This window comes from Acomys minous (assembly GCF_964271855.1).
Source record: "Acomys minous genome assembly, chromosome: 18".
NCBI lineage: Eukaryota > Metazoa > Chordata > Mammalia > Rodentia > Muridae > Acomys > Acomys minous.
Genome location: NC_140501.1, coordinates 61,229,232 through 61,340,604, shown reverse-complemented (window position 1 = coordinate 61,340,604; position 111,373 = coordinate 61,229,232). Strand labels below are relative to the sequence as shown.

Sequence of the window (111,373 nt, the reverse complement as noted above, 5' to 3'; positions counted from 1 at the left end):
CACGCTGGCCGCCAGCCCAGACCCAAGGTCACGGAGACCCAGTCTCAAGGGAGTAAGACAGAGTCAGAGGTCAGAGAACCTGACTTTCTCCTCTTGACTCTGCCCAGGTGTGCTCACATGCTAAGGAATGTACGCGCGCGCGCGCGCGCGCGCGCGCACACACACACACACACACACACACACACACACACACACACACACGGGGGGGGGGGGGGGGGAGGAAATTTGCTCCCTACTGCATGTATATACAGAATAGCAAAGAATGACAGTATGCAGAAAAACCCTGGCAATTCCCACAGCCCTGAAAGGCCAAAGAGGACTTTATTTTATTTTTATTTATTTATTTATTTTTTGGTTTTTCGATACAGGGTTTCTCTGTGTAGCCTTGGCTGGCCTGGACCCGCTTTGTAGACCAGGCTGGCCTCGAACTCACATCGATCCACCTGCCTCTGCCTCCCGAGTGCTGGGATTAAAGGCGTGCGCCACCACGCCCGGCTCCAAAGAGGACTTTAACTCCTATGTTCTTTACTATAATTCCTCCTTACCCCCGTGGTTTAACCAACCAAACTGAAATTATTTCACAAGCCATGGGCTGGGAGAATACTAGAGATTATTAGTAAAATTTTGATTTCTCTCTAAGTCAAATATCCCAAGAATTCTGGGATATTCCCATAAGGTAATGCAAATCTTGATTTCAGCTGTATAGGTCTGTTGCCTTTAAAATTACTTGGACTGAAACTAGGGCTGGATAGAGTTCAGGTGTTAAGAACACACACTGCTCCCACATCATCAGCTCACAAATGTCTGTAACCTGAGCTCTAGGGTGCTGAACTTCCTCTTCCTGTCCCTGTAGTCACCCATATGAACTCTACACAGAGACCCACTCACTTAAAAATAAGCACATTAGGAAGTAATAGTCTCCCTAAGCACTTCCATAGGCTCCTAGGTTTGAATGCTTGTACACCAGGGAATGGCACTATTTGAAAGGATTAGGAGGTGTGTTACTGAGGGTGGGCTTTGAAGTTCCAAAAGTCCAAGCCAGGCTCAGTGTCTTTCTTCCAGCAGCCTGAAGATCTGGATATAGAACCCTCAGCTCCTTCTCCAGCACCATGTCTGCCAGTGTGCGGCCATGCTTCTGAAACTGTAAGCCAGCCCCAATGAAATGCTTTCCTTTATAGGAGCTGTTGTGGCCACGGTGTGTCTTCACAGCAATAGAACACAAGTTAGTACCAGAAGTGGGGTAGTGTAGTGAGAGGCCCAGCCCTGCTTGCTGGTAGACTTTGGATTATGAAAGCAGTTGAATGCTTTGAGTAGGCTTAACGGGTCATGCCAGGAGCATGGAAGAGTTATGCTGAGAGTGATCATTTATGACGGCCTAGCTCAAGGTTTCTGAGAAGAGTATTATTAAGTGGCCCAGAGACTGTTCTTGTGATATCTTGGCCAATGTGCCTACCCCTGTCCAAGAATCTCCTGAGACTAAATTGAAGTTTTAGATTATTGGCATTGGCAGAAAAGATTTCAACACAGCCTAGCATTGACTCTGTCATGCGGTTGTTAGTGGTCTAATGCAGATCCATGATGAAAAGGAGCATGCAAGAAAAAATACAAACATCAAAATAAAAGATAAAAAGTAATTTGAGGAAAAAAAGGAGCATCAGGAAGTGTGATGCAGCTAAGTCCAGTGCTCAAGGAGATAACTTAAAGCCTGATGCCAGATGGAATAAAGGGAGTGCAAGACCACACCCAGATAAAATCACAATTTTTAAAAAGGAATTAAAGAGAAGCTTAAGTAGGGAAAGAAACCATCACTGAAAGAAAACTGGTGTTAAGTGTAAGGGAACTAGGGAGCAAGTTTCAGCTCCAGTAAGCAGCAGTACCTGGCAGCTTTGGCCCTGTGGTTCTGGCATTAGGGTCAAAAACTACAAGAAAGGGACTTTGGAATATCCTTCCATGACTAAGGAAAGTTGCTGAGGCTATGAGTGTGTCAGGGGTGTCCCTGAACGGACGTCCAGGGAGGCCACTGTGTGAAGCTGTGAAGGTGAGGATGCTGGTATCAGAGCTGTGGGATACTTGCTGTGGGTGGGGGAGGGGGCAAGGGAGGGAGGGGAAGAGGGGGATTGCAATCAAAGAAGCTAAAAGAAGTTGGAGATCTGAAGAATGCTTTGACATCAGACAAGGAGATAGAGAATTGAGTTTGCCCTAGTGGCTTCTGCTCCTGTTTTGGTTCAGTTATTTCCTCGTTATGTTTTCTTTTGGAACCGTAATGTATAGCCTGTGCTACTGTATGTTGGAAGCATATGAGCTGCTTTTTGATTTTACATCGGATTACATTTAAGGGAGCTCCATCAGTCTCAGAAGAGACTTGAGACCTTTAAACACTGTTGAGACTGTCACAAGCCTGCAGGGACCAGGGAACTGAGTAAGAATGGTGCCCCCATGGGTTCATAGGTTTGAATGTTTGTACAGCAGGGAGTGGCACTATTTGAAAGGATTAGGAGGTGTGGCTTTGTTGGAGGAAGTGTGTCACTGGGGTGGTCTCTGAGGTTTTAAAAGTCCAAGACAGGCCCAGTGGTGCTCTTTTTGTGGTCTGCAGATGTGGAGGCAGAACTCTCAGCTCCTTCTCCAGCACCATGTCTGCCCATGTGCTGCCATGCTTCTCGCCATGATGATGAAGGGCTCTTAGCTCTGAACTGTAGTTAACTGCTTTCTTTTACAAGAAGAGTCGCCACATGGTCACTGTGTTACTTCACAGCAATACAACACTGATGAAGACAGCACCCATGAATAAATCACACATGGTCAAACCAGAAGTGTAATAAAAATATTTAGTGAAAACACATATTATCTTAACGCCCATTGATGGATTAAAAAATACAAATAAAGTTTTATCAATTTGATATTCAGGTTATAATCACTTCAACACATAGCCTTGGTTTGTTTCCTAAAATCATATTGCAGTATTTTTTGAGCAATTAAATGCCTTCATTAGTTATATTAATAGAGGTAAATATTTAAACAGTATACTCATCCCTGGGTCACTTTAAGAAAAACTAAAAAGTCTTAGTGGAAGTTTAAAATTTTAATATTTATAAATGTAAAAATGTTACAGGTGCTGAATGATAGCAGTGCTGACATTCTGTGACCACCAAACCACAGCTCGCCGCACAGAGCTCCTTTGTACAGAGAATAAGATCACAATACCAGGATTTGCAATTTGTCATAATTTCGTGGTAAAAGTCAACACACCAGGAAGCCTGGGCTCAGAGCACACTTGAGGTCCGATTCCCCACCCCCACCCCCAGTAGGTACATAGTGCAGACATGGTAAATTACTTCAGGCTAGGGAAGTTTGCCGTCAGAACACACCTGACAGCTCCTAAGAGCTAAGAGGCCTAAAAATGCAGACAGGACAAGAATTCCAAACCATCCCACACCTGGGAAGTTTGGGGACCAGGTGAGGAGTAGGCCACAGTGGGTTCAAGGAGCTGCCTAGTGCCAGTCACACATCTCCCACTCTAGAGGAGGGCATCACCCTCACAGCGGACCATCTGTCTCTACAGAGACCCCCACATGCACATCTACAGGACAGAACCGTCTCTCCATCCATCTTCAAAATGAACAAAGTCAATGTCCAGCATTATAATCTTCTATTTTTACCTGAACCAAATATATTCTTTGGCTACATATGTCGTGGTTTCCCATTATAATAAACAAGTCACAATTCTTATGCCTCAGGGAAAATGAAGTTCAACTCGAGCCATGGCCCTTTAAATAAACTTGAATGAATTTGGACATTTCTCTCTCTAATTCTAGAAGCCAAGTTTTAAAGAAATGCAGTGTTTCAGAAAAAGTCAGAGAACATATACTTATGGTTTCAAATAATTTAAGATATTAATATATCCTCAAACCACCTATGTTATTCTGTGGGAATTTTTGTAGAAAATTTTAATAGTAAAAACATCAAATCTAAACAAGTTCGTTACTCTTTCTAGAAAAGAAACAAGAGACACCTCTGCACAACACTGCATTTCCTTCAGGCTTGAAATGCTAAATGTTTTATTCAGAGACCAATACTGATAATTACTTACAAGACACAGCTAACTTAGGAAGGGCCAATGACAATCATCTCTAATAACAGAGATGGCTGACAAACAGATGTTAAAACAAAACAAATAACAATATTTTCAGGGTTCAATCAACACTACCTACCCCTACCTCTGGCCTGAAATACTCAAAACTGACAGCTAGCTTCCCCTTCAGTACTTGAGAGGTTCATACAAGTATTAACAGAAACGAGAGACAGCTGACTCTACAGATTTGACTTCAAAAAGTGTTGAAAACTATAGATCTGTTTGGTTTTTAAGTGAAACTGTGACACAGTAGTAATCAACTCATCTGAACAGAGTAAGGTGATTATCTGATATTTTTCCATACAATAAATTTGAAGTTTTTAAGTTAAGTTTGGGGTAAAACTTACAAAGTATACACAAAATGTCATTTGTATCCAACAAAAACAATGCAGTCATGTTGACATACCCAGTATTCCACCATCTTGGAAAAGGTACTGTCAAATGCTAACAGGAAGTTAGGCCATCCACAGAGCCACCAACCCAACACAAAGACATCAATCGAACTACCCTTTCCAGAGACCTACCAGAGCACAGTAGCAGGAGGTGTGACATTAGCACCAGTGTGAGCACACAACTCCCCTAACAACTGTGTGGTTACTTAGTGATTGTGCCCCGGGGAAACAAATGGTTAAGAAGCATAAAGTAAGACAGGGTGAAAAGAATAGAAAAACAAAGGCTAAAAGATACTCTATCAACAAGTGAAATTTAACAAAAACATTGAAAAAACAAATACTTGACAGTGTCCCTTTAATTTGTATTTTTTAAAGGGTACATATAATTTTTTGTTTAAAAAATATTTTTCAACAACTCAACAGTCCGTTTGAATTGGAAAAACTGGTTCTGGAGCATGAAGTCAGTGGCCTGGCCGCCCACGGGACCAAGAGCAGCAAGAAGGAGCTGCTACAGTAACAAATCTTACAAGCTCATGAAGCCCCAGGAAACACAGCTAAAAACACAACTGGGCAAAATAAAGCAAACAAAGTACACAAACACCCTGAAATGTCTAGGTGGAACAATTAAGTGGCATTCCCATTATCTAAAATATGGTGGTACCTCCGTTTGCCACTGATCAATAATCTGGTGATCTTTTGAGCATTATTTGGTCCAATCTAAAATTCTTCCTTCAATTAAAAGTGGTGTAAAAGAATTGAAACATCATACTAGGATCTGGGAAAATTTAATAAATATTGTTCTGTCTGAATAGAAGTTACTATACACAGATAGATGCTTGTTATTTACCAAAGCATCCTTTCCTACACATCTCTATTTGAACTTGATAACTGCTCTGTCCTGGTAGTGACCTGTCTACTTAGTTGTATCTCAGGGCCTCCTGGCAAAGGCCCACACCCTCCACATACCCAGGCACACACACCATACCTGCTAAGGAGACACACCCTACACACACCCAGGCATGCACACTATACCTGCTGAGGACACACCCTACACACCCTACACACATACACACACACACACACACACACACAGAGGCATGCACACATACCTGCTAAGGAGACACACCACACACACACACCACACCTGCTGAGGAGACAGACATCAAGAACAACACACCACAGAGTGACTGCTATTGATCACTTCAAGTAAAGAGAAAAAAATCTAAAAAACAACAACAAAAACCTTTCCAGGTTCTTAAAATACAAAGCATGTAGTTAAAGGATGATATTGTTTTTCTTCTTTGCAGTATTTAGAGATTTATTTTTCTCTCTCCGTACTTACTGTTACTAAGTGGTGATCAATTCAGAAGATCAAAAAAGTTATGGCCCCCAGCTTTGCATCCGTGCATACCTACTTTAGATGCTCTGTTTATAGAGTTACAGAAAATCCCCAGAGCATCAGCTGTTGAAACGCACACAGTGTGCAGTTCAGGTGGAAGGACAGTACCTGCTGGATGGTGTAGCAGAGAGGCGTAAAGATCAGCAGAGGAGTCTCAGATGCACCTGGGTCAGAGGCCTCTTGTTGCCATGGCACTGTGTGCCTGGTCCTGCAGTGGGAGTACCAGAGGCCTGCTGTGTATAAATGAGCTTTCCTTTTCATAATTAAAGCAGGCATAAAAACTAAGAGGAGCACGGTAGCAGTATAAAAATCCTGATTAGAAAAGCCAGAGGATCTAAAGTGAATTTTTGTTTTTTTAAAAAGACGGATCATACTTTGTCCCCAGACTCGCTTGGCCATCACACTCGGCTTCCTCAATGGTAGGAATATAGGTGTGCACCACCATTCTAGCTAAGGTGAAATTTGTATCTTTAAAATTGAGTTAGTGTAGCTCCTGTGACATGAGGATAACGCCCACTTTAGCATAATTATTGCCCCTAGCGCCCCAGTGTGCAACAGTCTATGTGAATTAGCAACTCACATCCATTAGAAAGTTATTGCTTAGGCAAGCCATTCAGAGTAGGTATGGGCTGTGTGGTTGGACAGAAACACACTGAGAAAGGGACCCACACAGGGACGCTCCTTTCACTTCACTGATAGACTCACATAAATACATAATCAAAGGGGCAAGAGGTTCATAGCAGCTAATACCCTAAGCCAACTCTTAAGTGTCGAGACGTAATTTCTCTCTAAAACAAATCTGGTTTGTCTTTTCCTCTTAAAATTAAGGCAATGAAATGGCTACAGTTCCTAAAGTTATTTTTATGGAACAAAAACATACACGTATTTTCCTCAAGTTCAGGCATCACAGTCTGATTAGAAACCTGCACTAATTACACAGAACCCGCAACACTGAGGATGGAAGGGGGGGGCAGTGAGGAAGCAGGGGAGGGATGAGCAATGAAACTAACAAACACCTGGTGAGGATCTCCCTTCCTGCATAGCCACTGCGGGGAGGAAACATTGGAAAGCACAAAATCTCCTACAGCATCTCTTACACTGATTCAGAACTCTTACAGTAACGGAGGGGAGGAGCTTACTAAAATGGAGACTCTGGAGTCCAACAAACAAATGTTCTGATGACACACAGTAGGGCCCAAGAATCCACTCCTACAACCAGCTCCTCAAATGATGAGGGGGACATTTTGAAAAATAATGCTGAGAACATATCAACTTTGGCTAGCCACCTATGCTTTGATAAAAGGGGAAAGGCACTGAATATGAATTTCATGGTGCCCATATGTGTTTGCACATATATGGAATTGCATTTTGAAAATTTATTTAAATCACCATTCAGAATCTAGAAGACAAGTGTATGGCAGATCATGGCCAACACCTAATGACAGAAGCTGATTTCAAGTTGACCTCTCCTGTTTTACTGAACTCCACATCAAAGTCTCAGGCTCTCCAAAATCGAAAATGGTCAAACGAACTGAGGAACCGGACAAGACTCAAGTCAACTTTCAGCAATTCAGTGCACTTTGCAGAAAGGATCTAAGTTAAGCATATAGCTCTGTTGTTTATTTTACACAAAGGAGACCACCAACATTTGCCATAAATTCTTCTAAACTCTTTAGGAAGGCCATCTTCTGCTTCCGGTCCAGGGTAGGAGGAGTGCTGCTTGCAGTGAGCTTGTTGAAGGCATCTGCTAATCTCTGGTAAATGAGTGGGTCTTGTTGACTTGATAGTAATGTCTCAACCAGTTCAGAATATTCAGCCTGCAGAAGAAACAAGATAGCCATAAGAGTGGTTCCCTTGGGGACCCTACCAGGGACTGTAGGCTTGGTTCTGAGCCAGGGCAGACAACTCTTCCCAACAGTTCAGTGTACTGTTCTTGCTTTACTTATGGGTTAGTTCACTTAATATGTTTGCTGCTACGAGAGTGACACTACTAATATTCCTACTTACAGATGAAGTAATACACTCACAACCACTCTGCTATTAAGCGAGAGCACAAGCAATCTGGCCCTAGACCCATGTGGTCCCAGCTCTGTGGCCCTGCCTCTTCTGGTTACTCTGAATTCTGTATATAACGCCTACACTTGTAATGTTCTTAGGACAGCAGAGGCACAGCAGCTGGAGCACGAAGGTTGAAAGCTCTTTCAAAGTGGAGGCAGAACATTTTGAAAGTCAAGCTAGCACTGTAGGCAGTGGCTCTGGATAAAGGGCAGAGATAATGCAGTGGTGGCATCTTCTATTTTTAATATCCTCTCTCCTGACATTAGTAGACAGGTGAGTGGGCAGGGGATAAAGGAAAGTCACTTAGGCCAGAGAAGCGCTGTGGGGAAAGCAGGCCTGCCATTAATTTCATGAGCTTCTTGGGATATTACAACAGCCAATGAGAAAAGCAGACACCATATAGAGCACAGGGAAGTAGGGGGCAGCTTCCTAAACCCCCAACCTATTATCTATAACATAGAGCTAGGAGGGCTGTCTGAAGTGCCCTCTGCAATGGATAGGCCAGTTCAGAAGGCCAGTATAATCTCAAATAATCTCCAGACTGCCAAGAAACAGCAGTGCTTCTGCGGCAAGGCTGTAGGAATCACACTAGCTGTTCCAAAGTGTCTGTTCTCTTCTTTCTGTCTTCCAAAAACAAGAAATAAACAAAGCAAAACCATCTTTTACACTCATGTATGTGTATGTATTGAGTTAGTCCTCTCTTTTCATCATACTCATATTTCTAATAAACATTTTGTTTTGTTTTTGTTTTTTCGAGACAGGGTCTTCCTGTGTAGCCTTGGCTGTCCTGGACTTGCTCTGTAGACCAGGCTGGCCTTGAACTCGCAGAGATCCATTTGCCTGCCTCTGCCTCCTGAGTGATGGGATTACAGGTGTGCACCACCTCGCCTGCCCAGCTAATAAATGTTTTGCGTGTGTGTGTGTGTGTGTGTGTGTGTGTGTGTGTGTGTGTGTGTGTGTGTAAACAACTTGCAGAGTCGGTTCCCTCCTTCCACCATGTATATAGGACACAAGAATTAAACTCCGACTGTCAGGCCTGGTGGCAAGCACTGAAAGCCTCTGAGCCACTCTCCCAGCCCTCTTTGAGCTTCTCTAAAATGGAACATCTAAAGACAGTTGGCAAGGTGATTCAGAACGTACTTCGATGGAATGGCTTACACACGTGGGACGAGAAGCCCATCTTGTCTCAGTAATCAGCGTGAAAGAAAAGAGCACACACCGGAAAGGAAATATTGGCAGGAAGTTGCACTGGAGCACAGCACAGAAAGGAAGGCCTAGGGCACTTGCAGCCTGGGGTACACATAACACACACAAGAGGTGGGGCTTTACGTGTCAGGATCTGAAGACCCTGCTGGCTTTAGGAAGGTAATGTTTCTCCAACCAATCACTTGGCCATACTAAGAGGTCTGAGGGGAATGGAAAATTAGGCCGTACACACTCCCAACTTGTTCTTTTATATACTTGATAGGATTTTTACAGAATAAGGGGGCAGGTGAACTTCTGTTACATGAGTTCCATAGCAAGTTTTAGGCTCTTCAAAGTTTTAGGCTCAACAAAATAAGTAACACACTGTTTTTAAAACACTAAACAAAATAATACTCTGCTTTTTACACTCTCTGAAAGCAAACTCCTACTCCCAGTCTGATTCACTTTGCCACTTTTCATAAAAGTGAGGAAGTCTGAGTTCCTCAAAGACACCACTCACTCACTGGCAGAAGTGCACCTGCCTCCTAGTACAGCTGATTAGGGCCAAGCTTTTGGGTGGGAAGTGCATCAAAGAATGGTTTATAACAGAGGCAGGAGAATAAATGCTGTTGATCGTCTATAAATACAAAACACAATCCTAGAGCTCAGGAACACCTCCTCAGGGACATGGACTGATGATGAGCTGGTGTGCAAGGGCCATCATCTCCTCACACAGGAGAGGGGGTCCAATACCTGGTGCAAACACACCAATGTGTAGAACGCTTCGCCCGCTGCAGTAGTCATCTCCGTATTGTGCTTTTGCAAGACCAGCATATCAAAAACCAGCTGAAAGTACATAATAAAATATATCCATAAAACACAGAGTATTTAAACCTCCTGTCCCTTTCTGTCCTGAAAAGGGAATGGCAGTTATAGCCTGTGTCTTACATAAACCAATTAATTACTAAATCATTTTTCTGAATCCAAGGAAAACACATAGCTGTTATTTTCTGTGGAATCTAAATTAAAAGTATCAAATTCCCATGATATTTACAGCATCGTTCAAGGACACAAATAGGCTGGGCGGTGATGAAGCTTATCCTTACTAGCACCAGGGAAGCAGAGGCAGGTGAATCTTTATGAGTTCAGGGGCACACTAGTTTACAGAGTGAGTCCAGGAGAGCCAAGGCTACACAGAGAAACCCTATCTCGAAAAACAAAGAATACAAAACAAAAGAACCCCAAAATAGAAGTGGAAGAGAACATGTTCCTGAAGAACTAGTCTCCGCACACCTTTAATCCCAGCACGTGAGAGGCAGAGGCAGGCCAACTCTAAGTTGGAGACCTACATAGTAAGTTCCATAACAGCCACAGCTACACAGAGAAACACCAAAGCCAAAATAAACCAACACATAGTAACAACAAAAAAACCAGTCAATAAAACACTTCCTCCTCTCTAAAAGATGTAAGTACACCTTTATTTGAATCAAGAGTTTCATGGGCCTGGCAAGATGGTTCAGTGGTTAAGAGAGCTGGCTGCCTTTCCAGCACTCTCAATGCAGCTCACACTATTTATGTAATTCCAGTTCCAAGGGATCTGGTGCCCCTTTCTGGTGTCCACAGGCACCAAGCATTCATGTGATAAAGATATCTACCCACCCAGACAAAACACCACATACATAAAAATTTTAAAGCTCTTCTTTTTACTTTGAGATGAGGTCTTGCTAAGTTGCTCAGGATCCCTTGAATTCAATCTGTACCTGAGGCAGTACTGTGCCTCAGCCTCCTCATTAGTTGACATGGCAGGCAAGTACTTAGGCCACCATGGTGGCCTAAGTATCTGAGCCATGGCTAAGTAGATGATTCTCCAACTTACCCACCAAATATCTTACCTTAAGAAAATGCCGAGTTGCTAGAAAGAGTGGTGAATCTGTTTCTTGTGCTTTGGCACACTGCTCAGCTAACGGTGTCAAGGCCTCCAGGCAGAGCTGGCATACTTCTGAACTCATTCTGAACACATGGTCAAAGAGCAAACTATATTGGACACATCCAACTTTATTAACGATCAAAATAATGACAGCTACTTGTACACATGACTGCTTGTAGCAATGAATACAAATGGTGGGGTAGACCACCTTGCAATGCCTTTACTGAGTTAGCAAGAAGTTCCATACTACATAGTCTCTGAGATTTTTGAGTCCAGGTCCAGTGATGTCTAGCTTGTTTCTGCAGATGATCATATAGGCATTATAATGTCAGCAAGATGAGACTAGAGAACCAAAGCCCAGTGCAGCGGCCACACCTTTGTGAGTTCAAGGCCAGCCTGGTCTACAAATCTAGTCCAAGGTTACACAGAGAAACTCTATCTCAAAACCCCCTTCCCCCCACCCCACCCAAAGACTAGAGACCCAGTTGCTAGATGTATGAAAAGAAAGGATCATACAAATTCACAAACGAAACAGCTGGGCATAGTGGTATGAACCTTTGATCCCATTGGGAGGCAGAGGCAGAGGCAGAGGCAGGTGGATATCTAAGCTCAGGACCAACCTGGTCTACAAAGTGAGTTCCAGGATAATCAAGGCTACACAGAGAAAGCCTTTCTCAAGTAAAACAAACAAAAGCAGATACAGAGAGTATAGCTTTTTGAGGAAATAAAATTGAGCTATAAAAGAAAAACAATCATTTAAAAAACTTTAAAGAGCAATCTCCTTCCCCAAGTAATAATATTCATTTAAAGGATACGATGTCATTCCTAGTTCTAGAGAATACATCAGACTCTTAAATAGATCTTCAGGAAGTTGGGGTATTTTTTCAGGAAAAATCTCACAAATGAAGGTGATCAATTTGTAATATTGATTACAAAGGGTTGGAAACTGAAAAATAAATATTAAATATTTTGTTTAGTACTAATAAAGCAAAATAACAAGCTCTTAAATAGTATGACAATTTATCTAAAATGTATAGAAAACATAGAAAGCATCAAGACCTGAAGAAGTGTAAAATAAGTTGTAGTAAAGGGAATCTTTCCGTAGCTGTTATTTGACAAATACACAGTAGAAAGAGTTCTCTTCTGGGAGGCTAACGGGAAATACAGACAAGCCCTGATAGTCTATGTTGACCCTGCTCAAATCAGCAAAGCAGCCAAACAAACTGTTAGAAAACACGTTAACTGTTAAAAGTGATGTGCACAGTGGCCGTTCTACTTCAACAGCCCTGAAGAATCGAGGGAAAAGTAGGCATTCTAGTCTAACAACAGAAAAAAAAAAGGTGTACAAAATGCTTGTGCTGGCTGATTTAAGGGACCAGGCAAACACTAAAAGCAAAGCAGTGTACAAAGCTGAATAAACGCTCACATCCTAAGAGTTGTTACAAAAACTGCAGGTTCTTGAGTTGGTAGGAACTGCCCAATAGACTTTCCTCAGGAAGGAAAGTTTGTAGGCAGAAGCTGAAGAGACACCCTCCCCCCCATCTTCTGTCACCACGCAGACGCTTGCCTCTGGTCTCCTGTCCCACCCAGGTGAGGCACATGCACATGGGATGCATGAACACACCCCGCCCTCCCTTCTCCTTCTGTGACAGCGCGCAGCACATAAGCTCGCCTCCCCTAGACTGCTTCTGGAAGGAAGGGCAATCTCAATACTACCTGGTGGGACCAAGGCACAATACAGTCAGAATGTGCAAAACTTTAAAAAAAAATTAACTTGGTTTCTACTATCCCATTTCTACATGGAAGGGCTTGGAAAATATCCACCATGGCTATCTGACCAAGAATGAAGTTTAAAAACAAAACAACAAATTCTAAAAGAATTAAAACTCTTAGCAAAACTGTTTTCCTGTGGCAGTCCCTGATGAAATGAGTCATGAATTATCTGTACACATAGGGCCCATGTATTAAGTGGTAAGCAAAGAAAACTGTAGTAAAAACACAGAAAGGAAATGTTAATATGCTTACGTTCATATCATTTACATTACCTTCAAAAGATCTTGTGACATTAAGGGCAGAATTAGGTTTACTCCATATAAAACGACATCAGCTGCTGACACAGATCTGCCTGCTGCTTGTCCTGGCTCATGGCCTCTAAACACTTCATCTATCAAAAGAAAAAGCATACTTGTACTGTCGTAACCAAAATTCCCAAAGCTCACGTTCCTTTATGAAAGCACAAATACAGTCAAGCTCAAAGACCCAAGAAATTCATTAATGAATAATAGAGAAATCTGATACGCCCAGCCCATGCCATCCTTTTATATTTTATAAGGGAATCTAAGTACCCACTACGGTCATAGTGGACAAGTAAGGGCAAGAGACATTCTAGAAATCAAAGCTAACACTAAGTAAGGCCGTGGCATCTTACTTCAGCACCCCCAGCTAACTTGGGTAAGCCCACTGAACTGTGAAACCAACAACAGTGAACAAGAAAAATGAATCAACAACGTCAACAGAGCAAGAGTAATGTCATGAACTGGACAGAATAATTAACGTGGGCTGCTACAGCACCAGCTTAGAGATCCTCACCAAAAATAAAAAAAATCTCTAACCACGAAAGCCTGCATGACACAAGGCAATGCTAGATATAATGTTTTCTCTTACCTACTAGGTTTTAAGGGAAAGTTGGTAGTTGGTAAAGTTAACTATAAGGGGAGACTCTCAAAACACTATAGAGAACTTGCACTGAAGGCAAGGGTAAACACTTAAAGGCACTGAGCATGAGCAGCCCCTCACCCTGGTGTGTACTTCTTCCTGCCTGTTATTCTGAGAACAAATGTACAGGGTGAACAGGGAAGTTCAGCAGTAGCATATGAAGGAAGCAGAGGCAAGCTGTATGAAGGTGTCAATCTCCTGAGACTGGAGTTATAGGCAATTATAAGATGTCATGTGGGTACTGAAAATTAAACCTGGGGCGGCTAGAAGAGCAGCTCTTAACCACTGAGGCATCGCTTCAACCCAGAACAGGTTTTGTTGTTGTTTTTTTAATCTACTGATTGCCAAGCATAGTCCTAGGCAAGACACACCTGATTTGAGAGGCCTTTACGTCTTATCTTACCCATTGATATCAGAAAGACAGATCAGCTGACTATCCCCATATCATACTATTGGAGAACAATGCAGGTAGTCAAGTTTGGAATCCAGTGCTTCCCATGCCAATGGAATTTCCCATGCTCTATCCATAAAATGCTGGGTCTGATGGGCAATTATCTCAGAGGACACAGAAGAGCCAATGAAATATCCCTCTAAAGCAGTGATCCTCAACCTACCTATAGGTTGACCCCCACCATAAAATTATTTCATTACTACCTCATAACTGCAATTTTGCTACTGTTATGAATCATAATGTAACTATCCGACATGCAGGATAGCTGCTAAAGGGGTCGCGACCCACACATTGAGAAACATTGTTGTATAGAGTAGGATCTACAGATACATACAGGGATTTGAACGTGAATTCAAACTTACTAGCCACATGCATGTGGAGTGACATAATGACCATGCCGTTCCCTCATGAGTAAAGTGAGACCAGCAATGACACCTGCTGCATGGCATGGTGAGAAAAGCAGCAGTTGGCATTTATTAAGAACTGAATAGCTGGGGAGAAAAGGGAAGCAAACACCATTTTTCTCTTAGATAAAAAAAATCTGTGCGATAGTTGTACAAATAGATTTTTATATTAAAAAAGAGAAGTGAATAAATAAAAGCTCATATTCATATTAAAAAGTAGACAAGAGAAAGGGCTTCATTTCAACCAGAGTAATTTACTTGCACTTGTTTTATAAAACCTAACTTCCACATGGGGTTTTACTTCAAGAAAATAACAAAGACAGTAACAACAAAATGTGATCGCCACTACAGAGACGTACCTGTGTCACTGAAGTCTATGAACTCCTTTGAGAGGAGGTTGGTGAGGAGCTCCATAATGAGAAGCAGATCCTGGTACTGCTCCTCTTCCGCCGTGACATCTATCCTTTGCCGCCCCAAGTTATTCTTAGAATATACTTGCAACAAAGTAAGGCAGGCTTCATACAAATGCATAGCTTTGGACTGTAAGAAAATATGAGAAGTAATATTACTTGGTAGGTTCTAGTAGATGTGCCAAAGTTTAAATCTACTCTTAATTACAATGGCAGCTCTATCATTAACAAGAACAAAGGATGGAGAGCTAGTGAAGGTTGCCAAACAAACACGACCACTTGAGTACAGACAGATCCCAGTGATGGAGCACGCTTATGCTCCTGGTACCAGGGACTGGAGACAAGAGAGCCTTGCTGGTCTGGTTGGCTTGGGGAGCTGTAAAGTTGGGGAGTCCTTGTCTCAGAAAGTAAGGTGTAGAGAAATACAGAAAGAGCTTGACCTCTGGCAAACACAGTCATAGACAGACAGACAGACAGACAGACAGACAGACAGACAGACACACACACACACACACACACACACACACACACTATTAACAATGATAAAAGGAGTTGGACCTGGTGGCACACTTTAATCTTAGCACTGGGAGGCAGAGACACATGGATCTCTATAGGTTCGAGGCCAGCCTGGTCTACAAAGGGAGTCCAGGACAGCCAAGGATACACAGAGAAATCCTGTCTCGAAAAACAAAACGAAAAAAAACAAAACAAAACAAAACAAAACAAACAAACCAAAAACCGCCCCCAAAACTAGAAAGTGCTCACCTCTCCAAGATAGCATATCTGTTTATGTGCAACTTCAACAAAAACTTCTATAATGAGATTGACAGTTTCTGGAGTATTCTTGTAAACTTCCATTAACCCAATGCAATTGTTAAGGAAGTCCATTAAAAAATTAAAAAGAATGGCTACATTGTCGATCTGAGTGGCCTCAGCAATGCCACACAGGGCCTCCAGGGTGGCAGTGATCTCCTGCTTGACTTCCTCCTGCTGACACATCTGCTGGAAGTTCTCTTGGTTTATCACTCTCAGGAACCGCTGCTGGAGAGGCTGAAGAACCTGTGGACCACAGCATACCATCAATTTCCTAACGTGTAGCGTGCACCCTCAACTTGGATGAATATTTGTTTCCCAAAATGTTTCTATTGAAACAGAACAAGCACACAAACAGGGGACTCTATGAACCACTAAGTTCCCCAGCCCTTCAGTCTATGAACCACTAAGTTCCCCAGCCCTTCAGTCTTTGAAACAGGTTCTTCCTGTTAGGTGGACCAGGCTTCGGTTTCTCAGGAACTGTACCTCTGACTCCTAGGTGCTGGGATTACAGTTTTGAGGCATCATGTCCATTTTGAGGATCATCATACTTTGTGCCACATACAAAGAAATGACACCCAAGTCACTGGATGTGGTTCTTTTTATCCCATTCTTTGACAGTTTTGTTGAAAATATTTTATTTATTCTCTCACCTTTCTTTTTAGTTTCACTGCATGTGCGTGTTGGCATCGGGCATCCACTGGACTGAGTCCAGAGCTCACTAACTTGCCCTAGGAATAACTGTCTGCTCTACAAGTGAACCTTCATGCAGGCTCAGGTTTCTATGTAGTGATGGACATCTGAATCTGGCCCTCACACAAGTGCTTTATCCACTTAGCCACCTCTGCATCCAGCAGACCCTGTTTGTTTTTTTACTAGTTTCACTGTGCATCCCTGGCTGGGCTCAACCTGGTGTCAATCCTCTTGCCTCTGCTTCAGAAGGGAAAAGAGTACAGAAACTGTGTGTGTGTGTGTGTGTGTGTGTGTGTGTGTGTGTGTGTGTGAGAGAGAGAGAGAGAGAGAGAGAGAGAGAGAGAGAGAGAGAGAGAGAGAGAGAGAGAATGCATGTAAAAAGATGAAAGGGAAAAAAACTTAGAACTCCTCAGCAGGTAATCCACAAACTTTCTCCATCAAAGGCCCAAGAGTAAGCGCTTTATACTCTGCACCTCAGAAGAACCGTATGAACACTGAGGACTAGCTCTGTGAAGCCTTAGCTACAGACACAGCAACCATGTTTGGTTTATGGACCAGTTTGCCAGTTTCAACTGAAACACAGTCAAAACATAGGTCTGTTTCTTTTCCTCCTTTCCCCACAATTCCTGGCATATAATACAACTCCAGATAATTGGTCTGGCTCTGTGTGTTAAAGAGTATTTATAGGGTGCCCAGGCATGCTAGTGTACACCTGTAATCCCAGGCAGGGGCAGGCACATCACTGAGTTCGACACTAGTCGAGTTTACAAAGCAAGTCCAGGTCAGCCTGGGCTACACAGAGAAACTGAAACCCTGTTTTGAAATATCAAACAAAACAAAAACAAAAACAAAAACAAAAAATGGTTTAGTTGGTAAAGTCCTTGCTCCATGCAGTGGTTTGAGTGAGGATAGCCCCATAGGCTGACATTTGAATGCTTGCTTCCGAGTTGATGGAACTGTTTAGTAAGGATTGTTGGAGGGTTAGGGTGTACTCCTAATTAATTAGCTTCTCTTTGCCCCATGGTTGTTGTCTTAACATGAACTATTATTTCTCCAGTGCCAGTCCTGCCCGCCTGCTCCCATGTTCCCGCCATGATGGTTATGGACTCACTCTCTGAGAGCGTAAGCCAGGCCCCAATTAAATGCTTTATTCTATAAGTTGCCTTGGTCATGGCGTGTTTTCACAGCAATACAACAAAATTAACCAAGTCACCACCTAAAGTGTGAGGGAGCTGAGTTCAAACCCCAGCACTTATATATAAGCTGAGTGCCTACAGTCCCCGTGCCGGGAGACAGAGACAAGAGGACCCTGGGGTTTTCTGGCCAGCCAATCTAGCTGAGATCAGAGTTTCAGATACAGTGAGAGACTAGGAATGAGAGAAACTGAGGAGGATGACTACCGTCAACCTCTTGCTAAATGTGAACACATGGTAGGTATCGGCACAAGTATCTGCAGATGCTCACAGAACCAGAGGCATCAGGTCTCCTGACCTGAAGTCACAGGCAGCTGTGGGCCACCCAAAGTGGATGCAAGGAGCCAAATCATTTCTATGGACCCAGTGTGGGAGGGTAGGGGAGCACATTTCTAAAAAATCTTTAAAAAAAAAAAAAAAAGTCAGACTGTTTTAGCTTAGCTATGAAGTCATAGATGACCTGACTGTCTGCTCCTGTGCCCTTACCTTCACAGATATTAAGAACACTCTAGACTTAAGGACCGGAGGCCAGACTTCTATATATACACTTGATTCAAAAAATAAAGTGCCCACATTATTGGTTGAATTAGCTCAGAAAGTGACTTCATTTGAACAAAGTTGTTTGAAATGCAGTAAGTTAGGATGTGTTCATAATAGAGTGTGTTCCTACTCTAATACAGTGTATTTAAATTTTTTAATTTAATTTTAAATGCATTAGTATAATGGTGTCAGATCCCTTGAAATGTAGATACAGACGGTGTGAGCTGTCATGTGGTTGCTGAGAATTGAACCCGGGTCCTCTGGAAGAGCAGACAATGTCTTTAACCACTGAGCCACTTCTCTAGTCCCAATATGGTGTCTTATACACTGAGGAAATTTGGATGCATAGGACCAAAGGTTGTCACTAACTAACAAAAACCAAAGACTCGTCCTTGTAGACCTTAGAAAGAATGCTATGAACACCTTCTTTGGACACACAGGCAGCCTCCTAAATGCAGAACACTGAGAATTTGTTGCTTAGGCCACTTTGGTAGGACAAGAGCCAGGAAACAAAAATCACTTTCATCTCCTTCTCAAGGCAAAGAATGACTTACAGTTCTTCATGTCACAGTTTCTTTCTTCTACTTTTTGGGGACAGGCTTACTAACCCAAAGCCTTGGCATGCTAAAGCAAGTGCTCTACCTCTGAGCTATCCACCAGGCTTTTCACATTTTGAAAGACACAGTAATTTATGCTCTCACCTGGGAAAACATACCTGACGGACAGAAAATGTTAATGATATTTATTATGTCAAACAAGCAGGCTGGAGAAGCCCTAAGAGTACTTATCAAATGATAAGCTTCAAAGGGTTGATGAGGAAGAAGAACCGGAGAGAAGTTATTACTGAGGTGTTTAGTCTCCTATTTTCTAACATCTGTAGGGTGACAGAAGAATCAAAAGAGACTTTTACCTCAGTCCAATACTGCTGCTTGGTTTCTGTGTCCATATGTGCAAAACCTCCTAAGACCAGAGCCTTCATCAGTGTCCTCTGCACTGGACTGGACAAGAAATTAAGAGGTGGGCTTCGGCTTGCAAACTGCTTCGCTAGGTTCCACCAGTTTTCACACTGAATTACTAAGTTTGCCCTACAGGTAGAAATAATAAAACATAAGTTGTATTATATTCACCATATATATATTTATTAAGAAAATAAAAATTGGACAGGGCTGGAAAGATGGCTCAGCGGTTAAAAGTGACTACTAAAGGACCTGGGTTCAGTTGCCAGGACCCACCACGGCAGGTCACAACCACCTGCAAGTCCAGTTTCTAGGCATCAGGTAGTCTCTGCGGGTATTAGTACATGTGAACTCATGCAGGCCACACACACACATTGAAAGGGGGTGGGAAGGCACTGGCATCTAATTTTAAAGTCTTCTGAGGCAAGACCTTTCTATGATGCTCATGTTGGCCATATTCCTGCCTCAGCCTCCTGAGTACTGAGAACCTGTCATACCCATGTTGTGTGTGGGTATGTGTGTCTGTGTATGACAGGTGTACAGGTGCCGTAGTGGCCAGAAGATGACACCAGATCCTCTGGGGCTGGTGATACAAACAGCTGTGAGCCACCCAGTGTAGATTCTGGGAAACAAACGCTGGTCCTCTGGAAGAGCTCTTAACCACTGAGCCACCTCTTCGGCCCCTCTGAATGTAACTTTTAAAGAACAGTATGATAAGCTCAATACGAACTCTGGAGTTACATTGGTCTTTGTCTAGATCCTAGCAATTGCTCACGTTTTTACTTAGTTTCCTTTCATCATCATCAGTTTCCTGGCTGTAAAGTGAGAATGGCTGTGTAGCCATTTCCTTGTGGAAGGAAGGTGGGAAGAGGAAACCTCTAAGGCTGAGGAAGCCCATCTCCCAGGTTCTATCAGCAGTGACCAGCTGCCAGCTAAGGGTGCTGTAGGGGCTCCCAATTTGCACGCAGGGCTTCACGAAGAGCTTTTGTGAGCAGTCATCCATGGGAGGGGGTGTCTTTTGGTGATGGAGCTGCCCTGCAGGTGACCCATCCCTAGGGAACACTAATAAGTGCACTGCTTCAGCAAACTGGGCTTGTTTCTTCGTCTGTTGCTGCCCCCTCTATTCGGAATAGGCAGAATCTGATTCCCCAGGGAGAACAAAGTGACAAGGACAAGGAGCTAAAACAGGCCTGACTCTCCCTTGGGACCCTTCATGTGCAGTACTCAGAACAGCAGTCAACGCCAACAGCACTGACAACAATACTCCAACTCAGCAAGAAAAGCTAAAACGATTCTCTATAGAAAGCACTAAAAGCGTTCCTTTGCAGAATCAGTTTAAACATCAGTTGTTCTCACCAATAAGTGGGAATCCCTGAACCAGGTGTGGAGGTACACGCCTTTAATCCCACCACCTGGGAGACAAAGGCCGGTGGATCTCTGAGTTGAGACCTTCTGGTCTACAGAGTTAGTTCCAGGACAGCCAAGGCTACACAGAGAAACCCTACCTGTGTGTCCAAGAAGGTGTGTGTGGGAGACACACTGAAAAATATCAAACGAGAATAATATACACAAAAGTGTGTGCCCAGGATCAAATCCGAGTCCTCTGAAGTGCGGCTAGTGTTCTTTTGTTGTTCTTTTGTTTTTTGAGACAGGGTTTCTCTATGTAGTCCTAGCTGTCCTGGAGCTCAGGACAGCTATGTTGGCCAGGCTGGCCTGGAACTCAGAGATCCACTGCCTCCGCCTTCTGAGTGCTAAGATTAAAGATGTGTGCTACCACTCAGCTCGGCCAGTGTATGTAACCCTTGAGCAGTTCTCCAGCTCCTGAAAGTGTGTGTGTGTATATGTTAACTAACTAGCTAGTTAGCTTTCGCCCCCTCCCACCCTCCCCCATCTCTTTTCTCCTTTTGTTTGTCAAGACAGGGTTTCTCTGTATAACCTTGGCTGTCCCAGACTCACTTTATAGACCAGGCTGGCCTCCAACTCACAGCAATCCATCATCTACCTCTGCCTCCTGAATGCCCAGATTAAAGGCGTGCACCACCACTGCCACCACCACCCGCCTAGAAGTGCTTTTAGAACAGGGTCTCTGATGCCCACAGCCAGTACAATTCTCATCAGCACATAAAAAAGCTGACATTTGTATTTGTAACAACACAGTAATTAAGTTTTAAAAATGCTACTCTGAAAATGTAGATCCTAACTGGGCTTAGATATTGTAACCATTTGCCAGTCACTAAAGAGAAAATTGAAGCCGCTGGTCCTTACCTTTCTCTTCTTTCTACCAAAGTGACAAGGAGCTGCACAGTATCATTCGCTAGGTCCTGCTCGCTACTCCAGACTGAGAGATTGCTGATGACTTTCTGTAAGAGGTAGCCGATAATCCACTGGGAACCCTCTGTATCTGCTCCAAATGCTGTGCTCAAGGGCAAACTTATCTTAAGAGAAAAGATAAAAAATTTCTAATGTCAGAAAGGTCAAGTAAAAATAGTCCACAGAAAATCAACAATGAAACTAGCACCAAAGCCCCCATCTCTCCAGGCTCTTAAATACTTGTTTGTTTCTTTCTTTCTTTCTTTAAAAGATTTATTTATTTATTTTACATATGTATGAGTGCTCTATCTGTATGTAACCTGCATGTCAGAAAAGGGTGTCAGATCTAAGTATAGATGGTTGTGAGCCACCATCTGGTTCCTGGGAATTGAACTCAGGACCTCTGTCAGAGCAGACAGTGTTCTTAACCTCTGAGCCAGCTCTCCAGCCCCTTTCTTTGTTTTTGGGAGTTTCTCTGTGGAATAGCCCTGGCTGTCCTGGAACTCTCTTTGTAATTGAGGCTGGCCTTGAACTCACAGAGGTCCACATGCCTCTGCCTCCCGAGTGCTGGGATTAAAGATGTGTACCACCAAACCCAGCTAACAGATTTGTTTTCATAAATGGAATAAACAAAATTGTCCTACCTCTAAACTTTCCATCATCATAAACCCAAAGAGTACTGATTTTACTTCCTCACCTGATCATACAGTTTTTCATCTACCAGGAGGTAAGTCTTGGCCCAGCGTTTTAGAAACCAAACAATGTCTTTGCCCATTTGAGGGCTTAGTAGATGAGTGAGATCTGCTCTTATTGCTCGAGATTCAACTTCTGAGACTCTTAGCACAGCAGACAACAGCCTGTGGGGAGAAAACACAAGTTTTGCTAACCCTATTTTTTTCCATAAAAATCCTTTCTGTTTCTTTATACCAGGCTATGGGCTGCAGATAAGCCCCCACATTAGTTCTGATCTTGCAGAGGGACAAGAAGGACCTCTGCTCAGGCTGTGGCTGCAGATGTGAGTCTCAGCATCATTGTCTAACATGCAGCTCCCGATGCAAACTGAAGGAACACGTACAATTAGCTAAACGTTCAGAGTATAAGCCAAAATTTTCAGCACTCCTCTGGTAAACAGTTTACACGAGTTCTGCTGTGCTTTCAGATCATGGTCTTGCATATTGTCTCATAGTCTTGATCTGCACCCCCCGCCCCCCCCCCCCCCCCGAGCTGAGGACTGAACCCAGGGCCTTGCACTAGCAAGCGCTGTACCACTGAGCTAAATCCTCAACCCTGTAATCTTGATTTTTGTTTTTAGTTTTGGTTTTCCGGGCAGGGTTTCTCTGTGTAGCCTTGGCTGTCCTGGAACTCGCTCTGTAGACCAGGGTGGCCTTGAACTCACAGAGACCCACCTGCCTCTGCCTCCTAGAGTGCTGGGATTACAGGTGTCCGCCACCACTGCCAGATTCTTAATGGTATCTTTAAATAAAAAACCTTCCTAGAACAATAATCTACCTAAGTAAACATACTGTCCACTGCCAGACTATGGGAACGGGCAAGGAATATACCAGAAAGCATACAGCTTTAAGCTGACTTTAGACAAGGAAGCAGGGGTTGTAGTGCAGTCAGTGCACAGAGCAGGATTCTAATCACTATGGTATGGCTCTGCTCTATTCTGTCCTGCTCTCAAGAAGAATGAAATGCCTGCAAAATCAAACTAGATGGACGTGTGCATTCTTTATGGACCTTCTGCTCTCACCAAAAAGTACCTGGTGCCGGTGACCACCCTGCGGCTTTGAAAGAGCTCCTCCCTTGGTTGCCCTGGTACCACTTCCCGTGTCCCCCTCCATCTGTCTGCGTACTGCTTCCCAGTCTTTAGGGAAGACTCTTCTCTGGATTTTCTTTAAATCAGAAACGCTCCACTTAAAAGCTTCTTTCCCCCCCCCGCCCCCCATTATCCACATGTTCCTCATAAACTTTCAAATTTTAGAGTGCATGTAAACAAGAATAACAGAAATCCCAATAACCTCACATTTTATCAAAGATGATATATTAAAATCTTCCTCTAAGATTAAATTATTTTAAATATACTTGAAAGCCTAACAGAACTTGAAATAAAATTGTTACACTGGTACTTTAAAAGTAAGCACTTTGCCAGACAGTAGTGGCGCACACCTTTAGTACCAGCACTCAGGAGGCAGTGGCAGGTGGATCTCTATGAGTTGGAGGCTCAGAGTGAGTTCCAGGTCAGCTAGGACTACATAGAGAAACCCTATCTTGGGAGAAAAAATAAAGTTTGCACTGTAATTCAATCTTTGTAGTGTTGACAGCCACCACTATCTATTCAAACCAAACAAAATCTTTTAGTTGAATTTTATGTCCCCAAAGAACATTATTTACTAACTACTCTATTTTCTATAATACAAATATTTATGAAATACTTTTCATGAATTTCCAAATATCATAAAACTATAACTATTTTTAAAGGTCTTCTGGATTGACTTACTATAGTTATACTTAACAACATACAGTAGAACAAAATGTAAAACAAATTTAAATTATAAAACTATCTTCCCCAGTGCTAGGGTTCCAACCTAGAAGCTTGCACATGCTAGGCAAAGATGGTCTGCCACTGAGCTAATTCTCAGCCTGATTTTGAATGTTTCTTGGGGATATCAGAGAAAGATTTTATGTCTCCTACTTGATTTATATACTTGTGAATAAATATACTCATTGCCAGAATGAACCAAAGTGGAGGAAAAGTTGACTCCTGTCTCATTTAAAAGATGTAAATACTAGGCCGGGCAGTGGTGGCGCGCACCTTTAATCCCAGCACTTGGGAGGCAGAGGCAGGTGAATTGCTGTGAGTTCAAGGCCAGCCTGGTCTAAATAGCGAGTCCAGGGCAGCCAAGACTAACACAGAGAGACCCTCTCTCGAAAAACAAAAAACAAACAAACAAACAAGATGTAAACACTGGACAAAATAAAAATAAATAAAATAAAATTTGTTTCCATTAAAAAGTAGAAGTTATTTTTCAAAGATCAAAGTTACCCATTATTTGAATTACTTACAAGTTATATGACAAAACTCAAGATAAACTCATGCCAGATGGCCCAGTGTTGGCCCCGTCAGTGTTATATGACGCAGTGGCCTGCACTGTTGGTTCCATAGCCATCAAAGGTGATCTGAAGCAGCAGAGTCCAGGCCCTAGGGGACCTTCCTGCGGCCTTTCCCTTCTCTACAACTCGCCCAGACCCAGCAGCAGCTGCAGAGCTCTCTCAGAAACACCACTCCAGCCCAAAGGCCAGTTCCCACTTTCTCCCAAGACTGAAAATTAACTGCTTCCCAGCTTGGCCTGCCACAAGACAATGACTATGAAACAGCTATGCTCACTTCCCTCTTGCAAATCCTACCTCATGAACCCAACAGACCCCTTTCCTGTGTCTCTCTCTAGCTTCTCCACCCCACAATCTCAGTCACACACAAGTGACACAAGTCCTCTCCTGCCTGTTTCCTGTCATGTTTACCTTCCTTCCTCTCACTCATCAAGTGGCAGTCTGATTACCACGTATTCTGCCAGCAGATCAGGTAAAGCAGGACTCCTGTGGCACTCTGCTGAAGTCTAAGTCCCATCAAACGGTGGAGTTGAAGAAACAACTGAGCCAAATACTTTTTAATTGTTAACATTTCTCGATTAGTACCCTAATCAAGTATACTACAGCAAATACTTTTTATTCAATCAGTCCCGTAGTACATGTACATGCTAAATGTTCTAAACCAAGTCAGCGTGATGAGGCGGCCCACAGCATCTCACAGCCTGCTGCTGGAAGCTAGGCTGGAAGCATCACCTTTCTCTCTGACAGCTGTGACAGACCCACAGGCAGTCTGCCCACTTCCAACACTAATTCTCAGAGTGGAAATCAGGGAAAGTTGTGCAATGTGTGCTTGCCCCCCTACTGAGAACGGATAGCAGTACCCGATCTCTTCACTGCCAAGACGCCTTACAGGACCCGATGACGGTACCTGTTTCCCTCCTACTTATATCCACGGTTCCATCTCTTAGAAAAGTCCATTTCCTAGATGGGTCCATAACTGCATTCTGGCTGCTGCTTGGCCATGGCAAGTATGGCCAGGGCCTTCGCATTAGTTATTTTTTTTTTTTTGCTCTGCCTAGAATGTTCCTCCCCTGGGTACATTCAAGACTCTAATCAACCTCAATCCTTGCTCAGAAGTCATAGAAACAAAGCTTATGTGAATCATACTTAAGATTGCGTCAACCCCTGCAGCAGTCTGGGCTTCGGGGGCCCTGCCCTACCTGGCTCTGCCCCCATAGCACTTCCTGTCCTCCAACACATCCCATCATTTGTAGTTCTGTTCTCCCTTGACAAGAACTCTAACTGGGGAGTGGATTCACTTGTTTGCCTTCAGGAACACATCCCATGTGCCCATGAAGTACCCACCCACAAAGCCACTAATAATTCTTTCTTGGTTTTTCAAGATGAGGTTTCTCTGTGTAACAGAGAGAGCCCTGGCTATCTTGGAACTCTCTTTATAGGGCAGGCCGGCCTCTGCCTCCCAAGTACTGGGAGTAAAAGTGTATGCCCCCACACCTGGCTAATAATTCTTTTTTTTTTTTTTTAAGTTTTTCGACACAGGGCTTCTCTGTATATCCTTGGCTGTCCTGGACTCGCTTTGTAGACCAGGCTGGCCTCGAACTCACAATGATCCACCTGCCTCTGCCTCCCAAGTGCTGGGATTAAAGGCGTGAGCCACCAACGCCCAGCTAATAATTCATTCTTAAATGACATGTTCTTCAAGAATTATGAAATACATTTTTAGTGAAGCAAAGGTTGTTTCTCCCATATATCAAATCAATTTCACATTAACTCTTTAGAAAAAAACAGCAACAATAAAAGCCTAGCTATTCCAACACTCCATAGCCTGTGTTCTCAAATGTGAGAATGATTTGCTCCCACACTGACACCTGGGACTTGTAAAATGGAAAAGCACTTCTAATACAAGGGAGATGCTCCTAAAGGCACTTGCTCCAAGAAATAGGACAAAGCACCTATGACAAAACTCTGGAATGAACAGCCCTAGAAGTAACACTCCTCAGGATACCATCCAAAGCAAAATCACAAAATCTAATTACAACAATAACCTCAAAAGGAAGAAACCTTTGCTTAAGAATTTTGATATTCATAGCAAACAAGAGACTGTATCAATAAAGGAAACAAAGTCCTAAACATTTCCTTGGTATCACCTTAATATTTGAACTTAAAACAATAACAACAAACTGTATCTTCTACTGTAGAGGTTTAAATGTCCACTTAGGTTTGCATTTTTAAAAAAGTGGGACAAAACCTTGAGTAACTGACAAACACCAAGGCTGTTATCATTCCTACTATCACCATAGGCAATGGAGTCTCAAAGACAATGAAATCAAACATAAAACCATTTTCAATTCTAAGAGTACAATCATTCATATTTACCCTCTTTAGTTTCATCATTGAGAATTAACAAAAACATTGCCATTACTAATAGGAAAACAAAAGTAAATCCTCTCAGAGGCACTCTTGCTGTCTTATAATTGCTGGTGACAGGGCTCCCAAGTTTTACATATTTAGGATAACTATTTCTATACTATAATAATGACAGTTTTCCTTAAGAAGCCACTGACACACAGTCTCCACTTTCATAAGCAACATACACTTGTTAAGGCTCACCTGCTTTCTAAGAAATATTTTTCCCTCATAAAGGGTGCCTGTCCAGACATCATTACTGCTTTCTGACAGACAAACACTATGTTCATAATAAATTATAGTGAACGCTGTTTCCAAGTCTTGTATTCAGAATCATTTTACATTAGTTCTTTTCAGTAGATAGCCCTGCCAACTCCTGCCAGCGTGCCCTTGCCACCCTTGTGTTTCAAGGCTTCTTCATGGTCTCGTTTCCTTAATGTTTCCAATTTACAGTGCGCCTACCCCTCCAGTCATCTACCCATCAACTCAGAGTTTATGAGACAGCATAAATTACAAGAGCGCAGCTATAGAGTTCATATTACCTAATCACAGAATCTGTTCTGCTGTACCCTGGGATGGAAGAAGCCTTTTCTCCTGGAGATCCCAAAATTTGAAGTGTTGTATTAATGTCAACTTCAGATGAATGCTTAATGGAATATTCCATTATTTCTGGAGGTATTAGCGGAGTCTCTCCCTGAGTATCATCAGCTAAGAGGTAGCCTTCAGTTTAAAAAAAATTAAAAACGAACACTTAACAAATCTATTTACCAAATTGCACTATAAATGTTTTGATTAATATACATCTCATAGGTTGATGTAGAAGTAAATAATATTGTTAACCTGTTAATTTCAAGATGAGGTGCAGAAACTGTCAATTTCCCAGATAATTAAAACCCTCAAAAATACAACAAAAGATAAAGGGAATTCTACTAGTATATCAGGAATTTATCCATATATAACTTTTTAAAAGTCAAGTGTTTTTTCTTTTGCTTTGTTTCCTTGACTACATTACAGAATCACAAATTAGGTCTAGTGGTCAAGGAAAACCACCCTAAAAGTCACACTGCCTAGATTTGCATTGTGGCTCAAAATTACTGCAGTATGACCATTTCTTATACTTTCAGCTCCTTCGCCTGTTAGCTGGGAATGACAGTGCCAATTAACACCACTGGACAGTACTAACTCAGTGGGCTACAGTGAAAGCAAAAGGAAACACTTGGCATAGAACAGGCCAGAGTACGTGACGGCCAGTGGTTTAAAAAAATACGTCTATTGCTCTATGTCAAACAGCAGCTGTATCCAAGTCATTCAGTACTACATACGAACTATACAGTCTGTTCATGTTTGAGATGTGGTCCCCTATGCAGCCCAAGCTGGCTTCAAAAAATCACAATCCTCCTGCCTCAGCTTCCGTTTGGGCTAGAATTAATTACAGGGATATGCCACCATACCCAGCTCTAAACTATTATTTTTAATATTTGCGGCTTCTTTTAGGGTTTAAATGATTTCATGGGCAACTGCTTTTTAAAAAGAAGAAAGGAACTAACCTGTAACTAAAATAAGCCAGTGAATATCTTCGTAGAGATCATCAAGCATTTTATTGTCAACGGTGCTTGACCCAGGTGAAGCCAGTAGCTGTTGCTGATGGCGCTGTAACTGACCATGGAGTCTTGTTACCCTTTCTTCTAACAAACTAAAAGGAAAGAAACAACAGCTTCATAAAGTTCAGGATGGGAAGGCCTAGGACAATTGATAACTTCCATATAACCAAACAATATAAACTAAGATGTTAGCACAAAATACACATATTCAAAAATATTGCAGTACACAGCTGTTCTCAAGAGCACTAGAGGAAGTGAACTGTATAGCACTTTACAAACAAGCAGCATTTATGACAGGCCTTTGAAATTGGGCATGCCAAGTCATTTCTCATGTCATTTTTTCCATAATTCTTGCCATCTATACTATTGTTCCTGGGCTCCAGTTGTATAAGCCAAAGAACGCAATCTTCTGTCCACTGGGTCCGGTATGCTGGGACCCAGAGTGGGGTGTTTAGAGCTCTCCAGGGAACTGTAAACAGAGAGCAATTCTCCACAGGGTGCCTGGACTGTGTGTACCTTGTCAGAAGAGGCATACAGTGTTCAGCAGCAATTCTTCCTAGCATTCCTACACTGGCTAGCTGATCAGAAAACTGATCTCGATCGTCTTCTTGAAGTTCACTTATTTCTTCTTCCTCGCGAGAGGCCACACCATTGGCGGTCTATTTGGTGAAAAGAGAAGAAACAATGAGGAAATACAGCACATGTTCCATAAGGCACGTGTGTCTGTGGCCCTGACAAATGGCTTCGAGAGGAGCTGAACCAACCTGCAGGTACAGCTTTCTAGGACTCCTTTCTAATCACGCCAGTAGCCCTGGTAGCCATCAAAAGGATGAGGAGAGCACTGAAGAGAAGGAAGGAAAAGAAATGCTTCCTGTGCACATGCTGCTACATGCCTGTGGTCTGCCTCTTATATAGGGGACTGTCACTTGTCATTAAGATTGCCTAGTTCTTTGAACATAGGATGTTAGCAGACACATGGCAAGATAGAGTGGCTAACTGAAAACTTAAAAGGGAGGTGATTATAAGTAACACCCCACATATGAAAACCCAGAAGATAAAAGGAACTATATTTTACTGAGCAAATCTTTGAAGGAATTTATCCCAAATTTCTAGTGCTTTATATTGATTAAATAGAGACTATGGTGATTTTTCATTCCATTTTGCTTAAACTTACCAAATTCCTTGTGCCATCTGGAGCAGCAAGGTGGCACTGAATATAGGAATTGAAAACTTGAACTGCATGTTGTGTGAAAAAGCCTTTATGGAAATGCTTGTCATCTTGGACCAACGTTAGCCAGGACTCCAGCAATTTATCATATGCTTCCATGTATACCATGTCATCCTTATCAAGCTAAAAGAAAAGAACACTCATAAAACAAAGGTCCAGAGAAATAAAATGAGCATTGTAAAAGTTATACAGCTATGCACAAAAACAAATTTAAAAATGTTTTTAGAAAAGAAGCATTTCTAATTATTAAGCATTTATTAAACATTCTAAAATCTCCCTAGTCTCAAAATAAATAAATCTTTGACAAAATGAAACTAATGTTTATGTTAGAAGATTAACTGTTCGGTGCTTAGAAAAATGTGAAACAAAAATATGTTTTATTAATATATAATACAATTCTATATATGATACTAATATATTAATATAAGTATATTTCTTATACATTTGTTTTTCCAGTACTGGGATGAAATCCTGGGCTTCATATATGCTAGGCAAGTACTCTACTACTGGGCTACAAACTTCAAGTCCAACATTTTCTTTTTGTTTTGTTTTGTTTTTCGAGACAGGGTTTTTATGTGTAGCCTTGGCTGTCCTGGACTTGCTTTGTAGACCAGGCTGGCCTCAAACTCAAAGCAATCCACCCGCCTCTGCCTCCTGAGTGCTGGGATTAAAGGTGTGCTGACCACCATACCCAACAGTTTCAAGTAACTTCAAAATTTGTAAGAAACAAACTAATCAGATAACTAAAAACTATATGGGAGGAAAACTTTACATAAGTTCCTTAACAAGAAAGGCTTTATTTTAATAATTCTAAAAAAGGACAGCTAATTCTACATATTAGGAAAGAATATAGTCAAGAAACACAGTGGCCTCTGACTCAACTCATAATATTAGACAATGTGGAAGATATCCCACCACTACAGTAGCTGAGCAGTTAAATAATATAAAAACGAGTAACTTCTTCCTTTTCACCAGTCAAGTTTTTTCTTATAAAGAAGAATGTGATATACTTTTTTTTTTAAGAGAGAGACGGGATGGGGGGTGTGGGCGGAGGGAGAGGGAAAGGGGGAGGGAGAAGGAGAGAGGGAGAGAGGGAGGGAGGGAGAGAGAGAAAGAGAGAGAGAGAGAGAGAGAGAGAGAGAGAGAGAGAGAGAGAGAGAGAGCGCACGCACGCAGGTTAAGAAACCAAGAGGAAACCCAGCTCAGCCTCTTGCCCCATGTGGATGCAGCAACCATGCCACAGATATGTCCACTGGCAAGACCACCATGCTGCACAGACTATCATGATCTTAACTATTAAGGTGGTTATTCCTAATTTTCATTTCCCTTTTTTTTTTCCTTGTTCATGAATAGCTACTACTTCCCAGTTAAAAGTTCAAGCCAAAAGTATACCACTAAGATGTAAGGGAGGGATTTCTCAGATATAGGTAGACACATAAATAACAGACTACAGAGCTATTTGTGGTCTAAAATCCCTCCTTAGGTTGATCTGATATTCTGCTGAAAGAAAGGTGTACTTAAGACGCTGCAGAGGATGAGCTGGAGCCACAGCAGAGAATGCCAAGGCAACTGAGGAGACACTGCCTTCACACACAGGAGAGCAGGAAGAGGCCACTGTAAAGCAACAGAAGCAGGTGCGACAGAAGCAAATGGCACAGCTTTTTAAAGGAAAACCATCCTGCTAGCACTGTGCAATATGGCAGAGTCTCAGGTGAATATCATCAAGGTATGTTACACACACACATGTGAAAACTCTTCTGTTTATTTAATATACACTGTTTTTTAAAGTCAGGAAAAACAAACACACAGTTGAAAACCAAAGCACAATATTGGTTATAAACAATGGGAAAGGTGGCTCTGCTCCGTCTATAATGTCACCGAATGCTAAGAGCTAAGCATTGGAATCCTGAAGTGACCGGGATACTTTCTTCCCATAGAAACATCTGTGGCTTGTCTATATACTTAACAAGCCATGTGCTTTGCAGACATCATTTGTCAGGTCTTAGCAGTTTATCTTGCCAAAATAAACAGACTGGTAACATATCTAACAGGACTTAGGAGTAGCATCCTCTGACCTAGTCAGAAAAGAAACACACAGGATACTTTAAAGAGCTACTGTCATTTCTCTAAGTACATATTTAAGACTTACATCAAAGTGTAAAGGTCTTTTTTAGAAAGTTAAATAAATAGCATATTATTAAAGGAATTTTCCATGAAGCTTTGATATGAGATGGTCTCAAGTAGAATACACAAGTCCTTACACATGGGATGGTGATTTAAAATAAAGACTGAGCTTCTTGAAAAAGAAAAAAAATCTCTGGTTCCCTCTGAATACCAATAAAGTAACTCATCAGGCAAAGTGTGAGAAATTTGGTTGATGACAATTGGCAACTGGATCTTGCAGTCTAATCCCAGAGAAGTGAAACTTAAGCTGGCGCTTTTTCATAATACCTTGGCTCAGCTCCATGGCCACTCTGGCCCAGACCCAGCAGCCTGCTGGCAGCATGTGGACAGATGACTAAGGAGACCGATCTAGACACTATGTGCTCATGCTCCGAGCACTGTCAGGCCTACTGCCAGAAGAGCTTTGGAGAGGGGCTTAGAGCTTATGGAACCTACTTGACCCCACTTTACTCCATCTGAATATGAAGGGGAGAGTAGAAATCAGAACATGACTATCAGCACTCCTCTCTTTGCCTATAATTAGGTTGAAGGTGTGGAGAAGCATGAATATGCAGTGCTTCAGACACAGAAAACAATGTACATTTATGCTTTGATAATTTTGAATAAATAATTCCAAAAATAGTGAAGTGTTCTTTCAAGTGAACATTTGGAAAGAAAGTTTTCAGTAGAGGAATCTGCTCTGGCCCCTGCCTGACATGAATGGAATTTCAGAGATTATAGCCCAACATCATTATATGATTCCAAGTAGAGGACATTCTGGGGAAGGTAAGATTGTAGAAACAGCAAGAGTAGTGTGGCTGGACATGCTGGACACACATTTCACCATCTGGGAGGCAGGGGCAGGGACAGTAGTGGGGAGAAGAAAGGGGATGAAAAGGGAGGGGAGGGGAGGAGAGAAGGGAGGGGAGGGAGGGGAGGGAGGGATGAGAAGAGAAGAGGAGGCAGAGAGAAACATGCACTGCACACTTGTTTTCCCAGCCTGAGTTAGAAGATGAATAGGTGACGCACACACAATTTTTCCAAGCATCAAATACTCTTTAGAGTAAGACATATGCCATTATTCATCTGTCAAACCCAGAGCATGTATACCACCACGAGGCTGGGTTTGGTGGCACACGCCTTACACCCAGCACTTGGGAGACAGAGACAGAGGCCAAGTGGATCTCTGTTGACTTCTACACCAGCCTGGTGGACACAGCAAGTTCCAGGACAGTCAGGACCACATAGAGAGAGACCCTGTCAATAACAACAACAACAACAACAACAACAACAACAGCAGTAAAATAATCTGCATCACCAGAAATGAGCCCCATGGAATTCATGAACTCTGGGTGAGAACCACATGTCAACACAGGTACATCGATGACACATATGCTGCCCTGACTGATAGAGGCTTCATGGGACAGAATGATGGGAATGGGGGAGCATATGAGATCATAACTAAATAGTCTTTATGTCACTGCCTATTTATATAAATCTAGTACCAGATATTTTTCAAAGCAGACAAATAAACATCATACTAAGGTAGGTAGAAATATGCTTATTATCTGCAAAAAACTCCAAATCTATCTCTAATCATAAAGATACCATCCACAACACAAACACACCTCCCCTATGCTTTTCCCCATAGAGAGCAAATAACCAACGGCAACTCCAAATTTTTGCCATGAAATAAGAATGCATTTTCCCCCCCATTTTTGAGGTAGGGTCTGTCTATGCAGCCTGTAAGCTGTCCTGAAGCTTGTTATATAGACCAGGCTGACCTAGATTTCATAGAGATCCTCTGCCCCTGACTCCTGGGTGCTAGAATTTATCCAGCTAGAAAACACTTTCTATTGAATACCAAACATCTTTTATTTCCTTTGTTGACGCCCCACCTCCATTTCCAGGGTGATAGAGAGTGGACTCGGCCTTGGGCATAAGGGCATAACAGCATTACGGGTAAGTGCTCTACCACTGAGCTCCATTCCCAGCCTGTCTTAGTTAGTGTTCCGTTGCTGTGAAGCGACACCATGACTATAACAACTCTTACAAAGAATGCATTTAATTGGGGCTGACTTACAGTTTCAGAGGGTTAGTTCACTATCATGGTGGGGAGCATGGCAGCACACATGAAGACTGGTGCTGTAGAAGTAGCTGACAGTTCTACATCTGAACCCACAGGCAGCAGGAAGAGAGAGCCACTGAGCCTGGCTTGGGATTTCTTAAATCCTTAAAGCCCAACCCCAAGTGACATGCTTCCTCCAACAAGGCCACGCCTCCTAATCCTTCCCAAACAGTGGCACTCCCTGATGACTAAGCATTCAAATACACAAGCCTATGAAAGCCATTTTTATTCAAACCACCACACAGACCCAGACTATTTTCCTAAGCAAGTATGGTTCATGTATGTAAAAATATGCAATGAAACTGATGTGAACAATTAATTTCAGAGAATTTTATTTATAAAGATAACTTCTAAGTAGGAGTTCCTTTGCCTGACTGAACTCCAGAATTTCCTATTCCAGCCTATAAGAACTTTGCGAATAGGAAAAAGTCAACTACCACAGATGGCTGAGAAAGATAAGTGCCAAGTACACCAGCGGGGATATTCACCAGCAGCGTGTACTTGTACACATGATAAAAGGAGCTTTGGCAGAATCAAGTCATATAACTGAATCCCAATCACAGGAGCAAGGAACCATACACACACATTCCACAGATAAATAGAGATGAGTAAGGGGTTCTATCAATACACTATTTCTTTGCTGCGAAGTTTTGGCTAACCTCGAACTTACCATCCTGCTGTCTTAGCCTTCTGAGTACTGGGATTACCCACATGAGCCCTCCTGCCACACTTGGCATACTTACCTTTAATATGAGGGAGGTGATACCAAATTGTGTTCTCTATATTACTCTTTATATTTAAACACAAAATATATGCTTTGTATGAATAAAATGTTTCAATGTTTAAAAGATATAGGTACTGACACACCACAAACAGTATTTGTATTGTACAACATAACACCAACAAACACATCGATAGACCAAAGACTCAAAGAACCATATTATGCTGTTATTCATATGCTGTGTTTAGATTTTTTTCTAGTATGTATCACTTAAGTTGAATATGGCCATAACAACGTTTTTTTCTTTCTAAAGACAGAGAGGCTAGAGAGATGGCTCAGTGGTTAAGGGCACTGGGTGCTTTTCCACTAGCTGGATTCAATTCCAGCAACCACATGGCAGCTCACAACTACCTGTAACTCCAGTTCCCAGACACTTGATACCCTCACACACATACAGACAGACAAAACACCAATGCACATAAAATAAGAATAAAGTAAAAAATAACATATTAAAGAACATTGACATGAGCCGGGCGTAGTGGCGCACACCTTTAATCCCAGCACTTGGGAGGCAGAGGCAGGTGGATTGCTTTGAGTTCAAGACCAGCCTGGTCTACAAAGTGAGTCCAGGACAGCCAAGGTAACAGAGAAACCCTTTCTATAAAACAAACAAACAAACAAACAAAATTGAGATGATAAGGTAAACAAATAAGATTTACTCTAATACCACAATACTTCCAGCATATTCCTGCAAGGCTTAAACAACTATTGAAAGCATTAAAACTGATTCAAAGTCAAGTCACAAAACATTACATAGTACGATTTATGATCCAATCTGAGTTAAATAAAACAAGTAATTCTTGACCCAGGTGCAGGGGCACACGCCTGTAATCCCAGCACTCTGGGAGGCAGGCAGATCACTGTGAGTTTGAGGTCTGCCTGGTCTACAAAGCGAGTCCAGGACAGACAAGGCTACACAGAGAAACCCTGGCTTGAAAATAAAACTAAAACAAAACAAAAAGACCCAAGTAATCCTTTTTTCTGTTTTTTTCAAGATAGGGTTTTTCTGTGCAGCAAGCCTGGCTTTCCTGGAACTCCGTAGACCAATCTGCCTCCCAAGTGAGAGATTAAAGATGTGCACCACCACAACCAACTTTGCAAGTAATCTTAAAATACTTTTAAATAATAATCTGTATTTAAAATGCAATAGTTACCAGTTTTCTTCCAAATATTCTTGGTTTTCAGGGTTTTTTTTAAAGATTTATTTATTTTGTATATTTATTTATTATATATACAGTGCTCTGCCTACATGTACACCTGCAGACCAGAAGAGGGTATTAGATCACATTATAGATGGTTATAAGCCACCATATGGTTGCTGGGAATTGAACTCAGGACCTCTGGGAGAGTAGCCAGTGCTCTTAACCACTGAGCCACGGGGTTTTTTGGGTTTTTTTTTTTTTAATGTGTTGTTGTTGTTTGTTGGTTGGTTGGTTTTAGCTTTGGCTTTTTTCAAGACAGGGTTTCTCTGAGTAGCCTTGGTTGTCCTGGACTTCTTTTGTAGGTCAGTCTGGCCTCAAACTCATAGAGCCAAAATTATCACTATCTTTGGAAAAAAATATTCTTTCAATATGCAAAACTAAAAAAATATGCCTGTGTCTCATTTCAGCTTTTCCTACAATCCCATAAGGCTGAAGAAATGAAAGCATGAAGAGTAGGGAGGGGCTACAATGTCATCAGTGTGCCTTCTCAGCTGTCAATCACAGAATGGGGAGGGGCTACAATGTGGTCAGTGTGCCTTCTCAGCTGTCAATCACAGAATGGGGAGGGGCTACAATGCTGTCAGTGTGCCTTCTCAGCTGTCAATCACAGAATGGGGAGGGGCTACAATGTGGTCAGTGTCCCTTCTCAGCTGTCAATCACAGAGTGGGGAGGCTTCTCAACCAATCACCCACAACAGAACGTCAACTACACTGCAACAACATCATCTCCTTCAGTAACTGCTGCTTTCTGCTCCCTAAAGTGGATTTTTTTAAAAAGCCCCTTTTTTGAAAGTCTGCTTCATTGAGGACAGCCTGGCCTCAAACAGGCATTCTCAGGCCAGAAGGAAGTCAGGTATGACAGTGTCCATCTGTTATCCCAGCACTCAGGGGCGGAGGCAGAGACAGGAAACACAGAATGAGACCCAATGCTATATATCCAAACCCTCTCAAGACTCATCCCACCCCACCCCAAAACAAACAGACAAACTGGGGGGGGGGGTGCGACAGGGATGGGGAGCACCACAAAAAACCACAGATCTGATTTTGTCAAGGAGGAAACACAGTAAGTGAAGCTGAAAAGGCCACCCGTGTTTATGATCACTCAGCGTCTGAGCACTGTCTCCCTCCAAACGTATCCTCGTTCTGTACCATTGGACTCCTAAGCTGTTTATTTAAATGCACACTTTTCCCAAAATTTCCTTAAAAGAGTATTTGTTTTCCATCTCAGGACAACAATCCAGTAGCCAAAGATGAGAACAAAAGATGCCAGAAGTAAGAGGATCCAACCTGTCCTGGCTGGATTTGCTCACAGCCCTCAGCTAGTAGCTGAACAGTCTCCAGTATGCACAAGATGATAAGCTGGCAGATGGAACGGCCTTCTAAGGCAATCTGTTTAGAACTCACGCAGGTCGCATGACAGGGCCTTCAACCCTTCCTTCCCCAACCTCAGCCACCCAGGCCTCCCTAATGTGGCCTCCACAGCTACAGACAACTTTTCTCTTCCTGCCCTATAATTAGAAGCCAGTTGCCTTTAAAAATAATGATTAAATATAAACAGACAAAGTAAGAGAATTAAAAGATGTAAACAGCTATTTTCTGCAACAAAACCCATTAGGTACATCCTAACTTTGAGCACAGTATATGCCTTGTTGTGAGAAAAGCCTAAGAAACATCTGCTTCTTTAAAAGAGGACTCAGCTTTTTATATTCTGACACTTCTATGCCAATTGACAGAAAGCCTCCTGCTCAAAATAAATTTCAAAGATAAAAATTTCAAAGCAAAAATATTACACATCTTCTGGCCACTCTGCTAAATCTAAGAACCCTCTCAGAGAAGCTAAAGGCAGCTGTGTCTGAACAGACGATCGACATACTAATCCTGACTCCGTCTTGCTCCAGAGTGAAAGAGGAGCACAATGAAGCCACGTTACATGAAACCTCACGTCTGAGTCTGGGAAAGGGCTTTTCCTAAGTGGAGACATTTAACTTCAGCATGGACAACAGAAATTACCATCCTGAGAAACGAGAATTCCACACAGGACCTCTATAAACCTCTCCTCCTCTAAGGTGCAGCTTTCTGCCACATAAATCCACCCCCCCTTCCCTGTTCATTAGCCTCATTAAATCCTAAAAGAGCCTAATTACATAAACACAATCATTCCCAGACCCCTAACTGTTTGATCACTTCAGCAGCTTTACAAACCGCCAAGCACTGCCAGAGTAAGATGAGAAACCAGGATTTAACATGATATTCTAAGAGGTATCTACAGATAGTGTTTTCACTCTTATGATTGTTTTAAAAAGAAACTCCTCTTAATGTATAACAAGAAAAATCAACTTCAACAATTAGGTAACTACTTTTTAAAAATAAGCCAATTACTTCCAATAGTTACTGCAGTTATTTATCACAGTAACTGTTACAAAGGAGCTGTGCTGTCAAAAGGTTCTAATATATATTTCCTAAAGTTAAGGATGAAAATTGGAAAGCATCTGAAAATTTGTACCTGCCCCCCCAAAATCATTAGTATTATTACCAGTCTTAATCTGAATATAAATTAGTTTACCTAAATACAGTATCAAATAATACATATAATTTCCAAGGTAGTCTTAAATAAAAATATTAAAATAACAACATTTAATTACACATAACTACTTTGGAACTAATTCAGCCGTACTCAGTAGACTTGCTAAATACTGTTAAAATGGGCTAGCAAACATAATTTAACAAAAACACTTAATTCTAAATAGCTCAAAATTATAATTTCCAAGGCCAATCCACAATATTTAAAGATAATGCTTCCATACACACTGCCACTAATTTACATACAAAAATGTAGTTGTAACCCAGCTACTAGTACTCAGTTTCTAGAGGCAGCATTAATTCCCTAGGAGAAACAGACACAGCCGGCCCTTAGGGCAGTCACTCACCACTTCTTCCAACGCAGCGCTGCGCCCAAAAGAACAAGTGAGGTGTGTGAGGCAGTTCACAAAGGACGAGAACAGCTCGCTGGGGATGGCAGTCAGGACATTCCGAGGGAACACAGTTATCAGATTGCTGATAATGCTGGAGATCCCCACGGCTTCAGAGTCCTCTATTTCAATTCTACAGATTAAGCAATGAGGACTAAGTAACAGAAGACAAGCGACATTTCCAAACACAAAAATGTTATCACCCATTCATTTTTAAAGGCATGTCTCTGCATTAACTTCAAATTAGCCACATCCACCACCCTCCCATATTAAGTACCGGAGGAAAAGGGAAGGCTCCCTGTCGGTTCCAAAGGCGAGCATACCTACCCATTGATAGTGCTCAGCAAACCCTCGATGAAGTGTGCCAGATAATCGACCTGGGACCCTTCATCCGGGAAGATGGGTCCATGAAGAGAAGCTAACTGGGCAAGGCACTGCAGAGAATCCTGTGCCATATCTGAATCTTCTCTGATTTTTCGATGTACCTGTTAGAAAGAATTACTAATCCATAAAAACAAATTCTTCTTTTGTAGGGGTCACGTGTGAACCATGTCGAATGAGGTTAGAGAAATATTCACAGTAGCTGGTCATTTCTGCAATACTAACTCCTCAGTTAACCCAGACCCGGAAACTATCCTTCAATCCAACTGACATTGGAGGCCATGATTTCAAACATCAGTTAACTTTTAGCTAAGGGCTACCTACATTTTGAAAATTGAACTGTCTCCAGCATATTATGACAAGGAGAGAAAACAGATGCCAGCCAGTCAGACATACTGCTCCTGCTAAAAACAGCAACGAGGACAGTCATCTGTATTATGCTAACTATGCCTTGCCGCAGCTTCTTACTAAAGTTAGCAGACAAGTTCAATCCAGTATATAGATGCTGCCTTAGTGGAAGTAAACAGTCGCACACTTAGAAAACCAACAAATGAACCTATCATCCATCCCTAGATATCATGGACAAGAAGCATATGCTTAAATTCTGAGATGGTCTGATCTGTTTGAATTTCATTTTATCCCACACCATCATTATTAATACTAAATGTTTTTAAAATAAAATTTGTATTTAATATATGAATCTACTTAAACATGCGACTAGATTTTATTTCAGTTTTGTTACGATGTAATACTGATACACACCTACTATACATGTTTTATCTAAGAAAAGGTTCTATTACTCCTTAACTTCAGTACTATATTAAACATTTCATTTCAGTGATCTGACACTAAAATAGGACAGGAAATGCGAGGAAGAAACTATAAAGTGGCTGTTCATCTTCACACAATGCTGACTGGCCACGTGCTACTTCACACAGGCACTTACCTGAGGCGCTCTGCCCTCCTCTTTCTCTTTTGAACCACTGCCCTCTATTTGTTTCAGGTTATGCTGTCTTTGATCTGTCAATCATGTGTGAATTACTTGACGCCAGAATGTTTTTGTTTGTTTTCTGAAATGCATTCACTGCTACAGTATGGACCGCAGTAAATCCTTGTTAACTGATTCCACTTCACCTCTTGTTAAACCACTATAACAGCTCTAAAAACTATAGTTGAGTGACTTACAAATGGCTTAAAATATGTTATACTCTGGTCTAGAACAAGGGTTGGCAAGCCACTGACCCACAGGCCAAATCTGGCTTTCTGCCTGTGTTTGGGTGGATGGAGAGGTCAGGGTTTTCCCTTGTGTTCACACAGTTCAAAGAAGAAAAATGTTAAAAGAGGATTACACCAAGTTCTCAATTTTAATAACCATCAATAAAGTTTCACTGGAATAACATCTTTCCATGATTGTTTATTTTTAACTTATGACATCTCACTACAGTGACAGTTGAGTATGGCCATATTATATTCTAAAATATTTACTGTGGGCTCTGATGGCACATGGAGTTTGCCAGTCTCCAGTCTGGAACAACAGTACTTTCCAACCTATAAATCAATGTATTTTAAATTTTAACACAGTAAATTCAAAGTACAACACACAAAACCCTATGTGCGTCTTGGCTGCATACTCTTGAATACATCCTTTTAAGCTTTTTATCTTAAAAACACAACTAAATCTCATGCTCTGAATCCTAATCACAAATTCACTGAGATGTCCAGGGCCAGATTTTACCAACACATACAATTCAGGCAGAGACAAGAGAAATTTGTCACATAGCCTGCTCCACACAGGAGCCAGATGATCATTCCTAGATCAGAATGAAGGCACAAAAGAATGTGCTTAATGAGAGAGCTATATTGACAATTTAAAATAAAATAAAAAATAAATAACTGTCCTGGAACCAAGGATTAACTGGTGTGCTGAAACAGGGGCCACATAAAACTCATGTGAGCCGGGCGTGGTGGTGCAGGCCTTTAATCTCAGCACTCGGGAGGCAGAGGCAGGTGGATCGCTGTGGGTTTTGAGGTCAGCCTGGCCTACAAAGTGAGTCTGGGATAGCTAGGGCTACAGAGAAACCCTGGCTCAAAAAACCAAACCAAGCAAACAAATAAACAACAACAATAAAATCTCATGTTAAACACATAATTCTTGTGTCACAGACTCATTTAGGCAGTGGGAAAGCATTCCCTCATAATGAAACATGGACTTCAATGTAAATGATACTATACAATTAAACAGGTCTACCATCTCCAAACACAAAGGAAGCAAGAGGAGGAGAGATCGAGTCTAGATGGACACCCAGGAAGTTAAGTGGAGAATCCACTCGCCAAATAAGCATAAAGAAGGCACAAGTTACCAAGGACAGACGTCTGCTAACTGTGCTACACATTAGATGTCGGTGTGCCACAGACATGGAAACCCCCAGCAAGCAGGCAGATGACAGGGCTACGAGAGTGTGAAGTGTATGAAGAGAGACAGCAAAGAATGCAGATATCTACAGAGAGCAAAACACACAGAGTCACCATCGGGGAAAGTGCTGTCTAAGGGAGCAGGAGGAAAAGAGAAGCTGGTAACCTTGCAAACTTCCGAGGAGCAGAATGCAACCAAAATCTTTTAAAATTTCTGATACGGTCAACAAATTTAAGTCTTCACTCCATGCGACAGTATATTTATCTACTTAAATTTAGCATAATAGTAATATTTAATAGAGATATTAAATTTGGTAATTAATTCATCTAAATAAAGGTAAATTTACCAAACTTCAAACAGAAAGATTAAGTCATGCTTTTTACAACAAATTAAAATTGTTTATAAATACTTAAATACAAATAGCTGCACTCAAACTACTAAAATGAGAAAGTAGAAAAGGGTTAACTTCTGAATTCAAAGTTATTTGCATGTGGCAGTTCACAGCTGTCAGGAGCAGCTGTCTGGTTTGTCTAGACAGCTGTTCAGACCTAGTGGAGTTGTTTGCAGTGCGCCAGCAAGTTTTCCACCTTTTCACAAACTGCTGGAGTGGGACCTACTTTCTGTTGAGCAAATACAAAGTCAACTTGGACTCATCAAAACAATTCCTATCTGATGAAGTGGCCCACAAGGTCCTTAAAATTTAATTGCAAGTACTGTTTGGTCTTGGTTATGTTTTTAGATTTTTTCCCCCTCTAGTTTTAAAGGGGAAACATAAGGTGATTAGTGGATAGACTAAACATTTCCATAGGAAATATCTTTTATGAAGGGCAGAGACAAGGCTTGGTGGCACAGTGCTTAGAGCCTGTGTGAGATCTCCAGAATGCCCAACAACCCACTATTGCAGAAAAAAAGTATTTTCTGAATGCCCAAGGATGGGCAAACGTCTTTCAGACATTTAAAAATATATACTAAATGGTTCAATCACAAAAGGCTCATTCATACTTCAAAACCCATGAAAAAAGCAAGAAACTATAATAACTCAGATTAAACAAAAGTACCTTATTCTAGGCTGGTGAGATGGCTCAGGGCTTATATGGGCTGCTCTTCCAGAGATCCTGAATTCAATTCCCAGCAACCACATGATGTCTCACAATCATTTATAAGGAGATCTGATGCCCTCCTCTAGCATACAGGTACACATACATACAGAACACTCATACATTAAAAATAAAAATCTTATTTTTTTAAAATCGTGTTTACCTAGATTTACTAATTTTTTAAATTTATTTATTTATTTGTTATATATACAGTAATCTGCCTGCATGTATACCTGCAGGGACATAAGAGGGCACCAGATCACATTATAGATGGTTGTGAGCCACCATGTGGTTGCTGGGAATTGAACTCAGGACCTCTGCAAGAATAGATAGTGCTCTTTTTTTTTTTTTTTTGGTTTTTTTTTTTTTTTTTTTTTTTGGTTTTTCGAGACAGAGTCTCTCTGTGTAGCCTTGGCTGTCCTGGACTCACTTTGTAGACCAGGCTGGCCTCGAACTCACAGCGATCCGCCTGCCTCTGCCTCCCAAGTGCTGGGATTAGTGCTCTTAACTGCTGAGCCATCTCTCTAGTCCTGATTTACTAATTTTTATTTTGTACAAGTCACTGATCTAACTGTACATTAGTACCCAAGATACACAAATTTTTTTTAAATCCAAAACCCACTGGCACATGTGGGAATTTTCTGCTTGCTTCCTGTAGCTAGTTGATTCTATGAGGCCTCTTTTAAAGTTATAATTGAAATGTTTAAGATAAATTGCTCTTAAATGTTAACTCAGCTCAGGTCTTGTGAGTATAGCCCACTAGGGAAACGGTTCTCAGATGTGGTCCGGGGAATCCCTGCACCTGTAAGCCACTGCAGACTGCGTCCATATGAGCACTAACGCGTTCCTGTTCTTCCTTATGCACCTGCTCACATGCTCACAGAGGAGTTTTCTCAAGGGTTACATGATTAAAATACCAACTGAAGGAAATATAAAACAGGAAAAGCTGGGTGTCTTTTATTAATCCAGATGAGAGATTTGTAAAAATATAAAGCAAACAAACCAAACCCTGGTTTATGCCAGTTTAATTTTTACTACATTTGTTTCTAAAGTACTTGTTCAGTGAAGTTATTTATATTACAATACAGCAGTATCTGGTTGATATTTTTAGTGAAATAAATTATTTTTAGTCTGAATTTTTGTTTACTTTTTAAGAAGATGCTGTATTTTAAAGAAAAAGGCCAAAACTCATGCCACTATCTTCTTTTGCATCTGTGCATTTGAATTTGTAACGGGATAACACTGTATTATGTAGCAATACCTATGTAACCCACATAAACACGAGCTAGTAGGAAGCTCTGCATTTTCAGAGTATAAAGGTGCCCTGTGATGACAAAGTCTAAGAAGTTCTGCTATAGGATCTAAGCCCTTTATAATGACTTAGTATTTGTACATTAGCAAGAATTTTGTCATTAATTTTCCTTTAGCAGGTCAGTTAGTGAGAAGAGAAACCAACAGGGGAAAAAAAGAAATCTGTCTTCTTTTATGTAAGAAAAACCAAGGCATTTCCCCTTACCATGTCCCTTGCTACCAGAGCTGATGACTAGGACTTACTGTGAAGAAAAGCTCCATAACTCTGCTGTCCAGAAGAGTCTCCCGCCAGGACTCCGTTGGCTTCAACAGCACATTTTGTGAGGATTCAAACATAGCTATATAATGTCTGCCCAGTTATCTAGTGTCAAGGTCAACAACAATAACATTCTTACTTTGTCTAAACTATAAGTCTACCCTAAATATAACAGCAGCCAGCCAGAAAGAATGCAGTGGAAACCGTGTAAGCCTCTTCACATATGCTACATAATTCATGCATGAAGCTAAGGAATAAAAGGCATTAAGTGCTGAAAAAAAGAATGCTATAGGAATGTAAGATAACAGGGTCTTTTTTTTTTTTTTTTAGTCCTTATATGTGTCATGCTGTGGGGATATAGAAACCTTGACAATTAGAGATCTTAATAGAGGAAACAGAAGGAAAAACACCACTTAAAAACAGACATCAGGAGCTAAACACAAAGAATTAATTTCTGCAAATTTGTCCCATTACTTCACCCACTATCTCACACAGCTAAAATTGTATACACAAAATGTATTGCACATAGAGTACAGAGAAAACAGTAGTTTTCCAAAAGAAATATGTTCACAGGAAAAGAGCATGAAAGAGTAACTGTGCTTCATACTGGGTGTGTGTATGGGGGGGAACTTAGATCACAGTAGCCCAGTACCAAGTCAAAACAAAGAATTGAGTGGTTGACAGAAAACACACGTTTATTTAAATTCCCACAGGCTCGAGAGAAGCAGAAAGGTGCGGATTCCTGGGACTCACTGGACAGGCAGCTAGCCTACTTGGTACGTTCCAGGCCAGTGAGAGACCCTGTCTCAAAAACAATATGGACAGCTCCCAAGGAATGACTCTGAATTTGTCCTCCACACAAACATACACACATATGCATGTAAATCAACACACACATACACACACGAATAAATAAAACTTCCCAGACTCAAACAGTGTTTAAGGTAACGAGATATTCAATATCAAATATGCTTCAAATAGAATAAACTTGCTGTAAGTAATTTAACCATCGTGTGTATGTGCTGGTAGGTGCTGATAAATGTCATTCACATGATGGCACTGCCATAGCAACTGAGGCTTTGAGAAGGCTGCCTGGACTGGAAGGGGCACCACTTTAGGAAGCAAAGTCTCAACTAGGCAACAGTCGCATCATTCACTGAGATGACACTGCAAAAAAAACCAGGCACATATTCAAATGCCACCATTTCCTTAAACCCAACTCATTACTTGTAGAGAAAATTGAAGGCCGCAGCAATGCTTTGGACGCCATTCTTTAAAAGATGGGTGCTGGTGAGAATGGTTCTTGTCTCTGAAGGAGGGCAGGGAGGGCGGGGAGTTGTCCTAAGAAAGAAAGTCCCTGCTTCTTTCTAAAGTCATCTCCAAACTCCTGCTATACTGAGTAACAAAAGTGAAACTCTGAACAGGCTAACTTCGCATCTCCTTCTTCCTTTATCTGCCCCCTTGTGGACACAAAGAATAAAACCCTAAAGACAGGAAGCCTGAACTGTACCAGCCACTTCATCACAGGCACTAGCTAAAGTCAGCACAACACAGAGCTAAAGTCTGATTATCTTTTAGAAAAACGAACTAAAGGATTTATTGATGACATTTACTGCTTATTTCAAAAATAATCTTTCTCCAGCTGAACATGGTAGCACACGCCTTGAATCCCAGCACTCGGGAGGCAGAGGCAGGCTCATCACTGTGAGTTTGAGGCCAGCCTGGTCTACAAAGTGAGTCCAGGACAGCCAAGGCTACACAAATAAACCCTGTCCTGGGAAGAAAAAAAAAAAAACAGTCTTCTCTTTTATATGCCTTTGACATTCACAATAAAGCAGGTGTTCAGAACAGATCATTTGGGTAAAGAAACCAAGGCTCAGGCTGGAGAGATGGCTCAGCAGTCAAAAGCACTGGCTGCTCTTCCAGAGGTCCTGAGTTCAGTTCCCAGCAACCACATGGTGGCTCATAACCATCCATAATGAGATCTGATGCTCTTGTCTGGCCTGCAGGTATATATGCAGACAGACCACTGTATATATAATAATAAATAAAATCTTAAAAAAAAAAGAAAGGCTCAATACCTCTTGAAACAGAAAATTAACTCATTTATCTTTTTCTAGTTTTACTGACATTTTATTAAAAGTAATTTTTTTATATGTGAAAGGTCAGTAATGAAACATACTCAATTATTAACTACTGCATGGAAATGGTGTGATGTGTATAGTACAGAGATTACATGACACTGTGAAGAGAACATGTACATGCAGATCTAAACATATCAAAATATATGTACACAGATCATATATATCAAAATAAAGAGCTACGGTAATTCAATTTTCTTTGGGCAGAAGGCGGTGGTGGTGGTGGTGATGGTGAGACAGGGTTTCTCTGTGTGTAGCCTTGGCTGTCCTGGAATCACAAGGTACACCAGACTAGCCTCACACTCACAGCGATCCGCCTGCCTCTGCCTCCTGAGTGCTGGGATTAAAGGTGTGTACCACCACAATTTTTAATCCTCAAGTATTTTTTTGTATTCTAAGTTATTCCAAAACGCTGTATCTATCCCCCAAGTAATTCCTATGTAGACTTTTTTTTTTTTTTTAGGATAAAAATCACTATGGTCAGAATCTAGAAATCTAACTTTTCTACTGTTACAACAATGTCCTAAAAAATATTGAGCCAGGTGTGGTGACACACACCTTTAATGCCAGCACTTAGGAAGCAGAGACAAACAGATCTCTTTTGAGACCAAACTGGTCTACATAGTAAGTTCCACGACAGAAGTCCTGTCTCAAAACAAAACAAAACAAACAAACAAACAAAAAACAAAAAAGAAAACAACAAATATTGAAGACTGGCAAACTCATTCAGAAAGTAAACGGCACTAGCTATGCAAGTCTGTTGGCCTGCCTGCATTCAATGCCTGGAACCCACTTAAAGGTGTCTCACGGCACTTGAGCTCTGTGCCAAGAGAGCACGTGCTCATTTTTACTCTCACACAATAACAATAAAGTTCTTTTAGTTTTTTTTAAACCATTTGAATGTTAAATAAAGCATTTCATTAAAAAGTAATTCCAATAAGCAATAGTTGCCCTTCTACACAATAGAAAAGCTTTGGTTCTCACTACTTTAAAGAAACATGTTCTAATTTCTAGATACTTTATCGCTCATCTTTTTAAAGCATGTCATCAATAAGAGAGTGGTTTGCTAAAGACTGATCAGTTACTAAGCAATGGTTTATTTTATGCAGTCGTTTACTTTATGTAGTACATAGAAGATAGATTTTACAAACAGCCATTACTTTACCAAAACAAAAAATCTCTGTAAATGCTAAATTTTCTTGAGCCTTATTTTTCTCAGTATTTAAATATTTGTATAACTTATATTTTATATATTAATAATTAACTTGTAACCAACAAAATATAACCTTATAAGTAAAATATTCATATAGAGCTACATCCTGGTTGTTGCTGTTTTGAGACAGGGTTCCTCTGTGTAGTCCCGGCTGTCCTAGACTTACTTTGTAGACCAGGCTGGCCTCGGAACTCACAGTGATCCGCCTGCCGCTGCCTCCTGAGTGCTGGGGTGAAGGCGTGCGCCACCACACCTAGCAGTTGCATTCTTCTGTTTTTTAATAATCCTGTGTCATTCTTATTGTGTCAACCCCATCTAACCTTCCCTTTCTCGTGTTTGATAAAATTAAGAAGCTACAAAATCCCAGTGCATGGCTCTGTCACCGGACTAACCACAAACCCACTCATTCTCAGCCAGGTTCTAGCAAAGGATCAGACTGACGTGCTAAAACTCAGCCAGGCTTCCAAGCTCTACACCATTTTAATCCCTTGAGAAATTGACCAGAGCTGCATGTAAATTCTATTGTAGCTTAGAGCAGAAACTAACTCACTATTCCCTACCCCTCTCCACAAAGAGCCTCTCAAATTTTCCACAGAAGAAAGTTCATAAGCGTCTGAGGAATCAAAACCACATCCATACCACCTGCCCTGTTCTGTAACTACCAGCCCCAGACAAACACACATAGGCCAAGAGCCAGAGGACAAGTTCAATCACTCCCTACTAGTGACTCTCACTGGCTAATCCTACGAAGTCTTCTGTGTCAAGTTCTTCAATAACAGACTGCTCTCAGCATGTAAATCATCTCAACTACAGGGAAGGACTGTAGTTTGAAAATACTTTGAAATACATGGGTCCTTACACATACAAATAAGGTCTTGTCCATTTACTAGCATTTACTAACACCTTCCATAAAGCCATCCCATTGTGATAGTGAAAGAAAGAAAAAGTGTGGGGATGTGGTTCAGTAGGTAAAGTCATCATTCCGCACGCACAAAGACCTGGGTTCAGTCTCCAGCACAAGCCCACAGTCCCTCTAGGGAGACACAGACAGAGGATGGCCACAGAAACAAAGACCAGTGCATAGAAGAGCCAGAATATTCTTGCACATCGGTACAGCTGCTACAGGAAACAATGCAGCAGATGCTCAAGACGATGAAGGTACAGTTCTTATAGAACCTGGATCAAAGTTCTAGGCTCAGAGTTCTGAGAGGCTATGCTCAAGGCCCAACAAAAACAACATGAGCCATTCGTTTCTTCACCAAAAAAGGATTATTCTAAAGGACAGCAAGAAAATTCAAGGTCTGATAAGCCAAATAGGGCTACTGAAGACTTATCTCCCATTTAATGGAGATAAAAATGTTCCTGAGGATAAAGTTAAAGGTGCTGAAGATACTAAAAAAACAAGTATTTTGGCAAACTACTATAAATGATAAGAGGCCAAAGTTAAAATTACATTTAGGTGGCATTGAGATTGAGGGATTACTGAATACTGACACAGATGTTACTATAATTTCCCAAGATTCCTGGCATCCAGTTTGGCCACTTCAAAAGTTACCTACACAGTTCTTAGGGACTGGAACATTATCTCAAACAAAGCAAAGTGTCAGGTGGCTTAAATGTACAGGGCCAGAAGGTTAAATGGAAAATTAAGGCCGTATGTGGCTGATATAGCCATAATTTTATGGGGAAGAGATCTGTTACAACAATGGAAAACCCAGATTAACACCCCTCCAATTTCAGAGACAAGCCAGAAAATAGGTGATACTCCTGATAAAAATTTAAAACTATTAAAAGGGGTTATCAAGACAGTTATAGTCTGTCCAAGCTGTCCATAAACAAGAGCAAGGGCCGACTCTTCTAATTTATATTGGGAAACACCTACAGCTTTGCCACTAAAGTGGTTGACTAACCAGCCTATTTGGATTGAACAATGATCTATGACTAAAGAAAAATTACAGGCACTAAAAAAGCTAATCCAAGAACAGCTGGAAGCTCAAACATATAGAAGAACCCCTGGAATTATCCTGTATTTGTCATCAAAAAGAAATCTGACAAACAAAAACCAGCTCAAGCTGAGATGTAGGAGCACACTGTTGATCAGAACCACAGGCTTGGCCCTAATAACAAGCTCTTTTCAGTGGGAAGATATGTTTATGTAAACACACAAGTATGTGTGATCTGTATCCAAAGAAATGTACAATGCTATCAAGAGCTCTGTTATGAGAACATTTAAAACCACCTTTGTATGGTCAGCTGAATGGACCAGTAACTTCCATAAATGATAACAGATTTGTATTACTATTTTATAAGTGCAATTAAGAATCCAAGTCTGCTAATGACACACAAAAATGTCAAAAATTGCCTCCATCAGTCCTCAAAGGGGTTAAACTCACACGGTCAGGATGTGCTTTCTACTTACCAGCTTTCTAAAAACAATAAAGTCTCTACTGCCTAAGCTAAAATGCACAGAAAGACCTTCCCGGACTCAGTTTAGGAGTCAATAAATGAGAACTCTCCATACAGTCCTGATTTCTTTATGACTCACTTGCCAGTTAACCTTAAAACAGGAAAGACCTATATAATTCAGAGAGCAGCTCTAGTCCCATCACTCCCTATCGCTTTCCAAATTAAGCACCATTACAGTCTGAGCTACAGCGCACACTCTGTGACTGCCTTGCGGCGGCACTCATAGAGAACGACTGAGCCGAAATAACCTAGGCTGGCTCTTGGAATTAGGAACTCAGCAGACAGAATTCCCTACAAGTGTTAATTAATTTTAAATAAATCATTTTCTGGTGAGAAATATTATAGTTATAGTAGTTAAATCAGATTTGCCCAAGCTTACACCTGAATAAAATGAATTAAGTTCCCGAGCCAAAAGGTAAGGGGTACTAAACAATGCTGCCACTACACACAAGCTTCAGCTTCTAAGACACCTTCGGCCTGAGTTTTACAAGCAGCTGAGATAACACTGTGAAGGCAAGTTCGAGTATAAGACTTAAAAAAAAAAAGATAATCATTCCATCCCTTCTATTCTTGCACTAACTTAAGCTGCACAAAGCACCATGTAAACACTGCGTGAGGCTGCAAAGAGAACACCAACTGGCTTTGGAAGCCCGGTGGCCTTCAGCCCATGTCTGTAATGCTAGTGCCCCTCTACGGCAATGGCACAGAAGCACAGTGTGGCTCAGCACTGTCTAGAACCAAAAGCAGAACAGGGCACAGCACAGGCAGGAGGGAAGGCAGGCAAGAAGAACGTGTCCAAGAGCTACAGAAGTAAACAGAAGCTTCTGAACAGCTACACACACAGTCAGCATAATTAACTGTACTCAATCAAAGACTGAAGAGCCTGTTCTTCATGACTCTTTCTTCCCAATGGCCCAGAGCCAGAAACTCTGGTGTTTCTTTTTGGATGTTTCTTATTGGTCTTCTTAGCATGTGGAAACGCCCTGACAACAATAATGCATACATAATTTCAAATACTGATTACTCACTTTACCTACTTTCTTTCCAATGTATCATATCAGATAGCAATAGAAACAATAGTTGGTGTAAAATTAATTACTCAGAGAGGACTGAAGAAAACACTTCACATACAACATTGCTTTATATCTATATTTGGATATTCTATCAGATGCTGACTGTGTTCCTCCAGTTTCAAACAATCCTAGACACTAATAGTCTCCTCTCCAGTACTCTGAGTACAAACGCATCACCCCCTGACTGGAGGCAGCACGGCAGGCTGGTGCTCTGTGGAACAGCCACACTCACCTTACTTCTTCACTCACTAGGCAGGATTCAATCTCTAAGTCAGCTTTGCCCTTCTCCCTCACAGATTCCTATAGGTTCATTTAGGTCTAAAAGATGAGATGCACTGAAAACAATCTCCGGGTGACCCTTGGAAGCAGATGCTAACTATCCTTATTTTAAACTCTTATCTGTTCTTTCTCACTTCACCTGGCCTGCTTCTCTCCCGTGTACTCAGCTGGTCTTCTCGGTCTTCTTTCTGTTTAAGACCATGGCCCATATCACAGTGATGACTGCCAAATTCCGTCTTCATTCCAAATCATTCCCTACAATACAATTCTCCTTAAGGGTACACAGGGGGACGAATGAAGGGGTGACAACTAACCAGTAAAGCAGCATGATAAACTTTGGCATGCCAGCTATTTCTAAAGGCTTCACAGAGACATAACTCACATAGTATGCAATGTGTTCAGCGACTCGTTAGTTGTAGTGTATTCACAGTCATGTACCATGAGCACATCTAATTGTAGAGCAGACTCACTGCCCCAGAAAGAAGTGTGGTGTGCTTCGCGGCCATCTCCTATGTCTTCCCAAACACCAGCGCTCTAGGTAACCACTATGTATATATTCTGGCTCCAATCTGTTCTGAACATTGCAAATAAGTGCAGTCACATATTAAAGTTCCCTATACATGACTTCTTTTACAATACTCTGAGTATAATGTTTTCAAAGTTTACCTGTATTAGCATGTAAGTTCTTCATTTCTTTTAACTAACAAATAATATTCCAGTATCAGTTCTCTCTATATGACTCATAGTACAATTTAAAAACTTTGTTGCCGTGCTAGAGATTGAACCCTGGGCCTTGCACATGTTAGGTAAGAACTCTATCGTTGAGCTAAGTCCCTAATCCCTTCACAATAACAAAATACACAGTAATAGTCAGAGGTAAATGGGCATAATATCTCCACCTAATGAACAGTGCAATATTAGTGACGGGCACGCGGGAGCTGTCTGAGCTCTTCTTTATGCACGATAATGTCAGATTCCCCGAATTGTGGCAGTTAGACAAAAGCCAGCACTCTTCAAGAATCTGTGAGGTCGGCTCCCCTTCCAAAGGAGCCGTTTCCATCATCACTGGCAGAAAGGGAAGATGGCTATCTGCAGTGCCTATTAGCATACCAAGGAACATGCTGGCTGCCGGGCTCCCTCAGTATCACACAATATATATTTTTTTCAGAGTCCATGCTGGCATCCTGGCTCTTTTTCTCACCTCCCAAACTTAGCCTTAACTTGGCCCGCTCATGGGCCTCCCTCTCCCAGGCCCTCATTTCTCCTTACAGCCCCACTAATTCTGCTGTGCTCCCTCTTTCTGACCCACTCTCTCTGTCTTCATCTCTCCCTCCCCCTGCTTCCCACTCCTCACTCTGCTCCTGCTTCTCTCCTGCAGGTCCAGCCTCTGGCCATGTTCAGTCTACTACTTTCTCTCTCTGCTCTGAACTCTTCCAGATGCCTCTCTGTCTCCTTTCTCCCTCATACCTACAATAAATGCCTCCCCTCCTTTAACTATACCATTAAGCAGTTATGTCATCAATTTATACAGATAATATACCACATAAAAAGATAAAAAACTAAAATATAATATAAAAATTACACATCAAGATTTATTTAGGAGAATGGACACAGCATGGTTTCATTCTAAGTGATCACATACATTTAACACAAGATAGACTAAGCCATTTTATAAAGCCTGCATGCTACCATTTGTTTCCCCTAAAAGATAATCATTTTTAAAAAGTGATCAACATCCATTTTAAGTAAGCTCCACTATCTGATTCTCTTTGGTACAAATCTAAATGATTTTCCAACTTATCTCCTACCAACTGAGTAGAATGGATGGGTCTCCAAGTAACTATGAAAATTATAACTTAGTCAGAATTGGGTTCTTTGAGAAAGATTTCACTAACACTCAAACTGTATCTTAACACCATTGGCAAGTTCTCCTAAATGGAACTTACCTACTCAAAAAAGTATTTAGCTGTAGTCCAGGTCACCAATACATTAACTACACCAGTCACTGGTCACATAAACACTCACTCATAAGCACGAGGTGAAAAAAGAGTCTCCTGAGCCAGGCGTGGTGATACATACCAGAACTTTTGAGGCCGAGGCAGGAGAACTGAGAGATTAAGGCCAGTGTCTCTTTTTGTTTCTTTCTTTCTTTCATTACATTTATATGTATGTGTATGGGTTTCCATGGAGGCCAGTGGAGAGTATTAGACTCCCTAGAGCCTGAGAGACAGTTATGAGCTGCCCAACATCAGCGCTGGGAACCAAACGTGGAAGCCCCTGGAAGAGCATTTTTACCAGAGCAGCCGTTCCTCCTGATGCCGCTCCTCCTCTGAGTCCCATGTATCCACGGCTGACCCCAAACTTCCTATGCAGCCAGGGTGACCGTGAACTTCTGATTATCCTCCATCCAGCCCTGAAGGCAGAGATTACAGACTGCACAGCTCACCCAACAACCCTCAGACTGTTAGAGGAACTGCTCTCTTTGGCAGCACTGCAGTGGTGCTTATTTCTCAACGCTTTATCTAAGGACTTCATAAAATATTTTGAGTGTGTATCTTTCAGACAAACTTTGTTTCCAAATTCTTAGGAAACTGTTTCTCTTTTCAAAATAGTAACTCTCTGCCAACTATATTTTCCCCTAAAACAGACACTTTAGAATTGGCTATGATATATGCAGTGCAATTTTTGTTGATTTTCACTACATACATAATTAATGTTCTGATAGCTCCATATGGACTGGTACTTTTAAAATCTTTTCCAAGTTTTTTCAATGTCTTGTTTTGTTGGTTCTGTCTTTCCTCTAAAGGGGAAAGAAAAGAAAACAAAAAAGAAGAAAGAAGAAAGAAGAAGAAAGAAGAAGAAGAAGAAGAAAAAGAAGAAGAAGAAGAAGAAGAAGAAGAAGAAGAAGAAGAAGAAGAAGAAGAAGAAGAAGAAGAAGAAAGACAGACAGCCTGCCTGCCTGATGCAAACAGCGTGGTTTCAAAAGGAAAAGTGCCTAGGGGTGGCAACTCAGGCCTAAAATCTCAACCCACTGGAGAGCTGAAGCAGGAAGACAGCTGTGGGTTCAAGGCCAGCCTGGGCTGCACAATCAGTTCTCAAAAATCCAAAGCAAAACACAACTCTGAAGAATTAAATTTTATATTAAAGATACAAAATTAGTTTGCAGGTGAAAGAGAAAGGGCAGGCGTAAGAGGAAGGTCTGATGAACTTGACAGCAGGCTTCACTCCACTGTGACTGCCTTGGCAAAGAAGCCTGGAGAATTCCTGATTTAACGAGTCAGTGGCTCACTTTATCTCATGCCACCTGCCTTTTACAGTTAGTTTTCTAGTAGGTAAATATAGTAACGTGAAAATGGACATCACAGTTTAACCATGTGCCTGAAGTCTCACAGTTTTACAGGTCTCAAACCTATGTATATGAATGCAACAGATCGTAGCTTTTGGAACAAAGATGAGCTTCAGCCCAAAGCTCTGATAAAACTCACTATGCATTTCTAATCTTAGAAGCAGTGTTTTTCTCTGAAACCGACTCTCCTAGAGCCCTGTGAAAGGGCAGATTAGAGCTCCACATCAACAGCTAACTCTGCATGTGTTAACTATGCTTTTTAGTTTATTTTAGTCAACAACCAACATCCTTCCTTTCTGTTTGGAAAAATGAAGATTCAGAAAGTTTCAGCAGCAGTAACACACGCCTTTCATCCCAGTTTGGGAGGCAGAGGCAGGTGGATCTCTGTGAGCTTAAGGCCAATCTGGTCTGCAGAGTGAGTTCCATGACAGCCAAGGCTACAGAGAGAAACCATTTCAAAAAATAAAAATAAAACAAATTAACAACAACAAAAATCTCCAAGCAATCAGAAAGGTTCAGTAATTTGCTGGAGATCAGCTGAGGCTTGAACCCCGGTCTCCCTGACTGGCCAGTGCTCCAAGCACACACCACAGCACTCTAAGGCACAGCACGGTGTTTAGTAGCAGATGCTCTGGCCTGAAAGCAAATCACTAACTTATTACATACACCTAAGCAATAGTCATAATGACAAAACCGGAGCCCTTCTAGCTAAGGGAGGTCAGTCAAACAATTTAACTTAATCATATATAAAGAGGAAAAGGGTTCTGCTGCTGGTGAAAATGCATTTTGCACAACTTGTCTTTTCCTTCCCAGAAATACCATGCTTTTCCTCAGTCAGAACAGCCTTATTAGTCACCAAATGCTTTCATACACTCAACCCCTTCAACAAAGAAGTAAATATGATTTTACACTTTCTATAATCTAGGGTACTATGGTATAATAAACTTCCATTTCTAAAAAAAAAAAAAAAAAAAAAAGGAGGGGGGGGGGGACCCTCAACAGAATGCTTCACACACACACAAATCTAAGGACGTAAAGGACCGAGATTCATGATTACAACTTCTACCAAGTCACCACAAATACAACCCTTCCCATTGTTAAAAGGATATAATTTGGAGGGAGAAAATTCCAGCTCAGGACTTGGTTTGCAAGTGCAAGGTACCGCTGAAACACTGAGGACATCTGAGCACTGAGGTTCTCCCGCCTGCTGAACTCCTGCAGAACTCCAACCGTTAACATGAAGATCTGGCGAAGGTCTTCTTCCTATGGTCAATAAATCACACGCAGTTTTGTATAACGCTTACTACTCAAAATGCATTCCTTTTTAAAGTCATAAAACAAACAAAACCTTAAGGTTTTCATTAGATGGCACAACTTCCTTAAGAATGTTTTCCATCATGAGGTCTCTAACATCAGTGTGCTTTCAAGTGACACCATTTACTGTAATATAAATGCTCCTCCATGCAGGAAAGCCCTTGAGGGCGAATGTGAGCTGGCAGAGTCAGTTGCTATAGCGGAGGGCCTTAGGACTTAAGCCAATGCCTTCACATAACTTTACTCCAGAGCCAAACAATACACGCGAGAGACAAAGAGCCCACACCATCTGCAATAACATTTTAAATACATGATCTTCTTTGGCACTGTGCCAGTCCTATTTTTAAGACCAGCAGAACTCTATCAATTGAAATAGTTATATCTACACATGGAAACTAAGTAATATTTATTATAATGTTCTCTTTTGTTGCTTAACGATGAGAACTAAATCATTTTAATTCATCAAATATAGTAATCAAACTTATCAATTTACTATATCCTATGAAATCTCTGCACAAGTCTTCAGACATAAGCTACCACTCAAATATCTAAAACAAATGCTCTCACCACTAGGAGTAAACTGCATAAAAAGACTGTCCAATAATTAAAACACACAAAAAATTATAAATACCTGAAAGACCCGTTTGCAGTTACCATGGAATTCCATACTCAGTCCAATGTTGCTAGTTTTACTTGAACTTGAGAATTCACTCAACAGAGCAGTTAGAATAGAACAGGCCAGAGTTTGCTATATTCAATGAGAAATAACTGTAAGCCATTACATTTTTCAAAGCTTTGTTTCAACATATTTTGCTCAAACATTGTTTCTCTGCTGTTACAGAGCGTCTAACTACCCAGCAGAAAACTGGAAATGACTAAGAAGACTGGCTCCCCTTCTAAGTAATGTGGCTAGTGTTATCAGCACATCTGGACATAACACAGGATTGGAACTCAGAACAGAGTTCTTTTCAATCTTAGAGTCAACTAATGTTTTAAATAATTGCTAAATAATTAAATAACTGTCAAATGCTGTCTCATTTAACTTGCATAACAATCCATACATTCACTTTACACGTGAAAGGACTGTGGCTTGAAGATGGTAGATGGCCACCAGAGGCCACCAACATCCAGACACACGTCTGCCTCTCTGTTCTGATGAATGTAAAATGTAGACCCAAACAGATGAAAGGTAATACAGACTTTAGTCTCCAAATTATCAAAGAGGCAGACCTCAACAATTTTTAAATCAAAGAAGCATTTCCTTTTCATTGGATCCACCAGACAGACTTAGAACACCAACTCATTAATCTTGCTCACAGACTATTTAGAGTCAAGGTAACAGGGATGGAGATAAGGCTATGAATTACTTTGGCACATTTCCAGGGGTTAAGCAGAAATATGCACACTACCTCTGAACACCCGAAAGATTAAAGTCAAGATGATCCTATTTCTGCAAGCTTATACGACAGCTGAGCAGCGGGACCCACCCACCAACTGCAACATCTTTGTCCAGAAATGCTTCTCGTGTTAGTACCTTGACCCTACAGATACTTAGCTTGGCAAATCTTAGCAAATATACATAAATTTAAACTCCTAAAGACTTGTAGAGCTGACATTCGCTTAAGGTAAGTAACATTACATGGATGAACAATATATTACTTTTATTTTTTAAGCACTTAAATTTTTCCTTTAAAAACTTTTTTTTTAAGTTTTAAAAAAAGTAGTTATTGTTCATCTCTTAATGTCAATCAAAATAAGCACAGGTAAGCAACTTCATGCAGGCTGGAGAACTCAGAGGTATCTGTCAAAGGTGCCTTCTGCAGTCATGAAAATTCTCTACCTAGCTTTGTGCACGCATTCACACACAGATTTGTTAATATTTATTGGCTGTACTTAGGGTTGAACCCAGGTCATTATGATCATTAGGCAAGAGCTCCTCCTCAGAAATGAACTCAGCCTGCCCCCACGCTCAAAGTTTATTTCAAAATATAAACTTTATTTAATACAAAAGCTCCCTCATCCCTAAATCTTCAAGAAAAATATGTGCTTGTTTAAATACCTTTGTGGGACTAAGGAAAACAGTATGAGAAATCAGGCACAAGCACCTCATATGGAGAACAATTTACCCCTGTCTTTACTCTTCAAAAGGACTTCAAACATTTATCAAGTAAAACAGTATTTTTAAAATAGCTTCTTTCTAACATGATGACTAAAGTGCCAATCATCAGCCAAGCTTAGAGATGTATCCACAGTCCTCCAAATCCGCAGTACTTTAAGATTGAGGCAGGGGTATCATTTGAGGCCAGCTTAAGATTATATAGTGTGACCCTGCCTCAAAAACACTCCTAAAATGTTAAAAAGGAAATAAAAGCGCCAGCTGTCAATACTTCACAGATGTATTTAAATGATATTGATCATCTTCAAATGCGACTATATGCATAAACACACATACACATACGTGTGTTTTGTTTTGTTTTGGTTTTTTTGAGCGATGTGGTGGCAGAAATATACTAAATAAAATAGTATACAAAATTAAATTAGTAAAACTTGGAGGAAAACATTAACTCACAAGAACTAATAACATCTAAGATCCTATAACTTTGAAAACAATTTTAGTACCTATATTTTCATAACTCTTAGTCTTACTTTTTAGCCCTCTTTTCTAAATAAGACCTCATTGATTATATTATGAAGAGATAAAATATTTTAAAACATGTCTTCCTAAAACAAGAAAATTCAGAATCTCAGATATTAATCACTGAATATAATTCACACATTAACTTCACTTCTGAAAATCAGAATCCTTACAAATAATGCTCTATAATACTTTTCCACAGGTAATTTACAACTTACAACAAATTGGTTCCTAGGCATTTTCACAAAGTGGTATACTTTAAAGCTATGGTCATATTCAGATTTTTAGTACAATGCCTAATTAATTATTAAACCATTCACAACAAAGATTTGCTTTCATATAAAATAAATATTTCCTACATTCAAATAAGTGGAGAAAAAGACAAAGCAAAGCTAGTGAGACCTTTGCTGGGTGACTGAGGCCTTCAGCAAGTAGCTTTAAAGTATAGCTCAGTAGACAGGGAGCCGACAGAGACCAGCTGCATCTATAAGCATTCCCATCCAACAAAGCAAGCTCAGGCTAAGGACACACATTAACCCATAAAGGCAAGAGGGGAGGGATGCAGTCTCATTCCCTCCCCCTGTCCCCACCGTCACTCTTCAGGGTGATGTACATTTATTAAGGAAACGTAAGAAAAGAACGACTGAGCATGGCAGAGGCTCCTAAGGAGGAACAGCCTCCTTTTTCTTAACACATGAACATCAAGAACAAAATGTGCTCTCATCACAGATTTAGCTTCCTGAACATAAATAGAGCACTCTTAAATCGTTGCTTTAGCCTATGAAAATAATACAGTATGTCTTATTCTTAGAAAAACTAGGGGTTAAAAAAAGCTAAAATAAAAATGCCTATAATCTGGGGGTTATTACTCTAAGTTACTGATAACTCTTTAGTTTCTTAATGTAAATATATATGCACAATAGTTATAGAACACTAAAATTTATATACTTTATACTCCTTTTTCCACTTTGGTTTTAAAACAAAAAGAAATCTTTAAGTAAAAACTGATTTGTATTTCACTACATCAATAAGAAACTTAATACATGAAGATAATTATACAGCATGCAGATATCAAAACTCTATTTTGAGCCATATCTAAAATCTTCACTTTTCAAAAAACTGAAATTCATTAAGATATTTGCAAATACAAAACAAACAAACAACAAAAAATATAATAGTTCAACTTCTCATTAATTTGAAACTCTTTTCTGGATATCAGATTAGCACCACAAACTCTAATTATACTATACTACTGTAGAGGATACCAAATGAATAAACTCATTCATTTCTCTCACCTTCAACTATTTCAAGAAAAATATGTGTCTGTTTAAATACCTTTGTGAGACTAAGAGAGACAGTGTGAGAAATCAGGCACAAGCACCTCATATAGAGAACAATTCACCCCTCTTTATTCTTCAAAAGGACTTCACACATTTAACAAGTAATCTTCATTTTAAAATGGCTTCCTTTTAAATGATGATTAAAGTGAGATGTGAGAATTAATAGAGAACGTGATTAAGTACTGATTACAAGGGAACAAAGCAAAGCACTGTGCTATATATCAACAAAGTAGTTCTTCCTGTTCCCAGGGAACGAAACCCAGTGTGACTGCGTAAGACTCTAATTCCTATGCTTACTCACTTCAGTAATTAATGATGCCCTTAAAGTAAAGTTACCCTCACTGTGCTGTAATGCAGACAGGAATGCAAAGCACAAAGCAGCTCGAAGGGAGGATTTCCCAGGCAGAAGTAGGAACTGTCCGCCCTGTCTGAGGAGGCACCAGCTTTGGTCTCACTTACCACTGAAGAGGGTTCCTGTCTGCCCGCTGCAGGCGTTCAGTGCTCAGGGGACACAAGTGCAGGGCCTTTTACTCCCCCTCCAACAACCAACACTTCCAAGTGCTGTCCCTGCCCTTTGTCAGTCACGGCTAGATAGCATTCTATACTATAGACAGTGGCTGATACTCAAGAGGGTCAAAATCAAAAGCTGTCGTTAGGAATTTCAGTGAAATCTGAGGAAAACTGGCTGAGAAAGAGGAGATTTTCATACTAAAAAGGGATCTGACCAAAACCACAAGCACAAATTTTCAGAATTTTAAGAGGTTATCACAAGAATGCTTCATTTATCTAAGATCATAAAGAATAAACTCATATTTGTTATCTTCTAAGTACAACAAAAACCCATTTTTTAAGTACAACTTAGACCCTGTGCATTTTCCTAGAAGAAGCCCTCTTACAGCAATTATATGGCAGTAGTGGCCACTTGGAAGCCACTCAACACAAAGGCCCTACGTGCTCCGACACCGGCTCTCAGGTAGATCCCCATGTGGGCTGGGGTGTCTGCTTCACGGGGCTCCTCAAGTGGCCTCTGTGGTAGTCTATGGCCACCACCAGAGGCAGTTCTGCACTCTTCACCCTCATTTGCTAATAATGTAGAAACCATGTAACATTGCCTATGTGTGCCTGTGTCTGAAATACATAATAAATAAAAACAGTCTGTAGGAATCGTTGGGAATATGAGAACCCTGCTTAGACCAGGCAAACAGAAAAATGTCAATTCAAGCAGTGTTTCCCACTTAGCTGTAGTCAAGGCACTTCCTTTATCATTCCGATAAAATCATCTGCTTTCTGCCCAACCTAGTCCAGTTATTCTGAGTTCAAAGGATGTGTTGTAAATATTGTGTAAATGCAGCAATGAGGACAAGTAGAGTGGCGGTAGTCACTTATGGTTGTCGTACAAACGGGTTGTTTTGGTCCTACCTCTTGACTGCCATCTAGTTCTGACAAATTAGAACTGCACAATAAATTATCACCTAGAAGAGGATCACTAAATATTGCTTGAATCAATGAGGCCTCAGGTATTTATATTTAGCACTGTTGACAAAGGAGGCAGTAGAAAACAAATACTTGAAGTTTCCTAACTTTTTTTTTAAGAGATTTCTTTTTATGCTTGCATGTATGTATGTAACCAGAAGAGAAGGGATTGTGAATCTCTTGGATTGGGAGTTAAGACGGTTGTGAGCCACCATGTTGGTGCTAGGAACCAAACCCAGATCCTCTATACCAACAGTGTTCTTAACCATTCAATACTTACTCCTAAGCCCCACTCCCATTTTTGTTGTTTATAAATTTAGATCAATGAAACAAACAGAAGTCTTCATGAGCTGAGAGTGTAGCTCAGTTGGTAAAGTGCCTGCCTAGTAGGCATGAGGCCCTGGTTCCGGTCCCCGGCATTACATAACCTGCGTGTTGATGGTACGTAGCTGCAGCTTTGGTACTTGGGAGACGGAGACAGAAGGAGGTATCAATAGCTGTATCCCAAATGTTTAAGTCAACCTGGGATCCACGACACCTGCTCTCAGATTGAAATTATTTTCATAGTATAGCCTCATTCACTGAGTACTTAGAGATTCAAACTTTACTCACTGGATGACAATTTTTAAAACTCTCTGTTCATGTTAAAATTCCTACAGTAGCAGTCACGGCTCTGGTCAACCGCATTCATTTATTCATTTCATGCTTGTCGGAAAAGAAATAAAAAGGCTCCTCAGAGACAGCTTGCCTTCCCAGTTCACAAGCACAACATACTAACTCCAGCTGACAAAATAAAATCCTCTTGTTCCGAGGGAAGCTTGTCTCTTATAATAGCCTGGCTCTTGCCTCAGGGTCTTTATTACCAAGAATAAACTGTATGAAAGGTTGCCATACTATACGCAGACCTCCAGCTGCTCTTCTAAGAAAACATCAATGAGACTTTGCGATAAGGGAGATTAACTCGGCTATGACACCCAGGGGCAGCCCTGGGTAGACAAGTGAATTTCACACCCACTTCTGCCCAACATGAAAAAGAGGAAGAAAGGAGGCTTAAATGCTGCATTAACTATCTTTCAAAATGATTTAACATAGGCTTATTACTTTCAAAGGAAATAAGGCACCCATGAAATAGATTAAATTTTTAGTTTGTACATCAGATTAAAAAATAACCTAAAAAAAAAAAAATAAGCTAAGCTACTTTTCTAGGAAGAAGGGTTTCCCTATCTCTCTGAAGCCAGTATGGACAGTAGGCCTCACAGTTCCCCACTGAGATGGGTTAACCACAGTACCAACCATGGAAGAAAGAGGAACATGAAATGGCACGGTTCTTAACTACGCGTGCATGATTACACCAACAGTATTCTATGGCGCCTGGAAAGCTATAATGTTGAAGAAAGGCCCCTTAGAAAAGCCTTTATGTCCTTGTTTTTGTTTTATCTTATTATTATTTTTAGAGTAGCTATATTCTAATTACAAAGAAAGGGTGTACATTTGGGTGGATGGGGAGAATATTGGAGGAGTTGAGCAAGGGGAAATGATAATCAGAATATATTATATCAGAAAAATCTATTTTCAATTTAAAAATACAAATAAATTTAAACAAAGGTTTTCTGAAGGCTAAAGATATAGCATGGTGGTAAAGCAAGGCAATATGATCAATGTCCTCTCCCGAGGTTTTACACATTTATGAACATGATCTGCAAGAAACCACAACCATGATAATTCTTTAAAGCATTTAAGGGAAAACTAATGTGCTGGCTATCATATTTTTAAAATACACAGATAATTACATTTCACTAGTAGATACTGTCTTCTGTGTTTCACTACTTAGAATAGTTATATAGGGTGACTTACTTAGAACTTATGTTCACAAGATTCTCAAAGAAAAGACTGAGAGGTTGCTAGGGAGATGGTGCTAAGAGATGACACCATGACACCTGCTTTACACACTAAGGATTAATTACTACACAATTTACAAGATTTAACTGTTCAAGGAGAGTAGGTAGGCACTGTAACTAAGTATGAATAAAAAAAAATCAGTGCTCTACAATTAACTGCCCCCAAGCCCATGTAAATATGTCCATGAGACTAGTACAGGGGGACAGCCAGCCAACACCAATGTTCTGAGAAACAGCAGCCAAACTACAGTTTCTGGCAGTAAAGGTCTGTGGAACTGCCATTTCTAAAGGTGGTAAGAGGGGAAGTGAGTTGTGTGATTTAACAGCTCCTGGGTCAACTCTTTATCTATTTAAAAAAAAAAAAATCAAATAGGGCCAGCTGATGGCTCAAGAGATAAAGGCACTTGCCACTAGCAACACATGGTAAAAGAAAAGAACTGACTCCCAAAAGTTTTCCTTTCACCACACATGTGCTATGGCATGCACACATGTACATGCATACAATAGTAAATGGAATTTTTAAATGTTTAAAAACAAAAGGCCATGGTCGTATTTCTATCATTGGCATTTCCTCATCTATCACGTAAAGCCACTGATTGTCTTGCTATGCTACTTTCCTATTGAAGCTCTAATCCTTTCTTCTGAAGTTATTCGTGTCTCCAAAACTAAGTTTTGGAGTCCTAAGTTTTTGAATCATTCCCACAAATTCTTCACCATTCAAGAGACCCACTAAAACATTTCACTGGTCTGCAATCTCCTTTTTTTTTTTTTTTTTAACTTTAAGATTTATTTATTTAACATATATGAGTGCTCTGCCTGCGTGTGCACCTGTGTGTCAGAAGAGGGCATCAGATCTCATTATAGATGGTTGTGAGCCACCATGTGGTTGCTGGGAATTGAACTCAGGACCTCTGGAAGAGCAGCCAGTGCTCTTAACCTCTGAGCCATCTCTCCAGCCCCAGCAATCTCATTTTTTTGGACCTACTGAATAAGTTGCTTTCAAACTGTTGAACAAAGATGTGTGGCCACAATGTACACATTTTACTCAGCACATAAACAGAAAAAAATTTAAGCTTAATGTTTCAATGTGGTCAGCAAAATAATTTCATTCTATAATTAAAAACAGTTCTGCTTCCAATGTACTGAACTGCTAATAGTGTAAAATTTCTTGGTCATAGTATTTAGAAATTTTACTTTAAAAAGAAAATCTTGTGAACAGTGGAACATGCCTTCAATTCTAGGACACAGGAGACTAAAGAAAAAGTTCAAGGATTCAAGACCAGTCTGTTCCACAGTGAATTTCAGACTAACCAGTAACAGAGCAAGACCTCCCTATACAGAGGACAGGGTTTGTTTTGACTGTTTCAAGAATCATGGAGGATAGCCAGGCGTGGGGGTGTGCACCTGTAACCCCAGCACTCGGGAGGCAGAGGCAGGCAGATTTCTCAGTTCGTGGCCAGCCTGGTCTACAAAGTGAGTCCAGGACAGTGAAGGCTACACAGAGAAACCTTGTCTCGGGAGAGAGAGAGAGAGAGAGAGAGAGAGAGAGAGAGAGAGAGAGAGAGAGAGAGAGAGAGAGAGAGAGAAAGTAAATTATGATAGTTTTTAAAAAACTACTGAAAATAAGCCAGGCACTATCAACCCCAGTTCTATAGGGATCATCCCTAGGACCAGAGCTGGTCCTGTTTCTCCAGCCTCTGCTGAACTACGCCAACCAGACACTCCCTAAATGAGGACAGGGTGGGGAAAGCATGCTCCTTTAAGTAATCTGGTTAGAAACAATGGCCTGACACCTGCTCACCTGACAGAACCACCTGGAAGTCATGGTGTAGTTAATGGTTTTTATTATGCCAGACACCATTTATATTTAGCTCAGCCATTTCTATAATTACTGGTACTTTCCAAGGCTTATTAAAACTGGCACGCCTTTAATCCCAGCACTCAGGAGGCAGAGGCAGGCGGATCGCTGTGAGTTCGAGGCCAGCCTGGTCTCCAAAGTGAGTCCAGGATGGCCAAGGCTACACAGAGAAACTCTTGTCTCGAAAAACCAAAAAAAAAAAAAAAAAAAAAAAACCTGGGGATAGGGAAATGCCCAATTGAATGATTAAAATATTTAAAACCAAGTATGGTGCTCACTTCAGCAGCACATATAGTAAAATTGCAACAGTACAGAGACTAGCATGGCCCCTCTGCAAAGATGACAAAGCGTTCCTTTTGTTTTGTTCTTGTTTTCTACTGTTCAGTGAGAACAGTGGGTCCCAGCAACATGTCGTTGTGTAAAGAAAACTAAAAGTGCTGCAGTAACTGGAGGGGGGAGGAGAGAGGAAGCCAAGTGTGGTGACAAATTTCTTTAATTCCAGAACTCAGGAGCAGAGGGAAGAAGAAAGATCTCTGTGAATTCCAAGCCAGTGAGATCTCCCCCACCCTCAGACAAAAGGATATCACAGCATATTAACTCACTGTGTTTTACAATCAATTAAAATGAACACAGCGGCAACACAGAAAAACATAGCCTGAAATGAAAACACGAAGTACACTACATCTGCATTACACACATATATTTAATGATCAGAAATGTCTGAACAAATAAAAACTGCTTGGCATATTAGTTCGCATAGCTTTCTTTTATCCTACTATTACCAGAATATTAGTGAAAGACAAGTGAAAATATTTATAGGTAAAAGCAGTTAGCATACTTACCACAGTGGGATTGCCACTACTTATCAATTGGCTGACTTCATGAAAAATGCTTTTACAGTCAATTGACTTATCTAATGATCCTCTTTTTACAATCACTGCTACTGCTAATAGAATCTGTTCCCGAACATACTTTTGGAGGCTGCAAAACATAAAAATTGTGAAAACATTTATCTACTTCTAATATAAACGTTCACCAAGTTTCTCACTTTACTAGAAGCTACTAATAATGCCACCTACACCTGAGAGTAGTAGAATCTCAGTTACAAGGAGACTCATAGGCCTGCTCAGCTCTGCAGCCCAGATAACAGTAAGGATGGGTGTAGGGATTAATGTTCTGCCCTAATATAAGGCTACGCGGTTAATTTCAGGCCAGGCTGGGCCATACAACAAGACCCAGTTTCAAAAAGCAAAATATCAAACAACAAAATATGTTCAACCTTAAGATTGTGCCCACTGTACACATACTAAACGCTTTAGGTATTCAACACATTCTAAGTCAGTTCCCCGCTGAGTACTTAAGGTGAGGTATCAGTAAGATTAAGTTAATTCTGATTTGATATCCACTTCTTTTTTTGTTTGTTTGTTTGTTTTTTGTTTTTGTTTTTGTTTTTTTAAGACAGGGTTTCTCTGTGTAGCCTTGGCTGTCCTAGACCCGCTTTATAGACCAGGCTGGCCTCGAACTCACAGCGATCCACCTGCCTCTGCCTCCCAAGTGCTGGGATTAAAGGCATGCACCACCACGCCCGGAACTTGATATCGATTTCTAACCAGCAGTATCTCAACTTTTTCCATTTAATGAGAAAAGGAAAATTCCAGCTCTCCAACTTCCGTCTAAGACAGGTGTCACATCTGGGTGACCGCATAAATGCCCATTTCCAGCCAGGCACCCTGTAAAACCTATCAGTCCCAGAGACACAGAGACTCAAATGCCTTTTCAGAACCCCTTCTTAAAAGCCAGGCATCAAAACCACCAACCATATAATACAACCTCTCAAGTGCCATACATATGTGCGCTTGTGCCCTTGGGAGAAGTCAGATCCCTTACCATGGGCAACAAGACCAATCCTAGCTTTCTTGGAAGAGTCTCATGTCCTAATGTCCTACATCATTATTAATAGTGCTTACTTCTACTTTCAGAAGTATGCCAGTTTGGACACAAGTTATACATACAGTCATACCCTTTTTAAATCTGTGACAGCTAAGTGCCCACTCTGCTCTCTGACGTCACTCTTTCCACACACTCAGTATGGCAGGCACATGGAACTCCTCAGTTCCTGGCTCCACGCTTTTATACTTCCAGGCCTCTGCCAAAACTGTGATGTCACTTTCTCCAGAAAGTTATTACTAAAGGCTTCCAAGGCACCAGCATGTGACATGACTTTTCTGTTACAACTAAGCCCTATTCTGAAAATCAACCACTCAACTCTAAGCACACTAGTGCATGTATAACTCAGGGTTTGCCATATAGAAGGCATTATTAAACAGTTTCAAACATGTGTCCCTACATCAAGACTAAAGTCAAAATTTTCCTTCCAAAAACAGATTTGGGCCAGGGGTATAGCACATGCCTTTACTACCAGCAATCAGGAGGCAAAAGCTAGTGGACCTCTGGGTACCAGCCTAGACCACACAGCAAGTTCCAGGTCAGCCATGACTTCACAGTGAGACCCTGCCTTAAAGAAAAAAATGTCTATAGGCAAGTATTAGAAAAGTAAGCCAGGCGTGGTGGTGCACACCTTTAATCTCAGCGCTCAGGAGGCAGAGGCAAAGGGATCGCTGTGAGTTCGAGGCCAGCCTGGTCTACAAAGCGAGTCCAGGACAGCCAAGGCTACACAGAGAGACTCTGTCTTGTAACCAACAGCCAAACCAAACCAAAACAAAACAAAAAACGAAAACTCAGAAAATTAAAACATTTACTGAGTTTTATTCATTTCTGTAAATTAACATGTTCAAGAAACATTGTTAACTCCATTAATTATCAGAAAGTTAATTTAAAAAAAAATTAGTAACAGAACTTGAGCAAGGTCACAGAGTCAAGTGTGGCAGATTAAGAATATACATTTCTTTCCTGAATACTATACTACCTGAAAAGGAGACTTGATATATCAAACTGGATACAAACTTTACCTCAATTAGGGTGTAAGGGGAAAAAAAAACTTGTACTCTGGGGACGCAGAGGCAGGCAGATCTCTGTGAGTTCGAGGCCAGCCTGGTCTTCAAAGTGAGTCTAAGACAGCCAGTGCTACCCAGAGAAACCCTCTCGGGGAAAAAAAAAGAGAGAGAGAGAAACCTGTAGGTACACGTAGTTGTAAGGACCGAGATAAACAATCCCTAAGTACGCTAGACTGTACCACATGAGCTGTCTGTATAATCCTACCTTTATAGTACATGAAGATTTGTTACTGGACTCTAATCTATACGAGAGAGCATTCAAAAAAAAATAAGAATGCCTATGTCATTAAAGACAAAAAGGGGCAGAATTGCTCAGGCTTTAAAGAGACATGACAGAGCCTGGAGAGCTAGCTAGCTAGCTTGGTGGTTGAGAGTACTTGCTGCTCTTACAAAGGACTTGGGTTTGGTTCCAACACCCATGTAGTGGCTCATAGCCACCTGTAACTCCAAACCACTTTTGACTTCTTCGGGCATGCACAATGTGCACATACATACATGCAAGCAAAATACTCATGCACAGCAGCTGGAAAATGACTCAGCAGTCAAGAGCACTTAGTGCGCTTCTAGAGAACACAGGTTCAGTTCTCAGCACCCACATGGCAGCTCACAACCATCTATTACTCCTGTTCTAGGGGATCTGATGCTTCTGATCTCCACGGGCACACATGCATTCCACAGATAAACGTGCAAGCAAAAAAACTCATACATAGAAAGTAAAATAAATAAATCTAAAAAGAAATTAAAGTACTCATACACATAAATTTTAATAATAAAAAAGACATATTTAGGGGCTGGAGAGATGGCTCAGCAGTTAAGGACACTGCTTGCTCTTCTGGAGGTCATGAGTTCAATTCCCAGCAACCACACGGTGGCTCACAACCATCTATAATGTAATCTGATGCCCCCTTCTGGCCTGCAGGTGTATGTGCAGATAGAGCACTCATATACATTAAATGAATAAATAAATAAATCTTTTTTAAAAAAAGACATGATTAATAATAAAAGACATGATAACAGAACACAACATCTAACTTATAGTTAAATCCTGGACTGAAAGACAAACAACATATTTTACCTAAATATAGAAAGCAAACATTAACAGAGCCAAAGAGACAGGCTGCATATTCATAAAAAAATAAATAAATAAGCTAAGGCTGGAAAATACACCTAATGTTAGTAAAATAATTGGGGAACTTGGAATATACAATCAGAATGATACTAAGTCATAATATAAATATGGTACAGTTAGGTCTAGAATATTGAGAATGTGAGACATATTCAATATTTAAGATGAAAGCACTGCAATATGCATGAGAATTTGCTCAAATGTGACAAAGTGTTAACTGAGCTTCTACCAGGAAAAGGGTATGTGTTTACTGTGCTACTGTGTCATGTTCGCTGAAAGTTTTAAGAATTTTTCAAAATAGTATAGAGGTGGAAGCAGTGCTTATCTAGAATGTACAAGATCTTAGGTTCTACCACCTGACACCATACATACAGCACTAATACACACACACACACACACACACACACACACACACACACACACTCTCTCTCTCTCTCTCTCTCACACTCACACACTCACACACAGCACTAACACACACACACAGAGTTGGGAAAAAACTATTTTAACCCAGAGCCTTTTATAAACAACTCTAAAATAGCTTCTAAATTAATCAAAATTATTTAAAAATGGAACAGATCTGGATAGCACAAGAAAGCATACATACAAACATACATACACAATATCACCTTACTCTGCAAAATTCTGTGTTTCTTGGAGTGGGAAAAGGCTGCCAAGGAGGCCCAACGTTCTATTGTGACCTATTCTACTTAGGAAAAGCGCTCTGTCATGACAGTTGAGTCAAACACATAAAAAGCCATCAAAGCACTCTTCTATGAAAGTAAAAACAGAACAAAATCCCAGAAAAAGAAAGAGGCTTTATGCCAATATCAGACTTGGTGTGCAGGGGTTCACTACAAAGACTGCTCTCCAAACATAGGGGCCTAAATACTAAAGCTACTAGTAGTATATATTTTTCTTTTTCTTTTTTCTTTTCCCTTCCAATTTTTAGTGACAAAGTCTCATACCAGTCTAACTTTGAACTTGCAACAATCCTTTTGCCTTAGCTTTCTAAATGCTGAAATTAGCAGAGTGATTTATCACTCCTACCTTAAAACAAAACAATTACAAAAAAGTCTGAGCTACATATCCATTCCTCCCTAATCTTTTTAAAAATATTGCTACAGATAAACATGGACCTTCATGCTTAGTTTCTTTTATTATATAAATATAAACATGAAGATTTTTCTTAATTCTCTTTAACCACAATACATTATCAAAATTATTTCAAATTATTTTGCCAGTGTAAAGTTCAAAATAACCATCATTTTTAGTAAAACATAGCAAAAATGTGTCAATTCCATACAAGAACCAATTTATAGTCTTGTAAAAATGTCTAAACAGTAAAGAAAATTCACTTTACCTTAATGCTGAAATTTGATCTTTTTCAAAGTAAAGAAAAATTTAGTGTTTTTTCTTCTAAACTATTTTCTATGCACATATGTATGTAACATTGGCTTGTTGGTGGCCTAATTTCTTCCTCTTCCTCTCTGAGGATATGCAGCTACATCTAATAATACTCAGTCCATGCTAAATTTCCCAAACACATTAAAGAAATAAAGCATCCTACCAAGCATCTAAGAACAAACAAATGTAAACATTTTTTGTTTGTTTGTTTGTTTTTCGAGACAGGACTTCTCTGTGTAACCTTAGCTGTCCTGGACTCGTTTTGTAGACCAGGCTGGCTTTGAGCTCACAGCGATCCACCTGCCTCTGCATCTCCTAATGCTAGGATTACAGGCTTGTGCCATGGCACCTGGGTTGCAAATGTAAGTTTTGACAGTCAAAAGTCAACTTTTATTCATAATCAAATTCTTCAAAATTCAACAAGAACAGTATCTCATATTTCTTTAGTATCAAAAACTTAAGTAAAAGGTATGATTTTCAACCAGTGAAAGCAAGCTACAATCACGTGCATGAATTTTCAAACTGCGAGGCCCAGAACAGAGCTTGCCTATAAACAAACATCACCACTAAAAAGAAGGGCTCTCTGGCAGATCACAGAGGCTGAACATGGGTTTTCAACAGTGCCGCCCACTCCATGTACTTACTTAGGCCTTTGCAGGACATAGGTGAGGAGGAATGTTCTCAGTGACTCGATGCTGCCTTTCTCCAAGAGTACCCACTCTCGGACAACTGCTTCCATTATGGCTGTGGCGGCTTGAAAAAGGACATAGTCCACTTTGCTGGTTTCTGGGGAGAAAATTTAAAACGCTCTTTAAGCAACAGTTCGTGTTGCCGTGTGTACTTTGCATTTATTAATTTTAAGTCAGAACTTTTCAGACAAGGAAGAAGATGGTTACCTGTTCTGTTTTTTATCCAGTGACCTTGCTCTAGCACCACAAAGAGGTTAGTTCCTCTCAGAAGACACCTCAGGCAGGTGGCAGCTAATCACCGATCACAATTTTCACAAACTTTCCTCACCTCTCTTCAACTGTTACTTCCAAAGCATGAAGAACTAAAAAATAACACAGCTTTAAAAAGTAAAAATAAAAATGTGAGGCAATCAGAAAGTGTGCTAAGAGATTCTCACTTTGTGCAAAACCGGAGCATTTTATTGGAAAAATATCTTATTAAACCGGTCTTAGAACATTACTATTTGTGATGAGCCATGCTGCTTAAAATATTGTAGCTTTTAAGTAAGTAAGCCTTCAGCAGGATGACTCATCTCAATAGCAAGGTCAGAAATAGCCACATCCAAGTTCTTTGTCTCAAAATGGTCAAATACCATGAGCCACATTTACACAAGGTGAGAAGTTCTACTTAGTTTTCTGATTGCAGTACTGATCAAACTGAATAAAACCCCAGGCTACACTTAGAAAGACCCAGCCTACCTGGCAAGTTACAGTATCTGAGCTAAGACCTGAATCAGGGGAAAAATAGAAAATTAACACATTGAAAAAAAATATTTTGTGTTAATTTTCTATTTTTCTGTTAGTGTATACTGCTACAGTTTTTAAACAGCATTATCCAAAGGGAGAAACAGTCAAAATAAAGTCAAGAAAAAGTAGAAACTCTCTTAAGGGCTAAAAAATAACCATGTGAAACTCTTTAGAAGTCTGATTAGACTCTAGCTTATGTGGCAAGATCACTGGATATGAGTATCTGAAAGCTACAAGAAATTAACTCTAGGCCTAGAATGGTGCCTTCAAGAAATCAGAAGAGCAAGAAGTACAGTCGAGCACTGGTTTCTAACTCAAGCTCAGGTCATTAAAAATGTTACCAATGTTCTTAACACATTACCTATGAAAATATGGGAGCAAAGGTACATCTGCATTAGAGCGTGTCGTTGTAGACAGTAGGTCTCAATAGACAGAAGAAAGAAGAACCATCTGGGCCTTTTGTTTCTACGGCTTGATTAGTCCTTGCTACCTTAACATGGATTGATTGAGATGATTAGAAGTCACAAAAATTTAAAAACTTTAAATTATAATAAATGATTAATTTTAAAAGCAAATAGCTTCTGAAAAGGTGACCTTATTATTAAAAAAAAAAAAGTTTAACTTTTCAGAAGGATGGAGTGATAGGAGATTTTATCAAAGATTCAAATGATTTTAGGCAGAACCAAGATATATCTATTTTCCTTAGGAGGAAATAGGACCATGTCTGATAAAGGCTAGTTCAATAATCTCACTACAGATTTCTCTGAGAGGATGTCATTTGTCTTCACTTCCTTCTAAATGAAAGCCTTAACTACAGATTTTAACAAGAAAGCAAAATATGAAGGCCTCACCGAATGTTAGAAACAGCAAAGATCATTGGGTTCTACTGCTCCATCTTATAGCTGAAGAAACTGCTGCCCGGAGATAGAAAATGTGAGACCACATGGCTCCCTAAGGCACACGCTACCAAAGGCAAAACCAAGAAGGCACCTCTGTCAGCTGAGTCCTGAAACACACTTAACCTATGTGTGCTTCTATCCTAGCCTTTTTCCTGTCCTACACAAGAATGACATTTGAAAGTTTTCAAGAGACACTTAACTTTTCTTCACCACCTACCTTTACATGGCAGGAAATGAGGACTTCTGACTTAGTACAAGAGGTTATCTCTAAGGATGGAGAAATACTGGTGAAAAGTAGCACTTTTCCTAAATGAGTGTTACATTTTCTGATAAACACTACTATTAGCCTTCAAAAAGTGCATTTGCACACAGCAGAAACATGTAAGAGACGCTAGAGAGAGCTCTGTGCACTGGCAAGTACTCACTAGCACACCTTCCGCACACACAAACAAGCCTCAGTCTCACTCTCTGCCCTGAAGATGACTGACACTGCAAAGTCTTCCTGTTCAACTCACAACTCAGCTAGAATTTCTTACACTCCTTCAGGAAGAGCTGCTGCTGGCTACCACAGTGCTATGATAAACTACTTGAGGCTACTTTGCAAAATGCCTTCTTTGCTATCACAGTAACTTTAATAATCATGGAACTATAAATCATTTTTATTCTGTGCTAAAAAATGAGCTATATTTTATCTGGAACATGATAGAACCTTTTGAAGAAAAAATTTAATAATAAAGGGAAACTAATTAAAAGGTGTCCTAAAAATAAAAGCAAGGCTATTCTAGATGGTCAGCCACTAGTGTGACCTTAAGGGCTTCTGTTCAAATCACAGGGCTGTGAGCTCTGAACGCCAGCTCTTCTCATACAATGACACCTACATCTACCACCTAATAGTAAAGTCTCAGTGAAGAAGATAAAATTGGCAGCATCATCAATGACAATTTTCCAAATATAGACAACAAATTTACTAGCCCAACTGAATATACTCGTTTGTTTCATTTTGTGATGACACCTAGACAAGTGAATCCATTTCTTTCTGAGAAGGCAAAGTAGTGCTAAGAGGTGACATCAGAAGTGGTAAGCCAATCCCGTTCATATCTTGGTTATTTCTATAAGCAAGAATTAAACTCAGTCTTGTTGGATTTTAAAGACACATTTAACCCTAAAAAACTAGAATGTTCCTAAGTGCCAAAGAGTTCTTAGGTGAAATAATCTAAAAGTGCCCTTGTGACAAAACACACAAGCATGCAGTATGCACACACGTGTCCACACACAGGAAACACAGATGCAGAAGCACGCACATGTGTGAGCGCGCACAGGCGCACACACACATACACAAGAAAGGAAAAACTAAAAGGGAAAAGGGAAAGATAAGAAAAAGAAATGAAGTAAAATGAGAAACACATAAAACTGAAGCCAGACGTAAGAGAGGAAGAGTTTTAAGAGAACAAAAGAGGGAAGCATCAAAGAGAAAACTCCCTTCATCAGAATATATTTCCCAGACACTCTACAGAATGACATATAATCCCTAAATAAGAATGTGAAAATTCTGAGTTGTGATTGACTGCCACTTGTATGAGAAGTCTTCTTGAGGAATTTGCCCTTCTGTGCTGGTGGCAACTGAGTAAGGGTTAAAAAAGATTTTTGGTCAAGTTCAGATGCAAGCATTAATGTAACCCAGGGCTTCGCAGTACATTAACGACAGTGCGTGTTGCCGCACAACTCCCATCTTTCAAGTAGTTAGCAGGTGAGGCCCAAGCTGACTTTGAAAGACAAGTGGAATCAGCGATGCTACTCTTTACAGAGTCCAGACAAGCTCAGCCTTCATGAAAGCCGCATGCGTCATAAGTACACACGCTCGGCAACCAGAGTGCTATAAGCAAATAAGCACTAATAAAATGCTTACAGCACAATCGACAACGACAGCTGCATTCAACAGAAGGTCAGATGAAACGCTAGGGGAACCCTACACAAGGCAGGTGAATTATCTGCCGTTAAACTCGAACTTCAATTCTTTTATGATAATAGTTTAATACAAAGGTCTCTCAAATCTGTGGATTTGGAATAATTTCAGGATAAAGATGAGGTATTTCCCCTTTTAAAGTCTGTAGGCAGATGTTTTAGTTCTTCCTTTATTTAACACTAATTGAATGTACTATATTAGCAAAAAACCAAAACATCATAGTAACAGAAACAAATCCATTCAAGTATAAAATGCACCATTGATGAGTCCATTAAAATGGCTTCATTTTGCATTGAAAAGACCATTGTTACAACTACTGCTCTAAAGGTAAGATCTCCAGAGTGACACAGCTACCTTCCTACTGTGGCTAGCTCCTGCCAGCCAAAACAGCCATGTGTTTTAGAAGGTCTTCTTAAAAACAAAACAAAACAAACAAACTAGTAAATGAAGGAATGTGGTTATGTTTACTTTATTGTCCACAAAATGCTTTTTTATACATGACAACATAGGCACCTCCCAAGACCTTAAGATAGCTATGCCTATGCACATGAAGGCAGATGGTGTCATTATTCTCATTTCACAGATGGCAGGACCAGAGAGGCTGACTGCTTCAAATTGACAGTGAGCAGAGGCACCACTGGCAGCCAGATCTCATAGCTCAACAGACCTCATTCCACTACAACCTACGACTGCTTAAATTTAGAAGCCTGCTATATAAAACATTTTAGAAGAGATGACCATCATTATAGTTTATTTCTTTATGGAAACCAGAGTACTGGTAAGTAACCCTATCAAAATTACAAGAATAAACAGGTGTTTTAGTTCCTATTAAGTAATCAATTTTGTAATCATAAACAGACTCAAAATATCTAAGAACCTTAAGTACAAACAATAAAAGATACCTCCAGCTAAACAAAAAGGCCAACAATAATTGGGTTATAAAATAAAAGCCAGGCTGGGTGGTAGTGGTGCACACCTTTAATCCCAGCACTTAGGAGGCAGAGGCAAGTGGATCTCTATGAGTTGGAGGCCAGCCTGGTCTACAGAGCAAGTTCCCAGACAGCCAGGGCTTTACAAAGAAATCCTGCCTTGAAAAACAAAAATCAACAACAACAAAAACCAACAATGAAATCTCCCTTTCTGCTATCAAAAAGTATAGAAGAGGTGAAGGGCAACATCATATACAACTCTTAGAAATGCCATCTTGGATGAGAGAACTATTATTTCCGTAATTGTTTTTGCAAGAGACCATTCTGTATGTTAGACATAAGAACTCATAAAATAATCTGATGAAAGTACAAATCACTGCTTTATTTATTTATATTGATAACCTTCCCAGAAGTGACTGATTTGGCGAAGGAAGCTGAGTATAAACCAGTTTTTAAAAAGAAAAACTGAAAAACAACTAAGAGAGACGATACAGAACTTCCCCTAAACATCCTTAATTTTCAAGCCAGCATTAGGGAGCTTAGCTGCCACCCCTGCAATAATGGTATGCCATCTGAAAACCAACAAAACACTCCATCCCTCTCCCTACGCTTCCCTTCTGCTTTCACGAACCACAGCAAGTACACCGTTGAAAACAGGAAACCTTAGTAAGAATGGCTAAGTGCACAAACTTACTTGTATTAAAAGGGATTCAAAACGACTGACATTCCAGATAGAAAAAAACAGCTCAGATTATGCAAAGATATTTTTAAAGTGAAAACTTACCCAAAATATGCCTGCAAACTGCAAATGGTGATTTGGATTTCCTAAATGATAGGAATATGTGCTCTGCGTGCTGGCGTTGTTCATTACTGACCATGGAAGGTGGTGCCTTTAGAGTAAAAAACAGACAGAGCAACCAAATGAGAAAGCCTGTAAACACCAATCCTTTCACCCACTTTGGGGAGAGGGGAGAAGGGAAAATCTTTTGTTTAAGTTGTTAAGGAACTACAGTATAGAACAAAATAAATATATAAAATACAGCTTCATGAAGAAACAAAGAAACAAGCTTTGCCTCAGGACTGTTTGAAGCTGCCTACAATTTACAAGAGGAGATACTTAGCTATACCATTTTTTAAAAAGCAGGTAACCGCCAGGTGTGGTGGCGCACGCCTGTAATCCCAGAACTCAGGAGGCAGAGACAGGCGATCTCTGTGAGTTTGAGGCCAGCCTGGTCTACAAAGGAAGTATAGGACAGCCAAGGCTACACAGAGAAACCCTGTCTCAAAAACAAAAACAAAAACAAAATAGGTACCCTGAAGCCAGGCCTGACAGTGCACGCCTGAAATCCCAGCACTCAGGAGGCAGAGGAGACGGATCACTGAGTACGTGGCTGGTCTGCTAAGTGAGTCCAGGACAGCCAGGGCTACACAGAGAAACCCTGTCTCAAAAAACAAACAAAAAAAGTAACCTCATCAGCCTTTGCTTTAAAACCTACGCTCAGACTAATCTATCAAACTTCAAATGCCAAAGCCCTTCAGAACTGCAAAAACTGAATCCAAGTTACTAAAAATCTGTGACTGGTACAAGTTTGGAATTCATGGAACATTGTACAGATTCTCTAAGTAATAAATTCAACCAGATTTAAAAATTCCCTTTTGGTGCAATAACCTGTCTCCCAAAGATATTTCTCTACTGAAAAGGATTGAGATAAAGTATATTCCCATTACATGTCTTATTTCTCTACTGAAAAAGACTTAGATAAAATATATTCCCGTCACATGGTTTAATTCTCTTTTGATGTAAAGCCTGAGGTAAGGGGGAGAGACGGGGAACGCTAACAGTCTACTGTTCTACAGTCCACCTGGACCACACATTCCAATCAATATAATGAAAAGGCGATAATGGCGGCCGAGGTGTGCGCGCCTTGACAGGAGATAAAGGCAATAGATTTAAGTTTGAGGCCAGTCCGGTCTATGGAATTCAGGCTAGCCAGGGACACATATTAACATAGTGAGACACTAGCAAAAAAAAGAGGAAGAGAAAGGAAGAAGAGATGATAATTTTAACTAACCAAAGAATCGAAAAGATGAAAACACATCAACTAAGCAGATTAGCATGTAATAGCAGTTTCTCTGAACAGTGACACTCTGCTCTGTGAATTCCTGTAGCTAGTTAAAGCCAGTGCACATTATTCCTAAGGTTACAGCACCCTCTACAGTTCTCCAAAGAAAAACAAAATTCTTATTATAGAACTGAGTTAAAGTCTTTAATATTTTAAATTAGGTTTTAGTAACAATACTGGGAGCAACTAGCTACACTAGAAGTTTTTGTCCTTTCATCTGTAAACTCTTCATTCTCACCAGAAGAACAGAATTAGTTGCATTTTTTCAAGGTTTCTATCATTAACCCTGCATATTAGTGAACACCACCCACTCATGTGGCTGTGTATGCAAATCACCTGGGCAGTGTTTGAATCATTCTTCCTCTCGTTATCCTTATGCTAGTTACTCTATAAACAAAAACTCCTTCCAAAGGTAATGGTGCAAAAATACTCCACTACTCAAACATACTATTTAAAAAGCAAAGGTATGAATACATTAATGTACAGTGTATAACTTAAAGGTTATTATTTACCCACCTATTTACATTTTTGTTGTTGTTTTTCGAGACAGGGTTTCTCTGTGTAGCCTTGGCTGTCCTGGACTCACTTTGTAGACCAGGCTGGCCTCGAACTCACAGCAATTCATCTGCCTCTGCCTCCCAAATTCTGGGATTAAAGGTGTGAGCCAACACGTCTGGTCTATTTACATATCTTACACACAAAATCACCAGGTCAACATATTTGGCAGGACAGAATTTACTTTAGATTCCTAAATCCAAAAGTGAATTCTTTCTTGAAAGGATGCTGCTCTGTGTGCTTGTGGTCACAGGTACTTGCCAGACCAAAGCAGAAAGATTACTTGACTGCAAAAGTTCAAAAGCAGCCATGGTACCCAGCCCCTTGGCAATGACTTCCAAATAGCAAGTTATCCCCACCAGAAAATCCCCAAAGGGGTATGGAGATGGCTCAGTGGATAAGAGGATTTGCTATGCAAGTATGAGGACCTGAGTTCAAATCCCCAACATCAATGTAAAAATTGGGCATCACTATGCATACCTATAACTTCCATGTGGGGATGAAAAGAGGGGTGGGGGACAGATCCTGGAATCTCCTCAATCAGCAAGTGAGCTATCTCATGGTAAAAATAAGGCAGAGAACAAGAAAAGACACTCAGAGGAACAGAGGGAGGGAGACCAGGAAACTTAAAAATTGTCCAGGTCCCAAAGAACAAGTTAGGAGTAAAAAGCATGGTGTGTGTGTGTGTGTGTGTGTGTGTGTGTGTGTGTGTGTGTGTGTGTGTGTGTGTGTGTGTGTGTGTGTGTATGCCAAGTCTTTGAATGGCTTCTCTTCAAAGTGTACATGTATGATAAATACACATATATTTTCTCCTTAAAGCTCCCCAAGTAACACTGACCTATATAGCAGCCCTCCCACACTTGCTAAAGGTCTTCCTCTTCAGAAACCCCAACTTAGCCTTCAAAACCCTTCAGTCCTTCCTTCCCCATCCTGCCCTCACTGAGCACAGTCTTTCTCTCTGTGTATCAAGGACCCACCTCTCCATAAAGGCTCTACTTACTTCTTTCCTTTGCCTTACTGGCTTTCTGGCACCTAGGGCTTTATTTCACTTGCCTCTAAGTCCCGGGAACCTACCACAGACAAGAGAGCGCAGCACCTAACAATAAAGGTACCTACCATTGGGAGATGCTTAGCACTGCACGCATTATTAGAAGAAAGGCACAGAGAAAGAAAGGAGCTATCCTCTCACTCACGCTGACAACTGTGAGGAGGATGCACCCCCACTCCCTCCTCAGTGCTCTAAGCTTCACTTCCCTGTAGTTCTTCACTTACTTACAAATGAATTGTAATCTGGGAGGAAAAAAAGGCAAAAATTCCAGAAAATAAGCAGCCCATGCATTCTGAAGCACATGCTATTCTGAATACGAGTGTGATAAGTTCTGGTGAGATGCTGACCGAGATGCAAAAGCATTTCTTTTCCTAGCACAAGTACTACCTACTCCTTAGTGTCTTAGCAGCAATCTTGGTGATCAGGCCAATTGTCACAGTATGCCAGTGTTTATGTCCAAGCAAAACTTATTTTTCTTAACAATGGTCCAAAACACAAAAGTAATATAATGATGCTGGCAATTTTAAGACAATATACTGCCATACCTACTCTATCTCATTATTATTGTTTCTTTCTGGACCTAATTTATAATTACACTTTCTCATAGGTAGGAATACATGGGGGAAACTATACAGGAAAAACCAGTAGTAACTACAGGTTTTAGGCACCCATTGACTGTCCTAGAACATATCTTTTGCACATAGAATAAACTAATGCACAATTGTCTGTGCTTCACAAGGAAACTAAGGCACAGAGAATGTCAGTAACACACCCAGGGCCACCCTAGAATAGGAAGTTGAACTAGGAATCAAATCTAGGCAGTAAGACTGCAGGATTCTCACTGAACAAGATACTTAGATGCCTCAAAATAGAAAAGCAGACCTCCCTTAATTCTTCAAAACCCAATTCAGACACAGAGATATTTTAAATGGCCTGTAAAGCTCAGTAAGTAATGGTAGCAAGGAGGCCTTTTGGCACCTGTTTATTTTTTCTCATTGACAACAACAGCAAAAGCTCACACTGTGCACTTGGAATAAAAGTTATCAGAAGAAGTGGAAGCAACGGGAGATGGCAGCAGAGCTCAGTGATATGCAGGAGACCAATCTTGATCGTCTGGAAAATAAAGGCCAGTTTGGGAGCAAACTGGGTGTGATCCTATGAATACAGGCTATCACAAGACCCAGAGCTCACAAAACCCAATACAAAAGACTCATGTTTCTGTCCCCAACTTCACCATCCCGCCAACACAGACAAGCAGTTATCAGTTTACAAAGTCTGACAAACACCTACAGTGTGACTCAAAGCCAGAAGAATCCAAAACTGGAATTATGGAGATTACTCACTAATGCAGGAGTAAAATGACATGCCTAATGTTTTAGTATGCAGAATATGTACAGGGGTTCAAAGTCTTTGAATGGCTTCTATTCAAATGTATACTTTTGACATAGAATGTACTTAGCACTGTGCAAAGGTATGAATGCTTCTACAAAGCAAAACAGGAATCAGAGTTCTTAAGTCCTACGTTCACCAACTCATTCTAATGGCTACTGCTACCATGCTGCTATGCTTTCCTCAGATGAGCCACCAATCCCCATGCCCACTCTACAGACCTTCTGCTCTGTTCCTAGGGAGCAGTGTGTGTAAACTATAAGCACATCTGTAATCCCAGCACTCAGGAGGCAGAGGCAGACGGATCTCTGTGAGTTCAAGGCCAGCCTGGTCTACAAAACGAGTCCAAGACAGCCAAGGCTACACAGAGAAACCCTGTCTCAAAAACAAAAACAAAGGGGGGAAGAGCCTATACTAAACTGCAAGTAGTTGTCATAACAGTACAATCATTTTAAAACCATCAGGCAGAGTGATAAATTCTCTTCACATTATTAGCCATTAATTCCAGGAACATTCTTATAGGAATTACCTTCCTTCTTTTAAATGGAGAAACTACGATTTGGAAATTCCTAAATCCCCAAGAACACCAAGTCAGTAGAATCATAACCAGAATTTGACCTTAAGAAAACATGACATTAAAACTAATCCCAGAGTCGGGCGCTGGACACACACCCCTTTAACCCCAGCACTTGGAGGCAGAGGTAGGTGGATCTCTGAATTCAAGAGCTCTAGGACAGCCAAGGCCACACAGAGAAGCCCTGTCTCAACAACAAACAAAAAGTCTATCCCAGGGCTAAACACTGAGGAGTTCTCAATATCTAGCAGAAAATTCTAATATCCTTAACACGTGTGTGTGTGTGTGTGTGTGTGTGTGTGTGTGTGTGTGTGTGTATGTAATATTGTTATCTACCAGCCACAAAAAAAGACTGCCTAATCAGATACTCTTTGTAGACAGAAAAAACACTCAGGGGTAAGAAAAAAATGGTTTCAAGTCATATCATAAAAATGTAATTAATGCTTAGTTTTCAATAGATGGATTCCTGTTCTAACTACATGCCATCCAAACACAACTAGTAGTTGACTTAATCAGTGAGGACTTCAATAAGAATTTGTTCAACTTCCAGTTTTCCCTTTATATTTTCTTTTTTGGGGAGATAGGGGTGGTAGCATTAAGGTTGAGGCTTGCCCATGGTGTTCTTTTTTGCTTTTTTGTTTTGGGGCGGTGTGTTTCGAGACAGGGTTTCTCTGTGTAGCCTTGGCTGTCCTGTACTCATTTTTTAGACCAGGCTAGCCTCAAACTCACAGTGATCTGCCTGCCTCTGCCTCCCAAAGCCCATGGTGCTCTTAATGTACAAAGCCCGGATGTTTTGCCAGCTCTTCTTGAGCAAGGACACCAAGAAATTGACAGTGGATGTTGTAGACCAGTTCATCATCAGTTATCTTCACGTGGCCAACAGCAACAGCCAGACACAGCTTCTTCATCACCTTATCAACTCTGGCCACCATGTTTTCATTGTGTGTCAGCAGGAAGGGGAACTTGCCAGCCTTGTTTAGCCCTGGGCCCAGGATACATAGGGTCTGCTCGATCAAAGACTCTGCAGAGGCCAAAAAGGCATCACACTTCTTGGCCAGATTTTAGAGCAACTTCTTGTTCTTATTAAGTTTCTTCTGCGCCCCGATATCCATGTGGCGGATATCCACGGCCTTGGCCTCATCACAGTGCTGCTGGTCACCCAGGACGCACACTGAGAACTTGGGGTGAGGGGTGGACTTGAGCCTGACGGTGGCCGAGAAGAGTTGTCCTTCTGAGGGTCATAGCTCTTCAGGCTGATCTGCAGCTCCACCGTCGCCAGAAACTTGCAGCATTTGCGCTGGTTCCCGTGCAGGACAAACCACACCACCTCATACAGCATGTGGGGGAGACTTTGCTGCTCATGGTTGCTCCAGAGGGGAGAAGCAGAAAAGAGGCCTTTATATTTTCTTGAACCTTTGGCTCTTACAACTGTTCCTATTTAAATTTAAAACTACTCCTATAAGATGATACATTTTGATACTATACATTTATTCTATTGTCCCAGCACCCAAAAGAAATCAGAGGCAGACAGCTCTGAGGTCCAGGCCAGCCTGGTCTGAGAGAGGGGTGTGGGAGGGGGTGTTCCCCCAGTACTAGCAGTAAAGGCAAGCCTAACACTGAGCCCCTCTCTCAAAAAAAAAAAAAAAAAAAAAACCAACAAACAACCACAAAACCCAAATAACTAAATAAATAATAAGTAAACCTACTTATCTGTGTTTCCCAGTGCTCTCCTAGAATTTCTACAGATTTCAGCTACTGTCTTTTTCTGGTAACAAGTGCGAGTCATCTCCCTGACTAATCCCTCAAACTGCTCTAGTACAGTTTCCAAAGTTGTCCTTACAATTGCAGTTTCCTCTCAGACAGACTTTCTCCAAGAAATGATCTTATTCTGGGGCTGGAGAGACGGCTCAACGGTTAAGAGCACTGGCTGCTCATCCAAAGGTCCTGAGTTCAGTTCTCAGCAACCACATGGTAGCTCACAACCATCTATAATGAGATCTCATGCCCTCTTCTGGTGTGTAAGTGTACATGTAGGCAGAACACTGTATATGTAATAATAAATAAATCTCTTTTAAAAAATAAAAATAAAAGCCACCCAGGATGCTGAACTCTCCAGATTTCTGCATTTGCCAAGACTCCCTTCATCTTCTACCACCTTCTCCAATTTGTTGCAAAATATTGCTCACAACTTTGTCTTAACTCATACCCTCCCGTGTCCCACACAGCCTCATGCATTTCCTCATCTCGCCTCCTCCCTCTTACCTTAATTTTTTCCTGATTGTAGAAAGTTCTACACTATCTCATAACCCCTTTAGCCAGCCTTTGATGACAAGAACAGGATATACAAGCAGAGAAGCCTGGCTTCTGGTCCCATCTCTGCAGCATATCCATAGGGAAATCTCAAGGACAGATATTTATTTGCATTCCAGGTTTCCACTGGCAATGAGGAGTCAATGACATCAGACCTATACTTGAAAGTAAGCATGCAGGTCTCTCAAAATTAAACAATGATACAACCCGGTTAAAACCTCAGCAAGGTTTATACAGCTGTACAATTCTAACTACATGAAAAGGGCCAAGGAGTGGAACTTTGAAAAAGAATAAGAAAAAGCTTGCCAAACCAGACACAGATGGAATGAATAAAATTTTAAAACAAGCCAGGTGTGGTGGTGCACGCCTTTAATCCCAGCACTTGGGAGGCTGAGGCAGGCAGATCACTATGAGTTCTAAGCCAGCCTGGTCTACATAGTAAGTATAGGACAGCCAAGGCTACACAGAGAAACCTTGTCTCAAAAAAACTTTTAAAAAACTAAAAAAAAAAAAAATTTGTAAAACAGCATTAGAGCAAAGATTTTAACACGTGCACCTCCTTCCAAAGTGAAAGAAAATCACAAGAGCAGAGAGAAGCCCAGTACTAGACCATGACCTAAGTTAGACACATCAATGAAGGAAGGTCAGACTGCCCAAGCTGGTTGGTAGTGCAGTAACAACTAGATAAATTAAAGAAAGACATAAAAGCAAATATCTACATATATTGTATGCACTCCATACCCAGCCCGTGTGATCTTTCTAATTGGTTTTATAAATCTAAAGATGAAATTTATAATCATAAAGCAACAGGCATGCCTATCTTCTCCTTAGCAATATGTGTGCTATCAATGTTTTTAAAGTGCTATGTTTGATAATACAAGATCAAGAAAAGAAGCCAGACTAGGAAGAAATGATCTGCTAAAAATGAATGTCTGGAATCCGCTACTAGTGTGTTTGGACAGTAGGAATGCTAACAAGAAATAAGTCAGCATATTTCAAATAGGGATCATTAATTAACAAAGCAGAAAATGACCGTAAAGAGAAATACACAGAGACACTCTTGACATGTGCTGTATAACACATAGCCACTACTGCAGGGTGCAGAGGGAGTCCTGAGCAAGGTCCTGACTGAATTTTGTGAGTTTTGATACGGACACACAAAGCCTGCTGTGGACTCCAAGACCAATTAGCCTATGGGAAACTAGCAAAGGCATTACCCTTATATGACAGTCTAAAGGAAAATGGCAACGCTTTTCTTGGGAGTCCAAGTACGGTTTATTAACAATGTGTGTCAAGACAGAAGCTGAAGCTTCCTCCTCCCAGCTGTTTACAGCCTGAGACTGCTCGCCTACAGAGACCGCCTGCCTAGCCTAGCCAAGCCTCCCCTGTGCTCCACACACTGAGGTCCAGGCTGAAGTGGCTGTAGAGTGGGAGCAATAGAGAACCCCCACCTGACTGCAGTTTCACTGCAAACATGCCTGTCTTCCTTCCTTCCCTTGCTTCTCTAGCCAAGGTTCTATGACCGAGCCACATGGTATGTGGCACACACACACACTGTGACTTTTCAATGATACCACCTGATAGGTGAAAGCAAATAATTTCATAATTACACATGGCTATCTTACAGATTACATAAGGTTTTTTTATTCATTTTTAACATGAATGTTGAGAACAGAAAGTCTAAGCCTATTTGGGGAAGTAGTCCTCAGCTTTCAAAAAAAAAGTATACACACACACACACACACACACACACACACACACACAGTCATTTCTCTTTCATCAGTTACTTTGGCATTAAAAAAAATTAAGGTTAATATATTCCTCCACCCCCAATCTTGTTCAAAATCTCACCATCTTTGTTGAACACCTTCAAGTCTCGCATTTCCCAAGTCTCACCAACAGGCAAACTCAAGGTAATTACAGTGGCAAAAGGACTTAGTATAGGCCACACCTGCCTATTTCCTCTGGGTCACAGCATCCTACTCCCTTCTGCATTTAGTCGTTCATTTCCTTCTACTCTATGACAAGCCTTGTGCCGGATGCTAGGTATACGCTATCAAAGAAAAGCAAGCAAGGTCCCCAAACTAAATACATTCAAGAATCTAGCCAGAAGCTGGGCTCAGTGGCACACACCTGTAATGCCAGCACTCAGGAGGCAGAGGCAGGCATAGATCTCTGTGAGTTCCAGGCCAGCTAGGTCTACAGAGTGAGTCCACGACAGCCAAGGCTACACAGAGAAACCCTGTCTTCGGGCGAGGGGGGAGGGGAGAAAGTCTAACAAGGGAGACCAGTATTGATCAAATAACACATTGGCAGTTCTAAATTTAGGTCAGTATAGAACAGATGAATCTCGCCTTCCAGGGTCAATAAAGAAAGGCTTCCCTGAAAAGTGAAGAACACTCTTCAGGCAGAAGGGATTAAATGAAATGCCGTATGTTAGGATGAACCACAGTAGGGAGAACTAAGCACACTGTGGCCGCAGAGACACACCGTGGGAGAAGTGCTCTAGGGAGCTTGGCAAGAAAGCCTGCTGCTGTCCTCTGGAAGGAAAAAGGTCTGCTCAAAGCTAAGGAGCCCGTCTCCAGACTCTACCACAGCGAAATCCGCCTTCCCTACAGCACTCCGCTCAAACGACTATCAAATGCACACGATGTGCCCCTTCATAAGCTTGATGCTGCAAGACAAAAGCACTCAAAGGACCCCTTATGTCCTAGGAGCTCTCTTCTAGCTACAGCAGTCACACAGTGTATCACTTCAGGTTTAAGAAGTGTTACCAAAGCAAAGCAGTTAGTTTAGACCAAGATAAATTCCAGGAAGAAGCAGTGTGTAAACTTGGCAAAGGCCAGAGAAGGGCATCTAAAGCCAAATGAACACAGACAAGTAAGGCCCTGGAACAGAACCACAAATGGTGACAGATAGTGGCCCAGTAACACAAGAGCCAAGCTGACTTCATGGGAGGGCATTCTACAGAGTCACATAGGGTCCTACTTTCAAAAGGACATCACTATTGTCACTGTTCTGAAGTTCTTAATAATTTCATCTTGAAACCTGTGTTTTCTAAGCAAAGCTGACAGACAACAAGACGAGTGAATCGTAAAGACAGAATGGTGGCCAATTATGTGTGTACATACTTCAGGGTAAACTGGGGCACCAAGGTCCCTCCGATGGCTGAAGTGAGACCTGGGCCTGATTGGCAGCAGTGACATGCTAGGGTACTTCAATGCAGACTATGTTGGAACCCCCCCCCCCCCAGTAGGAAACCATCTTGCCTCTGTCACCAGAGCCACTAAAGTACCTACAGCCTGCCTGACAGCCAGGACAGCAACTGCCACCCACACTCAGTGAACTTGGGTCAATAAATTACAGAAGTAAGGGAATTAATCACTTCAAGAAATCCCTAGAATTTCTCAGTTTACAAGCACTGGTTTTGAATTTCCACACCCCCCCCCCCCCCAAAAAAAGCAACTAAAAGCTTAGAAATGGAGGAATCAGTTTTAAATACAGGGCCTGATGCACACTGGACAAGAGCCCTACCACTGTAGCTGTCCCACCAGCCGAAGATGCTATTTTAATACAAAACTTTACATGAACTAATTTCTATTGAGGAAGAACTTTAAAATTGTTTTCTTATAATTAAAGATAAAACAGAAAGATGCACAATCAGGGACTTTTAATTATATACAACTCATGAGTGACTCTCTAAGAATATACTGTATGAGCAGGGCACGGCGGCACGCACGCCTGTAATCCCAGCTCTCAGGGAGGCAGAGGCAGGCAGAGCTCTGTGAGTGCGAGGCCAGCCTGGTCTATGAATCCAGGAGAACCAAAGCTACACAGAGAAACTGTCTCGAAAAACAAAAAGTACTGCATGACTTATACCAATAACACTATGTACATTTACATCTAAGCTAAACTCAAACTTACCTAAGACTGATTTGTATAGTTAAACTTTAGAAAAAATCTGCAAGAATCATAAGCTCTAAATGAACTTAATACTTCAAAATAATTAACCAGAAAACCATTCTAATGTCACTAACTCTAAAATATAGCAGTTGTAGTAACAAATTCATCAGCAGAAATATCTTTACAAAACAAAAAACAAAAAAAACCTGCAGTCTTATGTTTGGCAAGGGCCACGCATGTCATTTTCAGTCCTGACTGAAAATGAACTTGCAAAAAGAATTTCTGGAAACAATACATCGCACACGCTTTGGAGGCAGAGGCAGGTGTAGATCTAGAGTTCAAGGCCAGCCTCGTCTATGTTCCAAGCCAGTCAAGGCTACATAGTTGAGACCTTATCTAAAAACAAAACAAACAAACAAGCTTAACACACTTATAGAAAAACATGAACAGTCCAGACATCAGATCAACTACTGCTATATTATAGAAAAATTATGAGGCCTGGAGAGATGCTTCAGTGGGAAAGAGCACTGGCTGCTCCTCCAGAGGGCCCAGGCTCAATCTGAAATATCCACATAGTGGCTCACAACCTTATGTAAACTCGAGTTCCAGGCAATCTGACACCCTCTTTTGAACTCAGCAAAGAATCAAGCATATACATGGTGCACAGACATACATACAAAGCAAAACACCCATACACATAAATTTAATAATGATAATTTTTAAACACTGTGATACCAAAATACCATGTTTTGTGACTTGTCTTACTCATAAATCACTATTATACCTTGATGTGTTTGTACACATGTGTGCATAGTGTGTGCTCATTTATGCACATGTGCAGGTGTTCTGTGGAGGCTGGTGGTTGTTAAGTGCCTCCCTCTATTGTTTTCCACCTTGTCTTGTTTGAACCCAGAGCTCACCAACTGATGAAACTAGGTGGCCATGAAGCTCCAGGGTGCTTGCCTGTGCCCAGTGCTGGGTTACAGCCACGTACTGCGGCACCTGCTTCTGGGACTCTGAATGGAGGTTCTCATGCTTGTCCAGTATGCACCCCACCAACTAAGCCATCCCCTGCCACCTGCTGCACAATGAAATATTTAACAAAAGAATGCTTTGTATTTTACAACTTTCAGCAGTACTTTCATTTACAGCTGGAATGTAAAACAGCAGTAACTCTGCTGAGCGTTCAGATCTAAAGGCTTTCAGCCACTGACAACCAGGAAACAGAATGAAATACTGCCTCAATCAGAACTTCTACAAGGCAGCAGACCTTCCACTGCTGTTCTATGTAGGCTCAAATATATATGAAGATTTTCTTTCTTATTCTATTTTTGTTTTGTTTTGTTTTGTTTTTCGAGACAGGGTTTCTCTGTGTAGCCTTGGCTGCCCTGGACTCACTTTGTAGAACAGGCTGGCCTCGAGCTCACAGAGACCAGCTTGCCTTGCCTCCCTAAGTGCTGGGACTACAGGCCACACCCAGCTTAGTGTTTTGATTGCTTGACACAGGGTCTCACTATGTAGCTCTGGCTATCCTAGAACTCTCTGTCAGTGATTCTCAACATAAGGGTCTCCAACAAAGGGTACATATCAGATATCTTGCATATCACATATTAACATTATGATTTATAACTGTAACAAATTATAGTGATGAAGTAGCAACAAAAACATTTTATGGCTGGGGGTCACCACATCATGAGGAACTGTATCAAAGTGTCACAACATCAGGAACATTGAGAAGCGCTGCTCTTAGTGGTAGACCAGGCTAGCTTCAAACTCAGAGGTCCAGCCTGTCCCCACCTCCCAAAGTACTAGACTAGATTTTTTTTAAAGATTTATTTATGTATGTATGTATGTATGTATGTATGTATGTATGTATGTATGTACATAGTGCTCTGCCTGCAAGTAGAACTGCATGCCAGAAGAGGGCGCCAGATCACATTACAGATGGTTGTGAGACACCGTGTGGTTGCTGGGAATTGAACTCAGGACCTCTGGAAGAGCAGCCAGTGCTCTTAACCTCTGAGCCATCTCTCCAGCCCTAGACTAGATTTTTTTTTTTAAAGAAACCAAAATATGTCATAAGTTCTTTTCTGGACTTCTACCTCACTTATCTTGTACATCTTTCCATATCCACTCAGATCTTTCCATTTAAAAAAAAAAAATCGAAGCCAGGCGTTGTGGCGCACGCCTTTAATCCGAGCACTAGGGAGGCAGAGGCAGGTGGATCACTGTGAGTTCGAGGCCAGCCTGGTCTACAAAGTGAGTCCAGGACAGCCAAGATAACATAGAGAAGCCCTGTATCGAAAAACCAAATACATAAATAAATAAATAAATAAATAAATAAATAAATAAATAAATAGTCAACCAGGGTGTGGTGGCACACATAGACCTCTGTGAATTTGCAGCCAGCCTGATCTACATAGGGAATTCCAGGACAGCCAGGGCTACATAAAGAGATCTTGCCACAAACTGTGCTCCATCCTTCCCCCCAAAAAAACCACTACATATTATTAGATCTTTTTTTAAATTCCATAAAATTTCATTAAATGGGCTGGAGAGATGGCTCTGTGGTTAAGAGCACTGTCTGCTCTTCTAAAGGACCTAGGTTCAATTCCCAGCACCCACATGGCAGCTCACAACTGTCTGTAACTCCAGTTCCAGGTGATCTAACACTCTTACACCAACGCACATAAAATTAAATAATTTATTTTTTTAATTTTTAATTAAATATCATAGAATAGCATTTTACTTGTATAGCCTGAATAAATGCCTAGAAGTGATGTAGCAGGGTCCAAAAAAAAAGAATTTTTAAAGCTTCTAGAACACAATGCTAAGATTTTTACCAAAACTTGTCATATTTTATATTTCTACTAGCAGCACTTACTTCTCCTGTGTTGAAAGCTTGAAGCACTATTATACTTAGTTGCTTTGGATCATTCTGTTACAACTTTCAGTTCTTTTCCATGCCAATGCACTAACAATTCAATTACTGTAGTTTCTATAGAGACTTTAGTAAGTGGTACAGCAAGTCATGAATACTCTTCATTTTTGCTTTTAAATGTTCTTGGTGGCCAGGTGTGGTGGCACTTGCCTTTAATTTCAGCATTTCCCTGGGAGGCAGAAATAGGTAGATCTGTAAATTCGAGGCGAGCTTGTTCTGTGCAGTGAGTTCCAGAACAGCCAGGAATATATAGAGAGAGACCCGTCTTAAAATTGTTTTAATTAAGCATGGTGGCACATGCCTTTAATCCTAGTACTTGGGAGGCAGAGGCCAGCCTGGTCTACAAAGCAAGTCTAGGACAGCCAAGGCTACACAGAGAAACCCTGTCTCGAAAAAAAAAATTTTAATTATTATTTATTACTTTTATACATATTCTTCCTGATATATTTTCTTTTGCTTGTTTTCTGTTTTAGTTTGGTTTTTAGTTTAGTTTTGTTTGTTTGTTTTTTAAACAGAGTCTCACTATGTATGTAGCCTAGGTTGTCCTAGAACTCCCTATGTAGACCAGGCCCAGCCTAGCAGAGATCCTCCTGTTTCTGCCTCCTAAGTGCTGGAATTAAACACATGAACCATCACACAGGTAGGCCTGTGTGCATGTTTTTATAATACTAGAGTTGTTCCATGCAGAGACTCAAGAAACAGTCATCTCTGAAGTGTGCTGGGAACAGTACTTAGGGTACGTGTAATTGCCCCCATATCCCATAGTTCTGGATAGACTTAGTTCAATCTATTACTGTTCAGAAAGGCATCACTGGGTCAGCTGTGGTGGTATATGCCTCTAATGCCAGCACCCGGGAAGCAGGTGGATCACTGTGAGTTCGAGGCCAGCCTGGTCTCCAGAGCAAGTCCAGGGCAGCCAGGGCTACATAGAGAAACCCTGTCTCTGGGGAGGGGGATAGGAAGATACTGCTAAGACTCTTTTAAGTCAGAGATAATATTCATACTATATGTCATTTATGTAAAATAAATAAATAAATAAAAAGGGGAAATGATAGAACGGTTGAAAAGGCCAGTAGAAAAGGCAAAGCATATTCAAACTGTTATGCAGATTACATAAGAAGGTGGAATGGGGTGGGAAACATTTATGTGTTGATTTACTTTAAAGCAATGCATCCCAGTATTTCTACTGTAATTTGTGAGTAATATAATAGTCTCTTCAACACCAAGTTTTCAAGACTACATTTAGGTAGCCTGATTAAACCTGAAGTCACAAAAACTCTGAGTGCAGAGAACGTAGCATAGGAAGTGTGCGTGGCTTGCTCTGTAAAATGTCCACCACCCTCAAGCAAAAGTCAATGACCTGAATCTTTTAGAAAATGAGCTTAAGCCGGACGGTGGTGGCACAAGCCTTTAATCCCAGCACTCCTGAAGCAGAGGCAAGTGGATCTCTGTGAGTTCGAGGCCAGCCTGGTGTACAAATCGAGTCCAGGACAGCCAGGGCTACACAGAGAAACCCTATCTCAGAAAACAAAACAAAAAGTTGTTTTTTAAAAAGTCAGGATTATAGTTCATGCTTGTGACTCAGATAGATCTCCCAGAAGGTCAAGGTCACCAATGGACTACAGGCGTGAGTTCTAACCTAGCCTGTGCTACAGGGTAAAAGTTCTGAACTCTGAAATGTGAGTCTGAACTGAGTTATAGATCAGTCTCATCACTAACTTGTCCTGTAACATACTGCTTTGAACCTCAGTTTCTCTTTACAGTGCAAAACTGATACAGGGATTAATAAGATAGATCCCAAACTCTAGCATTCAAGAGAATATTAGTACCATTTTCCTTACCCACCTATTACAGTTAAGTAAGAACCAGCCTTACAAGGAAAGAGAAAGGATGTGTTGCCAAGCACAAAGCCAATGATGAACATCATCAATTAATCTATCAATTTAAATAGTAGAACACTACTGTGCTATTTGAATGCAGAATCTACTTAAAAACAGCACCCCGGGCTAGAAGGATGGCTCAGAGGTTAAGAGCACCCCTAGCTCCTAGGAAAATCAGGAATGGTGTATTTAGGGATTTTAGTAAACTTATTAAACTTCAGTTTATACCTCATAATTTTCTAGATTTACTTATTTTACGTGTTTCATCTGCATGGCCTGTGGAGGTCAGAAGAGGTCATCGGATACCCTGGAACTGGAGTCAAGCATGGCTGTAAACCACCACAAGGCCCTCTGCTATAGCAACAAGCGCTCTGAAACCCTGAGCCATCTCTCTAGCCCTTCTTCCTACCTTCTAAAACCTAAAGCATCTGACATTGTACGTGAAGACAAAACTTGATGGATATTACTAATAACTATTCTGGAACTGGCTCCAATATTATTTTTTAAATGTCTTAACATTTCTTAATTATGTATTTATGTCGGTGTATGGGTACGTGCATGTTAGTGGGGATGCCCCTGGAACTGCAGCTACACCACCTGACAGAGGTGCTGGGAACCCACTCAGGGTCTCAGGAAGAACAGAATGTGCTCTTAACCACCGAGCCATCTCTCCAGACCCTAGCTAAAATATTCTTAAACACTAACCTTAAAGTAAAATAAGTCCAGGACCAAAAATAAATAAATAAATAATTTGGCTGCATTCACTTTTTTAAAAAGATTTTTAAGATTTATCTTATGTATATGCACGCTCTGTTTTTCACCAGAAGAGGTACTCAGGGTCTATTACAGATGGTTGTGAGCCACCATGTGGCTGCTGGAAATTGAATCCAGGACCTGTCGAAGAGCAGTTAGTGCTCTTAACCGCTCAGCCATCTCTCCAGCCCTGCATTCAATCCTTAAAAACTCTAAATCACTTCAAGTAATAAAATGGACCTCTAAGTTAAAAAAAAAAAAACTACAACCGCAGTCGTCAAAATTTTAAAAGTCTACTGAGTAACTGGATGCAGTTTATCCTTACTTTTGCTCCTCGTGTAGAATACTGTTTATAATCCTGACTGGTCCTGCTCAAACACCCTCATCAAACTACTTAGTGGTAGTTGTAAGACTTCGGTTAACAAGTACCACAAAGTCAGTTTTCCAAAAAACGCGAAACCCACAAGGAGATCCCTCTTGAACCGAGTTTTGTCCCAACGACCTTGGTCCTAAAGATTACCTACCCTCCCTTCCCTCCCTCCTGCCGGTCCGTCCACGTGCCGCCGGCTGCGGTTACCTAGAACTGCCTGCTTGCACGTCAGGCAAAGAGCTAGGGAACCCGAAGCCCAAGGAAGGGGAGCAAGGGTTTGCTAACAGCACCCACACTTTGCCATCCCTCCGCTAACAGGATCGACTCCCCCCAGCGTCATGCACACAAGTCCCAAGAATGTTCCCTAACCTGAGTCCAGCGAGGTTTCACCCCAACCTCCCTCCCCGTGCTTTGCTCTGTCTGCTACCCAGTCTGCCCAGGGCGATATAGAGCGAAGCAGGCGGCACAGGAAACTCTCCATCTTACACCACTACACCCTAATGCCGGGCTGAGAAGCAAGGCGGTCAGGGAAGGGCACAGCTCTAGAAAGTAAAGGACCAAGGCAGGAGGAAAGTAGGATGGGGAATCCTGCGCCACGCCACGCCACCTCCACTTCAAGGTTCATCCCAAGGCCCTTCCCGGCCACCAACCCAGCCGACAGCACGTCTGCTGCGGGAGAGCCAGCAGGAGTCCCACTGATCCCGCCGCGGTTCTCCGGGCCCGGCATCCTCACCATCAGAACTTTGGCCGCGTTCTCCAGCTGAGCGATCACTTCTGGGGGCCCCAGCGCCGCCGCCATCATGGTCTCTCTTCAATGACGCGCCATGCGCTGCATTATGGGAGCAGGCGCCGCGGCCGGCCAATCGCCGCCGCGACCCCGGCGCCTCTCGCGCTCCGGGGCCGTCGCAGCCGCCGTCGGCGTCGCGCCCTCAGCGGCCTGACGGGACCGCCGAGCCGTGAGGTGCTGGGAGGAGACGAGCGTGAGGCCGGTCACGGCGCTGGGCTGAGGGCAGCGGCAGCCGGCGCCGGGCGAGGCCGGGCGGTTGGCTCTGTCAGCCGCGGCCGGGCATCCCGCGCGGCACTGGGCTCTGCGCATGCGTGGTTCCCTGCTAGGAGCGGGGCGCGCGGTCGGGGAATCCTAGACGCGCTACCCATTCGGTGTAGGTTAAGGTGTAGGAGCCCGGCCAGTGCAGTAGCTTCCTCTCGTTCGCGTAGGCTCTCCAGCGTGGAGCAGGATCTCTCAGCCTTGGAAATGTCCTTCCGTTGCTCTCCTTAAGGTGCCCCTAAGCCCTGAACTGCCCGCTTCGCCCTTCCCTCTGCTGAGAGGTGGGGGCAGCCGAGGATGGAACGCTTGGTGTTCTTGATTGAAACCATCTCCTTAACCACCTGGCTTCCCGAATCCAGTGAGAGCTCAGCTGCCACCCGATTTCTTTATGTACATTGGTGTTTTGCCTGCATGTATGTCTGTGTGAGAGTGTCAAATCCCCTGAAAGTAGAGTTGCAGAAAGTTGTGAGCTGTCACGTGGGTGCTGGGAATTGATTGAATCTGGGGCTCCTAAAAAAGCGGCCAATGCTCTTTACCACTAAGCCATCTCCACCGCCACCAGAAGTGCATTATTAACTGTAGCGAAACACATGTATTCTTCCCCCCACCCCACCCCCCTCTGTGAGACAAGGTTTTTCTGTGTAGCCCTGGCTGTCTAAGAACTCGCTCTGTCTAAGAACTCGCCTCAAACACACAAAGATCCACCTGCCTCTGCCTCCCCAGTGCTGGCATTAAAAGCATCCAACACCATGCCTGGCCAGATATTTTTTTTTAATTTGACAAAGTAAATTAATGCTTGATAAATAAAGGAAGTGCCTTTCACTTCATTACCAGATGGCAAAGTTAGTTAAAATGCTGTTAATGTTTGTTTCTCCTGTTAAGATTTGTGCGACCTGGGCCAGCCAGATGGCTCAATCCGGAGGACCTAACTTCAGTCCTCAAATACAGCGCAGGTGGAGAGAACTGACTCTGTGAAGTTACCCCCTCACCTCTGCACCCCTGTCTGCGTTCACACAACCATAACATATACTGTGCTGGTTAGTTTCTCTCAACTTGACAGAAATGTAAACTTCTCCGGGAAGAGAAGATCTCAATTGAAGTCCTGGCTCCATCAGATTATCCTGTGGGCAGGTCTGTGGGCATTTTCTTATTTAATGGTTGATATGAGTGTAGCCAGCTCATCACCTTTAATTTTTTTTTAATTTTATGTGTGTAGGCATTTTGCCTCATATATGTCTGTGCACACCTCAGTCTCCAAAGTGCTATTACTTAATAAATCAAGGAGAGGTGAGAGTCAGGTATCAGAGGGGGGCTGGTAAGTAGGTACATTCTGAAGTATCCAACACTGAGATTTTACAATTTTAAAATTTCCCCAAAACACTCAATTCCCAACTATATGAGATATTTGTAACTCACACAAATAAAAATATTAGCTGTTAGCTAGAAAGGAAGCACATTCATGCTGACATTGGTAAACTACTTTTCTATCTTCTTTTTTTTGGGGGGGGGGAGGGTTTCAAGACAGAGTGTCTCTGTGTTATCCTTGGCTGTCCTGGACTCACTTTGTAGACCAGGCTGGCCTCGAACTCAGGGAGATCCAACTGCCTGTGCCTCCCAAGTGCCAGGATTAAAGGCATGCGCCACCACACCCAGCTCTATCTTCCTTCTTAAAGGAGTCCGTGTTGTAAAGTTCTCCTTTAATTGCATAAAGCACATTCTTTTGAATCCAAAGCCTCAACTAAAGCATTATTAAGCCTCACACATTGTTTTTTCCAAGACAGGGTTTCTCTGTGTAGCCTTCTCTGCCCTGGACTCCCTTTTTAGACCAGGCTGGCCTCAAACTCACAGCGATCCACCTGCCTCTGCCTCCCAAGTGCTGGGATTAAAAGGGGTGCACCACCACGCCCAGAAGCCTCATACATTTTTATAAGATATTCATTTGTTACATCTGCAACAAATAATTTTATAATTTTTTTGCAGCTCGCTATAATTGGCCAAGTATGTGTCCATTATGTGAAGCACTAAGATAACTGCTTAGATTCATAAAATTATTTGAAAAATAATATTTATAGTTGGTCAGGTCTCAGTGGCTTAGAAGGTTCATCTAAGAAAGAACCTACAACTATTGTTTCATTAAACAACATACTTGTAGCAGGATATTTGATCACACTGTGAACCCCAGATTATGTACTAGAAAAGCCTGTTTCTACTTGTGGCGTGGCTCAGCCCTAGCATACACCTTTAATCCAAGAGCTTTCTGTAAACAGGATTAAATAAAGTCAACCAGAGGTTAAGAGGCAGAGCAAGCAACCATAGGAAAGTGAACATAGGAAAAAACCGTAGACAGTAAGAGGAAGTCCAGAGGATGCCTAGAGAGGTGCACAGGAGGTAGAAAGGAAGGACATTTGGAGAGTTTTGAAGACAGCTAGAAGAAGGGGCTCTTTTCTGCTGGGATATTAGCTAACTAGGAAGGTCAGCTGGGTGCTTTCTCTGCCTCTCTGAGCTAGCAGATTTTCACCCTATCATCTGACTCCCAAATCTTTATTGGTAAAATTGAACAATGGAGATTTTGTTTTAAAACAACACATTTGTGCTTATACGCATACATTAGTACTGCCCTGAACCTTGGCCAGAGAAGCTTCTCTCTGTACTGGTGAGCAGTTAGTGCAGATTCATAACTGGTCAAAGTGTTGAGAATAAGTGTCTATTGAATTCTCAGTTCTAAATGGACATCTATATCAAGGCCTGTCCCCAAGGCTTAGGAAGCATCCAGAAGAGGGCTAGAAAGCCTGTAAGAGCCAGAGAATCGGGAGGGATGCAGTGAAATGCCATCTCGCGGCCATGATATGGTCAATGCACCCACAAACTCACTGCAGCTATGATTTCCTGTGCAGGACCAAATCAGCAGGCTCAGTCAACGTTCCAACAAGCAGCACCAGCTGGACTCGGTGGACAGGGCAGGGGAGATGGTGGTCAAGAGCACTGGCTGTGCTTTTAGGTGACCTGAGTTAGATTCCCAGCACCTACATGGTGGCTCCTGATTTTCTTTAACTCCAGTTTCAGGATCTGGCAATCATGAGGTACCATGTAGATGCAAAGACAGGCGGATCTCTGAGTTCAAGACCAGACTGGTCAACAGACCAAGTTCGAGGACAGCCAGGGCTGCACAAAGAAACCCTGTCTGGAAAAACTAAAATAAATAAATAGAGTAACATGAAGTATCTTTTCTAATTACAGTGAAATGACACTAGAAATTAAAGGCATAAGGAAAACTAGAAAATCTGCAAATGTGTGAAAATTAAACAGTAGACAAGTAAACAACCAAATGGTCAAGAGAAGTCACCAGGGAAACTGGAAAATAATATGAGAGTTTCAGGACATCTGGCACACTCCTTTAATCCCAGCACTTGGGAGGCAGATCTCTGAGTTCAAGGCCAGCCTGGTCTACATAGTGAGTTCCAGGACAGCCAGAACTACACAGAAAAGAGCTGAGCATAGCCCTGCATGCCTTCAGTATTCCCACTCAGAGAACTATGGAAAGAAGACCCCGAGTTCAAGGCCAGCCTCGGCTACACAGACTTTGTAAAAAAAGGAAGGAAGAAAAAGAAAAGAAACTTTAAATCTTAGCTTTTCAACTTAAACTAGAGGAATGGAGAGAGGGCTCATGAGTTAAGAGTTTATTGCTTGTCTAGAAGACCCAAGGTCAATTACCAGCGCTTAAGTCCCGTTTCTCAAAACCACCTGTAACTCCAGCTCCAGGAAATCTTCCTCTGAGGGCACCTGCACTCATGTGCACATATATGTGATTAAAAATAAATTCTTTTTTAGCTGGGCGGTGTTGGCGCACACTTTTAATCCCAGCACTGGGGAGGCAGAGGCAGGTGGATCGCTGTGAGTTCAAGGCCAGCCTGGTCTACAAAGTTAGACTAACAGCGAATCCCTGTCTCGGAAATAAATAAAACAAATAAATTCTTTTTTAAAAAAGAACGAACTTAAACTAGGAAAAACTGACAACTACACTAAAACTGCATGGGTGAAGAAATTAATAAAGATTAAAGTGAGGCAGGTCAGCTAGCTCAGTGGATAAAGGTGCTTGCTGTCAAGTTTGATGAGCTGTGTTCAGTCCCCAGGATCAATGATCCAAGTTCTGTAATCACACATACACATATACACACATGCATGCACACATGAAACAATGCAATGACTTTTTAACCAGAAATAAAGGACTAAAAGCAGTAGAGAGAAAGGAAACCAGGAGTCTAGTTTTTTAAAAAATATCTACAAAATTAACCTTTTGTCATTTGGGGGGGGGGAGGCAAAGTACAATCATAAATGATCACATTACAACTGATTTTACAGAAATAAAAAAAGTATAAGAGATACTATAAATAATTACACGTCAACAAGTTGGATAAATAGGTGGAATGTAAATCATAGAAATATACAATCTACCCCAACTGGATCATAAGGAAATTGGAAATCAGAATAGACAGTGTCAATAATCCAAATCTCTAGCAACAACAAAACCAGACACAAAGGCCCAGAATCAGATGATTGCATTGATAAGTTCTGTTAAAGAGTTGTTGTTGTTTGTTGTTTCTCTGTGTAGCCCTGGCTGTCCTGAAACTCTGTAAACTGGTGTCCACCCCTGCCTCTGAGTACTGGGATTAAAGGTGTGAGCTACTACACCCAGCTATAAAAAAGAAAAGTTTCAAGGATGTGGAATCTTGCCAGTTTCTCCACTTTGCCTGAATACTACTCATTCTGAAATGCGCTCTGTCATTGCAATCCACTGCCTGCACAGGGACCTAACAACACCCACCACTACCTAGTCTTGAACTTTGAACCTCCAAAGCTCAAAGCTCAAAAAGCTTGTATTTTTCCCACCTACCCAATGCAAAGCTGACTAATAAAACCATCTCTGTAGGGCTGAGGAAATGTACTGGTTTGTGTTTGTCAATTTGGCACAAACTAGGAGACACCCAGGGGGAGGCACTGCCTCCATCAATTTGTCCTAATGGGCACATCTATGGGCCATCTTCCAGCCCATTGTACGTGGCACCACCCTTGGGCAGATGATCCTGGGCTTTATAAGACAACAAGCTAAGCAAGCCGTGGAGACCAAGTGAGTGAGCAGTATTTCTCCATGGTCAGCTTCACTTCCTGCCTCCAGGCTTTGAGTCCCTGCCCTGGCTTCTCAATGATGGGCCATAAAGGGAAATAAGCACCTTCCTCAAGGTCATGGTTTTCCACAGAGCAACAGAGAAGCAACCCAACGGAGAAGATAACTCAGTCCATAAAGTGCTTGCCTTGCAACTCCGAGGACCTGAATCCAATCCCTAGAGAGCAAAAAATAAAATAAAATAGGGCACTGCAGAGATGGTTCAGCATCTAAGAACACTTGACTGCTCTTGTAGGAAACAGGTTCAGTTCTCTGCAGCCCCTATAACTCCAGTTCCAGGAAACCCAATGCCATTTCTGACTTCCACAGGCTCCTTGTTTGTATTACTATGTGCTTACAATGCCAGCACAAAGAAGAAAAAGATAGATGGACCCTGTGCTCGCTGGCCAGCCACACTAGCCTAGTGAGGGGTTCCAAGTGACAGACTCTGTTAAAACAAAAAACAAAACAAAACAAAAAACTAAGGTCCTCTGACCTATGTGCACACACAGCATGCACACTTACTCACATGGATGCACGCATCCATGTACACACTAAAAATCTTTGCACTGAGTGTATGAAATCTGTAAATGCAAGATGCCAGACTAACAGGTTAGAAGGCTAAGTGGCATGGCCACCTCAGTTGATGTAGGAAAGCACACTGTTTCATCATTTGTACCAATGCCCCGCTTGTGTTTGTATTTAGTACAATGTGGAAAGGCAGCAGCAACAGTGGGTGTTTTGGTTTCTTTAAAAACTCAGTATGGAGGCGCTTGAGAGATGGCTCAGAGGTTAAGAGTACTGACCGTCCTTCCAAAGGACCTGGGTTCAATTCTCAGCACCCACATGGCAGCTCACAACTGTCTGTAATTCCGGGCTCCGCGGCATCTGACACCCTCACACCTACATGCATACATGCAGGCAGAACATCCATGTACATTAAATAAAGATTTAAAACAAACAAACAAACTCAGTAATGAATCACTGCCCAGCTACGGAAAAAACAAACAAACAAACAACTGAGTAATGTAGCCAGGTGTGGTGACACAAACCTTTAATCCCAGCACTTGGGAGGCAGAGGCAGGCAGATCTCTGTGAGTTCGAGGCCAGCCTGGTCTACAAAGAGAGTTCCAGGGCTATTACACAGAGAAACCCTGTCTAGAAAAAAGCAAAACAACAACCCCTCAGTAATGTTATATAAACGAGTGTTTGTTTTAATCCCAAGTGAGAGATATGGGACTGCTTTAGTTTGTCCACAGCTGATAATTGCCTTGTGTGGGGCGTGGTCTTCTCCAGCTGGAGTTAGCGGAATTCCAAGGACTCTGGAAGAGTATAAATACCTGAGCCAAGGAGGAGGAGGGGGCTTTCAGGAGATGGATGGAGGAGGAAGGAGGCTGCTCATTTGTCCTGCTGCATTTGCCATTCGCTGTTGCTGGGCTGCTAGACATCCTGAATACTGAGACTGGTACTTCCCCCCAAAGAACCTGATGACCCTAGCCAGCTGGAACCAAGTCTAAAGAGGCCTACGTCACCTGTCCCTTCTACCCTTCTATCTCTCCTACCTAGGGTCGGGGCTTGGAAGGGAGGTAGTGGCATAAAGAAAATAGTGTTAAAAACTAGCACCTACAATCAGCGGAGCAAGTAGGCAAGAAAAATAAGTGAGACATACAACTTGAAGTAAAATCATCTCTGTGTGATATCCTCAAGACTAACGTACATTGTAATGTATGCTATTCTCTCTCTTAAAAGGCTTAAATAACCTTCCATTGTGCGTGTGCATGTATGTATATATCTACATACCAACTTATTCATGTGACAGCCACACAGACACTGCACGGCTGGCTTCCAAATTGTCCACATGCTTGTTTCTTTGCCTCTGCCTCACAAGGCTTATTTCACTTATGAGTGAGCCACAGTCATTCACAGGCTTTAAAGGAACTCCCTTGCTGCTGTAAGGATCGCTCCCAGAGTGGCGCTGTGCTACAGAGCTGTGATGGTTGGAGTGGAAACCACGGTCCACAGGTTCCTGTGTCTGCGTGCTTGGTCCCTGGTTGATGGTGCTGTTTGGGAAGGGGGAGCCTTGCTGGAGGAAGTATACCACTGGGGGTAGCTTTGGGGGTTTCCAGCCTCATCCTGTTGCCGTGTCGTGTGTGGATGAAGTCTGATGGGCCAGCTTTTTACCACCACGCTTTCTTTGGCTGGTGCCATGTCTCTCCCACCATGATGGGCTCCATCCTTCTGGAAACCATAAGCCAAAGTAAACCTTTTTCTCTAAATTGTTCTTTATCTTTGTGTTTTAATCACAGCAACAGAAATTAACTAATACATGTACAAACAAACAAACAAACTCAGGAAATTGCTATTTGAGATGATATGTGTTTCAGGTACGCAGTCCTATTTCCTGGGAAGTTATCAAAGACAAGGCCTGCCGGGTCTGAAAACTAGAATGACTTACAAACCATTTGGTACTGCAGGTACTGAGCATCTCTATGCTGAGGGTGAAAAGGCACCGTTGAAAGAGGGATGCTAGCCGGGCGTGGTGGCGCATGCCTTTAATCCCAGCACTCGGGAGGCAGAGGCGGGCGGATCACTGTGAGTTCGAGGCCAGCCTGGTCGACAAAGTGAGTCCAGGACAGCCAAGGCTACAGAGAGACCCTGTCTCGAAAAACAAAAAAACAAAAAACAAAAAACAAAAAAAAAGAAAGAAAGAGGGATGCTAAGTCGGGTGTGGTCCCGGGACTCGGGAAGCAGAGGCAGGCAGATCTCTGTGAGTTTGCGGCCAGCCTGGTTTCTCTATAGAGTGAGTCCAGGACAGAAAGGGCTGTTACACAGAGAAGCCCTGTCTCCAAAGAGGGATGCTAGAGTCCAGAAACGGGATGGTTGGCAGCAGCGGAGGGTAAGGAGGGATTGCTGATGGGGAGGACAGATAACTGGCCCATGAGCTGACAGTTACTTCTCAAAGAGGTCAAACCCAATATGTCCTCTAATGATTGAAAAGAGCCAAAATCAAGCCAGGCATGGTGGCCCACGCCTTTAATCCCAGCACTCGCGAGTCAGAGGCAGATGGATCACTGTGAGTTAGAGGCCAGCCTGGTTCCAAAGTGAGTCCAGGACAGCCAGGACTACAACAGAGAAACCCTGTCTCAGAGGGAAAAAATAAAAGAGCCAAAATCAAACCTGTTTGCAGCAATGGCTTCAATTGTCCAATATAAGTGTTGGGAACAGAAATCCTTCTCTTATTCCAGGTTTTAGGAAAGAGAGTATCACTAAGTGAAATATAATTAACTCCAAACACTTCTGCTGAAGAAACCACAGTTCCCACTTACACTCTATGGAGCCTGCTAATGCCAGGGAGATCTGAGAATTTTGGCTTTCAACTGTCCCACTCTGGGCTGGGGAGATGGCTCCGTGGTCAAGAGCACTGGCTGTTCTTTGAGAGGACCTGAGTTCAGTTCCCAGTACCCACATGGCAACTCATAGCTGTCTGTAACTCCAGTTCAAGGGGATCTTGTCAGGGTGATCATTTTATGCACTGTATAAAGGTTGTATGCAATATACATGTATTATTATAAGTATTATGTATAATAATATGCATATTGTATAATAATACAATATATATGTATTATTCAAATGCTGATTTCTGTGCCGATAGAAGAGAGCTCAGTACAGGACAGATTCTGTTATTCTTTGGCTGCATCATTTGTAAACACTTCCTTCACCATCTTCTGGTTGGTTTAATAAAGAGCAGAAAGGCCTACCAGGCCCCATGGTGCTGGCCTTAATCCCAGCACTTGGGAAGCAGAAGCAGGTGGATCTCTATGGCTTCGAGGCCAGCCTGGTCTACAAAGAGAGTTCCAGGACAGCCAGGGCTATTACACAGAGAAACCCTTTCTTGAAAAACAAAAAACAAAAAACAAAAAACAAAAATTAAAAAATTAAAAATTAAAAATTAAAAGTTGAAAGATCAATACAAAGACAGGAGAGGAAGGCAGGACTTTGGGGCAGCGATAGGAACTCTGAAATTTCTGGGAAGGATTTGAAGGTAGGATCCCATCCTCTCATAGACATGCATGCAAGGAGGCAAAACACCAGAGCACATCAAAAACAAACTAAGATGTAGCCGTCCACTCTAACCTTCCTTGCCTCTTGTTTTGTTACTTTGCAATTCTGCATATATGTCTTGTGTTGCTTTTCTGTGTACACTTCTCAATTGGTCTGGGGATTGTGTTTGTGTTTCTCTCTGTTTACTGCAGGGCGTTCTTTACTGCTCCAGCCATAGCTCATATAGCTCCCCGCTTTTTCCTACGCCTTTTCTTTCTCCCATTCTTATTCCATCCTCCTTTTATCTCTTAATTATAGCTTTCCACAGTTTGAACAATCTCTAAAAACTGTGGACCTCAGCAATATCCCAACTTTCTTCTCCAAGCTACTTTCCCCACCCAAAATTTTTTTTTCTTTTCAATGTTGATCTAAAAAAAAAAAAATCTGAGTATACTCCATCTCCTGCTTGCTTGCTTACCCTACAATAGGTATTGAAATCAAGGGGCCGGGCTGGGCAGTGGTGGTGCACGCCTTTAATCCCAGCACTGGGAGGTAGAGGCAGGCGGGTCGCTGTGAGTTCGAGGCGAGCCTGGTCTACAAAGTGAGTCCAGGACAGCCAAGACTACACAGAGAAACCCTGTCTCAAAAAAGAAATTATTGTAGAGTTCTGCCATTGTGTCATCTAGTTCCTATGCTGATCACTTAAAAGCTTGAATACTTGACGAGAATTGAGATTTAGTTTATAATACTTTGCAATGCTGATGCACTGTCTTAGTCACTGTCCTATTCCTGTGAAGAGACACCATGACCAAAGTAATTTTTTTGTATTTTAATTTATGTGCATTGGTGTGAGGGTGTCAGATCTTGGAGTTACAGACAGTTGTGAGCTGCCAAGGGGGTGCTGGGATTTGAACTCGGGTCCTCTGGAAGAGCGGGCAGTGCTCTTAACCACTGAGCCATCTCTCCAGCCCCTCACCAAAGTAATCCTTAGAAAAGAAGGTATGTGGGGTTGGAAAGATGGCTCAGTGGTTAACAGCACTGACTGTTCTTCCAGAGGACCCAGGTTCCGTTCCCTACACTTACATGACAGCTCATAATTGTTCTAACCCCAGAATACAACACCCTCACACAAACATACATGTAAACAACACCCTCACACAAACATACATGTAAACAAAACACCATTGCACATAAAAATAAAAATAAGTAAATCGTAGGCATACGGTTATTGTGTAGTTTAAATTCTGATTTCCTGTCTAGATGCTTTATAAAAATAACTTCAACAGTAAATTATACAAGAAAGAAAGAGCAGGGCCTGGTGGTGCACGCCTTTAATCCCAGCACTCAGGAGGCAGAGGCAGGTGGATCTCTGTCAGTTCGAGGCCAGCCTGGTCTACAAAGCAAGTCCAAGACAGCCAAGGCTACACAGAGAAACCCTCTCTTGAAAAAAAAATTAAAGAGCCGGGCGTGGTGGTGTGCGCCTTTAATCCCAGCACTCGGAAGGCAGAGGTGGGCAGATCGCTGTGAGTTCGAGGCCAGCCTGGTCTACAAAGTGAGTCCAGGACAGCCAAGGCTAACACAGAGAGACCTTGTCTCGAAAAACCAAAAAAATAAAAATAAAAATAAAAATAAAAATAAAAATAAAAAAAAGAAAAAAGAAAGAAAGAAAAGCATGTGATTGGGCTGGAGAGATGGCTCAGAGGTTAAGAGCACTTGCCGTTCTTCCAAAGGTCCTGAGTTCAATTCCCAGCAACCACATGATGGCTCACAACCATCTATAATGTGATCTAATGTCCTCTTCTAGCCTGCAGGTGTACATGCAGGCAGAGCACTGTATACATAACAAATAAATAAATCTTAAAAAAAATTAAAGAAAAAAAACATGTAATTGAGGACTGGCTTACAGTTTCAGAGATGAGTCCATTATCATCATGGCGGGAAGCAGGCAGGCAGGCGTGGTGCTGGAGAAGGAGCCGAGCCCCACACACTGATCCACAGAGAGTGAGCAGGGTGGGGCCAGTGAGCCACGTGTGGACGTTGAAACCTCAAAGCCCAGCCAGGACGGCACACTTCCTCCAACACCACCAACAAAGCCAGGTCTACACCAACAACCCTCCACCTCTAATTCTTCTCAAACAGTTCCACTCCCTGGTGCCTAAGCATTTAGATAGATAAGCCCCTGAGGCTTCTCATTCAAAGCACCACAGGTTCAAACCCAGGGCCCTGCACGAGGCAAGCATTCTAACCTGGAGCCCTGTTCCTCACCCGTGGCGGGATCCCCGACTCTAGAAAAGATTCTATGCTGTGTTGGCTTCTTGCTGTGCCTGGGATCAAGCCCGAGGTCTCATTCATGCTGTGCTACCCATCTACATATCCGCTAACCCTCAAGTCTTCTGACGCTGCCCTGTCTCCGAGCTCTGTTGCTGTGACGGGAAGGGCAGGGCTTTTTTTCCTTACACTTCCACTTCACAGTTCATCATGGAAGACAGTCAGGGCGGGAACCTGGAGGCAGGAGCTGATGCAGAGGCCGTGGAGGAGTGCTGCTTGCTGGCTTGCTCCTCATGGCTTGTGCAGCCAACTTTTTACAAATAGCACTCAGGACCACCAGCCCACTCACTCACAATGGATTTGGCTCTTCTGCATTGATCGCTAATAAAGAAAATGTCCTACAGCTTTGTGCACAGCCCAATCTTATGGAGGCTTTTTTTTTTTTTCCCAATTGACAGTCCCTCACCCAAATAACTTTAGCTTGTGTCAAGTTAACATAAAAGTAATCAGCACAGTCCTCATCTTTATTCAGAACGAAGAGCCATATTAGAAGAAATTTCCTATTTTTTTTCCCCCTTAGTGTTAATTCTTTCTCCAAAGGTCCAAACTCTAAGTCTGGAGATTAAATGGTACAAAAATTTAAATTTAAAAAAGTAAATAATAATTACCTAAAGTATGTGATCAAACCAAACAGTCCTGTTTGCATTATTACTTTGACATACCAAAATGTGTGATCAAGTTCTATACACACTACACCCACCTCAGGTTTTGTAAACATTTAGGCTTCAGGTCATTCAATATCTGTAAAATGATGCTCAGAATAACATTGCCCGCCATCATTGTGTTGCTTCACCATGAAAATAAATGAATATGGATGCTCATAATAGTTAGAAATAAATGAATATGGATGCTCATAATAGTTCAAAGACGGTAAAACATTATGCCATTTAAGAGTGTTTAGCTTAGCCGGGCATGGTGGCACACACCTTTAATCCCAGCACTCAGGAGGCAGAGGCAGGTGGATTGCTGTGAGTTCGAGGCCAGCCTGGTCTACAAAGTGAGTCCAGGACAGCCAAGGCTACACAGAGAGACCTTGTCTCGGAAAAAAAAAAAGTATTTAGCTTTTGTGTTACGTTTTCAGCCTGAAAGAGGTGTTGTACCTAATGAAAACTCAAACATAATAGAAAGCTGCAAATTAGATCACATTTCTAAGTGACTCTATTGTAGAGGAATGTTAATTCAGACCATAGCTCCTCTGGCAAGAGATCATATCCAAAGATCTTCTATGTGACCTGGCCGGAATACAAACATGCCAGGAGACAGAGGCAGATCTAAATTCAAGGCCAGCCTGGTAAAGAGCAAGTACCAGGTAAAGAAAAGTTTAGGTCCAGGGTGGTGGTGCATGCCTTTAATCCCAAACAAAAGTTAAGTTAGTTTGTAGGAGGAAGCACCCATGTTCGAAAGTGATGTCCCTTTGAAAGTGATGTCTAATTGAGAGGCAGAAAAAGAAAGTGACGAATCAGAGAAGATTTGACAGGAGAGGATACACCCAACATGGACCAGAGAGACAAGGGAAGCTACTTAAAGAGCAGTGCAGAGAGATGGAGTTTTGCCGGGAGAGTTTTGCAGAGACAGGTTGAAGGCAGAAGGAGCCAGAGACTGAGAAGGAGCCAGAAGATTAGAGCAGATTGCTGAGTTAGTTTAAGGCCAAGCAGAACAATTCAGAGGCTGAGAGAGAAGCCAGATTACGTCAGCTGGGAGAGGAGTCTGAGCCAGAACAGCTGCGTTGAACCAACCAGAGCTCAGAACAAGGAAAGGCGAGCTTATTATGCAGTAAGACTCAGAGGCTGAAAACATTCTAAACTAGGTGAGATTAGGCCTAGGTTAGCAGACAGAGGCAGTAAGCCTCCCAGACAACAATTGAAACAGGTGAATAAAAATTTCTGTTGCACTATGTAGTATTAACAACCTTCTGAGAAAACAGACATATTTTAAGAAAAATCACTAGGGGGAAAAAACCTGCAGTTTTCACCTTCCTGAGCTGCTTTTGATTTAGGGGAAACAATGCAACAAGAAATTTGATGAGCCTTTGAAATGAACCCAAAATCTCCATTCCAAACGTGTAGCAATAGCTCCCTCTGCTGTTTGAATTTCAATGGTGCCAGTTGTAATATCTCTAGTTTTATTAATTTTGAGTTTTGCTCTTTTAATCGGTTTGGCTAAGGCTTTGCCCATTTTGTTTATCTTGTAAAAGAACTTATTTTCTTGCCTAATTAGTTGTATGTATTGTTCTTTTACATTACATTAATTTTTTCTGTTTTTTTTTAAAGATTTATTTTATTATTATGTACACAGTGTTGTCTGCATGTACACCTGCAGGCCAGAAGAGGGCACCAAGTTACATTATAGATGGTTGTGAGCCACCATATGGTTGCTGGGAATTGAACTCAGGACCTTTGGAAGAGTAGGCGGTACTCTTAACCACTAAGCCATCTCTCCAGCCCCTTTTCTGTTTTTTAAAAAATTTATTTATTATTATGTATACCATGTTCTGCCTGCATTATACCTGCAGGCCAGAAGAGGGCATCAGATCACATTACAGATGGTTGTGAGCCACCATGTGGTTGCTGGGAATTGAACTCAGGACCTTTGGAAGAGTAGGCGGTACTCTTAACCACTAAGCCATCTCTCCAGCCTCTTTTCTGTTTTTTTAAAAACTTATTTATTATTATGTATACCATGTTCTGCCTGCATTACACCTGCACGCCAGAAGAGGGCATCAGATCACATTACAGATGGTTGTGAGCCACCATGTGGTTGCTGGGAATTGAACTCAGGACCTTTGGAAGAGCAGGCAGCGCTCTTAACCACTGAGCCATCTCTCCAACCCCCTTTTTCTGGTTTTTCGAGACAGGGTTTCTCTGTGTTATCTTCACTGTCCTGGACTCACTTTGTAGACCAGTCTGGCCTCGAACTCAGAGATCCACCTGCCTCTGCCTCCCGAGTGCTGGGATTACAGGCGTGCGCCACCACACCCGGCTACATTTCATTAATTTCTAATGATTAAAGTCCTTACACAAAGAAACCGTGTCTCAAAAACCACAAATAAACAAAAAACAAACAAGAGAAAAAAGTTTTAATTAAGAAAATGGGGGTCAGCCGGGCGTGGTGGAGCACACCTTTAATCCCAGCAGTCGGGAGGCAGAGGCGGGCGGATCACTGTGAGTTCGAGGCCAGCCTGGTCTACAAAGTGAGTCCAGGACAGCCAAGGCTACACAGAGAAACCCTGTTTCAAAAAACCAAAAAAAAAAAAAAAAAAAAAAAAAAAAAAAAAAAAAACCAAAAAAAAAAAAAAGAAAAAGAAAATGGGGGTCATAGAAAAAAGTAACAGAGTTCCTTGTGACATTCATAATTTCATTTTGTCGTTATACTTTGTTCTCATTTGCTCCCCTTTATCACAGCCGTTCTCTGTGCCCTGTCCCCATCTGGCTGCTTCTCCTTCCCCCAGAAATATCCAATATCCTCCTCTTTCTCCTCCTCTCCTTTTCTTTCCTCCTCCTCCTCCTCCTCCTCCTCCTCCTCTTCTTCTTCTTCTTCTTCTTCTTCTTCTCTCTCTCTCTCTCTCTCTCTCTCTCTCTCTCTCTCTCTCTCTGTTGTTTGGTTTTTGTTTTTTAAAGTTTCATACATAGTCTGGCCTGGAACTCAGAGTGTAGTTGGGATGATCTTAAACCCCTGCTCCTCCTACCTGCACCTCCTAGGCGCTGCAACTATAGGCGTGCACCTCTCCTGCCCCTCCCCCCACCTCCCCCCACCCTCCCCCCACCCCACCCCACCCCACCCCAGCCCAGCCCCACCCGTCCAGCCCCCTCACCAAGCCTCTTCTGCTTTCTTAATCTTCTGTCATGGTTTCTACATTTCCCCTTCCTTTAAGATCTCTTCCTCTGCTTTCATATTTTTCTAGTACAGACCCACTTAGTGGTAAATTTTGCTTTTATTTTGTGCGCACAGGGGTTTTACCCGCATGCTTGTCTGGCGCACACACCGCGTGCATGTATGTGGGAGACCAGAAGAAGGTGTCAGATCCCCTAGGACTGGAGTTGCAGATGGTTGGGAGCTGCCATGTGGTTGCTGGGAATCAGACCCAAGTCCTCTAGAAGAAGCACCAGTGCTCTTAACACCGAGCCAGCTCCCCAGCCCCCACACTACATGCCTCTTTCAGAGTCTGGCTTGTTTCGCTTAGCATGACTTCCCATTCCTTCATTGTTCCTGCAAAGGCCCCACCATTTCCCTCTACTGTTACATGAAACTCCACGGTGCATCTGTTCCTAACTTCATCCGTCTGTTGATGGGCAGCCAGCATGGCTCCAGGGCAGGCCTGATTCTTGAGAATTGTGAACAGTGCAGCCATAAACATGGACAAGTACCTCTGGTCTGCTGTCTTTGAGGCCTTCAGGTATACACCCAAAAGTGGTGTGACTGGGTTATAGGGTAGCTCTACTTTTTCTTCTTTTGAACACCCATATGGATTTCCATAACGGCTGTAG

At 41.6% G+C, this 111,373-nt stretch overlaps 1 protein-coding gene and 1 pseudogene across 4 annotated transcripts; both read right to left on the bottom strand.

Moving 5' to 3' along the window:
- Nucleotides 1–3,064: 3,064 nt before the first annotated feature.
- Nucleotides 3,065–95,288, bottom strand: XPO4 (exportin 4). 3 transcript variants are annotated; one of them, XM_084767228.1, is made up of 23 exons: nucleotides 95,048–95,288; nucleotides 77,253–77,358; nucleotides 71,847–71,988; nucleotides 66,501–66,639; nucleotides 57,086–57,202; nucleotides 56,250–56,403; nucleotides 44,610–44,722; nucleotides 39,492–39,649; nucleotides 39,123–39,297; nucleotides 29,868–30,044; nucleotides 29,210–29,352; nucleotides 28,640–28,785; nucleotides 27,635–27,812; nucleotides 22,273–22,432; nucleotides 21,531–21,700; nucleotides 19,220–19,394; nucleotides 15,836–16,129; nucleotides 15,020–15,200; nucleotides 13,136–13,254; nucleotides 11,906–12,036; nucleotides 11,056–11,173; nucleotides 9,917–10,009; nucleotides 3,065–7,737 (listed from the first exon to the last, which is right to left on the bottom strand). In XM_084767228.1, the coding sequence occupies exons 1-23, from the start codon at nucleotides 95,114–95,116 to the stop codon at nucleotides 7,540–7,542; spliced, it is 3,456 nt and encodes a 1,151-aa protein (XP_084623354.1). In that variant the 5' UTR covers nucleotides 95,117–95,288; the 3' UTR covers nucleotides 3,065–7,539. The 3 variants fall into 3 exon arrangements, with proteins under 3 accessions (XP_084623354.1, XP_084623356.1, XP_084623355.1); XM_084767230.1 differs by lacking the exon at nucleotides 77,253–77,358 and having other exon boundaries at nucleotides 95,048–95,177; XM_084767229.1 differs by lacking the exons at nucleotides 77,253–77,358; nucleotides 95,048–95,288 and adding an exon at nucleotides 72,099–72,236.
- Nucleotides 82,818–83,519, bottom strand: LOC311589009 (large ribosomal subunit protein uL1-like; annotated as a pseudogene). Its single transcript has one exon. The product of its transcript is annotated as a large ribosomal subunit protein uL1-like (transcript).
- Nucleotides 95,289–111,373: the final 16,085 nt, after the last annotated feature.

What these genes read in the sequence shown, in the direction of transcription:
- XPO4 (XM_084767228.1), bottom strand. Translation starts at nt 95,116, where the DNA reads ATGATGGCGGCGGCGCTGGGGCCCCCAGAAGTGATCGCTCAGCTGGAG. An exon ending in TATGTCCTGCAAAGGCCTAA is followed by an intron (nt 66,640 to 71,846) that starts GTAAGTACATGG and finishes TATGTTTTGCAG; the next exon opens with CCTCCAAAAGTATGTTCGGG. An exon ending in CATAGACTTCAGTGACACAG is followed by an intron (nt 13,255 to 15,019) that starts GTACGTCTCTGT and finishes TTCTTTTGATAG; the next exon opens with ATGAAGTGTTTAGAGGCCAT.